The sequence below is a fragment of the Anopheles bellator genome, chromosome 2 (assembly GCF_943735745.2).
Source record: "Anopheles bellator chromosome 2, idAnoBellAS_SP24_06.2, whole genome shotgun sequence".
NCBI lineage: Eukaryota > Metazoa > Arthropoda > Insecta > Diptera > Culicidae > Anopheles > Anopheles bellator.
In genome coordinates, this window is record NC_071286.1 from 74268538 (window position 1) to 74371141 (window position 102604).

Consider the following 102604-nt stretch of genomic DNA (forward strand, 5'->3'; position numbering starts at 1 on the left):
CCCGGGACGATCGCGTCCGGCGCCGCGGCTTGCACTGGGTTGCTTGGTGCCGTTAATTCAAGAAGCCAGGCGAATCCGGGCTTTGTTAAATTAAAACAAACAAACCATGAGGCCGCATGAACAGCGTGAGTGAACGCCGCGCGATCGCAGGAGAAAGCATCGCGATCGAAGAAAAGGGTTCATGCGCGTGCCTTGGATCTTCTTGGGTGCTACCCCACCACGCCAGAGCAGCCGAGCAGGCCAGCTCCTCGGCGAACGACGCCCGCGCACGGCTCCTCAGTTCATCGCCAGCACTCGATCGGGACGCTCGACGCCGATCGGTCCGTTTTCTTGCGAATCGCGTCGCGTGAAAGTTGTCCGTTTCGCCCAGGCGATCGTGCGTGCGTGCTCGTCTCTCTCTCTCTCTCTCTCTCTCTCTCTCTCTCTCTCTCTCTCGCTCGCTGTCTTCGGTACGGAATCACTGAACCCGAACCCGAACCTGTGGCCAGGCGGTGGGGGTCACGCACATCAACCCGGACCCGTTGCGGTTGGCAGAGCAACTTATCTGGCCGCCGCAGCAGAAAGTGAAATTGCCTGCCCAGCGTCCATCACCACATGGGGCCTGCGGTCTGTGGGAACACCCTGTGGGCTGCTTCGTAGAGCCCCCTCCCCACCCGGTGCAGAACGTGAACGTGAAACGGGGTGGGAAAGGCGAAGACGAAGAAACGTTCTCATCGTCGAAAGGTCGATCCTCCGGATCCCGGGACGGCCCTGTTCGGACCCGGGGGGACCACCATGAGCCCGCGGTGGTGTGAGTGATTGCTTTTCCCAGCCGCATCCCTCCCCAAACCCACCAACCACCCCGCCCCGGGTGGGTTCATTGTCTTGCGGTCAGAGTGCTCAAGTTCCCGGTGATCGTTAAGTGACTCGGTGGATCGCACGGAAAGGGACCTCACCGTGTCCCGCGGCTAATGAGTCAGCGAACGAAAGGCAGCGGAGTGATCGTGCCACGGTTTTTGTGCAATTCATTCACTTCCTTCCGGAACCGGAAGCGCGGAACCGAGTGGCGACCCCGTTGCGCGAAAAGTGATGTTGCGCAACGCGTTACGCTGAAAGATCGGCTGGCGCCAGGAACGGTGGAGGTGTCGGAGGTGCTGGTGGTGGTGGTGGTGGTGGGAAAAGTTTTCGGCCATCACGCCAACGCCGCACGCGACACGCGCAAAACGTGGATTGTGTAAAACGGCTGGCTTCCGGTGAAGAAAGTGAGGCTTTTCGGTAGCCAATTTTTGGCGGCGATCGGGGACCGGACCATGTTGCCGGAGGTGGTTCCGAACGGGGAACGCGTGTTACGCTAACGTGGCACCGCCGTCGCCGCCGCTTGGATTATTTTCCCAAATCCGTTCCACACCGGTTGCCACCGGTTGCCACCTGCGTGTGTGAAGTGATTCATTTTGTAATATCGAAGAAAGGTGTCCCCAGGGGGAAAGAAAAACGAAGCAAAATGTGTACGCGATCGAAGAAAGTGCCGGGCGGCCCCGGGACACGAAAGCCTCGGGCGCTTGGGAGTGGGCCCGCGGGTGTGATGGCGATGTGGCCGTTGCTGGTGGTGGTGATGGTGGTCGGGTTGGCCGGGGCACAGAGTGGACCGTCGCCTCAGCAGGAACAGGATATACTGCTACTCGATGCGCTCGGCAAGCGCCAAACGTTCAACGGGGAAGACTTTGGTCAAAACTCCATCATCGAGCTGCTGGGCAGAAGTAGGTCTTTGGGGTGACTTTTACCCAAATCTTTATAAAAAAGGCCAGTGGATTGATGTTTCTCAAAAGAATAATCATAGCTCCAACCCTCAACATCAACATATGTGCATCCCTGGGAAATCCTAGCGAGTTGAGAAAATCTGTTGGATAATTGACAGTAACTCACGGACGCTACAAAGCATGTTAATGAAACGGGCAAACAAACAAACATACAAACATACAAACAGGCATTCAATATTATTGCTAATTAATTAATTATTATTGCTAATTAAATAATTGCTCAATATTATTGCTAAGATTTTGTGTTAATTCATGCGGTTTTATAATAGTATTTTTTTACTCATTTAATTTATTTTTATGAAGTATTTGTTTAACAGTTACTGTCATTACGCATCTAACGCAGTATAACTTTTTAAGTTAAAGTGCTTTAAAGTTAAAGTTGAAACACAAAAAGAGCTTGCAGAATTGTTAGAAGTTGACCTCACGACAGTTTCCAAACGCCTGAGGGCCATGGGAATGATTATGAAAATGTCTCATGGGTTCCGCAAGAAATGCAAAACAGAGACATTGAAAGAAGGAAAAGTAAAGGGTTCTTGTTCAATATATTACAGAAATATTAGGAAAATCCTAAATGCAAAAAGGCCTGGGTACAGCACCAGGCTGTACTTCCACGTACATTGCAATCAAAGCGAAATATTCTCTGCACAAAGACTATGCAGTGCATATGGTGGGATATGAAAGGATTGGTGCACTATGAACTAAAACGTAATGAAATTATTGATGGACAACGCTTTGGCAACAATTGATGTGTTTGAAGCAATCGATGACCATAAAACGACCAAAATGGTATAAAAGACATAGTAATCTGATTTTACAACATGACAACGCTCAATCCCAAAACCGGTCAAAAGGTATCTCGAAAATTTCGGATGGGACCGGACCCGTTTTATATTCACCAGATCACCAGATATTTGCTCATTCGGACTGCTACTTGTTCCGTTGCATGAATAACGATTTGACAGCACAGTGGTTCGCTTCCTATGAAAATATTGAAAAATAGATATCTGATTGCTGTAAAAACCGCATGAACTAATTTAAATACAGAATAGTTTCAAAATATATAGTAGTTCTATGTGACAGTTGACAAACATCAAACTGGAACGCGTTAACTTATCAGCGTCAAATGGTCGATGTGTTTGGATCAATAGCTGAGCCTTCTATCGTCGTTGTAGGCCGATCAGTAGGCCTTGCCCAAAATTGCCTAGCAGCCTTTGGGAGACTTACGTCCTTACTAGTGCAAGGATTTCCGAATCCGAAGAAGAGGATTCCGTCATAGCTTATCCTTATCCTAACGTAACTGATTTTAGAAAACCAGATTCGTTTCTCCTGACATGACAACTAATCAACAATTCGTACAAATATCCATTCTTCAAGTACCATTATCTGCATCTCTCAAGTATCATTCTGTTTCTCTTTCCATTTAATCATCCTTTGAATCGAAACCTTCCGCCACAATCGATTAAATGCCGATCGTTTAATTGCCCCTCTTTCAGTGATCCCCCAGACGTGCCGCCACAAGGGCCGCAAGTTCGAGTGCGGCCTCTCGCTGTCCTGCGTGCTGGGCGGCGGCAAACCGCTCGATCTCTGCTCGGGCGGCATGATCTGGTCGTGCTGCATCGATCGCGAGTTCGTGCCGGAGAACGACCCCGAGCAGGGCGCCGTACACAATGCCAGTAAGTATGATCGCTCCATGTAATCGCGACCCGAACTGTCAACCTATCCGTCCATCGGTCCGTCGGGGTCCGAACAATGTGACGTGCGCAGACCGCAGTCACCCGGGACAGGCAGGATCACTGTGCACCGGGATGACTTCCTGAAACACTTGGCCGGTCGGTGCGCGCTTTCTCGCCGGGGCGACGGAAGGACGTTTCACGATGATTACCGGTGCGGAACCTTTCACTTTCGTTCGGACCGGGGCCCCCGGTTGGCCACACCAAATTGGCACCCACCTTAGCTTGACGGTCGGCCGAAGTAGCTTTCAAAACCCCCCTTTCGGCAACGTGCATCTGTCACAACGTGGCCCGTGTCACGAACAATGCGCCGCGTGGTGTGAGGCCGCGCGTACACGCATTGTTCACTCGGTTCGCGTCGTGATTCTTTCTTTTTTGCTCCCATCCATTTCCCACTGACAAGAGCATCGCGAGTTTGCCGCATATGCGAAGGAAGCCCCATACGCCATACGCGGGAGACGGCGAAAAGTCGGTGAAAAAGAAAGTATTTTCTCGGCCAACCGTGCGCGCGTCCTTTGTTCTTTGTTGCCAAATCGCAAACGTGAACCGATGGAACTTGGCCTTGTGCGGCGCAAAAGTAACACATTTGATGAGCAACCCGCACTTCCGATACAATTTACTCTTTCGGTCTGCCACGAACATTATCATCATTATCTGCGCTACAAGATCTCGCAGCCCAGCCGTGGCCCAATGAAGGAGCCATGTCGAGCCTTCCCACCCGAGGCCCCCACGAGGCTTCCCTTTCCGGTTTTCACGGCCTGCACCAGAGACGATATTGATCTGTGTTGATTTCTGTAACGGTGTGCGGCGTGACAACGACCGCTCTATCAACCGCTCTATCGCGTTCGGTTCGTGCTATCTCTCACCAGTAATTGATTTCCAGCCCGTGGACAGCTAGAAACCCGTTCGATGATTGTGCAATGAGTGCCATCAGTAATGTCGGCCATTTTCAATTGCTCGGGGAACACGCTCGACGGTAATGCGTATGCGTGCGTAAGAGTGATCTCATCAATTAAGGCCACCACGCTCCAGTTCCGACCAGCCGAAAAAAGGGGCAACACCACATTGCGCCAGACCCTTCGATGGCCGATAAATGATTGAGTGCGGGCGCCCTTGAGAGCCCCTCGGGTAATGAAATTCGGCAACCGTCTGCAGCTTGCGTTGTTAACGCTTCGTTTAATTGCCGCATCGAAACCTCTCGCCATAACTCTTCACCCTTAACGGCAGCGACACCGGAGCTCGGAGCAAAAGACGGAGCTCCGATTTAAAAAGGGAAATGAAAACACAAACTGCGCGGTGACGAAAGGCTGACGCGATGGCGTTAGCGAGCAAAAAGCGAAACAAAAGTCACAGCAAAACACAAAAGCCCAGCAGCAACAATAACTCATCGAAAGGGAAACTCGAGGTGTGACGTTTTATCGTCCGCGAGGCACCTCCGTCCTGGCTGGCTGGCTGGCTGGCAGACGGATTGACAACCTGCAGGGTGACAGTGCGTAACGGCAACACGCGGCCATTGTCAGTCAGCGTGGCCTGGCCCATCGACACAATTATCGGTGGCGGGGTTGCAGAAAAAACGGAGCACAACGTGGCGTGAACAATGTCCGCGCTCCGGTTCAGACGTGCGCGTCTTTCACGCGCGTAATTGACGGCCAAGATTGAGACAGGCCGCCGTCAGGGGGGACCCGTTACGAGGTGGTGAATAAAGAGGTGACGAAAATTAACTTGCCCCGTTTTTTGTGAGCTCATCGCCGTGGTCTACCGGGCATCCGGGCGCAGGGATCCGAGGATCAGAAGGATTAATCTTTCTTCTTCCGTTCATCGCATGCGCCATTCTCTCTCTCTCTCCCTCTTTCTTTCTTTCACGTAGGTGACATTATAAATCTGTTCGGGTTCTATCCGCCGGCCTCATCATCGTCATCCTCATCCTCATCATCATCATCATCATCCTCATCATCATCGTCCTCGTCGTCGTCGACGCAGCACCAAACCCGTCCGCAGACGACGCAAACGTCACTGTTTTCCAGCAATAATTTTAACGTACAGCCCCAACCGGTGTTCAGCCATCACCCGCAGCACCACCACAGCCCGCAGGCCACCAACCCACCGCCACCGCCGGAGTGGGGCTTCGACGGGAACCAGCTCGGAAACGGGGGTCTAGTGTCACCGTTTTCCCCGCCGAAGCCACCGACCCGACCGCAGCCGCCACTACTCTTCGGAACCGAGTCACCGGCCGATCACACGGCGGACCATCGCCCGTACGGTGCCGGGGACCGACCGTACAGTTTCGGACCCCGGCCGACCACCACTCTGTACGGGCAGCAGCGGCCACCACCGCAGTCCACCGCACTGTTCGGGGGTTATCCTGGCGGCCTGGCGCAGGAAGACGATGGATACGGCGTCGAAAACGGTACCCGCTGGCGCACCCCTTTCGTTGTTGGCTTCCGGTTCCGGTTGTGCTGTCTATCGCTTCACCTTCTGCACGGCTCTGCACCCCAACACTACTTCCACTTCCGGTGCACTTTCTTTCACCTTCACCCCGTGCGCCTCTCTGTAGTCCTGTCGCTTCGTAGTCCGAGTGATTCACCAACCACAGCCTTCGCAATGGCCTTCACCTTCATGGCTAGCGATCACGCAACGATCACGAAAACCCGGGAGCTGCAGCCATTACTGAAGCGCCTCTTCCTTTCTTCTCTCTCGCTCGCTCCATCGCAGGTTGCGGGGAGCTGTACACCCGGACGAACCGGATCGTCGGGGGCCACTCGAGCGGGTTCGGGACGCATCCGTGGCAGGCGGCTCTCATCAAGTCGGGCTTCCTGACGAAAAAGCTGAGCTGCGGTGGAGCCCTCATCTCGAATCGCTGGGTCGTGACGGCGGCTCACTGTGTGGCGACGTGAGTCACTCCGATCGGAAGCGACTCCCCCGGGGGCAACTAACCGAGCTAACGATTCGCTTCCATTCCAGGACCCCGAACAGCAACCTCAAGGTACGGCTCGGGGAGTGGGACGTGCGGGATCAGGAGGAACGGCTGACGCACGAGGAGTACTCGATCGAGCGGAAGGAGGTCCATCCGAACTACTCACCGAGTGACTTCCGGAACGACATCGCACTGGTAACTGGATGACGCGCGGGACGCGAGATGATGACACGGATTAAACTGAGATCCTTTCCTCCATCACTCCGTAGGTCAAACTGGATCGCAAAGTCGTCTTCCGGCAGCACATCCTGCCGGTGTGTTTGCCACCGAAAACCGTGAAGCTGGTGGGCAAAATGGCGACCGTCGCAGGCTGGGGTCGAACGCGGCACGGCCAGAGCACGGTACCGTCCGTGCTGCAGGAGGTGGACGTGGAGGTGATACCGAACGAGCGGTGCCAGCGGTGGTTCCGGGCGGCGGGACGGCGTGAAACGATCCACGATGTGTTTCTGTGCGCCGGCTACAAGGAGGGTGGCCGGGACAGCTGCCAGGGTGACTCGGGGGGGCCGCTGACCCTGTCGATCGATGGCCGCAAGACGCTGATCGGGCTGGTGTCTTGGGGCATCGGGTGCGGCCGGGAGCACCTGCCGGGGGTCTACACCAACATCCAGAAGTTCGTCCCGTGGGTCGAGAAGGTGATGGGGAAGGAGTACTGAGCCCGGGCCCGGCCTCAGGTGGTAGATGCTAAAGGGCGAGAGAGATACTAGCGGTTAAGCTGTTAGGTGGTAAGCGAGCAGGACCTAGTAATTTATTGGTAAATTATTTTAAAGCGCTCGGGCGAGTCCCTGGCGTTGGCGAAGGCCACAGGCCTGAAAGCGGTGCCCGTTTTCCAGACACTAACGTTTATCAATAAAACTGTGAACATCGCACAACAGGAATGATGAAAATCGCTAAATGTGTGTCCTTTTTCTTTTGCTCAGTAAAAAAAAAGGATTTTGTTCTGTTTATTTGAACGATTTCGGCCTAAAACCCTTTTCGCAAATCAGAGATTGATACTCGTGCGCCTAAATGTATGCATTTTGCTGTATACCTAACATTCTAGATCGGTTGAAATATTTCATCTGGGTTTCAAACTGGGCTGCTGTCCGTTGGCAATCACACTTAATACAATAGAAAATACGTTCAAAATAGAATAAATCGAAAGAAAGTCGGAAAAATCACTCAGTTTTTGCCCTTCTGAGAGTTGAACAAAGTATAAACCGACCACCGGGAAGCAAATAACTTCACAAAAAAACCTTTCAAATAAGACAGATCATTTTCCGATCCACGCATCGAGCCGCTCACACATGCGTCGCACGTGGCGCACAAGAACGCATCTCATGTTTCTCGCTCTCCGGTTTTGCGGCATCTCTGGGCATCCGTCGCCCCCCCCCCCCCCCCTTTCGCGTCGGATGATGTTGTCGTTGTCGTCGTCGTCGTTGCCGTTGTCTGCGGGGAAAATTGATAGCACTGCCTATGTATGACTGACGTTGACGTTGATGATCGTTTTAAGGTCGTTCAACTAATATGCGGTGCAGATTGCGTGCGTTGCTGCGATTATGTTCGCCTCGTTGCAGTGTGGCAAAAGCGCAATCTTATAGATCGTTCGCACGATCACTCCTACAGGCCACGTGTTGGTTTTTATTCCGATTCGTACTATTTTTAGAGAAAGAATTCTTCCATCAGGATCACGACAGAGATTCAACTTTCTAGCCCGGTTCACCCTGCCATTCATCATTTGGAATCGACGCATCTTTTTGCCGCTGCATCTCGATTAGAACCCGGTTTTTAATGGAACAATTGCGAATGCTTCTTCGTGAAATTGTCTGTGTGGCTTGGTCACCGCTTTCCCCTGTCCTGTCGTTTGATGGTAGCTCGTGGTAAGAGAGAAAAAGATTGTTTCAATAAGCTGAGGGCGGAGCGAAGCAGATGAGTCGATAGGCATGCGTAACACTTATTCATTTTTCCACATTTTATAGGCTCCGATAGCGGGCTCCATTGACCCTCCGGTGGGCTTCGATTGGGAGGTTCCGTTGAAGGCGAACTCAAACAGGGTGGGATCTGTGGGATCACAAGGCAGAATAATTGCATCGATTTTGCCGGTAGCTTAATTTCTTTGCTGAGTGATATTTTGTAACACAATGCGCCCAACTTGTTTCACTATCATTCGGCCCTCCAATGTGGGCCACATGGGCTCGTTAAGACACTATTCGAATCGTTCACCCGGGGCAAGCAATAAATGTGAGCCGAGTTTGATTGGAGTCAATCGCGATAGGGAGCACTTAAGCCGGTGCTTCCTTATCGGTTCCTAGAGCGCGTTAAAAGGTGTTCCCCACCGCCAGCCGGCCAGCCGGCCAGCCAGCCGGCTAATTGCGCCGAACTGGCCTACATGCATGGGCCATCCGTCAACCACCCCTATTTAAATCTCCGCCCTCGGAAACCTGATTTTTGAAGGATGAAAAATAAATCGTCGAAGAACAGTTATCAACCGAGAGCCACGGAACGAGTTTCTGGCCGGGCACTTTTCCAACCCGATCCCGATGGGCGGGTTGCACAAGCCGCACAAGAGCCATTCAAGAGCCAGCTTCAGTTCGCTTCTCGATCGCCGCATCCCGGTGCGGGAATTCGTCAGGCGCGGGAGATCATCTTGCATCATTTGTTTCACCCAGCCCCGGTCTGGCTGGCCCGGTTCGCTGTCCCGGCTGCGGTGGCCCGCCTGCGTTAATTAGGCTGCGGCTCTGGGCCGATCCGGGGGCAAAAAGAGGGTCGCAAAACCTGATGCCAAAGAATGCAAGCGCTACTCGCCACGGCCGTCGCAGGCCGTTGCAGGCTCCGTGTTCTGCCGTGCACTCTCGGGGCACTCTCCTCTATCTCGACTCCCTTTTTCCGATTTTCACTACTCTATTCTCTGTCTATTCGATCGCCCCGCCGCCAGCATCCAGCAGGCTCCATCGCTCGCTTAGATCGGGCACATACACTTTGGCCTACCGGGGAAGGGTTTTTAAGGCCAACCCTCCCTGTGGCCAGCATTGCGCACATTTCGCACCGCTTGCTAATGCTTCGAAAGTGTTCCTCCGTGTACTTTCCCTTTGCGGGCCGCGGCGTGTCGAGGGGGTCGCAAAACGGGTCGCATACCAGGCGGGATGCCCGTTCCCGTGGGATACGGTCCCGGTGCACGATCCGGGCCGGGATCGGGTAAATAGAACAATTGAAAGCCAGCATCGTGCCCGGCCCACGGCGGTGCTCCACATTCGCACCGACGGCGGAAGGAAACCCACTGGCACATGAAATTGGCACCACGCGATGTGAAAAGAAATATTTAAATTATCGTTCCGTTGTGCACGGTAACGACCGGATAACGAATCGATCGGAAAAGGAAACAATATCGAACAGTTTAGCTTAATTATGTAAGCCGCCGAGATGCACCACCGATGATCGTTCGCACAAACCGTATCAAATGACTCACGGTGGCATCAAGCGACGAACCCGGCGCGCGCCCGCACCAAGTTCCTTCAGGGCGCACCATCTGAGCTTTGACCGCCGGCGGCTGCAGTGCAGAAACAGGCACAGAACCACAAAAAAAACAGCGGACAACAGATATCACAAAGTACACAAAACAAAAAGACACGCCGAGAAGAAAAGCCGCTGACGCTCCGGCGGAAGAAGCGTCGCGAGAGAGAGAGGCCCCGATATGGTTGCGAACCGTGCGAGAGCGAGAGCGGGACCGCAAAAGGGTGCAAAAGAAGAAGCTCCAACACCGCACCAACACATGGCCAGCATAGGAAAAAAAAAAAACTGTTTCCGTCCCATCCCGAGCGGTGGCATCTCGCTCTCTGTCGCTCTGTGATGGTTGTTGGCATCCCTTTCTGGCGACCAAGACGCAGGCTAAGAATATCGGTCCATTAGCCTGGCGCAACATACTTTCGGACCCTGGGCCGAAGCACTTGCGCACACCGCGAGGCGCACCACGCACACACCGATCCGATACGGTGGGTTTGCTGGCTCGCTCTGGCACGGGTGGCCAGTGGATCGCGCCAGTCCCCTACCACTACACCGTTAGCGACGCGAACGTGTGTCAGGTTGCTGCGGGACACACCGCCACCGAGCCAACCCGATCGCAGCCGATCTCGGCGATCGCGACGGCAACGGCAACGTTTGACCGCCGCGGAGTCAGTCAGTATAAATCTAACGTCTTCAGTGTCAAGGTCTTGCTCTCTCTCTCTCCGTCTCTGTGTGCTGTGTGCTCGAAGCGACTCCGCAGACTCCGCCGGTCCCCCTCCGAGGGGACTCTAGCCCTTGTCCTTGCGATCGCCGCCACGATCGGAACTCCCGAAGGGACCAACCAACCAGCAGCAGCAGCAGGATCGCCGGTAATTGTGCTAACTTTTGGGAGAAAGAGTTGCCGCGCGTGTGGAATAGAACCTTGCTCGAAGCTCGGAGAAGGCCTAACACCCCGACCAAGACCAAGAGTGGTGGTCAAGTGAAAGTCTCGGCCCTCGCGAGTAGCATTAGCAGCGCAGCGAACGCACCCTGCGGGAACCCTTTCGAAGCGAATGCAGCGATATCGGAGAGCCAATCCCAAATGTAAGTCGGTTCCCGTCCCGTGGCCCGGAATGTGGTGCGTCCAGTTTTGCCGTCCGTGCCTTTCGCGGTCATGCCCGCGGGGCTCCCGAGGGAGCCGCAGACCCCACCGGGGCCAGTGTGTGAGGCCTTCATCATAACTGTGAATTTTGATTGGAAGCGAAACGCGTCCTCTGCCTGACTGCAGTCATATCTGCGGCCGACGAGCCCACGGAATAAGACATCATTCCGGACCGAGTGCCACGCAAACAAGTTCTCCAACCCGATGCTCCCGACTTTCCTTCACGAGCTGGCCTTTCTTTTTCGGCGTTCGCAAACTCCGCTTAATTATGAACCCCTGCACCGAATTGCACAATGACTCCTGGGAATGCTGCTCCTGGTGTACAGTACCGGTGGGAAAAATAGACCACGATCGGGGTATCGCTTCGTATCAAGTCGCTCGGAATTTCCGGGCTGCAAGAACGTAAACCTGTTCCGGTGTTTTTCTTTTTCGTTTGTTTCGTCTGTGTTTTGGTTCCCAGTCCAGGGGGCACTCCAAGCCCGTCCGGGACCATTAATCAATAAATAAAGAGCGAGCCGATGGCAATCAATGTCTTCATTGCGAGCTGCGAGGTCCATCAAAATTGTGGCGTTCGAAGCCGGAAAATTGAACGACTCATCGTTTCCAATTGGACCGGCACATACACGCGAGCGGGTTTCTTGGAACAGGCTGGAGTCCGCGCTTTTTGGCAAGCTAAGGTTCCCAACCCATTAGTGTTCCCGGGAGTCTCGCGGAAGTCACGTGACAGGGGCAGAGTCAGAACCATAATTGAGTCAATGATCACCCGTTTGTGATATCAATTTCGTTTCGACAACCTCTCCCGATCTCGCTCTCTCTCTTTACACAGCACAATGGTATGTTGATGTTTGGTCCGGTGTCGGCTTTCGGGCCGCCACTCGGTGTTTATTGTTCCGTTCATTGTTGTTGCAGCTGCACTGCAACCGGAGCCGGGTTACATAAACTTAAACACGTAGCAAGTCTGACTCGATAGCATTGACCTCGGCCGATGCTGCCGATCGATCGATCGATCGCTGACAGAGGCGGCGGCGGACGAAGAAAGGTGCCTGGATAAAAGGCGAAGAAAAGAAGGGCACAAACCTGTTCCTCGAGAAACCCGACCGCTCGCGGGATGGACTCACGGGACGCAACCGATGCGCGCGTCATTGTTGTAACGCGCAGCATCGACCAGCATATCGGTCCGATGACCTGGACGCGCCCGTCCGTCTACCGCCAGGATGCTGTGGGTGCGAGAACTTTGGCTTCCCTTCCAATCCACGGCCCGGTACACAGCTTCACACTTCTAGGCGGCCACTTTCTCCACGACCGGACCAGAGACGCTTTTTGTGAAAGTTTTTGCGCATTGAAAACGAAATCGAAACGTCAGATCGACCACGACAAAGGCCGGCCCTCCGGGCTTTGCTTTCTTTGCCCCGGGAGTGGGAGAAGGCCGCGGCCGCGGCGGGGACAAACACAAAAACCCCGGACCGAGCTCACCCTGGCCCTGGCCTCACTTGTTTGCGTTGCCGGTTAACCTATTTTTTAGAAAGTGGCACCGGGAGTGGGCCACCCGAACTCCGGGAACTCCCCTCCGCTGCCGGGCATCGAACACGTTGCGCGGGTTGGCAAAGAGAGAGAGAGAGAGAGAGAGAGAGAGAGAGCTACGGCGCTTGTAGCGGGAGCGATCGGAGGATGCTGGCGCCTTTGCGTCGTCACGCGCGGTATTCGAAGGTCTCCTCGAAGCGTCGGCCGGGAAGTAGGCCACCGCCGACGGCCGCTCAGCAGGTCAGCAGGAGCCGGAGGACCTCTAAAACCGCTCTCGTTCAGCGGGAGCCATTGTGCAACCGCTGCCACCGTATCCCGAGTGTTTTGGGGACTTTTCGGTCGGGCGGAAACCGTTTTGGCGAAAAAGCGGGGTTTGAGTTTCGAAAGTGCACGAGTCACTACGGAGATGACCTGTGCGGCCCGCATAAGATCGCTCTTTCTCTCTCCGGTGGGTGATAAGCGCGTTCAGTTCTTCATCTTTCCACTCTGCATACGACCGAACGCAGAGCCAGCAGCCGCACGCGCGGCGCAGGGGATTCGAAACGAGGAAATGAGATTCCCGTATTGAGGTTATGTGAGCTTAGTCATGTGCGCGCCTTTCCTTTCCGTCGATCGCCACCGTATATGAGGTCATGCGCGCTTTCTCCGCGAAGGTTTCCGGAGGCCCGCATTGGCCAGCCAGCCAGCCGGGGACAGTGTCACCAGCCGGGTGGTACCGAGTCCAGTCCACATATACACACGCAGTATGCTGATTGCGGTCCTACGCCGTTCGCTCGAAACAGCTGTGGGCCGTCAGCAGCGAGTGTGTGGAGAAATGGTGGAGCCTCGAGGTGCCTTCGGTGAGGACGAACTTCAAGGTGAACCCTTTCTAAGTGCCATGATTTGCATCTTCCGACCGATGTGTTTGATACTGTCCGAGGCACACAATAATCCGGCCGGGTCCGGAGAGTTATTCGAGAGGCGAGAGCCTTTTGGGGGGGTTTATTTTCGAAACGAAATCCTTCGCTGGCTTTCTCCCTAGAACTCGGGAATTTCTGGGAAACGTTCTTCCCGAAGAGCCTCCAATTCACGTCCACTTAACGCATTGGGAGCCGGACGGACCCACCTTGGCCAGTAAGAACCTGTTCCAGAGATTCGTTCTGTTTGCGGTGCCGGTTCCCGTCCGTCCGTGCGCCGCTAGTTAACCGTATCGGGCCATCAATCTGGATTAGGTACCGCGTTTGGAAAGTTCTTAATTTTTAAAATTGCGCCTCACGCCTCACGCCGGCCCCGACCCGGTGAAAGGCGGGTGGAAAAGAAAGTACCTCCCCCCCCGGCAGAGAGAACTGCGTCGGAGAGAATGGCCACGGATTGATTTTCAATTAAATCCCGTTACGCGCATAACAGTTTATTATGCTTGCGTTCTGCTGCTCCCGGGCGTCTCGCGTCGCTGGCCCCGTGGCGCTCTGTAAGTAAATGTTTGCAGCTCACGCCCCGCCACCCCGACGCCAATTTCCCCGCGGCCGTCTGGCCGTTATTTGGCTGGAGCCTTCCTGGTCTTTTTTTTGCCCACACTCTCCACGCTTCATCGTTTTATAATTATAAATTCCAACACTTCCGCCACCTTCTGCCTTCACGGAGCTAGAGGCCAGCCAGTCAAACAGGCCGTTTAACGCAGTTCTGGGCACACAGCTGGTGCTGGTGGAGCGAATTTCTTCCTGCTCGACGCTCCCCGGAGTGCATCGGCTTTCGTGGTTTCGCTAACGGAATGTCTCATAATACATGAAGCCGGGCGCGGTGCGGTGTGTGAGGTTCTGGATAAGTGGCCGCGCCTGTTAACGAGTCTGCGGACGGTAACGCGATCTCTGCGTAGCCATCGAGCGATTTGCGCGAGGTGTAGCTTAGAACATCTTCGCAGCACCGGCACCGAATTTGCCACAGCCAGTCGGTTAACCGTTGGTGCGATCGAGAAGAGGCAAAAAAGGTTGGCACTCGGAACAGGCCACTGCTTGGTAGAGCCCGATTGAGTTTGGAGCACTTCGTTGGATTAAAAAATTCCAAAGACTCCACATCAAGAGGAGGATCGATCGATACTCGCTGTGGTAAGCCTGAAAGCAGGGAGCATCAGGCGCGGAAAAAATGCCACTTTATGACCCATCTTGCGTGATCGATCAATCTTAGCAGGGAAACAACCTGGAACCGGAGAAAACAACATTAATTCCCTCAACCAAAAATTCGATCTCCTTTCAGACTCTCTCCGGAAGTAAACAACTCCCCAAAGTAGGGCTGCACTACCACCACCACCATAACGGTTCCGGGTCGGATTGTTGCGGCTGACCACCAGCACTTCAGACCGCACTCGGTCTGGACTCGGTTGAAAGTTCGCGTGTTCGCCCGCATTGAAGTCACTGGAGGGCGCGTTCTGGAGCTGCACCCGGAAAATAACCGGGCCAGTGAGAAGCTAAATTACGCTCCCTTCCTCTCTCTCTCTCCATACACTCTTACACGGTCCGGACCTCGATCGACCGTCGTGGAAACGCTTGGCACGGGACGGCTGGTTGGAAAATCAACCCGCAGCAAACCTCACGCACTGCACTAACGGTCACCCGGGGGAGGCCACCCCAAGAGAGCCGGTTCCCTGCCGGTTCAAAGCAGCAGGGAGAGAGAGTCCCGCGAAACGCATTAAAACGCAAGAATTATCGTCATTTCCTCAAACAACAACGGCGGCGACGACGACACAGTAACAGTAACGGAAAACACAGAGAAGAAAACAAAAACACTCTTCCGCCCTCGGCCTAGTGTTGTTTGTGTGTGCACAAAGTGCGTGTATGTGTGCGTTGGGTGGAACCAAAAATCGTAGAGGAAAACCCCCCGGGGGCCCCTGAGTTTCGCGCCGAAGCGGCGCGCGAAAGTGATCCGATCGAGATCGAGTGTCGACTGCCGAAGAACCTTAGCCGCGGTTTCCATGGTGATCGCCTTCGGTTCCCCGTTTCGTGGTGTTGGTGTGTGATGCGCGTGTGTTGGAGTGTGCCTGGTTGTGGCCACGGCGAGAGAGCGATCGTTTGTGCCCACCGAGGCCAGTGCTAGCCGAGGTGCCCGTGCGTAGGTCGGGCCCGATAGCAGTCCGTCGTTGGTCCGTGCGCTTTCCCGGTGGCAGTGGTTCCCGGTTCCCGGCAGTGAATTCCCCAGTGCGTGCAGTGTCCGAGAACCCGAGAACAAGACCCGCCAGTCCGAGTGAGTGGAGTGAGTGGATTGTGATTCCGAATTCGGTCGGTTATTGATGGGGCAATCGCATGACAGCCGTGTTACCGTGCTGCTACTTCCGGCCGGGATCTAACGGAGCATAAGCCGTGCGCCACTGCGCTCTGTGAAGACCCGAACGCCTCGAACGCCTGACGAATACGCCATCCCCACGAGCACTCGCAGCACGAGTAAGACATCGGCTAAATCCGCGGAAAGACGTCAAGGTAAGCATCGTTCCGGGGATCGTGGTCCGGGCTAATTTTAAAATCGCGCCGGGTCACAAAGTTCAAAGCCTAACACTCTGCCAATCGCCCCCCCCAGGGGGGCAAGGCTGTTCGGATGGGAGTCCAGCATATTAGTGCCGCGCTGTTTCAGTGGCGATCATTAGAATGATCGTGTGAACTCCGAGATGAGCTGCTGATGAGGCCACTTTATTGCCCACCGGTCAGTCCGAAAAAAAAAATTCGTGTCTCCGGTTCCGTGAGGTGTAGGATTAGGATAGAGGTCGATTCCACACGGTGTCAGGTGTGCCACGGAGTTCTAAAAATATTTAATTGGCCGACCCGCGGCCACTCCCGGTTGGTCCAGAAAAAGGGTGAATCGATCAAGAACGAGAAGCACCATCGTGAGGATCGTGCCGTCCCGGGGGGTCCCCTATCATTAAACAGTCAGTCAATCAATCAGCACAACCCGGCCGCAGCCGGCTCTCTTCCGGTTTTAATGGCAGTTGTGGTTCTTTTTTTATGCATTACTCTCATTATCCATTGTGGCGGCGGCCGGCGGCGGCCAATCGGATCTGTCGTGCCGCCACCGCAGAAGGCTTCGTACGTTTTACATAACATTCTCATCGTGACCGTCGCCTTGAATCGGACACCCGGCTGAGCCCGACTGCAACGACATAATGGGCGAACGGACAAACAATGTGGAACCTGAGCGTATCCTTTCCGCGTGCTTCCGGTTCCGACGAGCATTCTACAAGGTTGACGTCACGGATGCTCACCATCGAAAAGGACATTCGTTGTCGTGTGTCCCTCGGACTGATTCATCGCGTACTCGAGATTATGGCATCATCGGTGCGTCAACATCTTTCTGGTTCGTTATGCAACCGGAGTTTCCATTTCACACGCAGCGGCCCGTGACACGGCCCGTGATTGGGATGCATGGTGCTCATTACCCACTGCTCAACGGGGTGGCCATCGGACCGTGAAACCGATTGACAGACGAGCCAGGAGTGCGATAAGGAAGCTTTCTAATCACACCGCCCGCAATGCCCGCAATGTACGAATGCTATTAGGCGATGAAAGTGAACTCAGGAGCTCGAAAGTGACATTAAGCAGTCAAATTCAAAAGCATAACGGAGCTCTCCAACGATTTATGTTGCTCCTCATCACACTAGTGTTAGTGTATCCACTTCGGGTTCGAATCGAATTGAGAGTTGGCGGTTACAGTTCCCTCAGGATCGGATCGGTCCGGTAACGGGAAGATAGCGCGCCGTTAACACACTTTCAGCTGGGCGCGCCATGTGCGAAGTGGAAATGAGATTTATTACCTTTCCTTTTCTTCGCACTTCGATTTTCGCCATTAATGAGGAGTCGGCCGGCTGGAGTCCAGTTAGGTCCGACTGCCGCCTGTCAATCGCCCGTGGCCCGTTTGCACGTTTGCTCCACTTTTCACGAACCGGAACGGTTCGACTTCACTCGATCCACCGTTGCATCCCGATGCAGCACTGCTCCACTCGAAGGTTTGGAATGCAAATTTGACATGTCTCCGTGTGTATCGCGTGTGCCCCTTCCGCTGGCCGATGGAATCGGCTGATTAATCGTTTTGAGGTCGCCTCCACACCGCCACCAAACATAAATAATGCTGCCCCTCGAGAGAGCGCACGGTTACAATAGGAATCAGCCAGCCACAATTTGTTGGCCGTCTCAAGAGAGATTACAGGCGATCAGAAGTGCATGATAGCATCATGCACCTCGACAGCCGCGATCGATTGCTTCCGACCGCTACGCAGACCCGATCTCGATGATCTCATTCCAATCGGGAACCCCTTGGCCCGAGATTGGAACAATGATGCGCGTGGTCACCGCGACATGCAAACGATTCCCCGCGGATCGACGGATAATTGTGAGATTAATTAGCTTCCAGCGACCGGAAACGGATAGGGACGGCCGATGGCCGAGCCGAGGGGCAGGGGCAAGCACGAGCTTTCTTTTCCGGCCCCGTCGGCCAGGGAACCGTTAATAACTGATCCAGGGGGGCGTAATTATGATACAGAGCGGCGCACGGCGCCTTCCCGATCCGATGCCATTCCAATGTCACCAAGGGGGAGATAGAAAACAGAGCGAGCGCGCACGGGCGCGAGAGAGAGAGATAGATAGATAGAGGAAGAATAAAAAAAAGAGTAAGTGGACAACGCAGTGCCGCTGCTGCTGAAATCTGCCGGATTCTTCAGCGACACGGAACCGGTTTCGCTGATTGCGGTGAAATAATAAATTATCACATCGAATTGGGTCAAAGCTCCGTCTGGTTGGGATCGGAGGAGGGGATCGCGGGCAACGGAGGACATCGATCGGACGCGACGATCATCTCTGCAGTGGGTTGGCTCCTCGGGGCGGAGTCGCCTCGGAGTCTCAGAATTAAGGTCTCCTAATGAGTCGAGCCGAGTGGTCAGCTTCAGTGGGCTGCGCGGTATGTGATCGGATCCCGGCCACGCCTGATGCTGTGGCTTCGATGGCCTTTAATTAGGGTTAGTGAGCAAATTTTCGACTCCATTAAAATTGGAAGCCCGGCACCGGGTGAGTGCTATTTACCGTTACGGTGCTGCGGGCTGGTCTGTTGGGTTAGTCGATCGCCAGCGACGGGGTTCTGGATGGACAATCGACATACTGGATGGACCTAGTCCTCGTAGCTGGCGCGCTTGTTATTAGCTGAAATCAAATCAAATTAATATCTCAATGTAGAACTAATATCAAACTAATGAAACTAATGAACTAATGAAGCTGATTAAACTAATGAAGGTAACTAACACCGTCGAATGAAGCTATAAGACTAGTCAGTTGGATCTCTTAAAGATTTTGTTTAGCAAGTACAGGGTTACTGAAAGGCACATGGATGAACTATCAAAGTACTATCAGGAATATTCGGTAAAAGTACAATTGGTTAAAGACAAAATATTTCACTTACTCCTTAACGTTATATCTTCAGTTCTTTGCGTTGACATCAACTCCTCTTTCAACGCCGTCCGAGAGAATGTACTTGAATGGTGATCCATCAAGTGTTTGGATTTTAAACTATCGATCACTTGATTTTGGAAATTTCAAACTTCATTCTGGAAAATGTAAACAATCAGCATAAACTAGGCAATTTTCAAAATGAGATTTGGTTTCAACAGGACGTTTTACGTTAGTTTGAAAGGGTTTTCAAATTATCCGCACCTTAATCAACGACTGAATTCCCACACCGTGAACAATCTGCCTCTCGGCGGTCGGTCTGGAGGTCCTCTGCACGGTCAATTCCTTGTCCGCTGTGGCTTAAAATAAATGGCTAGGAATTTTCACGCTCTTGTACACATCCCAACGGAAGCGTCAAACCATTGTCAGGTATCGCAGCTTACCGCAGCGCACGAAAGCGGATGCACCGAGGTGCACTTGCACCCGACCCGACGACAGCCGACCCTACCGGTTAAATGGCGCATTCGCACTCCCTTTCGGTTGTTCGGATTGTTGCTGCTGATTAATCTTGTCAGACTCAATTACTACCAAGTGCTGAAAGCAATTTCGACTTCTGATGCGCAACTCCGTCTCTATAGACCACGCGATGCGCTCGATGGGTGCGTTCCTTCACCGGCCCTGCGCAGTTGCTTGCGGGACGGACACTAGTCGCGAGCGGTCTTTACCCGTCCATTACCTACGTAATCCTCTCGGACCGTAATACGTCATCGGTTGGAACAGTGCTTCGTGCCATTTTACGTTCTATACATTCTGCTGCAATCCATGGGTAAGAACTTGCGAAGACTTCGTCGGAAGACATCGTCGACTTCGATGACTCGCAGGATGTGGAGCAGCGGCACCGTGAAGGCTCAACCCAAGGAGGGAAAATAAATAAAGCTCATCGTGCGTCCGAGATCTCGTCTTTCCAGCTCGGTGGTCTCGGTGCTTAATTTCGCCACAGGCTCGGCCGACGCCCAACCTCAGCCCCTTTGCCCTCGCCATTAATTGCTGCGGGCGCACGAGGAGAGCAAGAAAAAAAAAAAAGAAAAACAGTTTTAATCTAGATTTTCTGCCAGTTTTTCTTCACGGTGCGGTCCAGAGAACCAGCGAACGCTCACTCATGGGCAGATTAACGTTCTCGTTCTAGCGTTCCCTGCGTTGCGGCCACGCTGGAAAATGATGGAAATACTCACGGTACTTTCGGTCGTTCAACCTTCACCGAACGGTGGGTCACGGGTTCGCCCGCCGGTGGCCAAACTTCTCTTTCGACTCCATAAATTCTGTCCCACCCGACTTGGGGAGCTGAGTGCACATCATTCTTCTGGCGCAGCGTACCATGAAAGATATTCGGGAACGAAACCTTTTAAAATTGGGGAATATTTTGACAACACTTATTCCCACACGAATTCCAGCCATCTTGGATGCGCCGGGAAGCGACTGTGCCCGGCCGAGCATTGACGCTCCAGCGGAGCCTGCTGCGATGTTGCTTCGTGCGCTTGAGTGCGTTTGAATTATTATTTTTGACAGCTTTAAAGTCTCTGACAGCCTACGGCCAGGCGAGAGATAGCATTCCACCACGCTTCGGAAGCGATCTCATAACGCCGCCAGCACCAACTCCGCAGCTGCTCCGAATGTCGCTAAGTAGTCACCGTTCGTTCCTTTACCGGTGGCTGACCTTCAACTTGAACTTGATTAACATATAACTCGGCGCGGTGTACCACGGCCACCTACAAGGGCCCTGACAACATGGAACTGGAATGCGCTCAATCAACGGGGTACGTGAGCTCGGATTTAGCTTGAAATCTGCAACTAATTACGCTCCACTTCGAACCGACTTTGGCATCGTCTTGACACCGTCCCGGGTAGGGATCGTCCTGACGGTCGGTCGGTGGCACGATTCTGTCTCCAATTAGCCCGCGGTTCGTGGGTCCAGTTCCGGAGCAGTACAGCATAATGTCGGAGCGAAAAAACCTTGAAACCATTATGCTAATGCCTCGTCTATGACCTTTACCTCGCACTCGTTTACTTTTTACTAACTCGTGATAGACTCATTAGACACTCCGACTCTGTCCTGATTCCGGAGCCCGATTCAGTAGTTAACGCAAACGTCTTCTTATTTTTCGCGTTCCAGATGTCCAGCGCAGATCGTCGCCGTCGGGGGAGATGGAACCGGCATCCATCCGGGCCCTCCAGCACACCGTTCGTTACCTCCCTTGCTGCCGTGCTGAGCGTCGCCAGTGCGCTCTTCTCGTCCACCTACAGCAGTCCCGTGTTCCCGTTTACGTCGTGTAAGTACGGCCGGACCACCGAAAAATGTCAGCCAGGACTCGGCTCGCGTAATGAATATTCATGTTTGCCATGGTGTTCGCGTGTTAAACTCGCGGCCCCGGACGAATTTGGACCCCCCCCCCCTTTCGTTTCAGTTGCGAAGATAGTAGTAGAACCGTTCTGTGGGCTCCCGTTACAATCGAGCCACATCACGTTCCCGAAACGGCATTTCGTAATATTTTATTGCAATAGTAAAAACTCAACTAGAGCGTGATTCGTAAACATCGTGGCACGCGTGTGGCACCGTCCCCGGTTCTAGTGCCGAATTTTAAAACACACAAACACCACCTCCGGTGAGGTGGCCAATCGGGGGGGAACAATAGTGTGGCCACAAACGGCGCATAAACGGTCAAGAACCGTTAGGAAACAGTTTCTACGACGGGACCGTCCGGCCGGCAGACAGACTGGACCGGGGCCCCTTGGGTACTTCTTCCCTGGCATCGTCACGCATCGCATTAGTAAACCGAAAGCCACTGAAACCGGTACTCGGCCCCGCTGGAGGAGCGAAAGTGAGCGTTTCCCGGACTCCCCGGGTTACCGGGTCCGAGTCCACTTCCTGGCCTGGCGGATTATTACGGAACTAGCCCGCCGGTAATGCGGTACCGTTTTGGGGAGTAGTGGTTTTATTTATTTGGTGGTTCCCGTTTTGATTTTCTTGTTGTTGGTTGGAACACGCGCCTTGTCTTTGATCCCCGTGTCGTCGTTCCACGTGGGGTGCGTTATGGAACGCCCGCTGATTCTCCCGTGACGCGTGGCCTTCCGGACTGGTCGATGCCGGTGGAATAATAACCACCCGACAGTAGCGGTTTATCGAGCTCCCTCGAGGGGTTGGTGTCAGAGGACTTTCGTATGGGAAGCTTCAAAGTAAGACCAGTAGCCAACCGACGACCGACCGGCACCGGAACATGCTGAGCGACGACGAAGTTCATCCTCAAATACTGTTTTGATATGTTGATGATGGCGATGATGGCAGCGATGATGATGATGGTAACATTAATGTTTACCAGCGAGAGACGCCCCACACGCCACTTTCTTTTCGAATTTTTGGATAAATTTCGAACACTTAGAATGTGTGCATGGAAAGTTTTCATGAGCTTCGAAGCCGTGCATGTAACATGCAAATGGCAGGTGGGTGTTACTGTTTGCTCCCCAAAGGCTCCATCGCTTAATAGCCGCAAGGATGGAGGCATTTAAAAGTTTCCTCATTCATGTACAGGGTCCTCCGTCTGAGTTTCTCTTCGGCGAGGCATTCCATCGCATTTAGCATGTGCAACTTTCGGACACAAAACAATCGCCCCGCGTGCCAGTTCCAGTGTGCCTTTGGAGTGAAAGTAATGCAGTCCGCTTGATAGAATGGCCCCCGTCCATCATCGTCGTGGCCCAAAATGGGAAAACGAAAACGAAACCAAAACGCTTGTTCGCTCCAAACAAAAGTCGTCGGGCGGAAGCTTCAGGTGACAGGTCCCCCGGTGCCAAGTGCAAAGAGAAATCCTTTCTCACGCCACCCATTTGGCCATTCGGCCATTTGTAGTGCAAACATAGAGTTCTGCGCCACTCTCCAGCGCCGTTCTCGTCGCCATTGTGGCCGTTGTGAAATTTCGATTTCACTCCAACCCATTGTTGAGTCGCCTGTTTTGGGTGCCTCTCCGCCTTAGCTTTTATCGCCCCAAACCCCCACGGAAAAGCTTGGCCTCCATTTGCGGCCCAATGTCCAGGTTGGGGGCTTATCACAATCGGCAGTGGCCGATCGGTGGCTGGTGGTTGGAAAATTTGCTCATTTCGTGGCAATTTCGTGCCGCGCTGGCCGCCATTCCAAGCCGCGGGCCTGAGGTCTGAAAGCTCACCCGGTTAGCCCCAATTGAGGTTACTGGCAAGACGGAAAGCGCCGCGACCGCGTATCATTTCTCCTTCGATCAGCAGCCGCCGCCATTAGCAGACACCGAGCATCAGGCTCGTAATTGAAACCGCCGGCTCCCGCGGCACGAGCCGAAGCACGAGCTGAGGACGGATCATCGTTCGGTCGTCTTTTTCCAGGTCACCGGGCTTCCCGCTTATTTGGGCAGATTTAAATTACTTTCTTCACTCTGATCTTCGGCCGGTCGCGAAGGTGCGAAAAGTTAGACCTCCCGATGCGAATGGCGGTGAAAGTAGACAATCGAACCCCCGGCTGCTGGTGGCGGTTCTAGGTGCGTTCCCTTTCGTTCGAACCCCGTGACAACCTGACGGCCGACTTTCCATCGATCAAATCCGGCCACGGGCACGGGTTAAACCGCCTTCGCTAATAATCCACGTTCGGCACAAGTTGGCGGGAAGAAACCGGATTTCGGACCACGCTGTAACGAGTTGTCATCGGCCGCCCCGAATTGTGTGGAGAAAGTGCTCGGGGGACGACAAATGTCACCCCCCGGGGGTGACGTCACGCGGTCTGGCGTGAGTCACACGCAAACCGAAAGCGCAAGTATCGCCCAAATTAACGCCGCATTCCTGTGGCCAGGTCTGCGATTGATCGACGTGCAAATCGCCGTGAATCTCACGGAGGGGGCGACCAAATAGTCGATGTAGGACACGGTTATTAATTGACAGGACTTTCTTTTGGAGAGTGTCGCGCTCGAAAACTGTCACTTTTCGACCTTAGGTTGACACTGGTCAGAGTCAAATTCTGGTTTCTGTTTGTCGCCAATTCATTTACCCGATACCGGATTCCCCACGGGAAGTCACCTTGGCGGAAAACCGCTGCTTCGTGACAACAATTCTAAATGGTCAGATACAGTAATTATCACGCCGGAGCCGGGCGGAATTTTACGCGGCGCGGTCGTGGAACTATTCCGGACCGGACTAGAGCCAGAGCCAGAACTATAAACCGCGGCTCTGCCATGAACTTGACTTTGTGAACCGGCGAAGCGAACCTCCAGCCGAGCCGCCGGAGGCAGGAAAAAGGAAGCCAGAAACGGCGACAGACCAATGACCAGAACGGAGCGCGACAGAACAGCAGAAGATCACACAGAAATCACCTTGTCTCAACATACGGAGCCCGGAGCCGACCATAAAAACCGACTACTGTTTCTCAAGTCCGGCCATTGCCATTGCTGTTTGGGTCACACGATCCCGAACCGGAATGGAGTGGCCGAAGAAACGGGTTTCGTTATGCAAACCCGCGCTCAGTTGGCTCAGTTTTGTCGCGCCAGCTCCAAGGGCACGGTGGACCTGAACCTGGACTGACAGAGCAATGGAAACAAACAGCGCCAATCCCGGACCGGACCATCGCTAGGTGACAGGTCGCCAGCGCCATTCGGAGAATCACCAGCGGTCGGAGTCACCATCTGACCTCGCCAAGGCGGAGGACAAGTCTCACGGATCAGTTCCGGTTTTGGAGCATTGTTTCGTGGTGCCAAGATCGCACCTTTCCAGATGGTGTCGATGACCACTCGAAGTAGCGGAGACGCCTCTCGACACCCAAAGTAAACACTCCTGGCAGGCAGCGCCGAATTTGGACCACGCCAGATGAATCGTTGTGACGAATGCGGAACAGTTGGAAAAGAAAGTGGCCAGCCCTGTCTTCGAGGGGGCCGTGAGTTGAAGAAAGTAAAAATCATGCTTCCCTTTCCCCGCGGTGCTCCGGTGCATTGGGACCACGGCGAGGAGCTGATTGCCTTGCCAGGGCCTAGTGCCTAGGTGTGGTCGCGCCCTGCCCAGTGAGCCCCAAACGCCCGAAAGCGGGGTAATTGTATAAGAATCATAAATCGAGGTAAACGATACCCGAGTGACCCACTTTGGGAGGGCTCCCGTTTGGGTTGTGGTCGGCCACGAGATATATATATGGCACACGGCACACGACGGCTCACAGCTTCCCCAATTTCGTATTCCACAGCGATGCCCGATTGCCCGAAAGTGGTCTATATTTGGCCCTTGCCTTGCCTCGCGGAGGTCTCTCTCACGTTTTTGGCGGCGGTGGCGGTAAAAGCGTTTCTAACGAAACGCAGGCATTAGGGGGGCCGGGGCCGGAGTCCGGGGGGGGTATGCAAATGGGATTGGCTATGCTTTCCGCGCGTTTTACGGGACACGGTGGAAGATTCGAGCGCCGGAGATATATGAATCGCCGGATCCGGTGTGTGGAGAAGAAACGTTGAAAACCCGTTGACCTAGTCCGCCGACGGAAGGCGGACTGTGGCCGGGAATGGATGGATTTAGGACCGGTCGGCCCCCCTTTGCACCAGGTTTGCGATGGCGCACGCGCCCTGGAATATGTAATTTCGGTGATAAAAGCATCCATCGGAGGGAAATGTTTGTTATCGAAACATTGGGATTTTAATTAAGATTTGCCAACGGTGGGAAGTGGTCCAGGTCGGTTCGACTGGCTTCCTGGAGGAAGCGAGTGAGAAGAACGAGCAGACGAACGGACCTTTCCTTCCGTATGCTAATCCTTGCGCTTGGCATCTAGTAGAGGGAGCCGACACTGACTTCACATGATTGAATGGGGATTACTTCGTTAGCTTGTCAGATGGAAGATCGCTCCTTAGGGACTTCCTAACCGATTGGTTTACCGAATCTCCTAACATGTCTGGAGTTTCTCTTGGGTAACAACTTGAAGCGCCTGTCTTACTTACTGGGGTGTCCAATAAGTTTTGCGATTCAATATCAGTAAAAAGATGGGTCGCTGAATTAAAACGTGGTCGAACAAGCCTTAAAGATAATCCACGTCAAGGACGTCGAAAAATACAGAATATCGTATTGGAAAATCGTCGAGTGACTGAAAGAAATTCGAAAGAAATCGAACAGGCTACGAAGGTTGTAATAGTCGAGCAGTACGAATTCGAGCAGGATAGCAGAGTCTAGTAGCACGGTCCAGCAAACGACACTCCTTCGACTAGTAGTCATTGAACATTTTTCTCCGCACAACGCACTTAACATAATACATCTCCCAATCACGAATATAAAATTGTGGAAGTTTAGTAATTTCTACAGAAACTTGTGCACGCATTGGAACAATGGAACAGAAACACATTCGAATGCAACTTTTCCGGCAAAATTTAGAGCTTTTTCGAAAGGATCCACTTCATTTAAAAAAAATCAACATCACTATAAATGAGACTTGGAACTATCACCATGATCCTGAGTCAAAATAAGAGGTTTAAGAGTAGGTATTCGGCCTGGTTATTCGGCTCCGAAACAAATTCGTGTCCAAAAATAGCCCAAAAAGGTGTTAGCATCAGTTTTTTGGGTAGCAAATGAAGCTTTGTTATTGGATTACTTGCAAACTGGATTATTGCTGTAACCCTTTAAAGCAGCTGAAGGAGAAAATTCGTGAAAAGAGAGCTGGTTTATAGAAGATTTTTTTTTTCATCAGGATACACCGTGTATAAAGAGCATTAACAAAAATCCAAGAATTAAAGTTCGAATTGGCGCATCTACCATATTAACCAAATTGGGCCCCTAGCGAATTCCATCTGTTTCAAAACCTTCGGTTTCAAGTTCCTTCCAATTTCATGCATTGAAAGCGTTTTACATTAAAGGCCGATGAGGCCGAATTTAAACACCTATCTAAGTGTAATTCAGAGACCCAGGCTTCAATAGTTGAATATGTTGATTGAATGATTGTAGATCAACATCACGTTCACTTAAACCTAGGCAACGTTTCCGTTCCGAAACACCAAAGAACCACTGTATTTCCTTAAGCAAATATGATCCGCGTCCTCCCCTTTGCCAAGATAAATAATAATAAATGTTTCCCGACTCTTGCGTGCGTTGCAGTTCAAGCGAGCAGAAACCTGCGGCACCTGCCGTGCGTGGTGCGCAACACGGGCGAGGAGGGCATCTGTATGTTCGCGATCGACTGCTTCAAATCGAACGGCACGCACCTGGGCGTGTGCATCGACAAGATCTTCTTCGGTTCCTGCTGCCAGGTGAACGTAAGTACCAACCCGAGGAGCGCCCTGTCTGCCCTTGCGCAAGCGCCACACGTAATCCTTCCGGTCTCTCGTACCCAGGACGACCGGTTACTGTTCGATCCCGACATAACGGATAACAGTATAGACCACAACTCGGTCGTCAACTTCCAGCACTTCCCGCCACCGTCTGTGATGAACACGCACCGCAAGCCGCCCCTGACCGAGACGCGGCTGCCCACGAGCCCCCGGCCCGGGAACGGCACCAAGTACGAGCTGGTGAGTAGCTCCTCGACCACCACCAGCCGGACGACACCGAAAAACGCGAACCGCAGAACGACGGCCGCGGCCACCACGAAGCGGCCGCTGAAGGTGCAACAGAAGGACGACGTGCAGACGACGACCGAGTACCAGGAGTTCACCACGTTCCAGTACGTGCAGAGCAGCAAGAATCCTGCCCAGCCACGGCCGCCTTCGCCGATGACCGCCAGCAGGAGACCCCCGGGACGTCCGACCAGTGCTGCCAGCAGCACCACGGCGGCGGCTCCCACCACCACGAAGCCGTACAAACACCGTCGTCCGGTGGCGAACAAAACGACCAGCACGGATCCGCCACCGACACTACTGCCCTCGACGACCCGCCGAGTACCGGTCGTGCCTTCCAGTCAGGTTACGCGCCTTCCGAACACCACGATCGTGTCACGCAAACCGCCCAGCTCCCTGGCGTCGACACAGACCACTTTTGCCTCGCGCAGACCAACCACGACACCCGGGACGACGGCGCATTCCCCACCGACCAAGACCGACTCGACAACGGCCGCCTCCTTTGTGCCTTTGACGCGACCCACGACGAACCGAAAGCGACCGACCGGGACGACTTTGGCGGATATTCCCGACACGACGACCCGGGCTCCTCGGCCCAGACCTAGACCTACCTCGCACGTGGCAACAGTTCCTGCCACTTCCCTAGATCACTTGATCGAAGCGCATCACCCCTCGACGGAGTCCGGGGCGCTGATCAACCGATCGACCTATCCCTCCACGACGGACAGGATCACCGAGGGAACGACACCAACCCCGACACCGACTCCTTCGACACAGCTCAACCCACTGACTTCCTCGACGGTGAAAGCTCCACCGGCTCCGGTTGCTTTCGGGAGCCCGGAAGATTTGGCCACCCTCGCCCGACCCGGGCTGGTCACGTGGAGCAGCATCCTGGAGGATGCGACGACCGAGCGGCCCAGCGGGAATCAAGGTAGGTGCTTGAACGATCTCACTCACGGGCCGCACGCCCTTAACACTCGCTCACTCGATCGTGCGTTCTGCAGGCCCCACCACGTCCAACAGCTGGATACTCATACAGACACTAACCCCGGAAGAGGTCATTGTTGCCAGTAATCTCACTAACCAGCATGAACCATCCCCATCAACCCAAGCGGCTCCACCGGCGGCCTCGGTCGAGGTGTCGTTCGCGCAAGACACCAAACTCCCGATCGAATCGCTGCTCCCGGAGGCGGCCTACGTCTACGACACGGTGCAGGAGGACATCGCCACCACCAACCAAACGGCGGCGACTCCCGACGAGCTGACGGTGCACTCGCAGGTGACGGCCTCGCTACCCCAGCTGCCCAAAACGACCCCTCCGCCGGTCAGCCTGGCAACGACCCAGAGTTCGACGGAGGCACAGAAGCCCATCGAAACGACATTAGCCGCAACGACTTCACCAACCGGGCCCTTTACATCCTCCGCCGCACCGACACTAACGACCGCCAGTGACATGGCGGTGGCGGCGAGCGTATCCGAACCGACATCCTCCTCATCATCCTCATCATCACCATCATCATCATCTAGCGAGGAATCTGGTAAATTGCATGGCTTTCCGTTTAATGGGCGAAGGAGGGTGCTACTAACTTCCGTTGGGACACCAGCGACGGCAGAGAGCAGTGCCGAGAGCGTTTAACTAGCAATTAGCCACTCGTACATTGTTGTCGCTTCCGAAGGTGGACCCAGTCCCGCGAAGGTTCAGATTGAAACGTAGCTTTGGGATACTGGAGCTCTGAGTCAGGGATTTGAGTAGAGAACCTTGCCATAGACTAACTCACTCGCTGTCACTCACGCAGGATCTTCGTCGACCACGGAATCGATCGGTAGCCGTGAAACGACAACGCCGGTGGACGAGCTGACCGAGGGCACGACCGAGACGAGCGGTGAAGAAGAGGAGGAAGGCAGTGGTAGCGAGGAAGAGGCGAGCGAAGAAGGTGAGGAGGAAGAAGAGACCGGAACGGGTAGCACCGAGGGCGGTGATGAGACGACCGATACGACAACGGCGACGACGACACCGTCGCCGACGCCGACGGTCACATACGTCATCGGAAGCACGGAAGAGGAGCACAAAGTGACGAACGAGAGCGTCACCAGCACGCCAGCTCCTACTTCGTCACCCAGCGCTGTGTCCTCGACCTCCGGGGTGGTACCGACGGCCTCCACCTTGTCACCGGTGACGATCGCCAATGTGACCAGCGGGAGTACCTCGCCATCGCCGTCAACGTCAGCCGAGCCGACCACCGGAATGCCTGTCAAATTCCCCGGCCAACCGGCAGCCAATCAGACGTCATCGCCAAGTCCTCCGACGACACAGACCACCCCGTCGCTGACGACGCTGGCCAACATTACCACCGACGGTGTGACGCTCGCACCGGACTTCCTGACCACGTCCACGCTGCCGTCGCTCGAGGGCATCGATTACCGAACAGGTGAGCACCCCAGACTCCCGACCCCGGGAACTGATAGTGCACCGGTCCACGACCGGTCGAAGATTATCTCATCACCCCACAGGGGCCACGCCGCACGTTATGTCTCATTACGGAGCCCCAGCACTCCCTTTTGGCCACAGTGCGCTCGGTTACGCCGTGGCTGTGGTCATAAAAATATAACATAAATAATTGATAATAGCATAAAACAATTTCAACCTTGAGTCGAGGCGAAGTTCAATGCTTCCAGCGCCTGCCGGTCACGAAGATCTCCCGCGCGCACGACGATCGACATTACTCTTCTTCACGGCCCCTTTGCTCTGTCATTACCACCACCGCTGCTGCTCCTCCGGCGAGCAAGTGATCCAGCATCCTGCCTAACGTCCGGCATCGGGCCACGTCGGGCCATCTTCGGCGCAGGAATTCTGCGCTTCGCCTCACCGAAGATCCTCGTGCCCTCGTGTTTACGACCGACACCGTGCTTCACCGTGCTGGGAAGTAACACACAAAAGGGGATAAGTTTTCAAAATCGATTACATCCCGGTCCGGACGAGGCCACCCCCCACGGGCTTTGTTATCGATGGTGCCGGGGCCGCGGCCGTGGCTTTTTGTATGCGACCAACAATGGCTCCCGATTGAATGATTGGTTGTTTTCATAAGTTTTCCATTCTGCGCTGTTTTGTGTGCTTAAGACGTTTTCTTAAACCTCCGGCTGCCATTCCATTTGGCAGATTGTTTTTGGGGTTGTCTTCTGGCGAGACACAAAGATGACCTCACTCGAGCTCTTTTTTGTTTCACGATGAATGAACAGATCCGACAGACCTCTGTTCGAATGTCTGACGTGTGATGAGTTTATTGATCCTGATTCTTGATAAATCTGAAATCAAGTCTCTTGATTCTGGATAAAATTGTTCATGCGAAGGCAACAATGGAGGATAAATATATTAGCAACTGAAGAACACTCGAGCAGTTTACTCATTCGAGCTTCGACTTTTACTCATTCGAGCAGTTTCGGGTAGACGAATAATGAAATATTGTAGAGTAGTTTTATTTTTATTTTGTCTAGCTTTTTCTACTTTTCAATATTACTTGAATTTAATAGTTTAAATATTTTGTCTAAATTTCAATCAATTCTGCCTGCCTTAAGAAAGAATCCTTCATAATAATTATGAACTCGTCACAAAAAAAAGTTGATCCAAATCGTCAAAATTCTAGCCCTCAGATTTTTTAAACATATGAATTCTTCAAAAAGGGTCCCAGCTCAGCCGAACCAAAAGGCTAACGGTTACCTTGTTACCTGAAACCCGTCTCGAATCCTGCTGATCCTCGGGCTCTTAAAGTACGGTTTAATCAACCTAACCGTCTGACTCTGACGCAGCACGCAAATATCAATCCATAAACCGGAGCGATCCGGACCAGAACCGCAGCCCCCTTGAAGCAGGCTCCTTCCCCTGGCCACGCACAGAACCCCCACCAGAGGGACAGGTTTTTCGGACTTTGGAATAAAATAAATTATTTGTATTCACTTAATGGTATCATTACTATCACGGAGCGGTAATGTTGATTTATTCCCAATCGTAGTGTGCTCTGCACGCACTCGTCATACTCGTGAGGGGCGCGCACATCGCAGCAACCCCGGGCACCGGTCCGAAGCTGCGCAGCATCCTCTCCGTCTCTCCGAGTAACCGCCGACAGGGCATTCACAGGTCGTTTGTTATCCGGTTTTCTGGGGGCAGCGTTTCTCGTTCTTGCTGCTGCCGTTGTAAAGTTGATTTTCGCCCGACACTTTTATGAGTCCGGCCGGGGAGGGGGAGTTTGGGGGGTCACGCCGGCCACCAGCTGGTTGGTGCCCTTGGGAACAGGAACCCCAGGATCGCGTGCATGTCTCTCCGATGTCCGATTTGTTGTCATGATTCGCGTCTTCTGCTCTTTTATGCCGTGTGAGCATTGTGTGGTGTGGCGCTGGTGGTTTATTGCACGACTGTAAACATTATGTAATTAATTGTTTTACTGTGTTGCGGGGCCACCCGACGATCGGCGATGATATGTTTTGGTACTCAAACACTCAATTGAGTCACCAATGTTGTGAGCTGGCGAATACATTTTATTTATTCTTTAGCGTAATTATAACCCTGCCCCGGTGCTGGCGCGTTGATATATTTATTTCTGCCGCGATAAATTACCTCGCGATGCGTGGATAATTTATCATCCTGGCCAGCCTCCGCAGGCGAATCCTGTGCCCGTACGAGTCCGGTCCTAGAGGTTGAGCATTCAATTTCTGCCAGCGCGCTGCAGCGTCGCGATTAACGCATGACAACGGTGGTGTGTTGATGTCCGCCGCGAATCGATCCTGCGCGCGGTCGCCGTCGAGATCCGTAAGCCGCACATAAACGCGGCTGTTGACAGGGAGAGAAAAATAAAGAACCCTGGGGTCCCTGGGCGCACCGAAGAGCAGCTAATTGCATCGTTACGCATGGGACGCGGACGATGCGTTGGTCGTCGCATCGTCTTATCCTCGCCCGCTCAATGCGTTCTAATGATAATCGTTTAGCCGGAGACGCAGGTCCCAGGGCTAGGAGCAGTGCCCACCAGAGAAGAGTGCTCCATTACACATTATGCACGGGTGTCGCTTCTTGCGCTGGCTCTCCGATTCGAAACGGCAGAACCCGAGACCCGAGAAGGTCCTTCGCGTCGTTGCTCTTCCCTCCACAAGCTGCGGATAAATTAATCTTCTAACATCAGCGTCACGCAGAGTAGCGCTGTCCCGGGCCAAGGTCAGCTCCTCCCGGGGATCCTGTGCGCCCGGCGATGCTCACCGATTAAAACTGGTTCCCACACTCGCGCTGTTGGCTCAACAACAATATTCCTTTGCGTACACACTCATGATCACCCGTAAAACCTTTATCACGATCGAGCCGCTCTGTGAGAGGATCATTTACAATTTTTATAGCCACATAATTACGATTCATTCATTGCCCGCTGCCGATCGGCTCGTTTCGATTCACTCATTACGACACGCAACCCACAGCAGCAGACCTCGGAATCCGGCTTCCGTTTCAAATACCTGTGTCATTCTCTGTCCTCTGCAGTTTGTGGTAAAAGGATGTTCCCGGAGCCGCGCATCGTCGGTGGCACGAAGGCGGCCTTCGGGCGGTGGCCGTGGCAGATATCGCTGCGTCAGTGGAGAACCTCGACCTATCTGCACAAGTGTGGCGCTGCGCTACTCAACGAAAACTGGGCCATCACGGCGGCGCACTGTGTGGACAAGTAAGTGGCGTCTCGAAATTCCTCACCAGAAGACCGAAGATCACTCAACACCCTTTTCCCCCACAGTGTGCCACCCTCGGACCTGCTGCTGCGCTTGGGCGAGTACGATCTGGCCCTCGAGGAGGAACCTTACGGCTACCAGGAGCGACGCGTGCAGATTGTGGCCTCTCATCCCCAGTTTGACCCGCGGACGTTCGAGTACGATTTGGCACTGCTGAGGTAATGGTCCCGTCTGGTCTAGAAACGAATCCTAGCGGAGACTAACGAGTTATCGCCCTGATTGCAGGTTCTACGAACCCGTCGGCTTCCAACCAAACATCATCCCCGTCTGTGTGCCGGAGAATGACGAAAACTTCATCGGCCGGACTGCCTTCGTTACCGGCTGGGGTCGTCTCTACGAAGGTACGCTCGGTGACATACGGACCGTCAGTAGACTAACACACCCTGTTCGGCTGTTTCAGATGGACCACTGCCGAGTGTCCTGCAGGAGGTTACCGTACCGGTGATCGAGAACAAGATTTGCGAAACGATGTACCGGAGCGCGGGCTACATCGAGCACATCCCTCACATCTTTATCTGTGCCGGCTGGAAGAAGGGAGGCTACGACTCCTGTGAAGGTAAAAGGAACCTCAGGCTCACGGCGATACGATTTCTAACGGCCCACTTTTCGCAGGTGATTCCGGTGGTCCGATGGTCATCCAGCGCCCGGATAAGCGATTCCTGCTGGCCGGTGTCATTTCGTGGGGCATAGGCTGTGCCGAGCCGAACCAACCGGGCGTCTACACCAGGATATCCGAGTTCCGAGACTGGATCAATCAGATACTGCAGTTCTAGGGCGTGTACCTACCAGCCACTGGAATGTAGTTGTTGATGTTTCATACGTACTCACTTTTGATGGGTTCCTGACCGACCGGCCGGCTACCGATCGCTGAACCAGCGACGTGCGGCTCACTCTTTTTCTGGGGGAACAGTAGAATTTAATGCGTTTTGTTGGGGTACTCTTCTTTCCAGGCGGTCTTTCGCTCAAAGCATCCACCCAGTGAGATAGGATTTAGTGGATTTACTCCGCCCTGCTTGGCGCGATACTCTGACTAATGCCGAATGGGAAATTGGGAAAATGGGAAGGATCCTTTTTCGGGGGGGGATGAATCGTCCGAATAGAGTCCGAACTAACTCAAGTGATGGATGGAGACGATAAAGAAGAGTTTTAATTATTGTATGTTGTGATAAACGATGCGCCGGGAGGAATGTTTGAATGTGGCTGATTCTAAAGGGTGCACGCGTGAACCGAGTGAACGAGGCGAAGCTAGTGTTACGAAAGTTATTGCTAGATAGATATTATTTTGCAATTAAAGTACACGCTAGTGTGTAGGTGACTCTATTTATTTATTTATGTTTCCCAGTAGGATACTTTCGGATGGGGACAAACCAGGCGTAACATGAAGCATAAATCGGACTATTCAGAGAATTCAGAGTGTGACACAAAGAAATATCGACAAAGGTGCTACAGACGGATAGAGAGAGAAAGAGAGAGAGAGAGAACTTAGAAAAACTTCGTATGCATCATCCGTTAGCGTTCGTTAAGAGGTTGCATCCGAATGCGCAGCGTGACGTGTAAATATTTTAATGTTAGCGAACAAAACAACACCATTCATTTCGAACAATCTTATTTAATTGCAACTGTAACATAGTTTCGAATAAATATTTTAAAAACAACCTAACCTCGGGGGGAACTTTCTTCACTAGGGTTTGTAAACTGCACTAAGTATGAAGAATTTTTATCCATTATTTCAATGCTACTCAAGGCTCAATTCAAATTACGCAACTGAAATTTAATGGACGAATTGGCTTCTTTATGGCAGTTTTAAAGGTAATAATAGTTTTGCAACTAAATCGTCGTCCTGAATAAATATTGCCCACCAAACCGGAAATTCGCGCATTCGATTCCTTCATTATCGGCTCTGCGCCCTAATCACTACTAAACCCCTAAATGTATGCAATTTGTCAAACAACCGAAAAGCTTTCAAATGAGCGCTTTGCTGATGATAAATTGAATGCCGGAAACCGTTATTGATTCTGGTTGGCTGAGAAATCTGATATTTTAGTAATGGAATTCAGTTTTTCTGGTTCGTCCGCAGATCATCCGTCTGCACTGTATCAATTAATCGGTTTCTGATGCGAAAGACAACCGTTCGAACCCTGACCGTTGAGTGCAAAACTTTAAGTTTGGCAATTATCGTAAGTCTCTGTCCTACAGTAATGATAAATAAACAGTAATGTTTTCAATTGTTTGTCTGCACTTTGCATTAAATACGCAAACGCGATTTGTGTTGTTACTGCTAGCTGCTTTTAAAACTGCAGATCACCGGTTTCGGGTGATCATGAAACTTTTCAAATGTTACGTAGCTTAAGTTGAAGAAAATAAATTAAGATAATATCCTTTCCGGAAGTAAATCATGAAGCCGTTCAAAACTTCCGCTTTACAGTTCACAGGTAAATCTGATCACAGTTTGTGTTTCCCGTGGACTGTGAATACGTTCGAAAGGAAAACTTTCGTTTGGCAACAGAAACAAAAGCGCTCCGTCACCCAGACCGATCGGGGCCGAAAATAGGAACGACAAATAAATGCGGCTCATCGATTGACGGATTGCCGGAGTGGTTCTCTTCGCGCTCACCCCACACACGGATGGTAATTTCCGGGACCCCCAGAGGAAAGTAGGCAAATCAGCGGCCCGACAGACGAAAAGGCCAGGTGGAAAATCAAAATTACACACGAAAAAACCATTACCGATTCCGTCTGTTGACACTATCGTGGACCGTGGACCGCGAAGCTGCGTGAGGATTTCACTGTCACCGGCGCATTAGCCTGAGACGCGCTATCGACGGCGCACCGCACTATCGGCCGCGGTTAATGGTGAAAACGATAGTTAAAAGTAACATGCTTGTGTGCTTCGTATTTCCCCCCGTCTTATTTTGGGGCGGGCCGTTTCGTCTACCCAAGAAAGTGACAGATTTTAATGGCCATTGACGACTCGGAATCAACGACGGGGGCCACGTTCCGATGGGCGGACTAAGACAAATGGGTCATTTCTTTCTCGCCAAACGTGTGAGCCACTTTCGCGGGTTTAGAATTAGTTTTCTGACTAAATGCTACGCCTGGCATCCCTATTAAATCAGTCAAAACACTTTACGGGCTGTCAGGCGCGGCCAACCTTCCGTCCAATTTTCGCCTGCAAACATCGGTGCTTTCGTCTATCATTTTGACATTTCTCTGACGTCGGCGCGAGAAATTTGGTAATTCACCGCGAGACGGACGCGAGACACTTTTTTTTGGGCTGGGGCCATCGTTAAAAAAGGGCCAAGTGAAATTAGCCCGACTCGATGCCGTGCTCGAGCACGTTTCTTTCGATTTTCCGGAAATCAAGATGCTACACGACTTTCGTGGCCACGGCTCGAAGAAAGGCCCCGATTGGGGCGTGAGCGTAACTCACGAGCCCCCCGAGCGCGCTTCCCGGAAGAACCGGAACGGACGCCAACGGCCCATTACGAAGCGTGTCAAGTGAACGCGCAGCGGAGCACATGTGACGCTCCGGATTCACGGAGTGGTCGGTCGGAAAGTGAAACTAGCTACTTGTCGTGCACTCCTCCGCTCGCGGCCCGCGGCCAGCCAAAAGCCCTTCGCCCAGAAGGACGATCGGTTCTGTAAGAAAAGCGGGTTTTTGTCTTTCTCAAGTGCAACTTTCCCAACCTCTTCAGCGGTGTGGAATTTCGAGAGAAGGTAAACGTTTCGGAAGATCTTCTAGCGAACGAAACCGATCGTAAAAGCGAACCAAGCCAAGGATGATGATGGAACGCTTTCTCTGAATGTGGACGGAATGTGTCACTTTGGGTCGTAGCACACCGAAAATCGGATCACGGCCAATAAATGGTGTTTATTCATAAGTGGAGCCGAATCACGTTTATTGCATTACCCGTTCGGTGTACCCTTTTTGGGGAATCAACACTCGCCGTTATTAGACGATCGGCTCTCTTGATCGGCCTGAGAGGGGGCCCCTGGGAGCGATTCGCGAAATGTGTTCCCCCAATCATCACGCCTCCGAGCACTGGGCTCAATTAGCGATCCAATTTTCCGCCACCGAAATCCGTTTAAGATCTGCCCCGCCCGTTTCGGCGGGGGTATCGATGCTCTCGATCGATATCATCGCCCGCTAAACCGGTATTTACCTTTCCAACGTTTATGCTCCACCCAAAGTGTGGCCCCGGGAACGTTTGCCGGGCGGCTGAAATCGATTGCGAAATATTTGGAACAGAGCGAATTCATGTTTGCCACCGTGACGCGTATTATGAAACGTGAACTAATTTCGAATTCTTGTTCAATATTCTGGCGTTCCAATTTTTATGAATTGGAGGTAGCCCCGGGCGCGTGTCATCGAACCGTGTGCGGTAGCATAACATCGGTGGCCGATGAAAAACAAACGATGCTGGTGCACTTCTAGAGTGTGCCACTCGACGCATTTTTGCCTCGCACTCGCCTAAGGTAAAAGGTTCAGGCGAAAGTAAATATTTGCATAAAGCCGAAGGGTGCACGAGCGCGCGCGCGATTCGATGTTGTTGATGCAAATTTATCACAAATAATACCCCCCCACACACAAAGGTGAGGGCCATTATCGGTGCATCGCACACCAGGAGCACCACATTGCACCGGATGCACCGGGCGCGCTTCTTTATGGGCAACCCGTTAACCACCTCGATGGCTTTCGATTTTTATGCTTCTTCTCTTCGCGCGCCACGGGAGTCGTTGCCAGTGCATACTGGCCACAATGGTGGCAAGCGTTTTCCCAGCATTGCAAGCATTGCATTTGCATCGGGCATTGGTTTGCGGTTCCCTGTGGGCCCCACGAGACACAAAGACGCGGGAGTATTTACTTCACACCTCTTCAAAGCAAATACTTTTCCGGCGAAGCGGCCTGCAGTTCGCAGATCGTCGGGATGCTGTGTCCGATAACATTTACCGTAGATAACGGGTATTAAGACCCAGCTTTTTTGCAAAAAAAATTCAGTCTAAAATCCAGGGGAGTCATAATAGGTGTAGTCAGCGACTCGGCTTGCTGGATTAACCGGTTAATGCTTGGCTGATGGCACCAAGTTGCCTCCACTTTTAATCTTCAAACGTAGAACCCTGCCTAAGGACAAAATCCCCACAGGAGTATTGATTCATGTTCATTCTAAGGATGGATAGACCGGCAAGGCATGGATTTGTGGTTTGATAAGGTATGGTTTAGGCAACCTGGCGGCCTGTTGAAGAAGAATTCTCTTTTGGTTGTGATCAGTTTAGAGGGCATATGACGGAAAAATTAAAGCAAAAGGCTAAGGAACTGAGAACCCAGTTAGCAGTCATTCCAAGTGGTCTCACAAGTCAATTCCAACCTCTTCATATCAGTATCAATAAACCTTTAAAGGCAAATATGAAGGAGAAGTGGACCAAATGGATGAGTGAATCTGACACAAACTTAACTCCATCAGGCCTGTTGAAGAGGCCAACAATCTCACAAGTCTGCCAGTGGGTGAAAACTTCATGGGATGCCATCAAGAAAGATGTTATCATCAAATCATTTAGAAAAGCAGGTATTAGTAATGCATTAGATGACTCTGAGAATTATGCTATTTTTGCCCAAAGTGATTTCTCAGACACAGATTATGATGACATGGAGTAAATAGCTAGAAAACTGGTTAATCGATGTTTGGAAATAGAAGATATGTTTGAGACTGAAGAATTTCATAATTTCTATGACGAATGAGTTATAAAAAAATCGTTAAAAAATAAAAATAAAGTAATTTAGGATTGTTTTAAATTTTTGCTCTAAAAATAAGGTGGATCTTAATAGATCTAGGGTCTTAATACCCGTAATCTACGGTACTTTAAAGCCCAGCAGCGCACTATCGAAAACACAAAAATTGCACATCAAGAAAATTTAAATTAAGGAGCAGAAAAAGGCCGAAAAAAGTTCCACTTCCGGTCCACGGGCCGAAACGAAACCTCCCCCGGAGAAAATGGTTTGTCCACATCGAATCGAAAGCTGCGCGTATGTCGCGTGGAGGAAACATTTATGGGTAATTGAAATCTCAAACAGAAACACAAACAAGCTGCCGGACGGTCCGGCCGGGGGCCGGTGAAAACGACGGCCGCCGGTTGACAATAAAAGTCAAACAATGTCGCCGTCATTACCTGTCAAATGGTCACATTTTCCACGACAGCATCTCGCGAACCCTGTCCCGCGAGCGTGTTCCAGCCGAGAAAGGGATGAAGCCGTGTCGGTTTCGGAATAATGTTATTAGCCGATGGGACGCCTGAAAGGGAAAGTGCATTCGATTCCCGCCGGACGTTCCCGCAACGAAGGTAATGTGTTTCCGTGGACCATTGAGCACGATGGCCACTTGTGGCCGTTTTCCTTTTTTCGCTGAGTGTGGAAACCACACTCGATGTCTTGGTCCGGTGTTTTATGCGTTTTCGTTCGGGCAGCATTTAAATGACACTCGCGGTATGTGGGTTTCGAATCGGAACACATTGCAGCCCACGCAGAAGGGTCAGAATCCGACACCGGGTCCAACGGAACTGGAGTAAGGAAACTCGTTCTACGATCGGCGTATTCTGCATCCCGCCAGGTTAACGGATCGAGAAAAAAACGGTACACTTTCTCCGGCGCGCTGTAGGTTCGGTTTATATGCACTGAAAAACGGTTCAATTGACTCCAATCCATCCCGTGGCTGGATGGGTTGGAGCTCGCTTTTCCATTTCCCGGCAACGGCCAGCCCGGGCACTCGTTGGGGCAGAAAATTCCCGCATTTTCCTGCTGTTTATGCACCACATACGGGCTGGCGTCATTGTCGTAAATATAAACGCCAACATTCGCTGTCGCCGTGCCTAACGAACACGGTTCGTTTAATTCGGATGGGTTAATATGTTGGGGCTGATGTTACGAGGCCGAAGGTTGGTTTGGGAAGAGAAAATCCGCGACCGAGACTAAGGCTGAGAGTATAAATTTAAGAAACGTGTGCTCCAACAACTGGCACACGCTGGCTGGCTCGGTCATAAATCGGCAGAACGCGGCGCACGACGGGCCAGCCACGATCGATCACGATCGGTGAAACGCAATATAGGGCACTGGTTCACGGCGTGTGCATCCTGGCAGACAGCTCTCATTGCGAATGGCCGCACATTGCCGTCGGGTGGGGATCAGTTTCATCGATTGGGCGGGTTGATAGGGACCGCCCAGGGTTCGTTAAACTTGCCGAACGACAATTAAATAAACTATTTAGCAATATTTTGCATGATTTTAAAATAAATAAAAATAAATAAATCATTTGTGAAACATTTAAACGGCAGTTGAATCGTGAATGACTGTGACTATGAATTCATTCTCGTGAATTCATTATTGGCCCTTTTGAATTCGATTTTAGACGAGGTGACCTGTTCAAAACGTATGTGGAATTTAGCGTTTTTTTAACAAATTGTTTATTTATTTATGAATCTATGTTTGGTTCTCTTCAAAGTCATCTCCAGCAGATATCTGATACACTTGTACCAATCTTTTTAACAATCCTCGAAGAGCTTAAAAAAATCATTTTTGCTGATCTTGTTCAGCTCACCCTTCGATGCCGTCTTGATCTCCTCGATCGTGGCGTAGTGTCGTAAAAAAGTTACAGGTGGCCAGATTTGGCGAATACGGTGGATGTGGCTTGTCTTGTTTATTACCAGAAATTCACACTCAACTTTCAGCTAATATTTTGTATTGACCGTTCGACCCTGTGGCAAGAACTCATGATGTACCATGCCGGAGAAAAATGATGCAAATTTATGTATTGGCAAAAGAAAACAGTCAACGAGTAACATAGCCTAATTGACAATAATGAGCTTAACTTAGCACTTACAACTAAACTAATCACAACTGATGAATCGCAAACGCAGAAGCAGGTAATCGGTAGTTTCAAGGAAACATACACGAAAGTAACATGGACGAAACATTTACTAAGAGGACATGAAAGCAAAAACATCACGACACTGATCAAGGGACATGTCAAAGTCAAGAACCGACGAGTAATTTTTATACGTACGGCAGAAGGCAAGTAATGGGTCATTATGTCCGGTGAAGCAGGAGCAGAAAAGATCAGTCGGACAAGGAATGTCGATGAGTCAATGCGTGAGGTCAGGATCTTAAAAGCGAAAACGGCTTAAGGCGATCGTCTGCGATACTCGAGTGATCGTAGCCCAAGTAGAAGGCAACGCGTTTTATAATTAGGTAGTCGATCAGCTGCGTATACGAATGGAACAAGACGGAATGGTAAATATTAAACCAAATTGTAGAGCAACAAAAAAAGATAACAAAAGAGAGAGATAAATACGGCACGGTCCGTTCTAAGTTCTAAGAATAAAAAATAGAAAACTAATTAAATCCAAACAACAATTATTGAAACTGTTTGATTTATAAATAAAAAGTGAAATAGAAATCATATAATTGGCCGGCAATTTCACATTCCTGCTCAAGACACAAAGAGTGTCCTTAGAGGCTGAGTGAGAAAATTTTAATCATTTCAAGTTCCAAAGCCTGCGCCAAGTTGTTTCGAACAACTCAAGCTATAGCCCAGACGCTGAAGACATCCACCATGGCTCATCGCATTATGCTGAGTTTCCCGCATGAAAACCATCTCGCAATTGGGATATGTTTTCCCCCCAATAACCCAAAATGGTTGAGATCGAACCCAAACAACTCCAAGAGCTGGTGAAGTATTACCTTTCTCCTGCTCATTAAACCATGTCCCCTGCGTGTAATAACCGAGTAGAGCCCCCCTCAAGCTACTTCCGATTTCTGCCTGCTGCTGCTTCAAGACACACGGCAAGGACAGTAAGCTATCCAGGACATGGCGTCGGGTCTCGAGTGGCCTCGGTGCAGTATGCAAGTCCCAGCGAACACGGAAATGACTATCGGCACGATCGCCGATCGGTCGATGATGTTCCCTCGAGTGGCTCCAGCTCCGGAGAGCCTCCACCACCACCAAGAGATTCCCGCCGAGGCGCCACCGACAGAGAGAGAGAGAGAGGCGCCAAGCTCGATCGTTAGAAGATCAACAAGAGGTCCGGACCTGAAGAGCGAGCTTTCTCTCTGTGGCCAGCCGAGAGCTTTCGTGCCGTGTCCGGCACCGGCTTCTAATGTTGTTGTGTATATATGTTGCGCGATCGCGATCGCTAGTTCCTAGTTCCTGCACGATCGGTGCAACGCCAACAACCGCACCAGCGACTCCAACGGGACAACGCGGCGTGGCGCAACAACAATCACGGCGCGCACCGGAGAAAGCGAGCCGATCGTGCGATCGTCGGTGATCGTGCGCGACCGAAAGGGACGGAGTGTGTCGGGCCGGGCCAGAGCGGGACGGCCGACGGGCGGGCGCAGTGGGCGCAAGGGAGAGAAGAGAAGAGAAAGCGACCGACAAAACTGGAAACGGCCGATCCGCGCCAGAGTACCGGAGTTGCGTCGTGCACCGACCATTCCGTCAAGAGACGCGCAAGCGCAACGAGCCCAACCGTCGTCGTCTTCGCAGCCGCCGCCGCTGCCGTCGTGCCGCGAGAACCACCGGACGAGTGGACCAAGTCCAAGTGCTACTTTCTTTTTCGCGGCTCTTGCCAAACGACGCCCCTGTGCCTGGAATCAATTGTTGGGGGCCCCCGCGCCAAGTGTGAACCGTGGTCCGAGGATCCGAGAAACTTTCTCGGCTCGATCGTTGTGCTTTACGCGTTTCACCGTTCCCGTGTTCTTGTTTCGTGCGCGCACAGTGCAAAGGCCCAAAGGCGAGTGACTTGAACGCTCGCGTCAGCGAGGAACGCGTCCTTCGCGCGTTTCGGAGAGTGAGTGAGGATCGGTCGGCGCCCGTTCCGGAAGAAACGCACCGCGTGGGGCCACTGAACCCCCCGCCCGGGCCGATCTAGAAGGAACTGAGACAGGAAGATTGCCCGCCCGGCTGGTGTTACGCGGGCCCACGGACGCGCGCTCTCGCACGCGTTAGGGAAAGTTCAAGGTTCTCTTTCCTTGGAATCTTCGGGGTGAAAGTGACGAGCGCGGACCGAACCGCGGTGAACAACGGAGGCCGCCTGCAGCAGCCAACCGCCAGCGCACTTACTTTCCGGTGCATCCGGATAAGGCTTTCGGTCCGATCAACGGCCCCGGGCCCGGAATCGCGTTTCGGGTTTCTCGGTGTTATCGCGCACTCCTCGCGGCGCGTCAGTCCCCGTCAATTAACTGCCACTTGAGAACCGCGTCTCGAGAAGGGCCTCTTCGAGTGTTAAAACCCCACCTTTATCTCGCCTGCTATTCTGGGCGATCGGTTTCGTCCAGTCGGGTCTTGCTCGGAGTGTTGCTTTGTTCGTCGTGCCCGAGTGTGACAGCCGGCATCGGTCGGCTGGTCGGAAGGTTAAGGCGAACCGGGCCGATGGCGAACCGCGCACGCAGGACGGCTGCCGGCCGGCAGCAGACGGGCACCCGGCTCCGGCGTCTCCGGCCACTCCTGGCGATCATCATCACCATCACCGTCGGAATCGCGACCGTAAATGGGTTAAGTTCAACAGGTGAAAGAGGTAAGCACGTGACGGACGATCGCAGGTGCGGTGCCGAGCTCGAAAACCGGTCCTCGCCGGGTCGGGATTCGGGCGTTTGATGTCCGTCGTGGCCTAGACCAGCTGGTGAATTTTGTTCGAATTTAGGCGGGACGGTCCCTTAGCAAAACGGGACCGTTAGCCGTGCGTGGATAGCTAATTTCGGAACGGCCACAAATGGAACGAGTCAAATTAGCGTCCACTTTGCTGGAGGAGGGGCTGATTTAAAAATTGCATAAATATTTCAGGGACAAAGCCCACCTTTGATAAGCCCCCGGTTAACTGATGTGATCACCGTCAGGCGATCCTGCTTCCATATTCAGCTATTCAATCAACAAAACCTTTCGCTTGGTCACCGAGACGGGACAAATCTTTTCGCATGTGGATCGCATAGATTAAATAAATTTAGGCGTTTACTCTAAAGTCAGCGCCACTTTGTCTGCCACTCCATTCCGCTCTGCTTGCCATTGGCACCCTTTATGGAACCGTGCGAGCATGCCCTACTGACCGTGACTCAATCACGGCGGATCGGCGGATCAAAATTGCGGAAACGACAACCTAACCGTGCCAAACCGTGTGCCCGTGGCTGACGAGGCCACTCCACGATAATCCGCGATCGGGGACGAATGGTGCGCCATTTGTCTGCCGCGATAATTATGATATTATACAACAGCGCACCAGCACCAGGGACGTCTTGAAGCTCAGAGGCTTGCACATCACGATCGATCGATCGTTCGCCAAGGATAATTATCACCGCTGGAGCTCGTTGCTCGTTCGTGGCTTTCCCCGTCCACCTATTTAGATCGCGATCGCTAGCTAAACGCTGCGGGTGAACAAGTCCGGACCGGAATGGCCGGATCGATCGGGTGTGTTACGAACGACGCGCTCACGTGCCATAATTGATGCTGCGCATGCAGTCGATCGAGTTCCCAGCAACTGCACAGCGCAAAACAGGAAGCGAGAGCAGCATTTTTCAACGGCGCATCAGGCGCAGGATCAGGGCGAGCTGTGGCCCTACTTAGTCGCTTGCGCCAGCGAGCCTTCACGCAGCGCTTCGAGAAGGAGGTTATCTGGCAGCATCGCTCGCGTGGATGCGCTTTCCGATCCGATCCATCATCCATCAGGCGTCCGTCCGCCCGTCCAAACAAACTCGCTCGGGCTCGGGCTGCTGTTGCTCCAGAAAGCGACACAGAAAGCCCGGCGTGCCGTGTGGCCGTGTTTACCCAGCCCAGTCTCCGGGCCCACTCCGTCCGGGGGTAATTAATCACAAGCGCTCATCGGTTGCGCTTTCTTTTTCGTGCCTACTTTTAATTATCGCCATTATTCGGATCACCTGAATCAATTTATGTAACGGAGTGCTCGCAGGCCTCGGACACAAAACCTGTGCCATAAAATTGGCCCCCGGTCGGCGGTGGCGGTTCTGCGTAACCAAGGCCAAGGCCCGCGATCTCCCGATATTCGGTCACGAATCGATCCGCTGCAGTTTTCACGCTCGGCCACAACCCCGGGGCTCCGGTTTTCCGTCATGGGAAAGCATATCACCGAGGGCCACGGCCACGAGCCGAGCCGAGCTTCTGTCCCTGGTCTGGTCCGCGATCCGCGCGGGAAAGATCATTTCTCCGGTAATTGTTTGGGTTTGATTAGAAATTGATTGCCACTCGGGCTCGGACCGGCCGGGCCCAGAATTCGGTGACCTAATCTGATTTTTTTTCATCCACTTTTTTACGTAATGGAACCGCGCGAGTGGTAATGGAAACCGAGCCGCGGCTCAGGCCTCCATCAACATCGTCGCTCGGACCAGCTCGGGGGTCCAGCAGTATTCAAACCGGCCATCGGTGGGCCAAAAAAAAAGGCAACAAAAAAACGGGGTGGTGGACTCCCGGAACGGTGGTCTCTGCTCCGGCAGATTGCATCTTATTTCCAATCTCCGATCGGCTCGAGCCATCTGCCAAGAGTGTGGACCCTATTTAGCCCTTTTTCGGGGCAAGGGGATAGGTTAATTATGTTGCCTCGGGGGTCAAGGTTTGACCGGCCGGTGGCCAGTGTGTGAGAACGGCGCCCGATCGGGACCGATTCCTATCAGGCTCGTGTGTCGTGAGAACGTTGGCCTGGCTGGGGGGTAATTGAGTGAGTACAGTCCAGCCTCTCCCAGTTCCCGACCGTACAAACCATTTGAATCGATCCATTCGATTGAGCCACCGTTCCCGGATTGGGCCACCGGATCAGGAGCGCCAGAAGGTACTACTGCGCCGGTTGCCACCAAAAGTAGGTCTCGGTGTCGAGTTGAAAACGATTTTTGTGATTTTTTCGTCGGCTCGGTGTGTTTGGTGCTTCTTCTTCCTCTTCGTTTCTTCGGACTGGCGGGGCCTCTACGATCGATGGCACGATGCGCAACGCCGCCGCCACTGCCGCCAGTCGAAATGGCACAAATCATTTGAAATTAAGATAGGGAATTGGGAGTTCATAGCTCGACTCGCCTTTTTTTCCACCGTTGCCGATTTGCTGTGGAATGCGCGGGAAATTGGCAATGGAAACCGAGTGGGTCGTGGCCGGCCGGATCGCCGGTGAAAGGATTGAAAAGCACCCCTGTTTACTTCTGTTGTCTCGATCCGTTTCGAGGGGAACGAAGAGCTCGATTATGTAAATGGTGTTAGGAGTGTTCCATCGGCGAAACGGGAGCAAATGGTGGTCAAGGTGCGTACACAATCCGATGACAGATCGATGGTCCGATTCGTAGCCAGCTAGCAGCTTTGATCCTTCGATCGGCCATGCTCACGGAAATGCGCGCTATTTGATGGTCCATTAAGGTGGAGCCTCTGCTTGCTTCAATTAACGGTGTTTGATGAACCACCGTCAAGGAGTAAGACGATTGAACTGTCCATAAAATAATTAGAGGCTTTTGGGCCCGAAACCCCATCGCCCGATAGTTAGAGCCGGTAATACATGATCGTCAATTTGCTGACCCAGGCTGGCCGAACAATCAATCATTAGCGCCTTTTAAAACAAGGGCCGATCGTGAAGGAGTCCCAGGCCATTCTTCCGAAGGGCACCTAACCCTCCGGGCTGAGGGTGATAAATCATCACAATCGGGTGAAATCTCAATCAAAGTACAACCATTACGATCGCACTCGGGGCATCAACATCGAAAAACAATGGGAAACGATTAAAACTCACACCGCGAGCGCCGACGACACAATGTCCACTAATCTGGCGCGCGCTTTCGGGTGAGATCCTCGGTGGCGGTCACCGGCCGGGGCGTGCATCATAAATCATTCATCAATAAATCATCCTCCACTTTCCCCGTTCCCAGCACTTCCCCAGGTGGTTAACGGGCTCCAATGAGTCACTGATTACCCTACTTAGAGGCCATTTTCACCGACCGCTGCTCCAATCACGGTGGACGGGGCCAGCCACAGATTACACGCGCCATCAGATGAAGCTGTAACTGTCAACTTGTTCCGGGGCCGTCGGGCGTGCTCGGTTCCGCGGTTAGATTCCCGGGGGGCTCGGAGGGCTTGGGGCGGGATGCGTGGATCTAGGTCGGGACACACGTCGGTGACCGTTTCCTTCGCGAACGGGTTCTTATCAGCCCGTCCACGTCTATTTGCGCACCGACCGACCGCAGCAGCGTGCAGGGAAACCGTTAGTTGGCAGAATGTATCTACTGTTAGAATATCTGGACCGGTGGTCGCCTGCGACCACCTGAAGGATGTTATCAATTAGTGCCGGGCTGGATCGGGCTGGACCGGAAATTGCGCAACTACACGCCCGTAACCAGATCCTGAGGGCGCTAGCGGCCACGGTTCTGCATTCTTGTCCGCTGTCGAGTGGCGATCCGCTATTTCCGCAAGTGTCCCCCGGGAGTCGAGCAAAATTAACGCCACACGAATTACAACGGTACCACGAGCGGTCGAGAAGAGGCCATCGAGTTCAGGAAGAGGCTTTTCTAAATTCCAAGAGCCGGAGCCCATCAGAAAGACGAGACTCCATATCTTAAGCTTCACGAACCGACCACACCGGACGAGAGCCACTTCACTTGCCCGATCGTTTAAATCGATTCGATAGCTATCGAATCAATTAATGCTTGGTGAGTTCCGCTTAGAGTGGTTCCTGCTTCCGATTGACAGCAGAATGCAGTGACATCAAAACAAACGGCCACAAAAAAAACAACACGGCGGTGATGGCGGCGACACCAACTTTCTATCTGCCAACGATCGCTACCGCCATTGAATTGTTTTCCACCACGGTGGCCATCCCGTGGTTCACCTGAGTTCACTTTCACATTTTACATACATCGCCGTGGAAAGGGATTCCCCGTGGTTCGCGATGGCCACCAAATCCTTGCCCGGCGATGCAAAAGAAGGAACCTTCCGAGGAAGAGAGAGCGACCCGTCGCGAACCGTACCGGAACCAGCCGGTCCCCCCTTGGTCTGGGGTCCACTGGGGCCGACCGGTTGGCTGTGTGTAAATATAATTCGATAAACATACAGTTCAACTCACTTTCATCGTTCTTATTGACACACCGAACGCCGTTCACTTTCGGTTCGGTTCGGTCGCCAGGAAGTGCGCCATTGGCCCCGCGCCGAATCATCCAGAGCCGGTTCCAGAGGGCGGGCGGCACTTTGGAGGATTTACACCACGCGCTAACCCCCTCGTCATGCTTCGCTCATATGCACACGGACTCGAGGGGTCTCTCTAATCCCGGCGGACCGGCTGACATGCGTCATCCCCGCGATCCGCCTGCATTCCACCGAAGTGAAAGCCACGGATGACGATGACCAACGGGAACGACACTTTTGGCGCACCAGGAATCGCGAACCGTGTTGCCGCGAGAACCACCGAGAAATGGTTCGAGGTGGCTAAAATATGAAACGATGCGCCCGGCTTCGGTTCCGGTTCACCGGGCCGGATTTGCATAGCCGGATCCGGATTCGCCGAGGATCACATTTCAATATTTGACACATAAATGCCCGGGCGAATGGTGGCGGGCTGCGAAATGGTCGCGTTCAACGGCGCATAACGGTTCATGAGCCCGCGGCTCGTGCGACGTGACCATTTGCACAAGAATGGCCCCCGGTCAGGGGTGCTTACAGACGCAGATCTCAATTTATGTTATCACTCCGAAAAGCGCTATTTTACCGTCTAACTGTCTGATCGCCGACACGGTTTTGTTGTGCTCGAAATTGGGTTCCGAACCTTGGAACTGCTTCCCGATCTTCTCCGGGCCAGAACACCGCCGATTAGTTAAACAACGCCCGGTTAATTGTTTGCCATGGGATGTGTGCTACAATCAGTGGAGCCGCGAGCAGATGGAATTTCCGAGCCCCGGAGGCTCCGAAGCGCGGAACCGAAGACGGGAAGAGACCGACGAGTGGAGAACATTTGCACCCGACTGGGGCGCTGAAGGCAACAGACGGCCACTCCTCAGTCCGCGGTACTTGCCAAATGAACGCGCGAGGTCAAATACCTTCTAACGGAGTTCGGAAGCTGGGGGCTGGCCCAACAAGCGCCTGGCGGGCGTCTTGTTATGTTGTGGGTTCCACAACCCGAACCGTAAGATCCGTAGGCTCGTCAAGGCGAGAATCTGTTTACTGCCACGGCTCCTAGCGCCCAATCAATCGAGCGCCCAATCAATCGAGCGCCCAATAATGGTCCCCGAACAGGTCCCAAAGAAGGCCACACGTGTTCCGGCCCGTTTCGGCATCGGACAGCATACATTAGCCACCCCTTTGTCACGGCGGGTGATCGTCGAATGTGTTTTCGCACTCCGCCGCCGTCCTTATGCTAAATAGCGAACTTTTACTTTTGCATTGACGTGAAGTACGAAGTATGTTTGGCCTGCACACACAAAAAACAATTGGCCAACCTATACTTTATCACCGTCAGCACGCCAGAGACCCCGGGACCCGGTCGAAAGGTGCCGAAAAAAGCAAGGAGCATAGTGCCGTCGTGCATCGGCAATGAAGAGAAAGTGAAGAGACCGATCCGGGGATCCCGGGGCCCGGGCAATCGCACCGGCTAGGAAGCGAAACAATACGCCGCCAATAGATCGCAGGAAAGCAGGAAAATGGGTGTGGGATTTGGAAAACAAAACCAGGCACGAAAAGAAATTCACGATCGGAAAGGGGCCCAATCGACCGCCGACGGGGAGAGTCTAAGAATCGGAGGAAAAACGATTCCCAGCACGACGGGCTCATCTCCAGCGTGGCGAATCCTCGATCGTGTCACGCTTTTCTCACACCACCCGGCTCAGTAGCCGGGCGAAAGACTTTCCATTCCTTCCCAGTCGTTATCGGTGAAGCGTGAGGTTGATTAATCTCTCCCACTTTGGCCACCACGATGAAGCGATGCGGCGATTGTTTTAAACCATTCCATTCCTTTCGGCCCTCCAATCTCAGCGAACGAGCGAAACTGCAACGACCAGAAGGGGCCAGTGAAAAATCCGATTCCGACACCGCAGGGGCCACGGGAAATTGATTCGCTGGCGCTGGCAAACCAACTGGCAGACCGACCAAGGGAAACTGCAAGCCTGCAGGGTTGCGAATTCGGTCTCCGAAGATTCGATCCTCGATCGGTTTCGATTTCTTCCGCGCGCGCGCGATCGGTAACGATCGCCGGCCGAAGTCAACGTCCGCAAATTGCCACCCAGTCGATGACCAAAAAGGCAGCTCGATGAAAAGTGAAACCTTCATTCACCGGCGCGCCGGATTTTTTGTCCGCCGGCCATCCGACGCGGGGGACAATTACCGCGGGGGGAGGGTGAAAAAGAAAAACAAGAAACAAAATGGCGCCAGGCAGATGATTTCATCTGCCAGCGTCCGGATTACCGTGGGACAATGGCTGGAGGCTGTTTTATTCCGCGCCGTAATGGCCACCGGCAGATGTCCTTTTATGGGACCTAATTGGGACTGCCGGACATGTTAAAATGACGACGCTTTTACTCTCTCTCTCTCGGATCGGTTGTTGAGTACCGGAAAAGAACACTGGGTTAACCGGGATGATCACAGCGCTAAACTCTTCGCTCCCGTTCCCGGTATCCGGCGTCCGGGTTTTTATAAGTTCCGGGGCTCAGGGACACAGTGAGACCTTTCGAACGGCACAACAGTGTGTGAAATTTTTATCGAAAGTTGGGACTGGCCACTGGCCGGTTGAAAATCAGTTCAAGCACCAAATGGCCGTCACCAGTTATGCTATTACCCTTAAGATACGGGTAACACCTTCCGCTTCATCTGGTGTGGGAGAAAGTGGCCAGATCCCTTCCAGGAGCCAGACTGATCGCCTTTCGGCTTTAATCCGTACACGTTCACCAGAATCTGTATCGATGACCAACAAAACGAACTCGGGGCCGAAACCTGTTCCAAATGTCCCGTAAACGAACACGGCTCAGCAGACGATTATAAAACCGTGCCGGGAGAAGAAGAATCTCCGAAAGCGCCCCTCATAGGCATAAAGTTGATCCGGTCTGTCTTCTCTCCGTGGAACGCTCCGTTTATTGGGGACAAGATTGCTGCAATCCTCCTCCGTCGGCCGTTGATCACCCACACGGACACGAAAAATGAAACGAAACCCGGAAGCCATTCGCTTTCGTTCGCTTGTCCCAAGTCCCCCAAGAGTTGTCACAGAAAGCCACTGGATCGTAAACGACGCGTTTGCGTGCCGTGTTCCGGGCCGGAGTTCCACGCTGTCTTCCACTAACCTACATCCGCGCCGTGCACTCGCCCAAAATCATAAACCGTCAAATCAATCCGGGGCCCAAATTTTTCCCGGCCCCGGCCATGAGAAGAAGCCACCAAAACGGCATTGCCCCGTTGACTTACTGACTGACTGACTGACTGACTGACGGGTGCCAGCTCCACCGTCGCGCTGATCGCCTTGGGTAGGAAACCGGAAAGACGCCGATCCAAATCCGCATGACGCGACCGGCGCGGGCTTTGACATCTTGCGAGGAGAGCTGCCTGATTTGCCTGCCTCGAGGTCGAGGTTACTGGAAGGCGCTCGGGAGTGTAAACATTTACTGCCGCAACTGCGGTGGTCGGTGGCATTTTCCATTTCCCCGTTTTCGCTGCCTTAATTCTCAGCCCATTTTTGTTTTTTTTTTGTGGTCCATTTTCCATCCCACGGCGTCGTTTGGGGTTTACGCGATTTTTATAGGCGTCGTGTTACTCTTGTTTTGTTTTTGTTGGCCGTTGGCTGACCCCGCACATTGCTCCTCCGGCCTCTTGCTGCTCGCCCCGGGATGGGCCAACATCTGGGGCTTTTCTCACCGGGTACAATGGTCCGGGCACTGCGGAGAAGCGACTCCAGTCAACGGCACCCAACTTCGGGACCCCTTTTGACTGACGTCGGACGACTTCAGACATAACTTTTGCGCGCCCATTTTGTGCACAAAACTGCACCACATTAATGGCTGAATGGTGATGGGGCTGTAAAATTCAATTTTCTCACCCAAAATCGCCGGGCGAGGAGCAAATTGGCGAACGCGCGACCGACCGATAATGAGGACATTAAGACTCGATCGTCAGATTAGCTCCGAGCCGGCTGCAGATTAACGGGGAGAACGATAAAAATAATATTGCTGTCGAAGGCTAATTAACAAGCGATTGCGATCGATACCGAACTGGGCGAGAAAGGACAACTCGCGCGGGGGGGTCCATAATTGGGTAGAGTTGCCTCTAACAAGTCACTAACGAGGATCATCGCGAACTGGCCATAAATCCGCACTGACCTTTGGGTAGAGCCTTGGACCTTTCGAAACAATAAAGTGTCCCGTGGACCCTTCAAACATATTGTTGTTTATCAACAGGATGGCAACTTATTCAATGGGATCATTGCTAAGGACGAAGGCGACCAATACAAGAAACTAGCAATAGGAGGATTACTACTGAGGCCGAAAAAATATCGGGAATACGGGCTTTTTACTCGAAAAATCTATATTTATTCTTCTCAATCTAAATCTAGTAAAAGCTGTCCACGGAGCGGTCTCTAGAGTGCAACGATATTAGTCGAGTTTGTATCGAAATGATCACGAAATGATCATGGAATGATCACGAGGAAGTTGAACCAAGAATTGTCTCCCCAAAAATGATCTGTTTTGACGAACAGCATTATGCAAAGCCCAACACTCAAATAATCCCGCTATTTTTTGGCCACTCTAGTACATTATAGAGAAATAAGTTTGACGAGTTTCGTCGCCGTGATCCGAAATAGTGGACCGCAGAGTGCATGCCATTCCCGAGACTCGGCGGCACGATTCTTCAGATCGTCGTCGGAGCTCGGGTTCTGGCCCCGGGTTGATACGCTTTCTGGCGACGAAAGTAAAACGGACCGAGCGATCAGACCTTCTTTCAACCCACACCGACGTTCGACAGCATGTTCCGACTCGGTGGCCACCGTTTTCGCTTTCCACCGGCACCTTACCCGGCACATTCTTACTTCTTCGCGCGCCATTCCCTTCTCTGGGGATCCGGATCCAAGCGCCCGTTTCCGTTTTTACTTTCTTCACCGATCGCGGTGCCGTTTATTATAATCCCGGACCGGAGACGGAGACGCGCAAGGGGGTTCCAAAATGATTAACGCCCCACGCTGTTGTTCCTTCGTTGTCAAAAAAACGCCGGTCCGGGTTACCGGGTTCCGGTTGCCTTTTTGGGATGAGAGGGGGGGTGGGGCCATAAAATTAGCAACCGGTCAGTGCCATTTTTTGTGCCATGGTGCAGCCCATTGGAAGGAAAACAGACGAACAGAACCACCAGACGGACCGGATCGCGTCACAGGGACAGTGAAAGTTTTACGGTCGGTGCCCGGTCCGAGCTCATCGTGCATAAAAACGGTGCGGAATCCCACCAGGCGTCCGTGCATCCTTCGTGCCGGCCGACGAGTGTGTGTTATGATTGTTTATTATTGCCCGGAACCCACCCCGGTACGGACTTTCCTTCCTTGGCGAGGGGATAATTTTCGAAGCAGGAGCAGGACGAACGGCGAGTCTGGGAAAAGCAGTCCCCGGCGCGCGGCTATAAATACGGCTTTACGTGTTTATGGTGCTGTGAGAACCAAAGCAAAGACCATGCCGCTTCCCCGTTTGCTAATGATGTCCACAAATCTCGGGCTCGGCTCTGGGAAGTGGATTTCTGAAGGACGGCGGAAGGCCCGGTTGTAACGATGGGCCCGATTTTATCGCCCGTTGGTTGGTGTCGTAAACCAATTTGATAAGTTGCGAAATCACACTTGGCCAACGAGTCAACTTTATTGCATTTCAAAATGGCCACATTGTACGATCGATCGGAGTGGATAAAAGCACTATTGTCTGGGGCTTACAGGGAATTAGTTTTTTCATGTTCGTGACACTTTAGTTATTTTGCCTACAGAAGGGGGTTGGTGTCCTAACATAACTCAACCATTTATCTTCAGCTGCAGCCCCCTTTGAATGGGGGTCAATCACCAGCTTAGGGTGCTGCGTTGCATCCTTCTAGGTGCCAATCCGCCTGTCAACCGACGTGACACGCAATGCGATAATTCAAACCGACAACGGTTCCTGAAACCCCTCAGAACACTCTCTTTTGAGCCGGGAACAGTAGCAGTCACCGATCGTCACCGATTGCGGTTAGGGCTGCCGATGTCTCAGACTGTCGGTGATGGATGCGCCAGGAGCCGGATTGTTGTCACCGGGACCGTGCCTGGAATACTGGGCTGATTAGGCTCCAAGCCAGCCGCATCAATGGCCACGGTGTTTGTGTCGCCTACCAAACAGCGATCGAACGGTGGTGGTTAATAAACCGACACATCGCTCCGTCGACGCATTGCAATGGGCCCAACCCGCGGCCAGCTGCTGCTGGTCAATGTTGTACATGTTGCGGATGCGCATCGCGCACAACTTGCCACACTGGCCCGTGTGGCTCGCCTGGCCGGCCACACACTTGCCGCGCACGGCGCTGTCCCACATTCGCTGCCTGCGAGCCGCGAACGGGTAGCGCGAGGAATCCAGGACATAACGGGAATACGAGTCGGGCGAGTACTGACCGCGCTGACCGGTACACTACACACCGCCTCTGCTGCTGCTGCTGCTGCTGCTATCACCGGGCTGGACCGACCGGAACACGCATGTGTACGTGGGGCGCTGTCGGTGTTTGGTTGCAGTCGCTGCACACTTCGCACCCCTCGCAGTGATCGTGGTATCGATCGATTCGATCGAGGGAGACGCGTTAATTTGCGCACACGAAGCAACTGTCAACTGTGTGGACCTTCGGTGGGTGCTAGCGATGTGATCAACATGATGCTATCCTCAGCATAAATCTTCGCCCGTTCAGAGACAGTATTATTCCGATCCCAACAAAGTCCATATCCAGTTCTAGCAGCAAATGTCTCTATCGAAGCTAAAGCTTCGAAGCTGTTGCAACCAAATGTCGTCCAAGTCTTCGTCCAACAATTGTCGGTAGCATCGACGCCATCGATGGTTACGGTGGCTACTTCTTCATTTTCGAAGAAAAATGGTCCGATGATGCCGCCAGACCGATGATGCGTTAAAGATAAAGTCTAACCACTTCGGATATAGGTTTTCAATATTTCCAATTTTCTGCAAGCGTCCCATTTGGTAAATGTCAAAGTTTTTACTAAATGCTTACAATTTCCAGAATGAAGTATGGTGTTTCAAAATTCAAGTGATCGATAGTTTAAAATCCAAACACTATATGAACCAGTCTATAGAACGATCGATTACGCCATAGGGCCGAGCTCTTCTGTTAGTCGTATGGCTCAGCTTGACGTTTAGACCTCGCGATCATTTCAGCGCTCCACCGGCGCAGAAACCCACCCAAAAGCCGGACTCTCGCAAAACCGATCGCGCACGATCGCACCACGCATCGTCAATCGCCTCGTTTCAACACGACAACGAAACTTTCTCGATATGTCATCAAATTCCCGTTTCTCTTCAATGATATTCACTTTCAACCGCCAGCCAACTCCGCCGCTCGTGCGACCTACAAAACACGGTTTGGTCCCCTCGGCATCGATTAGGGGGCGCCGGAGCACATTCAGTTGACCAAAGTTTCTAATTCACGCCACAGCCACAGTGGCAGCATTGGGGCTTTTGGTACCGAGAATTGGGTCTACCGCGAATTGTCACACCTCACACAGCGGTTCTCCTCGGTCTGACGGCATGGCCGAGGCCCATTTCTGGTGCCCCACTTGGGGTGTGCTCTCCTGTCCGCATTCTATTTTCGGCCCCCCAAACCACTGGGGTTCTGGGGCGCTATCATTCCGCGCCACTCGAATCTGCCGTTCTGCGGAACGGTATCTATAGAACTCCACTCCCGAGTTCCCGGCTCCGGCATTTAAATCATTTGTTTGCGCGCGCCCAAATCGACTAACCGATCGTGTCGGGTCGGGAAAAGTTTCCGGCGGAGTTCTGACGAGCGCCAATCTAGAACACGGTACTGTACGCCCCGCGGGCCAAACCGGGCAAGCCCGGCAATTGCGGTGCGCTATAATTTCGATAGCTCCGGATCATTAAGGCCAACATTAGGCTCCGGGGTGGCTGGGCCGCCGATTTCGCACTATTCGACTAGCCGGTGCGTCAATTGGGCGACCCGGTCCCGGTGGGTCGAAGCTCCCGAAGGGTTGGCATCAAAAACACACAATACAAACACTCTCCGACTCTGAGCTGCGCTCTGGCGCCACTCGAACGGGCGCCGAAAGGAAGGCCTCCGAAACAGTTACATTCCGCTAATCTTCAAGCCGAGCCCCATAATGACGCCGCGAACCTCGAGCCGGGGCCTTAAAGGCCGTTTCGTTTCGTCTACAGCTAATTTTTCGGCTCTTTCGAGGGCTGCGATTCTCTCACGCAGACGGTCGGTCGGCTGCGCAAAAATGGTCGCACCTGTTCACCGAAACCTCCCACCTGGAAGGCTCTTCGAAGTGCGCGAAGATGACGTCAGTTGACGCCCCTTTTTGGCGGCGAAGAATTATGGCGAGTGTTCTTGGGGGCCGCACGCGCGGATCGATATAACGACGATCGATCGGAGTGGAGCCACCAGTGGCGAGAAGCGATTGATTTCACATTCCATTGATTACACCACTTTAGGCGAGGCGAGTCTGAGGCCTCTAGAGCTGGGCCAGTTTATGCGCCCAGGCCCGATACCGCTAGTCGGTAACGGATGGTGCGCCGGTCGGCTGGTGCCGGTCGGAAGCGACCAGATTAGAGGTTCGTTCTCGCAATCAACTATCGGAACAGCGCGATCGTTCGATCGATCGAGGATGCTGCTGCCTCTGGCGCTGGCGCTAATCATAAAGAACGCAGCCAATCAGCCGTGCCAATCGCGTTAGAAGCATTGCCATGGATACCGTTGTGATAACACTGCTTCGTGCGTGGTGAGAATTTAAATTTCTCGCCCCGGTGTGACCCATTTCTCCGGGTAACCTAGTTTCTGGGAGGTGCGCCGTCGTATTTTTTTTTCTGATTGGTTTTAACGTGTTCTAGCGTTGATGGTGGTGATACGGAATACGCAGACGCAAGGCAAACCCCACAGTCGGCGATGCTGATGCTACACAATGAACTTCATCAAAACTACCGGTTCCGGGCGGGCGCTAGGGACGTTAATCTGCTGGGCGATTAATGGCTGGCTTTATTTAGTTTTCGATTGTTAGCCACTTCTGAGCAATTCTGGCCAATCGTGGCATCGGCTCTCGATGCCGACTACGAGAGTCTTTAAAATGTCCAAAAATTGACCTAAAATTGATGGAACACTCACGCAACGCTGTAAATTGGAATTTATTTCAAGTTACGCATTATATTCCGGATTGGATTCCCGAAATCGCGTTAGACAGCATCGAGCCCGAAACTAGTAAGTAAACTCAATATTGATGAGCCCATATCATTCGAACCCGATCTTGCCGAACAACATCCTATCTTCGCATTATGATGCAATGTCCAATTAGAAGACTCGAACAAAACGTATCGCTAATGGGGGGACCACCACGGCGAGCCACACAAAATTAGTCCGATACAATCGCTTCCCCTTATGCTGTGGCCCATCTCTCACCCATATCCGCAACGGTGTGAGACCTTCCGGGTTTCCACAGACCAGCGATACCAGCGCAATTCGGTCATCGGCGTGTGCCCTCTACGCGATAGCTCCACTTTTGGGTCAGAAACGCTGACCTATATGTCGGTCCAAGCGAAGCAACAGCTCCCCGAGCACCGACGATTTGGCGGTGAACCTCCGCCGGATCTGCTCCAGAACTCATCGACAACTTCACACCTTCAGCAGCGGCAAATAAAAGATCTCCAAAATCTTGATCAGGTGTGGGGCGCTAGATCACCCACTTCCTGGACACCCTGGTGATGTTGATTCCGGCACCGGCACGGGGTCACTCGTCAAGAGTTAATTTATAACTTCCGATCGCGCCCCCCAGCCAGCCATGATGGGGGGTTTGATTCGCGGTCGACACCCGATGCGCCACATCGTCGACGCGCCCGTCCATCATCAATTATGCTACCCCCGGCACGACCCGGCACGGCGCGGGGCGGCCCCCGGGTTTTCCTTCGACACCGAGGTGTTTCAGTTTTCCTCTCATAACCGTCATACTTAAGATACGATCACTCGCCCCGATCGCCGACAAGCGCCCGGCTCGGCGCACATCTTGGCCACGGTCTTTGATCGTGCTGTGGTGGTGGTGGCGGTGCATGTCTCCGTCGACGCGAAGATGGAAAGCAAAATAAACAGAGCAAGAAATGACGGCAAAAGAGAAAGCCGAACCGCGGCCGGAGGCGAACGTCACGCGAGCTGCGCGCAAAGCAAAGCGTGATGATGCGGGAGCCCGGTTTGGGGAAATTTTCGGTAGAGTCAAGGTTGTTCCTATCGCCGGTGTCAGTGAGACCGAAGGTGCTGTCTAATCTGATCTGAATGCCAAGAATGTGCCCTTCGGGTTTAGCCTTCCATCCTTCATTCGTTTCGTTTACCGGGACGAGGTAGATTTGTTGGTCACGTTGCTTTATCGACTCCAGACAATAATCGGTCGCCCTTGTTTCCGAAAACCAGAATGAGAATGTTGTGAATTCTTCAGACAAAAAATGGAAAGTGGATGGACAATCTGTCTGGACCGCATCGCGAAAGCTAAACATTTGTGGGCAAACGGAAACATTACGCAATAAATATTGTGGTCATCCGGACGGCCGGACATCGAACTATGTGTTGGCGTGTTATTGGGCGTGAAAATGTGAAAAACCCACAGCCTGGTTGCCGGATGCAGTGGAAGAGTAAAATTCGGTTGGTGGCTGTGGCCAGACTCAACCCACAGCATAACGAAAGCGAAGTTCACGGCGATCCTGGATTTTCTATCTGGCACCGGGATCAGCAATGGGCTCCTGTCGCTGTTTCAGATAACACACCGAGTTTCTATGCGATAGTTTGGCCCACGGCCAAAGCTCTGAATAGGTCCGGTTTATGTTGCCCTGTTGATGAAAAGAAGAAGCGTAGTGCAATAGCATAAAACATTTACCGTGTCCGATCTGGGTGCCTAAGCCTGCCTGGGACAACGACAACGATGATGGTGCAATTTTTCACCTCCACCCGGACCCGGGCAGCACACGGTGGGCGCCTGGACCCAGACCGTGACCGGCCGTAACACCGGGTGGAAAACACTCCGACCGATTTTTCAACCTGTGAACCCTTGGCCCAATTACTCGAATGATTAATGGTTTCATCGGGGGTTCACCTTGGACCGACTCACCACCGGAGTCGGTCTTAAGTGGGAGACCGTTTTGGGAGACTTATTATAAATTTGTTCCGGCCGCACCGGGCGAAGCCAGCAACTCTACTTGATTTATAGTGGGGCACCTTCCGTACCTTCCTCTAATATCTTTATATCAGTGTGTTATCCTTAATTATAACTTTCCATCTGCATTGAGCCGGGAAGGCAACACAGGAAAAACAGAGCGAAGAGATTAATTGCCAGCGCTCGATAATTGATGGACCCTTCGCTGCGATCCATATTCAATCAATTCGATCGATGGCCACCGTACTGCATACTTCGTGACATAATAACCATCAGAAAACTTTATACCCCGCATAACCCGGGATCTCCGGAAAGCCACCGAAAGACGAACCGAAAAGTAGAAGCCGCAACCCAGGTTTGGCTCCTATTCGTAAGTTTCTCATAACGTAATCCCTTCGATCCGGCCAAAGCTCCGGCCGAACTCGGCCCAATCGCCGAGGCCGAGGCTGGCAAGAATCGAGCGAGCCGCAAATGAATAATAATCGTGCTACAAAATAGCGCTGTCTTACTGAAACCTTAATCCACTTCATCTTCCGAATCGCGTGGCCACGGCTCACTTCTTGACAGTCGCCAGCCGATGGCTGAACTGGGTGCCCGGGGCGTCAAATGGGTCAATATTTGGGTAGCGGGAGACTTCGCAACACGGTACGGCACCGGATTTGGAGGATAAAGTTTTGGCACCAAGCCAACCGAACGCTCGGGAACGGCCGATTCGGGTTTTGTCGCCCTATTCATTTGCAATTCTATCGCACGGAGCCACGGAGCGTTTCTGGAAAATGAAATCCACCATCCGCGGCGTACAGAGTTGGGCACAGAGTATTTGTAGGCAAATTTGTAGCTACGCACGAACGGCGCACGATGATTGCTTCGGGCAGCGTGCGCTTTAAGGACAATCGCTGCTGGGACCTTTATTAGCTGCGACACTGAGCCCTTGGCAAAGGCAACCGTAACAAAGATTGGCATGGCCAGCCCGGAGGGATTTGCGTCCGAGATGAAGACAGATCACCGGGTCGGTCGGTCGCTCGGTCGGTACGCATTCGCACCACTCTATTGCACCATTTTCGGCGTCAGCCACGGCATTGGTCACGGCAAATTAGATCAACGCGAAAAAGGCAAACTCTGCAGTGTGCCAGGGAGTGTAGGCGCAGGTCCGGGAAAAGGACACCCGCAGGAAGACGCACCATGCAGCAGCAACAGTGGCTAGGCAGTGGCTGGGGTTACGTGATAATGAATCGGAAATTTGGGTCAGGACTGAAATAGGCTGTTCAATAAGTTTTGCAGATCGATAAGGAATACACAATCTTATGGTTTGAACTTGATTATTCTGTCAATACATATCAATACACTTGTTCTAACGAGATTCCAATTCACAAATTCCATCTCTGAAGTGAGAATCTGGAAGAGCTCCAAAATACGCTTCCACAACTATTATGACCTCATCGTTTGATGAAAAACGCTTTCCACGCAAGAAATTTTTTAGCTCTGGAAACAGACGGAAATCGTTAGGGGCCAAATCTGGTGGAATACGGTGGATGTTTCAACAATTCGAACTTAAATTAATCGATGGCAAAACCATTGTCAAAATGTTTTTCTGTTACACGGGGCAATGTGTTTATGAAAAATGATTTTATTTTTCTGCAAACCGGGTCTTTGTTCTCGATTATTTTCCTTCAACTGGTCCAAAAGGTTACAATAATATTCACAGTTTATTGTTTTACCAGTTTGCAACTAATGCAAAAATGAAATTCCTTTTGCATAGCCTAGCCTCTTGTTACGATTCAGGATCATGGTGATAGAGTTTCAAGTCTCATCCACAGTGATAAGTCGACGAACAAAATCCACTTTATCTTTTCGAAAAACTTTCGAAAAAAAACATTCGATTGTAAACTAAAACTTTACTAGCCTTTACTTTTAAACCTTTCAATCAAGCAATTCAAATCAATCAGTGCACGTTACTTCATTTGTCTCATTGTAAAAGATATTATGTCGCTACGATATGACTTGTAAAATAGAACGAATTGATAGATTTAAATGAAACTTCACAAGCGTTCATAAGAAGAGCGTGCCAACATAACAAAATAAATTTAGGATAGAGCTGCAACATTGGCCAGAATAGCCGCCTCGAAACAATCGACAGCTTTAGCCCTTCGAAAGGAACATAGATCTTTTCGTTCCGTTTGGCAGTGAATTTCAAAAACCAAATGAGCCTGCAGCTTCCCAGCAAATTACTTACCCCCGGGGGCGATAATGCAAATGTTCGTTGAGACCAATCAAAGACGTGAAAATGGCCGACAATTGATATTCATTGCAGTTGTCTCATTGCTGCCTGCAGGCGCCCTGCCCTTATCACCTTTCACGCCCGTGACAATCGCGCGAATTTCACTTTTATCGCACACGCCAGTGGCGCAATAGAGTGGCGCCCCATTAACAGTTAGCATATCAGGGCGCAATCCTGGAAGGGTGGCAGCGCCTTACCGCGAATGTGACCTTCGAAGGCAATAAACCACTCTCACGCTCGGCGACGGTTGCTGCAAACGAAAGCGACATTAATGATATGCCCCATCTCGGTGGATTCTGTGAAATTTTCGCTCTCTTTCCCTTTTTCTCTCTCTCTCTCTCTCTATCTCCCTCTTACCTGGTTCGTTGAGTTTCTTTACTCTCCGGCACGCAATCGCGGTATCAAGGTGGGTCGAGGTGCCGATGGCTTGCTGCGTGAACTTTGCACCTTCACCCTGCATTTGGTGCGGTAGGCATGGGGTAGGCACTGTAAATAAATCATTCCAAATCAAGCGAAGCAGGCATACCCGTTACCCGGTTCGCTGGTTTTCCATTTCCAGTTCGAGAAAGCGCCATAATTGAAGCGCTTTTCCATCAATGGTTGGTTGAGGAAAGAAAAACGCACAAACGGCCATGAATAATCGAGCCAGGCGTAAGAGCGCGTTCCCATCGCAAAGAATTAATTGCCGCTGTCGTTTAGGCGATGGTGCACACTGTTTTGACGTCAGAGAATTCGCGTAGGTCACCACGAATGAAACGTGGTACGTGAGTTATCCCTCCGGCACATCCAGCAACTAACCTTTTAGTATCCCCATCGAGACACGTTAAAATGTGGTTGATGTGGTGTGACAAGTGTCCACCGCAAATGTTCAGCCCTGATCCGCGGTCCACACGATTCGAAACTCGAGACGCGAAATTGGGCGAAAAAGTGATTGAAAATTCATGGCACAATCAGAGCAACCCGCCGAACGTTGAATGATTCGAAAACTCGTTACCTTAGCAGCAGCCAGCGCAGCGTTACCTTTGTGAAACGACAAATTGATGGGACTCCCGATGGCTTCGGGTGGCTTCCACAATCCTTTTGGGCCGTGATTAAATTCCTGTCGCTCCCGTTCGGTGAGTATCCGCGGGATTAGGCCAGACGGCTCTGCCGATTGCTACTTTCAAAGGGCAGCCTAATATGCTTGCTCAGAGTAGCTGCAGTTTAATGCTCAGTTAGAGCCAGTTCCCCCACCAATAGGAGATCCTATCGCTTCGTCGGTACCCGTGGAATCGATATCCAAACAAAATCGGAGCCAGTGTCGTGGTGTTTACATGCATCATAAGCTGCCCACGTAGCGGCCACATTTAACATGAGAACGGACCAGAGGCAATATTCTACGTGACCATGGCAGGGCCCTTCGAAATGTGTCGGTCGGTCGGAACTTTTAAAACCGACCGGCCGACCGACGTTGAAAAGCGCACACACTGCGAAAGATCGAAACTTCTGCCACCGTTTGGAACTCTGATCTCTTGGACTAGCTCTCGGCACTCCGCCTCGGAACGCCTGCGAAAAATCGATACAGCGTGGCAGGTGGCTGGAAGGACCTCCATAAAAAGTCGGGCCGCGTGTAGGTCAACATTACCATTCGCTCTGTTTACCGTCGGCGCTGCTGCAGTCCACCGATGGGGGTGTCGGACGGGGGACACTGCAGCAGGCAGGCGACCAACCGGAGCGGAGTGAGCTGACGGAGCCGGCTCCGCTGCAATGTCACGTACTTTCGTCGCACTTTACGGCACGTTTTTGGCTCGCTTCAACACTCCGCGTCCGAGTCCTTGTTCCTTGTCCCACTCACCTCACCTCTTCTGTTTCTCCCCCACAGACAGCCGGAAACTTTTCGGTGGCTACCGAATTACGCCAAAGTTCTGCAATGCTACGAGGTCGCTGGCGAAACGTGAGCCGGAGCGCCGCGGGCCGACGATCTGTATGTTCAACCACGAGTGCTTTCAGCGGCAGGGTGAGGTGGTCGGGGCGTGCATGGACGGGTTCCTGTTCGGGACCTGCTGTGAGCTGCCCCTGACACCGGAGTCACTCCCTCTCGGCAGCGATCCGCTGATGGAGCAGCTGAACGCGACCGAGCAGCAGTCGAACGGTGGCCAATCGTCGTCCCTTAGCTCGGCCATCGCCAGTCAGTACGAGAAGTTCGGCAGCCAAATGGGTGGATACGGTGGTGAGTCGCAGGCTCCGGCGCAGGACGAGACCATCGACACCAGTGGCGGGTACACGGTGAGCAGCGAGAAGATTGGGCCACTGTTTACGAAGATCCAGAACAACAACTACATCGGGAACGACGATCTGGATGAGGACATCGTGATGAACAGTATCAGTGCCGCCGCCAGCAAGTACGATGTGGCCAGTGGGGCCGTTTCCGTGTACTCTCCGTCGACGAACAAGATTAAAACCGACGAGCAGCCGCTGGTTCCGCCATCGTCGGCCGGATACCCTTCGACGACCGAGTCGGACGGAGAGAACCACTTCGCCGGGAGCCAGGTGGACGTGGATGGTGTGTACAGCTCGGAGATTCCTTCGCTACTGAGCGTCTACGGAGAGCACGGGGATTCGGGTGAGGCAAGCGAGACGAGTGGAGCTTCCCAGCAATCCACGGAGCACACCGCCGGAGATATTACGGCCACCGGGGTACAGCAGATTGCCAATCAGATCCTGCAGGAGAACGGCCAATTCTTCGACCACAGTGACATCACGCATCCGGCCGCCGAAACGGATCTCCTGAACGAGCACGGCTCGGTGGACCAAAGTTACGCCAATCCAGCGGACTTCTCCGGCATACCACAGCTAGCACCGGCTCCAGTCCCCGACACACCACCACCACCGCCGTCGACGGTGAAACCGGCGAAGGTAACGTACCCGAAGCCACACTTCAAACCGCGACCGAAACCAACGCCAGCCGCCACCAGCAGTGGTGAGCAGGGTAACGACCAGTACGTCCTGGTCCAGACCATCTCGAACGACACGAAAAACAACGATACGGCCCCGGTCAAGCCGACCGTCTCGATGAACAGCATTCCGTCGATCGAGTCCATCATCCTGATGCTGAACGATTCGGCCGTAGGTCCCCAGTACGATACCGACGGGTCCACGGTGGCGGCGTCCTCCAGTTCCGACACCACTTCGCCAGCCCCCGGGACCTACGGGACCGCTTCGATCGACTACGACCGGTACGGTCCGACCAGCTTCTACATTACGAAGCCCCAGAAAACGGACACCACGAGCAACGTGCCGTCGACCAGCTACGTCTACAGTCCGAAGCCGACCAAACGGCCCACTCTGGAACCGGTCGTAGTCCAGGCCACCCTGCTGACCAACGGGTACGGTGCAGGCCAGGCCGATCCGATTCCTTCCTCGACACCCCGACCGAAGCCCACGAAGATCATCGTCTCGACGAGCACTTCGACCACCGCGACCAAGCGCCCGGTTCTGATCACTTCCGACACCCTGGCCAGCAACTACTACGGCGGAGCGACCAGACCCGCCTCCACGATCGCCGTCTCCTCGGTGCAGCCGACGAAGAAGGTCACGACGACTGTCGCTACGAAGCGCCCCGTTCCGACCACAATCCAGCTACCGGAATACATCGTCCAGTCATCGACGCTGTCCCACCAGAATCCTTCGACGTTGGCCAACGTTAACTACATCCAGATTGCCAGCGCATCGGACAGCCCATCGCCGACCGTGCACATCACACCGAAACCGGTGGTCGGTCTGGTGACGTCATCGACGTGGAACAACAAGCACACCCAGCCGCCTGGGGCCGCCAGTAGCTCGCGACCCGGTTTCTACGAAAACACGCCACCCGTGTACCTATCCTCGATGGCCGATTTCGAGGACGAGGGATACTTCGGATCGACGAGCCGCCCGGTGGCCCACGACCAAACCGGATCAGTGACGTCCGCGACCGCAATCTATACCATCGTCGATGGTGGCAACAAGATCAGCAACTTTGCGTCCTCTTCGACCTACCCACCGGCGTACGGACCGACGCCATCGTACGGATCCGGCTCCTACCCAGCTCGCATCCCACCGGTTCCGAGTCAGCCCAGTCTGCAGACGTACGGCCAGGCGGCCCCGATCGAAGTGTCCACATTGAAAACCGAACTCTACACTACGCCCGATGACAGCAACAACTTCCCGCCGGTCCGCAACCCAAACCTCAACATCACCGAAGCGACCGGCAGCATGTCGAACATTACGAAGATCGAGAACGGGTCACCGGCCAACGAGGAGGACAAGGTGAACCTGCTGGTCAACAAGCTGGTCGCGACGTTCAACGGTAACCTGGCCGAGCTGGAGCAGATCCTGAAGGATCGCAACAATCTGACGTCCTTGGCTGACGGGACCGCGGCCGACACCAGCCCGAGCAGCTCCACCACGGTCAAACCGACGAAAAAGAAGAAGAAGCGCCCAAGCGGTAACCGGAAGCCGGTGAATGGGACTACCGGGACGTCGACGAAGAAGCCGACGACGGCCAAGCCGACCGCTCTGGCCGATACACCGGTCGCAGGAGGCACCACCGTAAAGCCGACTTCGGCGCGCCCTTCGAAGAAACCCACGAAAGTGCGCCGTCCAAGTAACTCCACCAAGCCGACGTCGAAACCGGGCGCCAACCAGGGAGTGACGCTGGTCAACAACAAACCCCCACCATCGGCCGATACTCCTTCGAAGCCGAAACCGTCGAACAAACCGAAACCAGGATCCTCGTCGTCACGCCCGAAGCCATCGTCGAAACCGCCGACGCCATCCACCACGAAGAAGCCGGTCCGGGTGTCGACAACGAAGAAACCGACCCGGAAGCCGAGCACCGCGAGGCCCACGCTGGCCGACGCCGACCTGACGACCACGGTCACCACACGCCGCCCGACCAAAGTAAGTCCCGATTGGCTGGCCCCAAGGCATGCATGGACAATAGAAACTAGCAACTCCGCTTTTTATCAGTTGAAAAAAAAACCACTCTTATAGGTGACGAAGCGGCCGACGCGACGACCGACGACGACGACCAGTACGACCGCCGCCCCGGAAGACGAGACGATCAACGAGGAGGAGAACGCAGTGGACGGCGAGGACGAGGAGGGCGACGCCGAGGGCGAGGAGGACGAGGACGTGGGCGAGGAGACGAACGAGGGCGAGGCCGAGCAGCCGGCGGGATCGAGACGCATCCGTAAGCCCGACGACGATGGCGGAGATCAGGGCTGGGCCCAAGAAACCGCTTTTAACGCTTCCTTTTCGCTTTTTTCTCGCCAGTTTGTGGGCAGCGGCCACTGATGAAGAGCGCACGGGTGGTGGGCGGCAAGGCGTCCAAGTTTGGCGAGTGGCCCTGGCAGGTGCTGGTCCGGGAGTCGACCTGGCTCGGGCTCTTCACCAAGAACAAGTGCGGCGGGGTGCTGATCACCAACGAGTACGTCATCACGGCCGCCCACTGTCAGCCGGGGTAAGTGACACGTCATCCTGTGGTGACAGGTCATCCGCGATGTCCGGGAAGTCCATTCTTGGGTATCTCTTCGATTGGTCTGTTAGCATTCGCCAGGTCCGGAGGTTGCACCAGGCCTAGAACTACTCCAATGTAGAAATGCTGGCAACACTATTGTAGATATACCTTAGAGCGATTCTTTTGGACTTCGACCTTTGGAAATCGTGGTCCATCTAAACCATAGGATTCCGAAGATGAATTTCAAAATATCGATTGTAGCTGTCGCTGTATGGCAAGTAGCGCCACCCTTTTAAAATCAAATGTCGTCCGAATATTCAGCTTCCATTTTTGCCGAAAAATCAATCAGCTAACATCGACGGTTACGGCGGTTCCTTTTTCGTTTGCGAAGAAAAATGGGCCAATGATGCCGCCGGACCGAACTCCGAACCAAACCGAGTCCCAAACACAAGAATTATACTTACGAATATCCAACGAGTGTTTCCAATTTCGTACAGTTTCAGTTGAATACTCACCACTTTCGAAATAAGTTTTTATTATTTCCCAATTTTTTACAAGCGTCCCGCGTTCCATTTTGTAAATGTTAATGATTTTACTAAATGTTTGCAATTTCTAAAATGAAGTTTGACGTTTTAAAACGTCACGTAACCAAGGTAGTTAAAAATCCAAACACTTCATGGATCACCAGCACAGAAACGCTTGCAACATTGTAGTAGGCTTAGCTTAGAGCGATGTGGACTTTAACCTTCAAACATTGTATGCGAAGGATGCTCAGTTCGGCCGGAAAATATGAACGGACAAAGTGAATCGGCACTAATGCGTTAACGTTCCGTTGCAGCTTCCTGGCCTCGCTGGTGGCCGTGTTCGGTGAGTTCGACATCTCGAGCGACCTGGAAACGAAGCGGTCCGTGACGAAGAACGTGAAACGTGTCATCGTGCACCGGCAGTACGATGCGGCGACGTTCGAGAACGATCTAGCCATCCTGGAGCTGGAGAATCCCATCCACTACGATGTCCACATAGGTAAGAATGATGTTTGCCATCTGGGTGCACCCACAGCTCACACAGTGGGGAAGATCTTCGAAGCGGAACCGGAGCCTTGCGTAATCATGTTAATCCAGTCCGTTACGTGGGCAAATCACGGAACTTGTATTTACCCTTGATTGCCCAACCATTAGTGTCTGGCACCGAAGGGCACCGCCGCCGCTACAATTAATCGGGACCGAGTCTCACCCTTCTTACAATCCTTTGCTCCTTTGCCAGTGCCAATCTGTATGCCGGGCGACGAAGCCGACTTCACCGGGCGCATGGCGACAGTGACGGGTTGGGGCCGGCTGACCTACGGCGGCGGCGTACCGTCCGTCCTGCAGGAAGTTCAGGTAATTACACGCCTAAATCATCGCCCCAACAACAACAACTCGCATTACAACTAATCACATTTTCATTTCCCGTTTCCCCCACTGCATCATTTGCATACGACACGGCGTTTCCGCCTGCCGGTCGCCAGGTGCCGGTCATCGAAAACAGCGTCTGCCAGGAGATGTTCCACATGGCGGGCCACAACAAGAAGATCCTACCATCGTTCGTCTGTGCCGGGTACGCCAACGGCAAACGTGACTCCTGCGAGGTACGTTCCGACCCCGAGATGGCCGGTTAGTACGGTCGGAAGGAAAGGATACTAACGAGGCACGTCGCACGTCGACGTTTTATTGATTGGCGAAGCTTCGGTTAATTAATTTCGTTCATCCGAACGTTCCGAAGTTTTCCATCAGCCGTTCCAGTGGGGCCAAATGGGCGCTCATTTTTCATCGCAGCCACCGGCCGTCTTCGAATGCCTCTATCGAGGATGTTCCGTGACCGAGCGCCAGTTGTTGCTGGTCGTTTGCTCCCTGCATTCGATGCCGCTTTCTTTTGCGAATATTTTCACGTTAACGTGAGCCACAAATTATCTCAAATTGATGTTACTAAGCTTTGCGTCACACTCTTTACGGAATTAACAGTTTCGATTCCTGGGTAACTAGATTGGATCGCTCGGCACGCAAACACTGAGCTCGTCTCCAAAAACGGCCGCAATTAGCTTTTGATGGTATGCAACAATTATGGCGCCCCGCTGCGAACGATGTAACATGACATGACGATGGGAAAAAGGGCAATGAAAGTAATGAGATTGCGTCCGGTGCATTCCGTAAAATAATAGAACGATAAATGTGGGACATAATGAGATAATTAAGCCGGAACCGATCGGATCGGCTGCAGTCGTGGTGCATCGCCCGGCATAGGTTAAACTAATTAAATTTCAACCATCCGCCCGCCGATCTCTCGTTCCAGGGTGACAGCGGTGGCCCGCTCGTCCTGCAGCGTCCCGACGGCCGGTACGAGCTGGTCGGAACCGTTTCCCATGGCATCCGGTGTGCTGCCCCGTATCTGCCCGGAGTCTACATGCGCACGACCTTCTACAAACCCTGGCTCCGGAGTGTCACCGGTGTCAAGTAGCGAGCAAGCACCACTGGCCCATCCTCCCCCTCCCGCCTACCGGTCCTACCGGGTGTGAATACGTTCGTGTGACGCGAAAGCGTGTGCGTGAAGCGACCAGTGTGTGCTCGAGCCGAGTGTGTAAGTGAGACGTCACTCGATCGGATGAATGGACGTGGCGCCCGGAAGCTGCTCCGACCGCCCGTACGTGTGCATGCGCCCGTATGTGTGTGTGTCTGGTGTGTATGTGTGTAGGCATTTCTTTACATTGCGGACAAGGAGCTAGCATAGAAGCGTAGGCACTAGGGAATAGCGACACATTAGACACGCCGGACGGGTCGCTCCGAGCGAGCAGTTTGATGTGCTTCGGAGTCATTGTTAAGAGTAATTTATTAATTTATTTAACTTGTTGTTAGTGGTTCAAACTATTTATTAAACTTTATATTTATTTCGTGCTATTTCTCAACACTTCAACGTGGCAGAGGCACCGGAATCGATCCGGAATCCGGGAAAAAGGCAAGCAAAACACACGGAAACAGCAAACGGGGCTCCAACTTCGGGGGGGCGGCGGTGTAGAAAACAATAATGTGATTATTTTAATTTTACACACGAAAGAGCGTTAAATATAGAGCGGATCGGTGCTAGAAATTCGGAAACACTCTCGTCTCGTCGTTGTTTGCTTTGTTGGGCGATTTCTTTCCGCAAACGGAGAGCTAATCGAATCATCTCCCCCAGTGCCCTGTCGGCGCATGAAAAATGCAGGATAATTATCTATTAACTATGTCGCCCGAGGGCAGGACGGTGGGATTCGCCGAATCTCGGCACGGCGGCACTGCGGGCAGACGGTAGAAACTCCGCTGCCCTCCACCGGCAACAGGTTGGCTCGGGATGAAGGTTTTCTCCGGGTCGGGCAACACTTATCCTCGGAGCGCGTGCTGCCCGTTCGTTTCGTTTGACTTCTGTCCGGGAAAAGTTGAAGGATTATTTATTCACGAGCGCCAGTCGGTGTTGAATATTTGAACGGTACCATTTAAAACAATGTTTTCCCAGCGTAACGTGTACCGGTGGGCCTGGTCAGAGGCATGGACCATCGGTAGGGCCGTTTGAGAGTTGTGAACTAAAGTGATTTCACTTCAGACAACTAGTCGGCAGCCGATCTGTACGAATCTGATTGCAGCAGGAATTAAGTGAAACCGTTCCCAATCCGGCGTTCGTACATCGGATTCAATATCTTATTATATTTTCCGATTGGTAACGTAGAATGAGCTTTCAATTTCTTCTGATAAGTTTACTATTGTTTGTCCAGTGTATGAAGAATTTGCGCCAAAGTCAACATAATCCACCGAAACGAACCAGGCGCCTCCATCTCTCGCGCTCTCGTTTCCACCGATGCAGGCAAACGGTATTTGTGGTCTCTGTAGGATCCTTTAGTACCTTCGCAAACGATTACATTTTGGCAGCTCATTCAAACATATAACTCACAAAGTAAACCCATGTGTCATAGTCTTACCTACGTCGGTAGAGTCGCTCCGGTTTCCCTCTGGGAACATCCTTCTGCGAAAGGCTCCCCCAAGCATAGTGGCAGCCCACGGAAAACTCGTAACTCATATGACCATACCCTTCCTTTGTGCATCAAACCATAAAACTGGTGCACAAGAAATGCTATCGAAAGCTCCGCCGGGCGTTTGGCTCAAACTGGTGAAAGGAATTACTGTTTACATAGAATTATCTTCACTGCGCGTGTAACATTTTGCCACAAATGCTGGATCCATCGGGACACCATCTTCCAGGTCGAAGTAAAATGCTTCCCAACAGCAGCAGAAGCCCTTGCCGGCCAACCGTAGCCTCTCAACACCACGAAACTGTAAGAAACTATTTGCGAGAGAACGAAAAGTTATGTCTGCGTTGGTCCAGAAGGCGGAACCGCAACGAACGGCCAGTCGTGGGAGCTCGTAAATTTCGATCCTCCCTAGCCAAGGCTCCCTCCCGGCTGGGCGATTGCGGAGGCGAAAAAGTCTTCCAACTGCATCCTGCAGAGCAAGCTAGCAAGCACTGGAACACGTTCACCAAGTCCCCAGCACGGACCGAACCGAGTGGCTTCGTGGGCAAACCGTGTTACGTGAGTTCGCTGGAAGCTGATGTCAGCAAAAAAAGGTGCCAAACGAAGCGTCTCGGATGTCTCGAAGGCGAATCGCTCCGAGGTGGCCACCCCGGAGTATGCAAACTCGAGCACCGGATGGCCGGGCGTTGCCTCGACTCATATTTCTCCACACACACGCGTCATCAGCGCGTCGGAATACCTACGCAACGCCACTAAATCATCACGTTTGATAGGTTCGCAATAACGTCAATCATCATTTGCATTTTGGTGACGGAATCGAATCGAATGTCGGTTCGATTACGGTACCGAAATACGGAACTGTTCACCGTGGGTAGTCCAAATAATATTCCCACGTAGAATGTGTGTTGAATTAAGCACGAGAGAAGTATCTCAAATTCCGTTAGTTTCGCTACGGCAACTTCGCACGTCCAATCACGGCACATTAATAGGTTATGCAATTTTGATTATCTCCGTGATGCGCTGTTTTCCCGCCGTTCGCCATCTCCATCCCGATGTTTCGTAACGTTCTCGCCCAAGCAATCAATTCCGTGCGCCCACGTGTCGTCGGTCGCTCGTTATCCTATCTACGTCACTGGCACCGTTCTTGTCGCCGCGTGCCGCCATCAGCATCCCCCACAGTGGTCCCGAATGTGCATTTCAAAAGAGTGGCCCAATAAAACTTCTTTCCAACACACCGGTTCCACTTCCTTCCGGTAGCGCGATGCAGTGGCGAAGAGTGATACAGACAGAGATTGCGTTGTTCCTCGTGCCAGACTGTGATTGCGGTTTTCGGGTTCTTGCCTGCGGTTGAATCTCCCACTCGTCCGTGCTATTGTTGCGTTGTTGGTGGCGTCAGAAAAATGTGCTCGTTCGTGTGATGTGGTTGACCCCAAAAATAAAACAATACCAAATGCAAAAAAAGCGAAAAGTAAAGGGTTTCCCACCCATTCTGATTATGAGGGTTTTTCAGTTTTTTTTTATCATGATTTACATCATTCATAATTGTGGTTCTTACTTTTCGATCCAAATTGAAGAAAGCGGCAGGAAGTTCTTCTTTTTTTTCAACACACAAAGTTTCCGTTCATCTTCGTATCTCGGGAGACTTCCTTGTTCACTTCCGTGAAGCCTCAGAACCTTCGCAGCAATCATTCGAAGCCGTACATGGCCGTCATCGGTAATAATCATTCGCAAGCTTTACATGTCCTGAGACCAGTTCTAGGACAGGAACGGGAGAGCAACATTTTAGCTTCGCCACCGAGCACCGAGGTGTTTGTTTGGGGAGTTTGCGCACGAAACCGCCCGCTACCGACCTGGGGAGACCTGGAGATGAGAACGGAACAACGCTTCAGCGAACTTCACCGTGTACCGTGGCCACGGCGTAGGGGAATCAACCGAAAATCTTAGGGAAAACAATTTAAAGAGCGACCTCTCGGATAGCTCACACCGAGCGTGTGATTCATTGTGCTTGTTTTTTTATTATCTCCAAAAACTCATGCAAATGAACTCATTAGACGTCATTGTTCTTTCATTTACCATCTCTGAGGACCCCTTCTTAAGAACTACGCCGCACTCGTGTCGCTAACGCTAATCGCGTACTACAATGCTAGTGGCCCTACACTCACTGTAGCCGTATCAAGTGGCAACAATGCTTTTTAAAGTTCCCTATTTGAAGCCAATTTTAAATAAAAGCCTTTCTAAGTTAGCTAAGCTCGTTGCGATGATAGTTTGAGGGCAAACTTTTAATCGCTGCATGTAAAATTGTAACTAAAAAGTTCAAATTCCTCTCAATTTATTTTAGTGTGGCTCTTAACGCTTATGCTACCCGTACTAGAGAACTGACTAGTGCCGCCCGGCATGGAACCGTTTCAATGGTTGCTTGGTTTATGTCCTGACCATTAAAACACAACCGTTCACTTGAACACCCCAAAGACGAACAATCACAACCAACACAACATAAAACTTGCATCACGTCGACGCGATATCGCAGAACGCACCTAAAAAAAAGCAGGCCAGTGAGCTTGGCTGCCTGGAATCAGGAAATGAACACCGCAATGAACCCGAACTTGCGAGAGACTGAAAAGCTCTTTCCCATCCCGTTCATGAACTCGTTTAAGCTGCGGAGAGCGACATCCAATTCGCTCTCTCGGCCTGGGCCTCCCATGGCAGGGGAAGACATAAACACGTTTTGGCCGAGTCCTTGGTCAATTTAGTCCTTCTAGACCGCGCCGAAGCCTGCCAGTATACTCTTAACCGTGGCGTAGTACGTTTGCCAGAGCTCGGAAAACTCGGCCCCCACTTCCGAACGTTTCCTGAGCGCAAGGCCATCAGGGATTTGGCTGTTGGTTGGCTTTGGCATCAGTGTGCAAAAGAGGTGTTTGGTGGCAGCAAAAGCCCCGCCGAAAGGATACACCACACGGCGCGCAGTTAGGGCACCGAGCAGAATCCGTGCGAAGCGAAGGATCGTGACGAAAGTTTCGGCAAAAGGTAGTGTTTCTCGCGTTCGTTCAATCGCCTCGCATTTCCTGGGACGGCCACGAGTCTTGCCAGTGGCGTGGGGTGGTGTGCGTTTTTTTTGTGGTTTCCTTGGCTCCTACCGTTGAAAAACCTCCACAGTGCTTGGCTGCCAGCATCGGGTCAAGTGTCAGTGCGTTTCAGTTTGAGTGAAACTTTGCCCATAATCGTAGTTCATAACTTGTCCATCGCAGTTGGCCTCGTCGTCTAGGCGAACGCTTCTCCTCTGCATTTGAAGTAAGAAGCAAACAGAGATCGGTACCACCGCGAGTGGCGAGCATTTTGTGGCCCTGTTTGTGCTGTCTGCCTGTTTGTGTAACAATTACGGAATACTTGCCAGCTAGAACGTGCTTTGCGTCCGTTTTGTCGGTATATCCCCCGTTCCGTTTCCGTTGCCAGTGGAGCACAAGTGGTGATTTCCGGAAGATTTCCACCTTGCTTGTGCCCTTCGAAAAGAGTGACTGTCAGTTGATCGGAACGTTACATTCAAGAGAAATGTGAGAGATTTGTGAAACGAATGTGTGGAAAAGGTCGATCTATCGAATATTCGAACAGAGGGAAAGCTTGTGCAATCGTACAGACTATTATGGTGTTACCAACTGCAGTATTAGTAACTTAACATTGTATTTCACAATCCTCTTCTCAAGTAAATCAAGAGACAAAGCTTGCTATGATGCACGTACTTAAACATCATCATTTAACGATAGCTTAACTTTTTTTCATTTGAAAGGATTCGAAAGGATTTAGAACGTAGAACTAAAAGAGGATCATACTTAGTGGTGACAAGTTTTGGGCAGTGTTTTATTATGTCTGTTAACCTTTTCCTATGCCCCTATGATTTATTTGGACGTAACTGTTTCAGTTAAATTTTTCCATGGTTCAAGTTCCAAGAACAAACTTTCAAACTATTACGAAGCCCCACGCTTCAAGATATTCCCACTCCGTGTGCTCGAAGGAATTCCAGGCTCGCCTCCAGACGGATAAATAGTGCATAGCTCTTTCGCCGTTACCCGCTGGGAGTTTTAATTTGATAAACATGCCACCTGGGCCCCGTAGATCCACGGAACCATTATTATTACGAACTTTATCGGCAAAAGTCCAAAGTTCATGGTGGAGGCTTGCACACACGATCCCCTGACTCCCCTGTGGTTCCTTACAGGACTGGCCGGAAGTCCACCGTTCCGGGCAACTTTCCAGTGCCCGCCGCGGGGAGTTAAGGTGTTAATTTTACTATTTTCCTTTCTTCCCACGCGGAAGTCAACAAACAATCATCAACCGTGCGGATGGGGAGTATTTGCAGCGGAACGATGTGTGGAGCCATCGGGGATTGTAATTAAAACAAGGCCATAATACTCACGCCAGTGATAAATAACCGTTATCCGGTTGGTTCCTTCGTGGTCGGAATCGCCAGGCGACAGTTTAATGTCCATTACGACACTGCTGAAGTTTTAAAATTATTTTTAATTGCCTTGCAAAAAATATGGAATCGAGCTTTTCTTACGTAATTCTCGATGCCCGTAGATTGTGATTGGAAGAATTGGATAGCGTCTCTGCCGAGAATCCTCGAGAAGTATTGTCTTTTGAATAATTTACCTTCCAATCGTTCACGGGCTTAGTATCGATTAGCGATTGAAAATCCGTTGGAATATTTATCGTGGCAATCTTGCTTCGTGCCATTCAGCAGTGCGTCTGGCAGAGTCCTCTTTCAGTGTTTTCCATTACAAAGCCTTCTCGCCTGTACCGTGTGTCCATTAGGGACAGCGTAGAGCAGTGGAGAAAGTAACACAACCCACATCAACCTCGGGCCGCGGCATGCAACCCGCTTTTCCTCTCAGCCCACCGTTCGCTGTAACGGCGTATGCTGTCCTCGTGTGTCACGAAACGTTTGAATGTCATTTGACCCCAGCGAGTGCGCTCGTCTCACGTCGCACGGCACGACCTTTCGCCTTTTGCCGTTTCTGCTGTGGAAACGAAGGGAAAAAAGCACCATGCACACGGAGTTGGCTAACCCTGGCGTCAAGTTCATTGAGTTTGCGGGCAACGGGCACCGGAATCGTTTGCATAAACTTTGCATAAATACCATGCCCACCGCGGGTGACATCCGAGCAGCTCGTTCTAGGAGTTCTAAGAAAGCGAAATGAGTTTTTGTTTTTGCCACCGTTCGGGACACGAATTTACATTTCCACACAACGACAGAAATGCGCCTCGCCGGAAAGTGCACAAATGACACGCGAAACCACAAATGCACCGGAGAGTCAGAGATGATTGATTGCGGTTGGCAGGGCCGTCACCCAACGCACGTTCCCACAACGAACCGAGCAAAGTGGTTCAATTATTTAAATTAGACTTTAAGAATATTTAAGAATCGGAACATCGAAGCAGAATGGATTACGAAACTCCACGAGCCATACGTGTTGGCCAGAACGGACGGCCAGGTTTTAGGCAGCATTTCTGCCCATCTATCCTTTCGAACCACCGTTCCATGAAATTAAATCCATTCTCCAAATTTGTTCGTTTCCAGCCGTTGGTCCCGTCGGGGTCCCGAGTCCGTTATCGAAACCCTGTTTTTGCTACAGGACCACGATAAAAATCCAATCCCGCAAAAACGCTGCTCCCATCGACGCAGGGAACATCCATGGCTTTATTTGTTTCGTTCTTTTTTCTGTTTGTGTTTGCAGCGGTATCATCATCAACATGAAATCTCCTGCCCTGTGGATGGCCATCGGTGCGATTCTACTGCTCGGCGGAAGCGTGAACGCGTGGGGCGGACTGTTCAATAGGTTTTCGCCGGAAATGCTCACCAACCTGGGCTACGGGAGCCACGGTGGAGCCTACCGTCCGCAGTCGTTTCTTCAGGTACGTTTATGCTGTAGAACCTCTGAACACAACAAATTACCCGATTTTAGCCCTTCCAATCCTGAACACAAACTAAAGAAGACTAGAAGAAGCGATACCGAGATGATTACATTGTTCATCATAATTAAATGTATGACAGAACCTACGTTGAGGAAATTTGGATTAAAGTGAAACGATTTTTCGAACCACTCTGAAGCCAAGTTCCTGTATTTCAACGATTACACGTTCGTGGCGCAGATCCCTTGGAATACCCTTGCCCATTCATTCGGTCTTATGTGGGCAAACATAAAAAAGTTCACGTACCAACGGTCACCTCGAGCTCGGTGGGCAGCGACTCTATTCCGTGACTACTGTTGGGTACCTTTATGGCTGGTTGACCCCTTTTCCGCTATTTATGCTGTTATGAAGCCCTGGACAGATATTTGCTACTATCGTACCACACCTTGCAACATCCCTCGAGACAACCTCCTGACCACGGTATGGTCCTCCTTTGTATTGTGTCTGTTATTTTTGAAACCACACTCTGTTTCACTTCCGACCAATGAAAGCGAAGCAATTTGAAAAAGGAAGTACCACTCACGCTCACGACAAATGGACCCACGGTCACCAATGTGCGTGCACTGTGGGCAATAACGGAAGAGAACCTTAACCTCCGGTGGTTGGTTAATGTTGTTCGAGTAAAAGTTAAGAAAATATCCTGAAAAATTGTATGAAAGCGTTTTCGCGAATTTTGTAACAACATTGGACGGGGCTGCCCGTTTTGCCGATGGCGTGTTGGTGAACCGTTAACGCTAGAGCATAATTTATCATGCTCTTAGCACGATCGAAGATACGCTGCGTACGATTGCGATGGGAGCGCAAAATGCAATGTATTTTTATGCAGAAAATTCATGTATATTTTAGTAGTGAAAAACGGAGGAAAAACAGAAAACATTTTTGAATGTAGATATTATGCATTCTGGCGCTGACCTTAATTTAAATAAATTCTTGCCACGTTCCCCTTCGCATAACTTTCTTTGCTCTTTCTCTCCGATTTGTTTTCTACGGAATTTAACAAAGGACAGCGTTTTGATATAAAAAAAATTGCTAACCACGAAGCAATAAACTGCTGCACGTCATAAACAGCGTGGAGCACTGGCCACGGACAGCCACAAAATGTGTGTAATATAAACGACGCACAATCTGCTCCGAAATCTGCATATTGATCAAATAAAAACCATCGCGTGAGGTGTGCCAGCCGAGTCCGAGTCCGGATTTGGGTGTTTTGCGACGCGTAAATTCACCGCCATCGTCCACGCCTCGGTGACCGACCTGGTCTGGGTTGGTGAAAACTAATTACGCACTATCGCCAACATTTCTGGCAACTTTTCATCTAATTTACCAAATCCGGAACGGAGCCAAACAGTGCGAATGCGTGCCGAAACCGAAAGTGTCATCGAAAAAACACGGACCGTAACAGCATTTACATGGTAATTTGATCTCTACCACAGACCACACGAACGTATTCGCAGTAAGGATTCTGTGCCCCGACCCCGACGGTGGACGATGCGAGCGTTTCACCAAGCCTCATATTTTGGAATATTCGCTCCGTGCCCGAGTTCCGTGCGAATGGGCCCCACGTACGCTGGAACGTACGGTGGAACTAATATGGCGTCGCCAATCTCAGGCGTGGCACTGTTTGGCGAGATTACATACCGTGCCGCATAAATATTGATCTACAGGGGCCGACCCCAGAAGCGAATTTACTGGTCTAATTTCATTAGACTTAACACGCGCCCGGAACATTCCGAGTGCCGGCGGCTATGCCGAAATGTGCTTCCTCCTTCACCGAACTCGGCACTTACTTTACGACATAAAACTTTCAACCGTGAACGTGACTGCCGTGATCGGAAATTAGAGCCGAAAGCGTCCCAACGCAAAGCCAACCGGGACAAACTCGGTCGAGCAGATTTTCGCAGAATTTCCTACAATTTCGATTCACTGAAGCAGAAATGGTAGAACGATGAAAGGTGTAGGTCCTTGACAGAGCACGTTGACACGTCGTTGAAGTTGTTCAACTAAACACTGGCTAAGTGATTCTACTTTAAATGGAAGAAAAGAATGACACTTTAATGGCTTTTGAATGACTCGAATGTGATACATAGCCAGTCGTGAGAAGTTTCATTAGGACACCTTACAAACGGATTAACATACTGAATGGCCTATTTATTCCGAAATCCAATTCTCATAACAATCTTCAATCTACTGCATTGCTAATGGAGCTTCCGGCTAACGATCTCTGCCTGCCTGCCGTTGCGGTTCCATTTCAGAACGAGATTCTCGACGAGGAGCAACAGAGCCCACGGTACGAGGAGGATCCGTGCTACCCTCGAACCTGCTCGGCCAACGAATACTGCTGCCCTGGATACATCTGCATAGCCGTAGACGGTGGTAAGTGTCGCACCGCCTTTCTAGACGTGTTCCACATAAGTGAATGCCCAGCTGTCCACCCTGTCCGAATTATTGATGACGCATACTAATGCTCTGGCCATTTTCTTTGCTGACCGGCCAGCAATCGGCCTTTCATGTCCTTCACGAAGGACCGATACTTGGGCGGAGGTGAACAACTGTATATTCTTAGCCTATGTTCTACCTTTCGCCCGAAGCCTTTTGAAGTTTTTGCCCGAAAAGAGCGCAAAGTAAATATTAATCAATCATAAGAACACACGCCAATCTGCTGTTTCGCTTTATTTTGGGTGCGAAAAAGCAACCTTTTGGGCGAAATACTAAAACAAACCGAGCGTTCGGAATGGGTTGGACGGCCAAAAGCGTAGGACACGGCCAACAGTGAACCCCCTTTCAAAGGGTGCCCCTTTCTTATTGCATCTTCTCGCTTTTCCCAGTACTTTACGCAGTTTTTTAACCAATTTCTTAGCGCTTGTCGAAGAACCGCGGAGCAGAACTTTGAAGTGTGCGTATATTTACTGATTTTATGTTCATGTTTGCGCTTGGGGTATTCTTCGCGGACTCGTTCTGCAGACAACCACCGGCGAAGCTTTCTGGCCGGTGTCGTATTTCGGTGCTCCGGCACCACAACAATCCAGTGCCACCAGTTATTTCGGTTTAGATTCCGAAAATCTGGCCACACAACAATCACACTTTCGTCGAAGTGAACCACGCGCCACATAATTACCTGGCAGGCAAACTTCTTCTTTCGAACGAGCGGACGACTCACAGTCTCTGCTACCGGGGCTCGGTTCTAAAATCGGCTCTCAGCTCTGGCTCTGGGAAAAGTGATTAAAAGTCAGTCGCCTCGAAAGAGCTCATCAAAAGCGCTGCGAGTCTTCCGGAGCAGAACCGGAGCTCCGCAAACGTAGAATGAAATTACATTTTGACTTAAAACCATACCTTTTCTTCTGCATAGTTGTGTGTCCTTTGGGGCAGCTTTGGGGCCCTGGTCTACAGTCTCCCACGCTGGTCGTTTCAAACTGGCGCCGGAGAAGAATCTGTGCCACCGAAGCGCGTTGGAGCAGATAGAAAAAGGTCGGACTGGATAATGCTACGGAACAGCCGTTCCATCAACGATTGGATTATTGGCTCTGTTTGTTACAACATTTTATGACCCGCGCAACTTATCGCCTGGACTCACGCCAGACGCTTCTGGCAGCCACGAAACCTCAATCTTAATCTCCCCGGGCCGGGGAAGGTCGATCCGAAAATCCTCTGTCATTCTGTGTTTTCTCGTCCTGTCGCTTTTCTCCATCACTCATCATACTTTCGGCTGCCGTTCCTTTTTTTCTTCCCTCCTAACGGGGACATTCTTCAACGGGTTTGTCGAGTCGGGATACTACCCTAAGAACACTTTATGGCAGAGAGAAAACCCGTCACGGTGGATTTAGTCGTCATCTTTTCGTTGTTGGCATTGATTTGGCCTCCATCTCCACCGGTGATGGCGGTGACCGGGAAAATGGACGCCCTTCTTCCGGGGTCGAGGCTATAATCGATGTCCCCGGTTAGCTCGGCCTGGGAGGTTTGGGTCGAAAATCGAACGGTTTCCGCGGTGACAGCACCGGATTGACCTTGGATTGAAACCGGTTTTCGGCCGTTGTTTTTAGAATAACTTGTAAACTCTTTAGAATGGGCAAAAAAGGTACCCGCTAAAGGGTTTGCAATAGGACCCCGGAAAATTGTAAGAAAACCCGTTCGTTGAAAATCCTTTTCCGACTACCCACCACCAGTCAGACGATCAAATTACAGCATGGAAACCACCGAATGGGTACCCTTCTCTCATCCGCGGTGTCATCTGCAAGCGTTCGGGTAACTTCATAAATATCTTGCGGCAAAATGTCAAATTGGCCGAGCTTAGTTTGATCCGTCCTGCGGACCGACCGGGCCAAAAAAAGCACAAAAAAGAACATGAACAAGTTTCACTTTGTTCGGGCCAAATTTCCGCCCCGGCCAGCGGCGGTGTCGTCGTCGAATGTCAAAATTACCTCTATTGGTGTTATACGTGCGGTTGTCGTGGGTCTTACGGGCAACCTACACGTATGTCGGCCGGGGGGTACACGACGAGTACAAACATGACACTGCCGCCTTCGGGTGTGCTGCTTCTGCTGTCAGTTTCGATCCGGCCAGGGGCCTGCGGAACCGGTTCCAACTGGCTAGATACGGCGCGGTACGGTTGAATGTTTTATGGGTCTTACCGCACCGACGCGAAGGACTCGTGGCCGTTGTGGCCTCTTCAGAACAAGACCCTGGGGAAATGTTTTTTTTTGTACATATTCTTCTACCTCCTTTCTTTCTGTTTACAGTTGTCTGTATTATTTTTGCCATGTTCCGGGGCCACATATGTTGAGAAGAACGATGGAGCTCTGGAGCGGGTAGCGGAGAAAAGTTTACCGAAACAATGGGTACACCTTCCGGAGGGCCTCTCGGGCCTCTCTGGTTCTATTGACTCGGGCAAACCGGGCATCGATCAACAAGGAATCGGTTCAACTACAAGCATCACTGCCCCTGTGATGTGCACGGCCGCCGAAGATACACACAATGGCTGCTCTCGCCATAGCCATAGCCCTCGAGAGACCTTTTCTTTTCCTTCAACATCACTTCATCCGGAACAAAAAAGCGCCCGATGAAGGGTTTACGCCCTTCGTGGGCAGGAATTGAAAAACGGAAGCCTTTGTCGTCGCTGAATCCAACCGGTAGTTGCCGATTGTATGTAAAAAGAAATTCGTTGCGATTGTACATTGATTAGGTTAACCGTCAACCAAGTTCAACAAACCAAGAGTTTGACGTCAATCCAACATGTTTTTACAACCCACCGGGAGTTAATTGCAATATGACGCACGTGGTGACGCCGTGGTTCGAAAAAGGGCTGCCCACTGCTTAGTTGCAAATATTTATCGGAAACATTCACGGGCGTGACCATTACCGGTCACGGTTTCCGTTTGTCATAGGTTAAAAATAACCTCCTGAAGCGACCTTCGTCAAACACCGATAACCAGGCGTCTCCATCGATGATGATCGATAGCGCCCCGGCGTGGCGTCGGTCCTGCTGGGACGGACAGCGTTTGCCGCCCTTTTTTTATCAATCGCCAACTGCTACAGCCTGTCCCAAATCAACCGTGCTGTGCGGGACGTCAGTACAATCATATCCCGTGTGCACCGGGAGGTGACAATTTTTCGGTCCCCTGTTCCGTTGGTCAATCATGGAAATTGGCAGGATATAAAATGTATCCCATTTTAAAAACCGCCCACCCGGGGGCATCGCAATCATGAATTTTATCATTCAATTCTATGTATGATTAAAATTTCACCGTTTTTATGTTTGGAGTTATTGTTTCGCATAATCCGGCAGCGGCAGATTAAGCGGTGTGTGGAGGTGCGCAAATAAATTGCTCCACAGATAACGTGTTCGCGTGTATTAAAACTTTTACCTTAATCCTTCCAGCTGAACAAAATGTTTATTGCTTGCGTGTTGCGTGTGGGTAAGGTATCCGGAAGCCCCCGGAAGCCCCCGGAAGCCCTAACAATATCCCTAAAAGCTTCCCGGACTTTTTAAGCACCTTCCTCCGGCACAGAGTGCATGGAATAGAATATGAATTCATAATTGCTAGCCACATACAGTGGAGATTCGCCGCATTTTTTTACAAGTTGGCCATCATCGTCATCGCATACAACCATCAGTACTCAAGTGTTCCAGAGTATTTGCATAGCAACGTAACGAACCGTATGGTGAACGGAAATGGCTAACAAAGCAAATGGCCATTATTGTTTCTTGGTTTTCTTTGAAACTTAATTAAAACAAATAGAAAATAGCACTAACGAACGCTTCGCCGTTCTTTCCAGTTAAAGGCCTGTGCATGCCGATGTACGGCCGGAAGTATGGCGAACTGTGTCGGCACGACTCTGACTGCGAATCCGGGCTCATCTGCGACATTTCCGCCCTGAGCGGTGCCAGCGTCTGCCGACCACCGACAATCGTGGCCAAGCAGTACGGTGAAGATTGCATCTCCTCCAGCGATTGTGATATAACACGGTAAGAGCCATCGATCGTATCGTGTTGAGAAAGGTATTATTTAAAGAGTCACGAAAACATCGACTATCCAGATAATGGCACGAAAGACTGTTTCTCTATAATGACATCTTCTTGAGACGATAATAGCGATAAGACCGAATGGGCAATCCTACCGGTAAAGGATAGTACGACGAAACGACACATTAGCCGATAAATCCTTTTCCGACAACTACCGCCGTAGCTTGCCCGCCAGAAGCAAGGCGAGCGTCTATCCGAGTATCTTGTCGATTCCAGCTCGTCATTACATTTATTACATTGCTTCTCGTTCATTTCTTTCGTCTTCCAGTGGTCTCTGCTGCCAGGTGCAGAGAAGACATCGACAAGTGCCCCGTAAGGTAAGCTTTAATGATTAGCTTCCGTTGCGTATGGCCCCCCGCTAAGCTAACGGCTCCATTAACCTTCATCACGAGACCACCGAGTGGTGTTTGAGCTGAATGGGCAGACTCTTTGCTATGTATTTCTGTGGTGATTTTAGCACCCTTTTTTCTCCTGTGCTTCCCAGGTTTGCTCCTACTTCAAGGATCCTCTACTCTGCATCGGGACGGTCGCCGCCGACCAGGTAAGTTGCTGGAGCTGGCCGATGTTGCCACTATGTTACACAATTATCGCCTTTAATTTTGAAATAGTTTTGTAAGCTCTTGCGGCAAATTAATCAAAAAGTTTATACCGGTGACGGCCTAATACTCCCTGTTTTCCCACAGGTTAAGCATCAGATTGAACACACCGCCGGGGAGAAGCGTATCATCTACAATAAGCACTAAGCGCCTGATGTCCACCGATACGCAAACAGATCAACAGGCGTTATCATTAGTTCTCACATTATGATCCCAGCATAAGTTTTCTCTCTTGTGATGAGTATGTAAAAAGATTACCGCTTGGTTAGAGAAATCTTCACCAGCTAAGAAGTACGAAAATTGAAACGAAACATGCTTCATTTAAAGCTGACAGCCCACACAGTTCTATAGCACGGAATCAAAACCCGGAACACTACCAGATACTATATATTGAACCCAATAGAAAGATTCTGAACTGACGAATGTACGAAACCAAATAGAACTACGGAAGCCGCATACCTGCCGGTGCATCCCGGGAAGGTAATGCGAAAGCCATGATAAACCCACAACTAATACATATCACTGATTGTCCTTAGCTTACGGTTAAGCATTTTAACACAAACGTTCATGAAGTACGAGAATTTTAAAACCACACAGGCACGATGGTGAGACAAGTTTTACACAAGCATTATTTTACTACCGTTTGATAATTGTTCACCTAAAAAACTACAGGGCGATGCAGCTAAATGCGCATTCGCCAAAAAAATGCTTTGATTTCTGCCCGCTGAGATCATCGGATCTAGCACAGCTAAGCCAACCGATACTTTCGCAGAGAGACGGATTGTTTCGAAACTGTTTTGGCATTCCACAACTGACGAAAATGAGGGACAGAAACGAACCGAAAGCATGAGCCACCAGCGCGAGGAAGGTCTTACAAATGCCTGTCGGATGTAGGTCGTGGTATTTTTCAATGAATCGCTGTTTACTACTAAACTTCTTCAATGTCCCACTTACGGGGCGACGCTAAGTGTATAGCACTCGAACTTTTCACACAACGCAACACAAAAAGAATCTTAAGAAATTGTAATTCTCTTTTCGATACGATGTGACTTACTTCAGATGTTGTTACCATTATTCACTATATACATTCCGATTCAGATACATTTATCGGTACTTTATCAACGCGGCATGTTGTCCTCCTAACTGCCCCACTCGGCGGCTTGTACGATAAGCGGCACGGCATGGGTGATACGACGGAAGCTAGCTTCACAATCTTCGTCCATTACAGTGAACAATTAAAATACATGCATAATATTGATTGAAAACAATACAATAAATACCCTTGCTGATATAATCGGTTCTTATGCAATGAAAACATATCGTTATACACACAATATACTAAATATATACATATATACATATACATACGATGGTGGCAGTTGGAGGGCGGGAGAAAGTTTAAAAAATCAAATCCAAATCTGCTAACAATCCCCTCGCCCCACTTCGTAGACTAAGAAATACAATCCTACAGTCCGCTTCCGGTGATCCGGTACCGGCCGAGCGGTCAAAAACCTAAGCAAAATAAACAGAAAAACTACCAACAAACTAGCGAGAAAAGAAAACGTTTAAAAACTCAATGAAAAAAAAACAGAAAAAACTTTACATTCATACTGGCTGAGGCATTTTGATCTTATAACCCATCCTTACATACATTAAATGTAAAGTTGCTACTGCATGGCGATCGAGCATAGTTTCGGAAGCGCAAAGAGCGAGTTGCGATTGTTCGAAGTTGGAGTACCGGACTCGAGTGAAGTGAGTGAAACATGGCCACTACTCTATACAACACGACACACAAACAGTAGAAGAAGTTATGGTTGAATCAATGGAAAGCTGTTCAAAACCAATTTATCTAGTTCAACAACAAAGAAATGAAACAAAAGAAAGGATAGTGATTAGCACGAAGAAACCCTACTGTTGGTGGGAGATGTATGAAGAGGAGAAGAAAAGTTCTTATGATAACCATATTTCCAACGAGAACTCGACCCAACCGGAAGGGACACGCAGAGCAATGCTCGTGGACAGCGGGGGCCTTTAATCGGGGTACCGTTCAACCTTTGCTCCCTGCGCTACGGAACGCGGAACTTCACGAACGGCCCCTTACGACCCGAGCCTCTAGACAGGAGCCAAACTTTCGCTAAACAAACACCACACGGCACGCCTATGAACGGGAGAAAAGATCCAAATTTTTAATAGCAAATATTTCCATTCGAAGACGACTAAACGTTGCTGAGTGAAACACGATCCTGTCCGTGCGTCCGCGCCTTCCGAGGGGATGAAGAGCGAACCAGCCCATTAAAGGACTCGCCCAGCCCGCGTGTCCCCGCGTGATTTCCTTTGCGGAACGCGTTCATTCGCAAGGCGCCCACCCCGCCAGTTTGCCAAGGGTGAGGCTCACAACACAACAACAACGTCGATTGTCCATCGCAATCGCACCGACCGTTCGCGGCGAATGAACCCGCCCAGCGAAGGGGGTCACGCCACACAAACCGATCCGACTATCAAGTACATATCCCTATTGATTATGATCATGAGTGAGCCCTTCGATTGTAACGACAGTGAAGATCAATGACATATCAGTGTACAAATATAAGAATCCTAACATCCCGCAGTGGAAGCCCGCACACCTTCTACAGACACCCTTACCGCAGTAGAACTAGAGTAGCCTAACTAGCCTGGCCAAGGCACCAGATACATATCAGCAGAACGCAGAGTTTTAACAATCTATCCACGGAGCGGAACGCAGCCTGCGCATCCGAGGAGAGTGTCAGCATGCATCTCTTGCAAACAATATCAATAACAACACTACGACATAAGACCACGTACTTCTTGTTAACAGGAATTAGACTATCGGCGGAACCCGGTTGAATGCCGGTTTTGTCCCGATCCAAGAGAAACCCAATCAAAATGTAACATTTCCTTGCACTACGTTGCGTGCACTTGTTTCATTTCGTTTCGAGCAGATCAAAACTGGAGAGAGTTTATAAGTGATAGCCACAGCAAAAAAAATAGAATAATGTCCAAGACGATGTTTTTTTTAAATTAAAATCGCTTTATTATTGAAAGATCAGCACCTCAGTTATGCGAGATGGTTTGCGAGAACCGGGTAAAGGCATCACCGTTGACTGCATTTGGTCCATTGTCCTTTTTATGTTGTGCATGCAACGTAGCCCCCTGAAACGACGACCCATTGAAGAGTCATAGAAATATGATTGAAGAACAAATAGAAACTATGTGTGTACATCTCTTGAATCGGTGCGTTTTGTTTCACTTCTTTTATCCGAAATCCGTACCGCGAGTCCCAAAAGGTGGCGGCTTTAAAACTCTGGTAGAGTTTTGTTTCTAGTTTTTATTTATCGAATGTTTTGCCTCGAATGCTTGGATGAATTGCTGCATCTCACTCGTCATCGTGGTCAGCTCTTCGATCGCACAGGCTATGGATTGGCGTTGTGCTTGACAATCGCGTTCGCTGCATTTCGCGGCCGGCTCAGAAGCTTCACCTGCCGTTTTCGGCGAAAACCCGGCACTAATCCATTGCGAAACACTTTGGGACGCTTCCAGCAACGACGGCGCATAAAAATCACCTACGATACTCAGTTGAGCCGTGGCTACTTCCGTAGTCGCACACAAAGTTGGCGGAGCGTTAGATACGCCGGTCGCAGATTTGCCCTCCACAAGAAACGTTTTCATCGGTGAATCACCGAACAGCGGTGGAGATGTTTGACCGAAATCCAGCTCCTTCGTAAGCTCAATATCGTCTTCCTCTTCCAGCATCAGCTCATTCTCGCGTATCTCGTCACTATCGTCGATCGAAAGCATCGTTTTGTTAACACAAATTCCCTCGCCCGAAATGGTGGCCTCCATCTGGCTAGCTTCACGCAAACTGGCGAATGCTGAATGTGCTTGGTCGGAACGAAACTGTTGCCGGACACTGTTATCCGCCAGGCCCTCTGATACGACGGAACTGTGTGCTTTGCTTGCACATGTTTCTTTTTTCGTACGCCTCGGGGTAGAAATTGTATATTTGTACATTTTTCAGACACCAGCTCAGGGACACTAGCTGGCTATTCAGAACCTCAGAGAGCTACCGACTTGTTCCACGGGATGAAAGTTCAATATCCGTTGCTAGTGGCAACGGGTGAAACTGTTATTGAAATTTCTGTTTCTATTTAGCCTCGTACTGGCTGTTGCCATAGTAGGCATCGTTTTTCGCAAGAACGAAACGGCCAGTGCGTTTTTTTATACATAACGCAAATAATCTAATTTTGGCAATTTTTTGAATCGGTCTGTGGTAAATGTAACGCGAGGCTGTCGAAATGTAAGGTACAAAAATATTTTATTCTACTGCAATCTTCATCCGGTACAGTGAAACTTAACCATGATACAAGCCAGCCAACGCTTCCTGTATGGCTCGGAGGCACGACACGTTTGTTTGGAATCCACCCGTTTTTTCAGATACAGTTTCAGCTCTGCAAATTAAGAGGACAACCAATTTAGAAAAGGTCACTTTCTAGCAGTTAGAAACTGAACGCCACCTACCTTATATGCCTAATATATCCATTGCTGATCACTTCGGCTAGGCTAGGCGGTGCAAGACCATCCGAAGAAAACTCTTGGCCCTCGTACACGTACAGTGGTCCCTCGTCCGGTTTCGGTACCGGCAGAAACCCGTGCTGTCCTTGAAAGCCGGTCGCGATACCCGAGGAGAAGTGTGTCTGCTTCGGTGCCGGCGGTGGTGCCATCGATTTTGATAGCTGAATCTGGGTTTGCTCAGCTTTTTGCGAAAATTTATCCACTATCGCGCTAGCATCCTCGTAGCTGGCCATCAGCGAATCGATCAGCTCTTCCTTGTTTTTCGTTTTCAGCTTCCGATTTTCCGCCTCGATCATCGCTAGTTCTTTTCGCCGCTGCTCGAACTGCTCCTTCTCGAGCTCTACGATTTGCTCCAGCTCTAGCTCATCTTTGCTTAGTTTGGTTTTGTTTTTCAGAATTACGTCGCGATTGTCGCGCTTAAACTGTTCGATCCGCTTGTTCGTGTTGATGATGTCGATGTTGTTGCACAGGTTAAACACTATCTCTTCGATCACCTCTAGATAGTTGTTGTACTCGTCGAGCGATGCGAAATCGTCTTCTTTTTTGTTGAAATCCTTCAGAATGCGCTTGCGAATCTGCACCTCCTTATCAACGTTAGAATCCTCGAATAGTTGCACCCGGAAATTGCTTCTTCGCAGCGCCACACCGCACTCGGGACAGGACCCGGATCCTTTTAGGAACAGTAGCTCTACGCAGCTTTCACATAGTGTGTGGCCACAAACGTTGACCATCAGCTTGAGCGATGGATTGCGGTATTTTGTTGTTTTACAACGGGGACAAACCTGATCGTCCATGGCTTTTATTATCAGCAGCGTTTAATAAATTAACAAACTATCCCTTATACTAACACCAAGCTTAGGATTCCGCGCGAGAATGTAAACAAACCAACTGACAAGAAAACTGGCAAGAAAAGAAAATGTCTCTTTTGCTTATGCAAGAAAATATGGCTTTTTCAAAACCAGCTGTCACAATTTATGTCGTGAAATATTTCATCATACATTTTCGAATAGCTCGTTAAGGCTTTTATATTGAAATATTGTGGAACACGTGACTACGGCCACAATGAACATGTGTTTGCATCATAAAAAATAGTCTAGCACTAAACAATGAAATCGAAAAATCGTAAAATACAACCGTAAATACACGGCGTTCGTGTTGCATTTCAATATCAACAGGTGCGTCTCTCATACGCATGAGCGAAATCGTTTGGCCATTGTAACCATGGAGTATGTTAAATCACAAACAATCAAAGCGAAAAATTCCCAAACAAGTCACATACCCATTGCCGACATTGCTCAGCAGCGTGCCTTTAGATTTTACTATCATGGATATCTCCACGAAGCCAGTGTTTTCGTTTTCATTGAATTATAAAATATTTGAAAAGTTAGTGACATGCGGAAAGTACGACGGTATCCATTCGTGTCTCACGATGGTAACCACCGCGGATAAGGTAGGTATCACATCTTCAACCGTCGGCCATGGATCATTTAGTGTGAGTGGTGCCTTCATAAATGAAGTGCCCCCAAAATGGACGGTATGCAAAAAGTAGTTCTCATTCAACAATCCTTATAAGCGCCGCTCCCGCATCGTTCGATTAATCGCTCCAACCTGTCACGATCGTGTCGATCGACGAGCGATGAACTTGAAACCGTTCGCTCAAACGTTTCGCTTTCGATTTACGTACCTCGCACCGCCAGATCCTAATACACACGCCGCACAAACGATACGGGCTGCAAAACTCCAAACTTTCGATTTCGGAAATCAAAAATGACTTTGCACTGCTCAACATGAACTTTCCGATACGGGCCATCGTGGCCGGACGTTTGAAGAAGGACGACGAACGTGACATTCTGGTGATTGGAAGTCCTTCACACGTTTTAGGTGGGTCAGCACGTGCGCCGCGTTTGGGGCATTGGGTTGATCCGCATTTTCTCTCCTTCCCCCCGTAGCGTACCATGTGGATGAAAACTGTAACATGTTCCAACGAGACTTTCACGAGGGCGTTCGATCGGCAACGATCGGATCCTATGCTGGTCGGCCGGGCAACACCTTGATTGTTGGTGGAAACGGTATTTGTTCGTCCCGATGGTGCAATGAATAAAAAAACGCTACTAATTATGCCGACAATTTCTTAGCCGTTGTCCGAGGCTACGACCAGGACGGGAACGAAGTGTTTTGGTTGATAACGGCCGGCAGCGTCGTATCAGTGCTGCTAATCGACATCGATAAGGATGACCAAAACGAGGTAGGACAGATAACTGTCAGCCGCATTCTTTGCCAGTCCGGCAAACAACGTTTTGGCCCTCGATCAAACGTCGATATCGGCGGCATCTGTGAGCTATCATCACCCCCTGTCTAATGTCGTTATCGTTCCCAGCTCGTGATTGGCACGGATGATGGATGCATTCGGATCTACAAGCAGGAAATGCTTCTGCACGAGTTCGCCGAGGGCAACGAGATCCAAAATCTGGTTGCACTTCGGCCGGGGCAATTTATGTACAGCGTGAAAAATGGTACGATCGGAGTGTTTGAGGAAAATCTGCGCCAGTGGCGCATCAAGTCGAAGACGCGGGCCACGGCGATGGCTACGTACGATATTTTGGGCTGCGAAAGCAGGCAGATGATCGTCGGTTGGAAGAGCGGCAAGGTGGACGTCCGGGATCCGCGTGGCGGTAATGTGTGGTTTAAGATGAAGATGAACGACTTCGTGTGCGGGATGGCGTGCAACGACTACCGGGGAATCGGAATACTGGATCTCGTCATCGTTACCGCCGACGGAGAAAGTAAGAACTATGCGGACCCCGTAGAAACCCGTTTAATGTTACCGTTTGCTTTCCTTTTGTTTACTACATGGATTAAGTACGAGGCTACACAACGCCAAGCGTTAATATGCTGACGCTGCACAACATTGCCGACGAGGAGATGAACAGTTTGCTGACGCAGAAGCAAAAACTTCTGCTCGAACTGAAGCACTACGAAAATAACATCAAGTACAACAAAGAGATACTTGGCAGCACGAGCGAAAGCAATCTGGTGCAGAGTGTTCCGGACAATGTTGGGATCATACCTTCGAACACGCGCCTCCAGATCGGCATCTCGACCAGCTACGGTAGCAGCGATATGAATATTGACATCACGGTGTCGACGAACAATTCCACCACGATCCGGGCGGTGCTGATCTTTGCCGATCAACTGTTCAAAGAGGAAACACTGATCGCACACCTGACGAAGGATGTGTCGCGGATACTGATACCGCTGAAAACCGTCAAGGACAATGCGCAGGACATCCACATCAAGGCATTCGTCGGGTACCCGAACAGTGTGCAGTTTCACGTGTTCGAACTCACCCGCCAGTTGCCCAAGTTTGCGATGTACACCATTCCTCACAATCTAACGGGATCACCGAAAAGTATCTGTAAGTCACGCTGTCCTCCTGCGGTAGACCCGTTATTTTAGCACATCCAGGAGTTGTGAAAATTTTATTATTTTATATCGAATCATTCACTTTAGAGCTCGTTGCTGACTGCAATGACCGGCTGACTCTCCAGAAACAAAAAGTCCCTTATCTCAACCTTTAAAAAAAGCGGCATCATTCGAGCAAACTCACATTTCTTGGTGCTAGTGCCACGCTCACAGTGACCGTAGTCTGCCCGTAGGCGACCGTAAATCTTAAGTAAACGAAAAATGCAAATACCCCACCCGAATACGGCGGTGGTTCACATAACAAAAAGTGCAAGAACATGTTTCGAACAAGTTTACTCTGCTCGCGGGACCTTTTTTTTCGGACCGTTTGTATGCATACGGAGGGATTGGTTTTCGCACTGTCGTGGCCCGTTTTTGGAGAGTATGGTGTGGCTCTACCCACCCGTACACGATCGCCCACCCGAAAGGGAACGATCCGATGCAGCTTTCTTACCGGCACCGGTTTATCCTTTTCTCCGCTCCGCACGATTCAGCCTACATAAACAGCCTGCCCAAACCGAAGCCCGTTGGCCCGGGGGAGTGTTACGTCGAGTTTCGGATCACGGAACGTCTGAAGCGCCTTTGCATCTGGGTCAACCAGGTAGGGTGGTGCCCACTGATTGCAATTTGCACCGTCTGAAGTTGCACCTAATGCGTTGATTTGATACCATCCTCCGCCAGAACTTCCTGCTTCCGTCCGACATCGAGTATGTGACAGCAGACGCGGACGCCACGGAGCTGCACCTCAACCTCATCAGCCTCCGCACGGGCAAGAGCGTGTGGCTGCACTTTAGCTACGACGGCAAGACACGCTTCTACACCGAGGACATCGGTCTCGCCGGTGACCTCGTACAGTCGTTGGCGCAGTTTCTGAACACGGACAGCCTGAACGTAAGTGCATGATGAATGGACTAATTGTGCTCGAGTGCCGTTCTGGCGCAGAAATTGGAGTAAGTGGCCCGGCAGTAAAGTTGATTCCCTTCCGTCCCACAGTCCGTCGCCTGCTTCCCGGTCGTGTACGAAGAAATTAAAGAGCTCTTCGGCAAGCTGCGTGGTCTGCAGGAAACGGAGAAGCAGATCAACTCGGAGATCGTGGAACATGTGAACCAAATCAAGAGCCATCTCATACGGGCCGAAGATGCACGGTACTACAATGGGTGAGTTGCTGGCCGCTGGAGTGTGAATTTTTAGCAGAAAAAACCTTCGAGGAAAGAGCGCGCCCCGGTAACCGATAGCGTCATCGACGGAACTTCACAGTCCCACCATTTGCCGTTTCTCGTTGTTGTCGTTGCCCGTTGTTTGCGATGATGTCATGATCCTGAAAAATGTCTGACGACTCCAGTCCGGGGCCACTTCGTTCCGCGCTGGACCTTCTTCTTTTCGCAACTGCATTCATACCGGTTTACCACCTCTCCGATCGTAGGGAGGACGTCATCAAGCATCACAACGGCATGATGGCTACCAACGAAGATCTGGTGAAGAGCTACAAAATCCGCCTGGCCAACACGAACGAAATACAGCAAACGCTGAAGCGCATCCACGGAATTCTGTACAACGCGTCAAGGTTGAGAGGTAAGACAGACTCACGGCTTTACGAGGCACAGTGGACAGACACCCTAACGCACTTTTTGGAGGTGTTTTAACACCTCATTGTCACGTGAATGGAAAGGTGGCATGTGCCGATACGATGATGAAAAAAAACGTCAATGAACGATGAAACCATAAACAACCGTTTTACTCTTCCGTCCGAGCCGAATGGTCCGCGCAACCGCAACTCCGAACTGGAGACTGACTGTCGTGAAACGACTTCATGGGCATGAATAATTCAAGCCCGCGCCGTAGCATTCCACCCGCGAACAAACGGTCGTTTGTTACGAGTTAGGGTTGAAGAAGTAACTACGGGCGTCGAGTGGACCAATCAACCAGAGTCACTGGACTCTGGTTGCTTAAGTGCTCAACTGTCCCGGTGGATGATACTCTCTAAGAAATGCCGTGACTAATCAAATTTCGCGTAAGATTGGACCCAAACTGACTTTCCCGTAGCGGTAGACTGATGGACTGCAAACTTTAATGGCCGCGGGAATTGAAATGATCTTTCTTCGGCCTTCGGCTTTCCCCCAACAAACAAACGGTGCCATCCGCGAGGGGTTTAAACAACAGAAGGCAAGAGTCCCACGCAACGGTGTCACGCCGGATGGAACCGTCATTCGGAACCTTCGATCGCTTAAGTCAAAATGCACCACCTACATTCCATTCGAGGCTCCGTTTCGTCACTCACGTTCAGTGTTTTATTGACGATTTGCTTAAAAAACTCCACCGGGTCAGAAGTGTAGTATGTCGATTCAAGTGGCCATTTATTCTCTCTCCCTTCTGCTCCCTACAGCTGGCACCTTCGCCGCGGGAATGATCGGCAGGTTCAAGGAAGCACTTAAGACGAACAACATCGACGCGGTACTTAAGATCATTGAGCTGGGTGAAATGTAAAGCCGGGCGCCTGTGGTCCGTTAGTACAAAAAAATCACCCACCAACGGGCGATCGTTAAGCACCAGTCCTCATGGTCGGGGCAGCTACTCTTGGGTTGATGAAGTATAAATTGTTGGCGGTTCATAGTGGCCACTATTAACCAACGAACGGATGCGTTTTCGCTGGCAAAGATCGGTAATCGATCGAACGCATTAATCGATCTCGGAGGTGGCGACTCGGAAGTATCCTGCCCACGGTCCACATCCGACATCGGAGCTCCACGGACCAGAGATCCACGTCCTACGCGCCTTACGCGAACTGCACGAATGGAAGAGCTTTCGCACGACAAATAAATCAGTGTCGTGTAGTCGGTTTTAGTCGCAGCCACCACGGAGACACCACGATGGCGGTCTGTTAGTCATTAGTACTCTATAACGGTTCGCCATAAAACACCACCTACGTGATCGACGATCGTGCCGAATGACTTCATAGCCCTGGTAGGGCCTAAAACACACGTTTGTAGAGCATTACCAGACGCTGTTCCTGCACTCCAGCGACTAGGGAAGGCCCTTGTCAAACGAGAATCACGTTTTGCATGTGCAACTCCTAATTGTCGATAATCAGCCAAGTACCCTGGGACCGATGGGAGATTCCCATATGGGTGGTAAGGAAAACGATTGCCAACAGTACCACGAACGCCACGTACCACTTCAGAAAGGCTGCCAAGTCTCGTGACCAAACTCAGGCCCACTCATCACGGTCGCGCAATATCTCCAAAACGAGCCTACCCGGGGCCGGCCACCGCGAGAAACAGGTTTTTGACGCAATGGAAGTTGCCGGGTATTCGAGTGGAACTATAAAAATAACAAAACACCAAAATGCCGGCCACCAACCTGAACCCCGGCCGTGTACGTAGAGCCGTAGAGTCACTGTTGGAGCCTGCGGAGTTAAGAAGAGAGTCAAACCAGGTCCCAGGGTACGAGCTTCGCGTGTTTGGCGAAGACGTTGGCGTTCGACAAACTCGTCAGGGTCAGGCTTTTGTGCAGCCCGCGGCGAGAATCGCGAAAGGTTCACCCATACACTGCCACGTCCTGCGGAATGGATTCCCTTCTAGGGTGCATCTCGGAGGGACTACTTTTTGCCAGACGATGCACCGAACACGCGAACCATCGGCGCAAATTATGCGGCCTGTCGAACGGAATCGGATAAATAAAAAAACACATAATTAATAGTCTGGCTGAAAAACGACGAATGAAGGCAATCGTTTAGAGGGAAAATGAGAGGAAACGAATGATTTTTGACGAATGGCAAAAATATAGTCCGGCATGGATTTCGACATACATCTCAGTGACCATAAAACAGCCGGGGAAAATTGTTTCTTCACAAGCAATCTAGTTACCATTGCAATGTGGTAGTTGAAAGAAGATAGTTTTAGCGTGTTTAATACTGCATTACAGCCCAGTTTTTCAACAATAAATAAAATAATTAATAATTTTTCGGCGTTGAGAGTACTCGTCTGCTCGTGTTTGTATAAAACCTGTAAGTAGTTTATATCATTTGAAAAATACATATCGGTGGCATTCATTAGAATGATAAATTAATTCCAAACATCAAACAATGAATTGGAGTCAAACATTAAAGTAGATTTTAAATATTTAATTCCGGGCCATTTCGTGGCAATAAATTCACTAGAACAGAGAGACGCTTCATCACTGATTAAATCAAGCACTAAAGAGTGCTGTCAATTTCGTACCCATGTGCTTTCGTTCACTAATGCCCGACGGGTTATTAGGCTGGCCGCTTCATCAGCATATCCATTCGTGTTCCCAGCACGTAGATTGCGCGTCAGTCGTAAAGATTCCAAGGCCAGCATTCGTGCCAGAATAGATGCAATTGCAGTGATAAGCAACCAGATAGACGGGGCCACGCCTTCCCTAATCCACCAAACACCACACTTCGAGCACGATAATGATAAAGTCGCGTGTAAACCCGCGAACTACACACGGGAACCTAACTGACATGCATTTGTATGTAATTTTTTCCTGCCGTTGCTCAACAAATACTCTTTAGACTCGAAAAGAGTGATGTTACTTGCACTTCTCGGTCGAAGCGGTGATTCGACACATTGACCAACAAGGAACTGCAGGCGAACGAATATTCGTGGTCAGTAGTGGTGTCCGCGTGCCGTCCGATTGTCGTTCGAGTGACCTGCACACGCTAGAGGTTATGTTTGTCAATTGAAGTTTTCTGTTTTCGGCGTGTTCCAGTGGCCAGTTTCTGTGTCTCGGGCGACGTATAAATTGTCTACTAACCCGACGGAACCAACTTCGCAGCTTGCTTGATTGGAAAAGAAATAATTCAATTTACACATTCCTGCATAGTCGGACACATTGCTTGCTCCGACAAGTTCTCCGACACTGACCAGGCGAGCGTGCCCCAAGTAGGTAAGCCCCAACTACAGCGGTCCAACAATCTTTATTGGCTCACACAAATATAAAAAAAATAACATTGAACCGATAAAATATTATCTAACATTCCTTATCGCCATCACGCCTTTCGCGTGTTGACCATTTTCACGCACATTCTGGGCCGCGCTGGGCATCAATAAATAAATTTGAACAAATATTGATTCAGCTAGTAGCAAGCCATGGCGGCTGACCCTCGGCCTTACATCATAGGATGGAAACAGAACCACTTGTGTCGCGCCCTGCTCAAGAGGAACAACACTGTTAACACATTTGCACAACAATCAGCGGGGCCAGATAGTTGCGTTCGGCCACTCAACAGCGAGCTATCATTATACCGTGATTTAATGGCCACCGTAAAACGGCTACTGCCGCTGCATTGTACTTCCAATTACCTTACACTTCAAACGCGGTGTGCGCCCGGTATAGTAGATGGAAACGATCGCGATCTGATTGATTGGGCCCCTGTAAGCGCTTCTCGAAATCAAGTAGCCTTCTCGAACAGGATTAGACATGCAACATATAGGGCAATAAATAACGGTGAATAATGTATCACGCCGTCGTGTCGAGCGCCGACAATTAGGTCGTTTTGGTTTTTGCTTAATTGAATCCTAAAATATGCTGTCGATTCATCAGGCTTGGCGTGACGGACCATTTTCGAATGGTTGTTTGTTTTCCTTGTTTTTCTATTGTCACCGACTGAGAATCTTAAGTGGGTTTTGCTTGAAATAGCACCGCTGGTTCATTCTATGCCGGGCCGCACACGCAATCCGAAAGACCGAAGTGGTGACATTGCCCAGCTATTTCGAAGTGATCTCATACGGTGATCATCGGAACCGCAACCGAAATAACATCCGACAGCACCTTAGATGGGTGGGTGAAATGATTGCCATCCGCCGCCAAAGGCGGTCATTTCGCGGGGACACTCTGCATGGATTTTGTAGCCAGTCCGCACTGCCCGAGGCAATATTTCTTCCGAATGAGATTTGAGCCACGGTATCGATGTGGCGCTCGCCATCGAGTATGGGCACTGTGCGATCGAGTTCTACAAATCTGGCCCCAAATCCGAAAGCAGGCGTAGGCCGTGACGGTAGCGTAGGTGGCCCAGCATCGGAGTTGCAGCTCCGACTTGCGAAGGTGGTTCTACTCGGAGCCGGTTCCGAAGCCATATGGGCAACGAGGACAAAAAGAGAGAGACAGTGTGCGATGGAGAGCCGTCCTTAATCGGCCTGTCGCCCCCGTCATCTCAGGACCATCAGCCGAATGTGCGAACGCCCGGGAGTGAATCACTGTTTCCGATGAGCGGTTTCTTTCTAAATTTGGTATACGGGGCATACGGCCCGAGAAAGCATGTAGACGCGATGAGGCCTATTTATGCTGCATCGAAGAAAAAAAAACGGATCTTTCTGTCTCGTTCCACCCAAAAACGGTTGTTGATAGTGATCCACAGCCTCCACGACTGATCAAAGCTTACGCAATGGAGTTAAATATAGCTACATTGTTCGTAAAGTCTGCGGTTTCCCGGAGGAATCGCTGCAAGAGATCGAATGCGATCGATGCTGACCGGGTCGGGTATCCCGCTGGCTGGCGCTGAGCTCTAGTTGATCGGTAATGGTGCAACGGGTTTCTTTTCGGCCGCGGGGACAACGCAACACCGTAAATCCTTCGCGGCCACTTCTTCCGCGGGTTTCGGACTTTCGCTCCGCCAACGACGCCGTCTGTACACGTAGGCGTACCAATACGCCCTTACGGAGCCAACATCGCCTCCCGATGTCGCGCCAGTACGGTCCGCCGAGACCTTCGCCGGATCGTGGGCCGTACCCGTCGTCAGTCAGTCGGTCGTCGGCGGTTCATAATATTTAATTCATGGAACGAGCCTGCGCTGCGCTCAGTCACATCGTGTCCGCCGAACAGCAAACAGTGTGCCAGCAGCAGCAACAAGTGATCTCCCGACCCGCGAGCGTTGCGTAAACGGCTTAAGCCCCCCACAGTGTCTCTCTCTCGCTCCCGCGAGATAGCTCTCTCCTGCAACCGGCACGCACACCATCAATAGAACCGTGAGGTGTTCGTTCGGCGGTTGGCATCTTTTAGTTCGTTCGCGCAACCCGTTTTGAGCGCAGTGCGGCTGCGGTGTAGTGTCTCCCCCGAGTACGTGGAGGTGTTTTTTTTTTCTACTGTTGAATCCCCGTGAATTACCTCATCAATCTCTGTGCGTGCGCGGTCCGTGTGCTCTCGGGCGGTGTTGGCGCAAAGTGTGTCGCGGCGCACGCGGCGAACCAGATGGTTTTAGAATCGTGTATAATTTGATAAGTGGCCATCGCCGACCCATCCCGCGGCCTGATAGTGGTTCGGAGGGGTGTGAAAAAAGTGCGTGCGAAAAATATCGCCGCCCATCGAATATTATTAAAGGGCGCCCGAAAAGTGAGGTTCAATAGAACTGTAGTGTAGCGTGTTTTAAAGCAAGCACCATGGGGTTGAACAAACGTGATAAGCAGGATAAGCTAAAGACCCAGAGTTTGCTCGATTCGGAGCGATCGCACCACACGACAACGTCGATGGTGATGGTGGACCACGGGACGATCGCGGTCCCCCTCGAGTCGATGGCCACCGTCACTGGGCACAGCAGTTCCTCGGTGGCGGCCCACTCGTCCAGCAGCAGCAGCAAGTCGGAACAGTTCACCACTACCCGTTCGTCCGTGGCTGGGGCCAGTAGTGAGATGCACAGTACCGGGAAATCCGTCCGAGTGACCGGGGACGAATCGAGCTCGAAAGTAGCCGAGCAAAAGTTCAGCTCCGTGAGCAGTGTGCGCAGTGCGGCGAGCAAATCGAAACAGATCGATAACATCATTGAAGAGATTCATCACATCGCCAGCGACACGATCGGTACGACCGAGCTGATTGGCTCGGTGGGGTCGTCATCGTCGTCGCACGGTGCAGGGAACGTGACACAGGACACGGTGCTAGTGACGGGCACCGGGTCCAAGAAGCACTCGATCGTGGGTGATCACGGGACCACTACTAGTGCCGCTAGTGAGCAAGTGATATCAGCCATTGGGCCGAGTAAGATCGAGATTACGAAAGTGGCTTTCGATCATGGCGCTGCCCTCAACACTGTCAGTAGCAGCAGTAGCACTAAGCAGCAGCAGAAGAGCAGCAGCAGCAGCAGCACCAGTGCCATAATGCAGAAGGAACAGATCCAGCGCTCATCGCAAAGTGCAGTGCGAAGTGAAAAGCTCTCGTCTGAATCGCAATCGAGCAAAAGTGAGCACACGAGCAGCAGTACAACGACGGCGCACTCATCGTCTAGCAAGACATCGAAATCGGAAGGCCTCAGCCATAGTCAGCTGACATCGTCCGAAACATTCCATTCGCTTGCTGGTGCCAATGCATCTCAGGCCCACTCAGTGATCAACGTTGATCGACAGAATGGTGCCGTGTTCGGAGCAGCGCCCTCTACGATCGTCCCAATGCAAGATCATTCCACGTACGATCAGCAATCATTCCAGACCGTGGGCGCCGATGGCCGCACCCGCCAGCAAGTCGATAGCCAGAGTTACTCCATGGCTCAAAGTCAGGCCCCGACAACCAAGACCGTGTATGATACGGCTGGCAATAAAATCACCAGCACGTCCTCGTCGTACCAAGCGGCCCAAGGACACAGCACATCGTCCTTCCACACTTCCGGTGGATCTGTGGATCACTTGGCCACCGACACGACCGCGACCGCTAACGTTTCCAGCTCGAAGGGCACGACGTCCACGTCAAAAAGTACGCTCATCGACTCAACATCGCTGGAAAACTACACGAAAGCGCAGGACACTAACGCCCAGCACGCCAGCATGCTGGCGAAAACCGAGTCCGCACACACGATCGCAAGTCTGTCGTCGGTGCACGATGCGCTCGCCAGTACGATCCAAAGCACCCAGCTGGTGACGGAATCGAACCAAGCGGACAGCAGCAGCAGCAGCCACACCGAGCAGCGCTCCGAGTCGACTACGACCCGCGAGTCCGCCTCACACTACGCCCAGATGGACGAGCAGAGCAGCTCCCGGCGCAAGACGTCCGAGTTCCGCGAGCAGCGCGAATCGAATGCCGCCATCTTGAAGCGCAAGATCTACGACGAAGGTGGGCGCCGCTTGAACTTGATCGACGAAAAAATCGTCCCCAAGGACGGTGTGGCGGGCGAGCTGCAGGACGACGTGACCAACGTGACGAAGACGTCCTTCGAAGCGAAACTGTACAATCCCAAGCTGAAGCGCTGGGAGCTGGTCGATCAGAAGACGATCCTCGAGAAGGACGTTACCACCGAAATTCCGGCGGAGATCGTAAAGGAGCTGGAAGTGGAGCGGCCCGAGCTGGCCAACATCACCACCACCATTCAGCTCACGAAGGTAGGCTTCACGACGGAACGTAATATGTGCTTTAACCACGGTGATAACGAGTGGGGGGGTTCCCTTTTCCGGTCGCTGACAGGTGTATGATGCAAAGACCAAGCAGTGGAAAACGGTGGACCACAAAAAACACATCGATGTGCTGGAGAAGATTACGTTCCTCGAAGAAAACTCCGGTCGGTCCGAGCTCAACGAGTCGGAACAATCGAAAAACCTTCGATCGATGGACGTGGTGGTAAGTGGTTGCCCAATCAACACGTCGCACACAAATGCACTTTGACACCCATAACTGATAATCTCCGATACCGAAACCCAACCGTTCGGCCAACGGTTGGAATTTATTTATTTCCTTACATTTGCATTCGCACATTTCGCGTTTAGGACCGCGTGACTATCAAAGAAGTGAAAGATTTAAGCGAAGACAAACGGCAACAGCTCAGCAAGTCCAAGAAGCGAGTGGACGAACGGACCACTCAGGAGCAGTGCATCTGCGAAATCTGCACATGCGGGTAAGTGGCGGCTCCGGAGCCGGTGGGAGACGTATTCTAGAAGCTTTCGCTCAAATTGCTTTCACTGCCCTCACGATCACGCTCTCTGTTCCAAGCCGATCACAATGTACACAATCTCGACAACGGTGTTGTTTCGCCTTTTTTATTCCCAT

At 51.4% G+C, this 102604-nt stretch overlaps 8 protein-coding genes across 8 annotated transcripts in view; 6 read left to right on the plus strand and 2 right to left on the minus strand.

The window, feature by feature from the left end:
- Positions 1 to 7240, plus strand: part of LOC131208037 (transmembrane protease serine 9) — an 11514-nt gene extending 4274 nt beyond the window's left edge. Inside the window, exons 5-9 of the mRNA XM_058200679.1 lie at positions 1546 to 1736; positions 3290 to 3469; positions 6239 to 6416; positions 6488 to 6635; positions 6710 to 7240. Coding sequence (XP_058056662.1) covers positions 1546 to 1736; positions 3290 to 3469; positions 6239 to 6416; positions 6488 to 6635; positions 6710 to 7153 — 1141 coding nt within the window. The 3' untranslated portion in view covers positions 7154 to 7240. The remainder of the gene's footprint in view (positions 1 to 1545; positions 1737 to 3289; positions 3470 to 6238; positions 6417 to 6487; positions 6636 to 6709) is intronic.
- Positions 7241 to 21282: 14042 nt separating this feature from the next.
- LOC131208038 (serine proteinase stubble) lies at positions 21283 to 34131 on the plus strand. The gene is made up of 10 exons (XM_058200680.1): positions 21283 to 21358; positions 27147 to 27304; positions 27383 to 28535; positions 28609 to 29142; positions 29401 to 30033; positions 33120 to 33297; positions 33364 to 33516; positions 33584 to 33699; positions 33759 to 33914; positions 33971 to 34131. Exons 2-10 carry the CDS (start codon positions 27215 to 27217, stop codon positions 34129 to 34131), a joined length of 3174 nt encoding a protein of 1057 aa, XP_058056663.1. The 5' UTR covers positions 21283 to 21358; positions 27147 to 27214.
- A 1622-nt stretch (positions 34132 to 35753) lies between these two features.
- Positions 35754 to 69954, plus strand: LOC131208039 (serine protease filzig). Its single transcript, XM_058200682.1, has 8 exons — positions 35754 to 35790; positions 63844 to 66902; positions 66996 to 67194; positions 67278 to 67464; positions 68300 to 68484; positions 68725 to 68840; positions 68969 to 69088; positions 69790 to 69954. The coding sequence occupies exons 1-8, from the start codon at positions 35754 to 35756 to the stop codon at positions 69952 to 69954; spliced, it is 4068 nt and encodes a 1355-aa protein (XP_058056665.1).
- Positions 69955 to 74365: 4411 nt separating this feature from the next.
- On the plus strand, positions 74366 to 87814 carry LOC131212418 (ITG-like peptide). Its single transcript, XM_058206277.1, has 7 exons — positions 74366 to 74518; positions 77224 to 77401; positions 79711 to 79831; positions 83729 to 83918; positions 84244 to 84292; positions 84460 to 84516; positions 84659 to 87814. The coding sequence occupies exons 2-7, from the start codon at positions 77240 to 77242 to the stop codon at positions 84716 to 84718; spliced, it is 639 nt and encodes a 212-aa protein (XP_058062260.1). The 5' UTR covers positions 74366 to 74518; positions 77224 to 77239; the 3' UTR covers positions 84719 to 87814.
- A 96-nt stretch (positions 87815 to 87910) lies between these two features.
- Positions 87911 to 88421, minus strand: LOC131208040 (uncharacterized). Its single transcript, XM_058200683.1, has one exon. It carries the CDS (start codon positions 88385 to 88387, stop codon positions 87911 to 87913), a length of 477 nt encoding a protein of 158 aa, XP_058056666.1. The 5' UTR covers positions 88388 to 88421.
- A 477-nt stretch (positions 88422 to 88898) lies between these two features.
- LOC131210401 (CDK-activating kinase assembly factor MAT1) lies at positions 88899 to 89994 on the minus strand. Its single transcript, XM_058203642.1, has 2 exons — positions 89108 to 89994; positions 88899 to 89037 (listed from the first exon to the last, which is right to left on the minus strand). The coding sequence occupies exons 1-2, from the start codon at positions 89953 to 89955 to the stop codon at positions 88941 to 88943; spliced, it is 945 nt and encodes a 314-aa protein (XP_058059625.1). The 5' UTR covers positions 89956 to 89994; the 3' UTR covers positions 88899 to 88940.
- Positions 89995 to 90485: 491 nt separating this feature from the next.
- On the plus strand, positions 90486 to 95107 carry LOC131210995 (Bardet-Biedl syndrome 2 protein homolog). Its single transcript, XM_058204330.1, has 11 exons — positions 90486 to 90611; positions 90859 to 91042; positions 91111 to 91230; positions 91297 to 91406; positions 91539 to 91944; positions 92022 to 92576; positions 93118 to 93224; positions 93305 to 93514; positions 93617 to 93780; positions 94047 to 94195; positions 95007 to 95107. The coding sequence occupies exons 1-11, from the start codon at positions 90486 to 90488 to the stop codon at positions 95105 to 95107; spliced, it is 2232 nt and encodes a 743-aa protein (XP_058060313.1).
- Positions 95108 to 100020: 4913 nt separating this feature from the next.
- LOC131208041 (uncharacterized) overlaps positions 100021 to 102604 on the plus strand; it is a 6137-nt gene continuing 3553 nt past the window's right edge. Inside the window, exons 1-3 of the mRNA XM_058200684.1 lie at positions 100021 to 101943; positions 102026 to 102178; positions 102325 to 102452. Coding sequence (XP_058056667.1) covers positions 100021 to 101943; positions 102026 to 102178; positions 102325 to 102452 — 2204 coding nt within the window. The remainder of the gene's footprint in view (positions 101944 to 102025; positions 102179 to 102324; positions 102453 to 102604) is intronic.

Excerpts from the sequence above, each read along its gene's own strand:
- LOC131212418 (XM_058206277.1), top strand. The coding sequence starts at position 77,240 with ATGAAATCTCCTGCCCTGTGGATGGCCATCGGTGCGATTCTACTGCTC. Across the intron at positions 77,402-79,710 it reads GTCCGCAGTCGTTTCTTCAG|AACGAGATTCTCGACGAGGA; the intron begins GTACGTTTATGC and ends GTTCCATTTCAG. Across the intron at positions 84,293-84,459 it reads ATCGACAAGTGCCCCGTAAG|GTTTGCTCCTACTTCAAGGA; the intron begins GTAAGCTTTAAT and ends TGTGCTTCCCAG.
- LOC131208040 (XM_058200683.1), bottom strand. The coding sequence starts at position 88,387 with ATGCTTTCGATCGACGATAGTGACGAGATACGCGAGAATGAGCTGATG.
- LOC131208038 (XM_058200680.1), top strand. The coding sequence starts at position 27,215 with ATGTTCGCGATCGACTGCTTCAAATCGAACGGCACGCACCTGGGCGTG. Across the intron at positions 30,034-33,119 it reads GGGCATCGATTACCGAACAG|TTTGTGGTAAAAGGATGTTC; the intron begins GTGAGCACCCCA and ends TGTCCTCTGCAG. Across the intron at positions 33,298-33,363 it reads GCGGCGCACTGTGTGGACAA|TGTGCCACCCTCGGACCTGC; the intron begins GTAAGTGGCGTC and ends TTTCCCCCACAG.
- LOC131210401 (XM_058203642.1), bottom strand. The coding sequence starts at position 89,955 with ATGGACGATCAGGTTTGTCCCCGTTGTAAAACAACAAAATACCGCAAT. Across the intron at positions 89,038-89,107 it reads GGATATATTAGGCATATAAG|AGCTGAAACTGTATCTGAAA; the intron begins GTAGGTGGCGTT and ends CTTAATTTGCAG.
- LOC131210995 (XM_058204330.1), top strand. The coding sequence starts at position 90,486 with ATGGATATCTCCACGAAGCCAGTGTTTTCGTTTTCATTGAATTATAAA. Across the intron at positions 93,515-93,616 it reads TGAACACGGACAGCCTGAAC|TCCGTCGCCTGCTTCCCGGT; the intron begins GTAAGTGCATGA and ends TCCGTCCCACAG. Across the intron at positions 93,781-94,046 it reads GATGCACGGTACTACAATGG|GGAGGACGTCATCAAGCATC; the intron begins GTGAGTTGCTGG and ends CTCCGATCGTAG.
- LOC131208039 (XM_058200682.1), top strand. The coding sequence starts at position 35,754 with ATGAAGCCGTTCAAAACTTCCGCTTTACAGTTCACAG. Across the intron at positions 66,903-66,995 it reads CCACACGCCGCCCGACCAAA|GTGACGAAGCGGCCGACGCG; the intron begins GTAAGTCCCGAT and ends CCACTCTTATAG. Across the intron at positions 67,195-67,277 it reads GGCGGGATCGAGACGCATCC|TTTGTGGGCAGCGGCCACTG; the intron begins GTAAGCCCGACG and ends TTTTCTCGCCAG.